This window comes from Rhinoderma darwinii, chromosome 4 (assembly GCF_050947455.1).
Source record: "Rhinoderma darwinii isolate aRhiDar2 chromosome 4, aRhiDar2.hap1, whole genome shotgun sequence".
NCBI classification, from domain to species: Eukaryota; Metazoa; Chordata; class Amphibia; order Anura; family Rhinodermatidae; genus Rhinoderma; species Rhinoderma darwinii.
Genome location: NC_134690.1, coordinates 18,909,400 through 19,021,386, shown reverse-complemented (window position 1 = coordinate 19,021,386; position 111,987 = coordinate 18,909,400). Strand labels below are relative to the sequence as shown.

The following is a 111,987-nucleotide window of genomic DNA, read 5'->3' as shown; positions in this document are numbered from 1 at the left end:
TCCCCTTTGGTTAAGTCCCGCCTCTCAACTGGTCACCAAACCAAATATGGGAGGAGCCGATCCCCTGATCACTTGCAGATCTCTACAAGACGCTCCGCTTCAGGAGCCAGCGGAAAGTACTGCGGTGTGACAAATAGCTTATTTTTATAGTTTTACTGTCACTTTAAACGTTTTTTTACTCGAGACCTAGAAACGGGAAATCAGTAAAGAGGTAGCAACGAGCATGTGATGGATCAGGTATGAGGGGGATAACTGAGACCGATAAGGGGTTAATGGTGCGCCGAAACAATATGGATACGAGAGGACACAGTCCGTAGACGAATGAAAGTATATCACCCAAAACTGGGGCGATCCCGGCTTCATATAAAGAAAAGGACAGCACGGTAAATCCATTTCATTTAATAATTTTATTTAATAAAAATTAAAACACATTGTATAACAATGTCACAATATGGACCATTCCCGACACGGCCTCCATGAGCGAGTATAGAGCCGATGTTTATAGCATCACAGAGGGATCGGCGCCGACATGCGGCAAAGGTGTATGGGCCAATGACGGACAGGCATGCAGCCGGACTGTGGGAGGGCCAACGTGGTAGCACCGACCCCGGCAACCATCTATTTAAGCCAATAGATGATGATGTAACAAACGTAGCATCAAGAATGGAGATCTTCAGAATCATTGACAACCATCTTTCGCCCGACTTTTAGATTTGAAACAAAAAAAACGAGAAATTTTCAATCATCATGTTAGAATTAGAGGTTGGAGGGAGAGAAGTGGCCGCCAGACACCCCTGACGTTGCTTATCTCGATGAAAACAAGATCATCCAGGAATAAAACCGAGCCGGTCCAATTTTTTCATTGCGAGGGTCTGGTAGCCCCATAAACATGACATTTAGGGTGGGCAATTGTCAGGATCTACAGACAGATCTATATGGTCCCCGGGTCAATGCATTATGATCATCTACATCAGTGGTCTCCAACCTGTGGCTGTTGGTAAACTACTGCTGCCTGCAGAATGCTGAGAGTTGTAGTTACCAAACAGCTGGGAGAATCACAGGTTGGTGATCACGGATCTTTGTCTTCAGCCACTCTGATAATGGAGGACGGTCCCATCACAGTCTTTTTAAAGGGCCCTTCAACTATTTTCCTCATACAGCCTAGATCCGTGACCGGCGACCTGTGGCAAGAAAACGGCGTAGCCTCGAGGGATCCGGGGAACAACTGGCGGCACGTGCCCGATCCAACATAATCCCTTATATTCCAGTACACAAGACCATTCCATATCCACTCCAGCAGATACTTCGGACTGGCCACCATATCGCTCAGGAACCTCCGCTATAGTTATTGCCAATCACGTGCTGAATACGTCCTAACGGGTCATCCCACCACCGATCAAGTTCCCGCTAATGTCCAGTTACAAACACGTTGTAAGAAACCGGTCGACAAAAAAGTACTAGAAATGATTTTGTTTTGAGAAGTTCCCCGAGATCACGTCTCCCAGCGATCATTTCAAGTCAAACAAATATCCCGTCCCATGATCCTCGGAGACGAGATGGGTCACATTACTGGATTACTACCATATGATGTGCGATGACTTGTCCCGGGTCACTGGCCGGTGTGCACCTCCTCTGAGGCCTGGGACGTGCTGAGGTACTGCCAACTGAGGGCGGCCAACAGCATCGCACATGACAGATAAATAGGGGAGAAGCCGTGCCGGGACACCAGGGGGCCATTGGATAGACTCAGTTTCTGTACGATGGAGACAATGTTCTGAGTGCGTCCTGAGGAGGGGTCCGTCATGGGGATCTTCTGGTAGATCTGAATGAAAGGGGGGGAAAAAACAAACATAAATATGGAATATTTAATCCCTTAAAGGGGTTGTCCACCTTTCTGACAACTGATGACCTATCAACGGAGGCACCAGACCACCTGATCTGTGTGGGGCCTGGGTGTCGGACCCCCACAGATAATGTTCTGATGACCTATCCGGTGGATAGGGCATTAGTTGTCAGAAGGTGAAAAAACCCTTTAAGTGCTGGGACAATTTTGGTCTTGAGGACCAGAACAGTTTTTTGATTTTTCCTTCTTTGCATCCCGGTAATAACTTTTTGTTTTTTTGTGGGATGAGTTGTACTTTATGTAGGTGCCGTTTTTTTGGTACATTTACCTTATTGTTTAATTATATACACTTTTAGTTTGGTAAAAATGCAAAAAAATAAAACAGTTCAGCTACAATTTTTTTTTTATACCCCATAAATGAGGCTATAAATGTATTGTGCAGGTTGTGACCAAATAGGTGTATATTATTTTATGTCTTGGGATTAATATTGTATAAAGTTTATTGAATGTAAAATATTTTAATTTGTGTTTTATTTTTTTATGTAACATTTCGTTAGTATCTTTTTTTTTTACCCCATTGTCGGATTTTACATTTTGATTTTTTAACTATCTATGTGCAGGAAATACTTTGTGTGGTTGGGGGGGTCCGACTGACCACTGATCAGTAGAATGAGGTGGCAGCAGTACTAGGATATGGCCACGCTACTTCGGCTTCATGGCCGATCAATTATAGACCATGGCCGACCACGCAACCCTTAAAAGCCGAAGTGAAAAAAAACAGAAGTTGTTCTAAAAATCTCATTTCGTGGCAGTTCCGGTGAGGACGACTCTTTTCCTACTGCCGCGGAGTCTTATGAAATCATTTGAAAGGAACGTTGCGGTCTAAAATAAAAAATAAAAAAAAGAATTCCAGGTCTGTCAAGTTACGACGCCCATACTGGTTGTCACAGTTATTATAAGAAGAATTTTGATGTGTTTTTTAATTTATAGCGTTTTCCGAGAACACAGAATAGGCCAATAATATCGGATCGGTGGGAGTCCGACTCCCAACACCTCCACCGATCATCTTAAAGGAGAACTCCCATGAAAATTTTGATTGTTTAGCCCGTTTGTAATAGGCATCTTGTAGACGTGTGATATGTATTTTCTCACCGAGCGTTTAGAGACTCCGTTCGGCTCCCCCGTGCGGTCACGTGATCTCTAAACGGACTCGCTGAGTCACAAAGCGTCTTATGTGTGGACCGGAAGCCAGTTTCTCTATGGAAGTCTATGAGACTCAGAATGTGAGGGCCGCGTCCTCTTTATTGTTCTCAGCGCCGTAATTTTGGTAGTGGCTGTGCCTGGTACTGCAGCTCAGTTCCACTCACTGGGAGCTGCAGTACCAGGCGCAGCCACCACCAAATGTAAGGCGCTGTGAACAAGAGGACATGGCCCTTTCTTTGAGTCGATTGACAGGGGTGCCAGGAGTTGGACCCCCACCGATCAGATATTGATGGCCGTCAATATTATAATCTCAGAAGACCATTGAAATATGAGAGAAACATCTGAGAAGAGGGGAATCCATACAATAAAGACTCGAAATACCTCGTTGACATATTGGTACATGATGGCTCTAACCGCCTGTATGTTTGTGGCGTCCATCATCAGCGTCACCGCCTGTCCTTTGCGGATCTTCACTACTCCTTTAAAAACTTGCTGGTTGTTGTAACAGGCGGCCAGTGTGGCGATAGCCATGACCTGAGGGTGCAATGAAGATTTATTAGTATAGAGGCAGCAAGAACTTATATGCCTCCAAATCCCATTCAGCAAGTCTTCGAGGGATTCTCCATAAACGAAAGGAGTTCACTTTGCATAATACATTCTGAAGCACGGCTTCCTGTTAGGTCTGGAGTGTATAACTTAAAGGGATTGTCCAGGATTAGAAAAACATGGCTGATTTCTTCCAGAAACAGCGCCTCATCTGTCCACAGGTTTGCGTGTGATATCGCAGCTCAGCTCTATTTACTTTAATGGAGCGGTGCTGCGATACCCATTGACAGGTGATGCGCCGTTTCTGGAAGAAAACAGCCATGTTTGTCTAATACTGGACAATCCCTTTAACATCTCACTGCTGCCCCCTGCTGTCCTATCGTGGGGCATTGTGGCATTTTACAGCACAGTTGTATTCCTTACCAGTGCATTAAGGGGACTAGGGAGGCTCAACGAAACGCGTCAGCTTAATGGTAGCGAGCAGAGTTATAGAACGCAGCTCCGAATGTGACTGGAGTACAAGACATGCCCTATTTCTAATCGGAAGGACAGTCAGACACTCACCTGTGGGATGGCGCAGAAGTTGAACACGCTCTGGTTGCGCAGCCGGGACAGGTAGAGCAGGACGTCGGGCACGTGCTGCAGCGCATTGGTCACCAGTTCATTCAGACACTGCACGGCCGGCACAATGTTCTCCGGTTTGGCCAAGTCGGACAGTTTTTTGCCATATTTGCTCCACACCTGACGAGGACAGAACGAAGAAGAGGCGTTCATGCAGCAAGTGGTCACCGTTCACACCGCATAAATAGTAATTCCCGAATATATAAATCATCAGAAGAACGCAGGGGAGCGACGCTGCTAATAATCTGGAGTAGGAAGATGCAGAACTTTTCATTACACATTAATAACTTTTATTTACATGAAAAAAAAAAATCTAATAATTTCCGCTAGTTTATAGCGCAAATTGGAGTAAATGCATCAGGCCCTTCCGCTAAGCTCCGCCCATTTAGGTAAGGCGGCGAGATCGGCAGAAATGGCCCAAAAGTCGCAATTTTTTCCCACTTTAGAGCCATTTGTGACCTTTCTGACGTAAAAAAGTTGTTAAATTTCCCCCAAAGTTTTTACGCTGTCACACACTAAAATCCCAATATATAAAAGGATAAGAAAAATAAAGCCCGGTCACAAAAAACTAAAAGCAAAGAAAATAAAAAAGTTCTACCCGTTTAACCATCACGAGCAGAAAATCGTCGTTCCGTCCACACTCACCTCTCGGGGCCAGAACTCCCTCCCGTCCATCTCGTCCTCCAGGTAATCTCGTATAATGTTTGTTTTCTGCAGGAAAAGCCCCATGGAGTTTGAGAGTCTTGAATCCTCGCCAACGATGGCATCTTCCAGTTCGGAGGCGGAGAACAGACGGGATAAACCGATCCCCACTAATCCAGCCACGTAGTGACAGTACTGAGCGAAGACGGAAGAAACCAAAGTATCAGTGTCAATCCTTAGGAGGTCATTAAACTCCGGACATTTCCAAAGTTTTGATCGGTGGAGGTCTGAGCGCGGAGATCCCCACCGATCGCTAAAACGAAGCGGCAGAAGGGCTCGGTTGAGTGTGGAGCCGCTTAGTTTCTGATCGGCATTCCAGGCGGTGGACTACGTTGCCACAAACTGGGACTGATTGGCTTGCTGGCACTCTTCTGGGTATCCAGGGTGCAAGCCCACCAGCCCCTCAAGCTACGCCCCCCTATAGATCAATGTAAGCGACTCATCCACACAGTAATCTGTAAGGACAAATAGGAGTACAGCGATATTCCCCCTCCCCTGGCCAGGCCGATCCAATGTCTAACTTAAAGGACTGAAAACAACATCTCCTACCTTATCCCACTCCAGGAGAGATTCCACCTGCTTCTCCAAGAACTCCGCCATGCCAACCCCCATCTTGCGGCAGATGTCCGCAATCACGTCCTGGTAAACCGCCGCCAGGCTTCTGAACTCCAGGGAAATCTAGAACAGACAAATGGCGCGGAATAGCGAGATTACCATCTGTAGGTCATACAGGGAGAACAGGCTTCTGGGTAAGGACATTCAGATAGGAACTATCCCACAAAACCTAATGCAGGGGCCCCACCACGTGGTGAAGGCTCCGGTCACACATCAGGATTATTATCTGGTCTGACATCTGAATTTACAACCAGAGAACAGGAAAATAAATACATCCCATTGTAGGATTGGAAATCTCTGCCCGTCCTTGTAATGGGGCTGCCCGTACAATCACATCAATGGCACGTGGTGCTCCGCAGTTTCCTCGTCGGTTATTCCCAATGGTGCCATTTGCCCACTCATGATACACGGTCACCACAGCAGCGCGCGAACAGTTCACAAACTGCGCTGTGTGAGAAATACCGCCGCCCCGGCCCGAAAGCCGATAATCATCCCATATTACAACTCTGATAAATCGCGCCTTTTACCCACAGCAACAACGAGTGATATGTGATCAGACAGCCGACCGCACCCCGTATATACCCACCAAGCCCCGACACATCACTTCCTCCATGGGCTACTCGCTGCCGACAACGAAACTAGGAGGTGGTCGTAATAATGTGACTCCACTGTGTATATGGCATAGTAGTATAGCAATATGTAGGCACTGTATGGCGGTGTTAGGTAGGCGCTGTATGGCGGCGTTACGTAGGCACCGTATGGCGGCGTTACGTAGGCACCGTATGGCGGCATTATCTAGGCACCGTATGGCGGCATTATCTAGGCACCGTATGGCGGTATTATGTAGGCACCGTATGGCGGCATTATCTAGGCACCGTATGGCGGCATTATCTAGGCACCGTATGGCGGCATTATGTAGGCGCCGTATGGCGGTATTACGTAGGCACCGTATGGCGGTATTACGTAGGCACCGTATGGCGGTATTACGTAGGCACTGTATGGCGGTATTACGTAGGCACCGTATGGCGGTATTATGTAGGCACCGTATGGCGGTATTATGTAGGCACTGTATGGCGGTATTATGTAGGCACCGTATGGTGGTATTATGTAAGCACTGTATGGCGGTATTGCGTCATTATCTTCTGGCACTGTTATTTGGGCACTATCGACTTAGCGGTTTCTAGAAATATGGAGAAGGTGAGCTGTTCCGCTCCCGCCACTTTGCCCAGGTATCTCTACAAATCTGAATCTAACCCTTCATGTACAAGGATTGCCTGACCGGCCGATGACTTCCCCTTCCCCCATCTACAGCCGCGCTCCTTGGTCAGACTTACCGTGGGGAAATCCTCCAGAACTTGGCGATCCTTTTCCTTGCTCTCTGTGAACCTCCAATCAGCCTGGTACAGGTACGTGTGGAAGTCATGTAGCATGGGGATTTTGGTTTCCAGACTGATGGTCATGTCGTCCTCCACAGTATCCAGAGCTCGTAGCACCAGATAGAAGATACACACGGCGTGCCTGCAACAGTCACATACAAGGAGTTAACACCGGACCGAGGGTACTCAACACAGCCCCCGACGCTGCACACTGCCCCCTATTCACATCATCTGGATTATAGGAAAAAATACTAAATCTTTTACCTCGAGAATCGGCACCAGTGCCTTAAAATGGTAAAGTTATGGGCCTATACGATGTCACTGTGACTACTCCCTTACCTCTATACTACCGCGACGGAGGCTCCTGGACAGCCGTTAGTTGGTCATGCCCGGTCTTTATTATTTTATGTTCATCATTGAGTGCCGTCTGTATATGGTGGATTTTATTTATTTTTTTTCGAAAGATTGCACAGAATTCTCCCCCATCCCCCACCAATGCCCTGCAGGTGATCATTGAGCAGCTTGCACGAGGCAATATCTGCCATACAAGTACAGACATAGCCGCGCAGGCTGCTGCCGCCGAAAGGTGAACGACCCCTTTAAAAAGAGGACCGGCCACCTCTCCTGACACGTCTGTTTTAGTAAATAATTGTATTCCCCAAATAACAATTCTGGAACAGAAATCTGCATTGTGCCGTTCCTCTGTTATTCCTCCTAGAAATGTATGAATAAATTCTCAACTAGTTGTAACAATTCCCCTTGTCACAGGGGCGTGTCCCTACACAGTCTCACCCTGACAGCAGTGATTGGACAGTGTCAGTCTGGTAGGGACACACCCCCAACTGGTAACACCCAGCTGTCAATTTATACATTTCTAAGAGGAACAACAGAGGAACAGCAAAACAGAAAGATCCATGAAAATATTCTCCAGAATTGTTAGTAAATAATCGTATTCCCCATGAAATAACAATTCTGGAGAATATTTTCATGGCTCTTTCTGTTTTGCTGTTCCTCTGTTATTCCTCTTAGAAATGTATAAATTGACAGCTGGGTGTTACCAGTTGGGGGTGTGTCCCTACCAGACTGACACTGTCCAATCACTGCTGTCAGGGTGAGACTGTGTAGGGACACGCCCCTGTGACAAGGGGAATTGTTACAACTAGTTGAGAATTTATTCATACATTTCTAGGAGGAATAACAGAGGAACGGCACAATGCAGATTTCTGTTCCAGAATGGTTATTTGGGGAATACAATTATTTACTAAAACAGACGTGTCAGGAGCGGTGACCGGTCCGCTTTACATGGACGGTGCTCATTCAATGACACCTAATGTCTAACTGGCTGGCATGGGCGCTGCCAATCTGCTCTCGGTCATCGATTAATCTGCAATGATGTGTTTGTGCCTTACAATTTAACGAACAGTAAATAATCCCCATCCCCCGCCCCCAGGTCGCGTAAAATTAAGGTTCGTGGGAACAGAACATCGTAATTCCCATTGAAAGCAATGGGCAGATGTTTGTAGGCGTATTAGGGGCGTTTTTTCAGGCGTAATTCGAGGCGTAAAACGCCCGAATTACGCCTGAAAACAGTGCGTGTGAACATACCCTCAGATCGAATTTAGAAAAAAAATAAAAAAATATTGCATTTTGACGTAATTTTGCTGTAATGACGGCCGTTTGCAATGCCTCGGCTTTTGATAAATCGGAGCAAAAATGATCGCGCGGTTCCTGGCCATTTAAAATAGGTTAAACGCCACGGTCAATAGCGACCGCGGCATTTAAATAGTTAGGAGGAGGCGTCTCCCTCCGACAGCCTAACGGCCCCCCCGCAATGCAATGGAGAGACGCCGATGGTTGTCATGGTAGCCTGGGGGCCTAATGAAGACCCCCAGGTCTGCCCTCTGTCTGCCTCTGCGAAGCTATGCCTCCTTAGTAGAGCCTGCAAAAATAACAATATACTGGTTCAAGTCCCCTAGGGGGGGGGGCTAATAAAATGAGTAAAAAAAATTAAAACACATTTTTCAGGAGTGTAAAAAATAAAAAAAATATATATATATTAAAACATTCAATATATTTTTCTCCAAGCATGATGTAAAAAATAAACAAAATTAGTATAGTCTCGTCTGTAAAAGTCCAAACTATTACAATATACCATTATTTAACTCGCACGGTCAATGGCGTAAAAAAAAAAAAGTCATAAAAAAATGACAGCTCTCAGAATGTGGTTTGTTTAACAAATATTTTTTTCTCAAACATAAAAAAAAACAAAAAAAAAACACCACTATATAAATTTGGTATCACCGTAATCGTATTGAGCCGCAGAATAAAAGTTAAGCGGTCGTTTTTACAGCCCGATGAAATCTGTAAAAACGAAGCCCAAAAAAAAAGATATTTTTTTTCCGTTTCCCAGTACATTAATCAGGTACTTTAAATGGTGCCAATAAGAACTACAACTCCCGCCGCAAAAAAAAAAACAACAAAACACAACCCTCACATCACTCTACTGATGTAAAAATAAATTTTATGGCTCTTGGAAGGCGGGGAGTGGAAAACGAAAACTAAAGGGTTAAAGCTCCTAACGTCACTGTTCGTATATGGACAGTGAAGTCGAGGGCTTTCCCAAGACAGGAGTCCCCGGCCAGAGCGCTTGCAATGCTCTGACCGGGGAATCCGGCACTGTGGCTCCTGACATCACCGTCCATATATGGAAAGTGACGTCAAAGGCTTCCCCCGGGCACAGCGCTTCAAGTGGCATTCCGCTCGGGAGTTTGGGCGACATTTCCCATTGTATATGCCTATACAGTGGGATCCGCCGCTACCTTCCGTCGGAGGTTTAAATTGGGACTCCCGACAGAAGGAAAATGATGCGATGTGAACCAGGCCCTAACTAGACTTCAGGAAGAACATTTATCAGATCAGCCTTTTGTTACGAATGTACCGAGGCCGAACAAGAAATTATATTGACAAAGATGGGAACAATATCCCCAATGAAACGGAGTCCAGTAGCCCCTTTAAGAATGAACCGCCCCCCTCATATTGAATAACATTAGTCCGATCCATGGAAGCGGGAGCACGGAGCATACAGTTCTATGGAGGCAGACAAGGCAGTATAATTACTATATGCGGGGGAAGGGCTGGACGGAATTTCGATCCATTGTAAATAACTCCTCGCTTTGCACTTTTCGATGTAGGATTTGGCGGTGGGGATAGAAATGAGGGGTTAGGTGCGTAAGATCACACAGCGCGGGCGTGGAGAAGCCGATCTCCTTCCAACGTGTCACGCTAACGGCTCCTGCCACCCTACGATATAAAGTCTTCGTGGCTGCTGTAAAGATTTTTCTACATTTCTGGCAGGGAGCCTGAGAAAACAGCGAATGCCGGAGGGGACGACCGGGAGTACAGCAGAATTTCCCAATCACAGTCACAGGACAATATGCTGTATGTTCTCCATACGTTACAGGTTGTCGACCTCGTGGTCAGGCACGCCCGCGCTGCACAATGATTTAAGTCACCCATGACCTCCACTGCCCCCCAATGTTACAAAGTATTCGCTACAATGTGGTATTAAGGGTGCCCACTCAGCGAGCAATTCATAGGATTTCTATGGCCAGGTCACCGCACAGCCCTGGTAATATGAAATAAGGCCCTGTTCATACAGAAAAGATCTGCCTCTGAGGCAGATTTTGAACTCTGCACTTATTTTTCCGCTGCGTTTTCCACCCACGACCATTGAAGCTCATGCAATGACCGCAGGCAAAAAAAACGCAGCGAAAAACGCTCAGAAACGAGCGCCACAGGTTTTTTCGGCCTCCCATTCATGTCAATAAAGATACCACTTTTTTTTCCTGCGAACGGCCAAAAAAGGAAAAAAAAAAAAAAATCATCAATCAATGGGGGGGCAATTTCACCTGTTTTTCGACATAGATCCCGAAGTGATTTCTGCATCAGGATCGGCACCAAAAAAAACTTTGTGAACTGACGCTAAAGGGGTTTTCTGGGTAGAAGAATTGCTCTGTAGGGCAGCGATCTGAACCAGTAGCTTTCCAGGCGTTGAAAAACTACAACTTCCAGCATCCTCTGAAGGCAGACTAGAAGTTGTAGTTTCCCAACCCCCAGAGAGATCCTGGTTGCAGGTCACTGCTCGAAGACGTTAAAATAAAAAATCATAATATTTCGTCCTCATCAATCATGCGCCATTCCTGGTCCTCTCAAAGAATACGTCGTCATGATGTCACCATGGATGAAACGTCACTGTGACGACCAGCGATTGTCCGCCCGTCATGTACATTTTTGTCCAGTAATGACAGGCTGTGACGGAGCGGGAATCAATCATAGGGTTTTTTTTTACAATTTAAAAAAGGGATTGTTTGGCTTGGACAGCTACATATTAGCTGCTTAAGGCTCTTTTTACACCGCCAATTTTGGCCATAACAACTCATGCCGATCAATTAGAGAGCTCGTTGATCGGCGCTCGTTTCACCAGGAGACATGATCGGTAACGTAGAGGGACGAGCGCTCGTTACGGCAATCGCTCGTCCCATGCATTTCCTTAGTGTCGGTAGCGCGTCTCCCGGTTTACATGAGGTGCTGCCGACAATGATAATATTTTGTGTTGCATAAACGATACGATCAGCCGATGAAGGAGCGCACTGAGCCGCGCACTCCCCCCCCCCCCCCCTATGACATCCATATTGCTCTAATAACACATATGGACAGGCATGGTCGTTGGAGTTTATCCCTTAAAAAAAAAAAAAAAAAAAACTTTGGAAGATTATTATTAACACCTTGGCAGACGACATCAAGGACTTAGGTTTCATGTTTCAGAAGATAGGAAAACTTTTTTTTTTTTTTTTTTATAAAAATTCTTCACCTGGTGCGTCGGGACCTGAAGACCTCACAGAACTTTTATAAGGACGGACGGTTTAAGTTCGAGCGCCTGGAGGTCTTGAGAAGTTCAATATTCCAGATAATGATTGATCAGCAATGTAGCGGGGCAGCTGGCGGGGCACTCGTGACGCAATGCCAATTGGTAACGCTCCCAGCACAAAATACACAGGGAGGGGTCAACATCAAGAAATCAGCCTGACAGATAGTGACGAGCGGAGACACGGGGGAAAATGTCAAATAACACCCCCTCCCCCAGCTATACAGGGTGGAGCGCACCGAGATGTAAACAGCAGCCAATAAACCTGGGGCCAATCACATTGTAAAGCCACCCCTCCCCCCCAAGTTTGTATAGTAATACACCTGGGGCCAATCATATTAGGGGACATTGTAAAGCCACCCCTCCCCCAGCATGTATAGCAATACACCTGGGGCACACGGCCTTTCTCACAAGGACACTCCGATTTCATGGGGCATAGGCTGGTCCTGCACCATGCACTTAGTGCCCAAGGATGGATACAAATGACACAGGTTCTGGGTGACTTGGCATAGCGCCCACTGTGGTCAATATCACAACACACTCCTGTTTATTTCAGTTCTACGAAAAATAGAATCTGAACATAAAAGTGCCCAGAATACAGGAATGTGCCAGCGTGTAAACAGCACGGGCATTGTACACCGGGGAAATCCTGCCAGTCACGAGGGGCCCTTTACCTCTCTATCTCCAGAACCCTGCCCAGTTACCACACACCTAGGCAGGGGAGCGTGCCCGCGGTGCCCGGGGATGCTCAGAATTGAGGCAAAAACATAAAACCCTCCCCCTACCCACTGGACGAGAGGATACATTACTGATAGAGAGGATACATTACTGATACAAACTTTAGGTGTTAAGTGACTAATAAAGTTTATTGACAGCTGTAGATCAACACATTGAAATCACAAGCTACAGAGGCATGCTGGGAGTTGTAGTTTTATAACAGCCGGAGAGCTGCAGGGCGCACTACACATTTCTATATAGGGATCCAGAGCTCCCCTTTACACTAGCAGCATGTATGTGCGGAGGTGTAACATGAGCCCCAATGCAAAATGCGTACCAGGGCCCCACCGACCACGTGCCATTTATCATACTGGCGTTCCTTGGGCTCCCTCAGCCACCAGGTGGCACTGCCACCTCTGCCCCTGTTTGGCCTATGTATTCAGTGCATGGAACACATTACCAGATGTGAGGGAGGGCACAGTGTTCACTTCAATAAACTTTATTGTCACCCCCTGAGAACAAATTTGGGAATTACACCAACTGCTCTACTTATGACCTTGGATCGACGGACAAAACAGAAGAGTCACGTGCTGGGGAGCGGAGATTATAGGTCAACTCAAAGTAAAAACTTTATCAACAAGCCTCGGGGCCGGGGTCCCACGTAGCTGCGGAATTTCCGCAACGGAATTGTGTGCGAAAATTCCGCAGCATTTACAGTAGCTGCAAAGTGGGTGAGATTTAAAAAAAATCTCTTGGCCGCGCTGCGGGGAGAAAAAAACGCAACGTAAACGTTAATAAATTGACCTGCGGTGCGGATTTTCGTTTCGCAGCATGAGAGTTTATGCTGCGTTTCAGTTGCGGGTTATCCCCGATTGAATTCAATAGGGCTAAAAATGCCACAACAGAAAGCCAAGCGTTGCGACTTTTGCGGTGTATTCGCAGCGATTAGGCCGCAAAAAAAAAATAAAAAAAATCGCAACTACGGGAGAACAAAAAAAACTAAAAACATACTTACCCAGAAATCTGTGTTTCTTCGGCCAGTCCAGCCTCCTGGGATGACGTTACATCCCATGTGACCGCCGCTGCAGCCAATCACAATCCGCAGCTTCATCCAGGGACGCCGGAGCGGATTGCACAGGAGGAACGTGTCGACATAACATCGGCCTAGGTGAATATGAGCGTTTGTTACCGCTGCGGAAAATCCGTCTGAATAAACGTGATGCGATTTTTCGGACGGAACGTACTGCGGATTCCAGGTCGGACACACTGCACGATTTTTGCGCAGCGTATCCGACCCGTGGGAACCCGGCCTTAGCGGTCACATACAGTTGCCCTATAAGACGACCATACACGGAAATCTGACAAGGAAACGACCGCCATATCCCCTATAGATACCACAGAAGCATGTGACCTGTTAAGGGGGTCTTCTAACTGCAGCTCTTCAGCCGTCACGCAACTGCAACTCTCAATAACTCATGCTGGGAGTTGTAGTGTCGCAACAGGTTATAAAACTTTCATGAGCATCAGAAAAAAATCCAACATGGCGATCATCGGAAACACGACCAAAACTAATAACGTCCCGCTGTCCCCAGTCACAATCCGTCAGTTCTACGGAGAATCAGACAATATCTGACCAGCATCAACTATTTCATACACAATAACATATTACAGTGAAATTCCTTTCATCCGGTATCCGATATTCCGGAACGATTTATAATCTGGCAAAAAACAAAACACGACAGCGTTGTACGGTTTCTCCACCCTAACAATTCTATTTTAGACGCGGTTCTAGGACTGTCCGATAATCGGGAATTTTTGATAATCTGACAACACCTGTAAAATTCCTTTAATCCGGAGTTATTGGGGGCGGATGTCCAGGTTACAGGTTTTATTGACCGCTCCCTCTTTGATAAATCAGTCACGTACATCGCCGCCATCCGAGGAGATTTATCACCAGTTTTCTGGCGCACGTCAGATTTGCGCTAAAAAATTGCTACTTTTTAATTTTCCTGGCACATTTTAAAAGTCGAGAGAAAAGTGGGCCGGGTTTAGCGGTCTTCCCGCGGAGCGACAGATTTACCATAATTTACGCCAGAAATTGGTGTAAACTATGGCGCAAATCTAAACCTGCTCACAGCAAGGCGAAGATTTGTATTTGTCGCACGAACAGTCAGAGATGCGCCAAATCCATTAAGGGGCGGGTTCCCTTTTAATAAATTTGGCGCATTTCACACCAACGTAGTTACTTTTAAGAGTGCGTCCACGCAGGACGGAACATTCTGCCGTATATCCACGGCGAATCCGCATCTTCAGATTTTTCGGCAGACTTGGTTTTCAATTTTCCCCCTTAACTAAAAACCGCAAAATCCGTGGTGAAAATCCGCAAGATAAATTGACATGCTGACGATTTTTAAATCCGCACAGAAAACGTCCAAAATTTCATTTTGCCGTGCGGATTTTCCGGCTGCAAATCCAGGCAGAAAAAAACAAAACGTATCGACCACGTGTGAACTGGACCGTAAGACCGGCGTTTATTGCTCCACTTTTTCTACGCCGGGGTCTGTATATAGAACAGATGCAACTTTTTGTTTTCGGGCAAAAAGTAGCATTACGTTAATGTGTCTACATTCTGGCCGGGCAGTAAGCCACGCCTACTTTACCCGCCGCTTTAACGAACCGCCGTGTATGGCGCAAATGTCGCTAAACGCTGCCACAAATAGTGAATAAGTAGATTATAGCATATTAGAAAACAATTTTGGGAGTAAATGCGGCAAAACCAATAATCAGAAATACATTGATAAATCTGCGCGCGCTCCCCCCTCATAATTCACCACATCAACCCGTAACACACAGAGTAGAGAGAACACCCACCGGAGCTCCCCGTCCAGGGCTTGGATGACGGCTGCGAAGCTCCTGCTGGTCTGGTTCAGGTACTGGTAGCAGGTCTGCAGACTGTCGCTCATGGAGTCCTGTCGGGGCAGAATAACAGGGTGAAGTTTGCACACAGCCATGTTTTGGGACGAGAAGCACTTGTGTACGGTGCGGCCCTCCTTCAGCCCCCGCTCCTGCAGCCTGCTGATGGCCAGTAGTGACCGCTGCCCGCTGGGCTTCGGAGCTGGGCCCAGGCTGAGCGTCCTCTTGAACAGGGAGACGGCCACTTTGCAGTTTACACTGGCCATGAGCCAAATTTAAAGAGGAAACTTTCTCCGGAGCTGAGATCAATCATCGACCGTGCCCAGGGGCTGGCACCGGAGGGACTGCTGAGTGCCCTGGCACCGGAGGGACTGCTGAGTGCCCATGGACCCTGGCGTCCCAGCACGCTGCAGGAGTGGTCCTGACAACAAACGAGCGGCACACCCACCGTCCCTGCAGACGCCCACTTCTGCAATGTTTTCATGGTCTAGTTCTGGGTGGAGCCTAGAGCTCCACATTAACCCTTTACACGTCTGCTGTGCAAAGCCTAAACTTTTAAAGTGACAGCGCGCAGTAATTCCTCCAGATACAGTGTTGCGGGCAGGATAGAGACGTGTGCCAGTGTACGGATACCCGGGCGTGTAATCCGGGCCGCGTGTGAGGTGGTGATTATAATAATAATCCGCAACAGCTGCTGGAATCTGCAGATTATAATCTGGTGCTGTGGTGGGGATTATAAACTTTCCAGACAGGGAGTAGTCAGAGTGTAGACGGCGCGGTTTAAAACGCATCCATATAACCGCATGAGTTTATAGGGTGCATTTAGTGGAGACGTTTTTGGCCGCGCGGCAAAAAAAGCGCATTAAAAAAAACACACTTTTTTTTTACTGAAAATTGACGTGGTTTTCGCCAGCGCAATTTTTACAGGTGATAGACATTTATTTGACAAGTTTTACAGTCGGACGGTATCACTGCGCGGCCATAAACGTCTCATCTACGTGCCCCCGTCCAGCAATTTGTTATTTTCATTTTTTTTATGCGGTTGCAGTAAAAAAAGGAAACCACACAAAATAAAAGACCACACCAAGTCGCGGTGAAAAACACGCCGTCTTCGGATGCGGTTTTAATGAGATATTTTGGCCGATAAAACGCACCGAAAATTGCCACAAAACCACACACGGTTTTACCAGGATTTGCCGCAGTTTTTTTTTTTACAAGTGAAACTTGTAAAATGAATGTGCTTCATCTGTAAAGACCGCACAGGCGAAAACCGGATCACAAATCGCAACAATTCGCGGTTTTGTCACGATTTTTGATGCGTTTTTACTGTGCGGACAAAAACATCTCCTTTAAATGCCCCCTTAGGCTCTGTTCACATCTAATTTTTCAGGCACGTCGGCGCTAAACACGGAGTAGTCCCTGACATATACTCGGACATACCCATAGACTCCCGTGCCCTGTTGGGATCGGTATACGTTGGCGTAGCTTTTTATCACAGTCTAGCTCGCTCCCGGCGTCTACCTCCGACGTGTCGGAAAAAACAGATGTAAACATTACCGAAAGCTGCTGTAAAACTACAACTCCCAGCATGCCACGTGGCTATCAGGGTATGCTGGGAGTTGTATTTAAGACAACAGGGGCAGATGATCAGCTCTACAGTGTGAGGATAGCAGCCAATCAGGAGTGCTGTGCGTGTGGTGCGGGGGAGGGGGTTTATTGGAGTTCCCTGCAGTCACAGCTGAGGTTTTTGGCTATGAGGGGAGTTCTGGAGAGTCTCCGGTCTGGAAGGAGAACGGCCAAGTTGCGAGTTGTATCAGTAGCGATATCCCGCCTAGGACTCTGCTCCCTATCAGGACGGGATTACGAGAAGAGGTTTTGCTACATTTCGCCATTGTGGAAGATGTTACATTGTAGCGAGCGTTTGATCAGTGAGTATGGGACTGCTGGGACCACCACGGATGACGGGACCACCACCGATGACGGGACTGTAGCTACCGCATCCCCCAATGTTCACACTGGTGCGAAGAGGAGAGGACAGGAGATAGGACATGCCTGATATGTGGTGTAGGCCCCGGTAGTCAGGCAGGATGTACCCCCTGTGTCCTGTATGGTCCCCCTGCTCTTCAGTCTACATACTAAACACTGGGCAAACGCGGGCACTGCATGACAGGGGGCATCACCGACAAGTGTCCGGACGGAAAAGGCACTTTAATGAAGGAGAGATCAGATCTACCAAAGGCCGGAGCGATGCGGAGACCAAATCCTGTTTGATTATATGTGATCCAGTCACTACAATATCATGTATGATGGATGAGGACTCCCCCATAATATCGTGACAATGTCCTCAACTCTGAAAACCAGTTGACAGAAAAAGAAAAAAAAGTCACTTTATAACTTTTCATTTATCCTGTACTGATCCTGAGTTACATCCTGTATTATACTCCAGAGCTGCACTCACTATTCTGCTGGTGGGGTCACTGTGTACATACATTACATTACTTATCCTGTACTGATCCTGAGTTACATCCTATATTATACTCCAGAGCTGCACTCACTATTCTGCTGGTGTAGTCACTGTGTACATACATTACATTACTTATCCTGTACTGATCCCGAGTTATATCCTGTATTATACTCCAGAGCTGCACTCACTATTCTGCTGGTGGAGTCACTGTGTACATACATTACATTACTTATCCTGTACTGATCCTGAGTTACATCCTGTATTATACTCCAGAGCTGCACTCACTATTCTGCTGGTGGAGTCACTGTGTACATACATTACATTACTTATCCTGTACTGATCTTGAGTTACATCCTGTATTATACTCCAGAGCTGCACTCACTATTCTGCTGGTGGAGTCACTGTGTACATACATTCCATTACTTATCCTGTACTGATCCGGAGTTACATCCTGTATTATACTCCAGAGCTGCACTCACTATTCTGCTGGTGGAGTCACTGTGTACATACATTACATTACTTATCCTGTACTGATCCTGAGTTACATCCTGTATTATACTCCAGAGCTGCACTCATTATTCTGCTGGTGGGGTCACTGTGTACATACATTACATTACTTATCCTATACTGATCCTGAGTTACATCCTTTAATATACTCCAGAGCTGCACTCATTATTCTGCTGGTGGAGTCACTGTGTACATACATTACATTACTTATCCTGAGTTACATCCTGTATTATACTCCAGAGCTGCACTCACTATTCTGCTGGTGGAGTCACTGTGTACATACATTACATTACTTATCCTGTACTGATCCTGAGTTACATCTTGTATTATACTCCAGAGCTGCACTCACTATTCTGCTGGCGGAGTCACCGTGTACATACATTACATTACTTATCCTGTACTGATCCTGAGTTACATCCTGTATGTAATGTAATGTATGTACACAGTGACTCCACCAGCAGAATAGTGAGTGCAGCTCTGGAGTATAATACTGGATGTAACTCAGGATCAGTACAGGATATGTAATGTATGTACACAGTGACTCCACCAGCAGAATAGTGAGTGAAGCTCTGGAGTATAATACAGGATGTAACTCAGGATCAGTAATGTAATGTATGTACACAGTGACTCCACCAGCAGAAGAGTGAGTGCAGCTCTGGAGTATAATACAGGATGTAACTCAGGATCAGTACAGGATAAGTAATGTATGTACACAGTGACTCCACGAGCAGAATAGTGAGTGCAGCTCTGGAGTATAATACAGGATGTAACCCAGGATCAGTACAGGATAAGTAATGTAATGTATGTACACAGTGACTCCACCAGCAGAATAGTGAGTGCAGCTCTGGAGTGTAATACAGGATGTAACTCAGGATCAGTACAGGATAAGTAATGTAATGTATGTACACAGTGACTCCACCAGCAGAATAGTGAGTGCAGCTCTGGAGTATAATACAGGATGTAACTCAGGATCAGTACAGGATAAGTAATGTATGTACACAGTGACTCCACCAGCAGAATAGTGAGTGCAGCTCTGGAGTATAATACAGGATGTGACTCAGGATCAGTACAAGATAAGTAATGTAATGTATGTACACAGTGACTCCACCAGCAGAATAGTGAGTGCAACTCTGGAGTATAATACAGGATGTAACTCAGGATCAGCACAGGATAAGTAATGTAATGTATGTACACAGTGACTCCACCAGCAGAATAGTGAGTGCAGCTCTGGAGTATAATACAGGATGTAACTCAGGATCAGTACAGGATAAGTAATGTATGTACACAGTGACTCCACCAGCAGAATAGTGAGTGCAGCTCTGGAGTATAATACAGGATGTGACTCAGGATCAGTACAGGATAAGTAATGTAATGTATGTACACAGTGACTCCACCAGCAGAATAGTGAGTACAGCTCTGGAGTATAATACAGGATGTGACTCAGGATCAGTACAGGATAAGTAATGTAATGTATGTACACAGTGACTCCACCAGCAGAATAGTGAGTGCAGCTCTGGAGTATAATACAGGATGTAACTCAGGATCAGTACAGGATAAGTAATGTAATGTATGTACACAGTGACTCCACCAGCAGAATAGTGATTGCAGCTCTGGAGTATAATACAGGATGTAACTCAGGATCAGTACAGGATAAGTAATGTAATGTATGTACACAGTGACTCCACCAGCAGAATAGTGAGTGCAGCTCTGGAGTATAATGTAATGTATGTACAGTGATTATATTTCTAGGTTTTTGTGTTAGATCACATCCAAAGATAAGACTGACATTCACCCCGCAGTTATGGTTTGTGAACCCTCTTCCTGTCACACTTTTTGATCCTCCCATTACATGTAAATAACGTTACCGCGCACGATGAATCGCTTTCCCCATTACACACTAGTATTTGCACCGCGGCTCTGACGTCTCTATATGATGTGAGAAACCAATGAAAATCAGCGACGCAAAGATCCCCTCCCCCTGATCAAAAACCCTATTCATGTACGGATATTTTGCTACAATCACGACCCTGGGAACGGACGGTTGTCGCTATAGAGACACAAATTCCCGACATAACGACGTAATTTTATTAATGTTGCTAAAAATCCACATTCTGAACTTTGTTGCGGAATGTCGGTGCGGATTCTACAAACAAATATCTGCCGCATGTGAACAGATCCGTAGACGGCGGTCGTTGTTAGACCGTCACTGTGATACGAACTCACTGGCCGCACAAGGTCTTGGCAACTTTGGCGCAACACGACTCTGGTGGCCTGTGGATTTTATATAAATTGTTGCGAATAAAAAACGTAACCGCCGTCTATGGGAGGTAAAGATTGCGCCACCCTGGAGACAAATATTGACGGTAACCTTCATCGTTAATAACGTACGGGTTATAATTATAAATGGGTGACATTAAGTGTCGTATCCGACCGTCCCGCCGCCAAACGCCTTAATTCTCATTACGAGGGGCGCGTTTTCAGTCGCACTTTACGATTGACTTTGCTGTGATGTGACCACCTGTAGGACACACATAACATGCCCTCCCCTAGCTTTATGGTCTTACCCTCTTCAGCTTGGGCATGACAGCCTGACAGCCGCCCATCTTGAACCTGAACAGGTTAACGATCTCCTCCGGGTGGCCTAGCGACCTCAGGAAGTCCATGGCCGCGGTGTATGATGCGCGATTCTCGGCTACAGCATCCCCACACGTCCCGCTATACTCTCCAGTCGTCTACCCTTAGCTCCGCCTTACTTGTCAATACGGACCAATAGCTGTGCAGCTCCATAGTGGACTGACGACTCTGATTGGGCGAAGGGTCCTCGTACCAGCGGACGCCAACCAATTAGAGAAGACCTGTTGCTGGGGTGACGCATAGCGCTAGACGGTGATTGGCGCAGTGGGAGATGTGACGTTGAATTTCGCCGGAAAAATAGGCGGGGCTAGCTGTTAGTCAGATAGCGTGTCATTAGTAGGGCATGCTGGGAATTGTAGTTTATCAGACGCCAGAGAGCCCTGCGTAGCTGTTGTTGAACTACAAACCCCAGCATACCCTGCAGTTGTTTCCTTGACAACCGGCTACCTGTTGTGGAACTATAAGTCTCAGCATCGTCAGCCGTCACTAGGACATATTTAACAAATAAAACGTACCAATAAATGCGTCTATTTTTATTTATTTTTTAAATGGCGCACACTAGATAATACATGTGGGGCAATTCGTGACAGTATATAAACGCGCTGATATCAGCTCATGGTTGTCGTACATGGCACTAGTTGGTAATTTGGCGCAAGCATTGACACTGGTTTTGTCACGCTAGTTGTAAATGATATTTTTCTCCTCCACTCCATCATTCATGTGGAGAACAAGATGGCGCACGTCTAATAAATATGAACCACGTCACACGCCATTTTTCTAAACACTAGGCCACTGTTTTGGCGCATTTTATAAATGTGTCCAACGACGATCGCATTTCCACTTGAAAACCGCTGATCAGCGCAGTATAGAAATGCGGCAGAGCATCGGGGCAATGTCCGCTAGATATACACGTGATCTGCGCCATATTTATAAAGGACGTGTGCCACTGCCTCTGCACACCAGGGTTTTTGCCGTACGTTTGACTCTTGGCGTCCATCACGCCTTCTGTCCTGGTCATGTTGGACACAGCTGTACGGCTCGTTCACACGTCTTAACAAATTACGTCTGAAATTACGGAGCTGTTTTCAGGCGAAAACAGCTCCTGAATTTCAGACGTTTTTGCAAGTACTCGCGATTTTCGCGGCATCCATTACGGACGTTATCGGAGCTGTTTTTCAACGGCGTCAAAGAAAAACGGCTCCAAAAACGTCCCAAGTAGTGTCCTGCACTTCTTTGATGCAGGCGTATTTTTACGCGCCGTCTTTTGACAGCGACGTGTAAAATGACACCTCGTCTGAACAGAACACCGTAAAACCCATTGAAAGCAACGGGCAGATGTTTGCAGGCGTAATGGAGCCGTCCTCTCAGGCGTAATTCGAGGTGTAAAACGCCTGAATTACGTCTGAAAATAGGCCGTGTGCACTGACCCTAACGAGACAGAACTCAAACAGGGTTTGCATTAGGGCGTATAGACTCCTATCACCCCGAGACGACCCCCTCCCCCCCCCCTCCCCCTCCTATAATAGAGAATTAATGATGTCCGGATCACACTGAGTTTTTTTGCAGGCAGAAAAATCTGCATTAAAATTCCTTCCGATCTTGACCTGCTTGCATTCTCTTTGCCACGTTTTCCCGCTGAATTTTCGACTGCGGACATTGAACCCTGCGGGCAAAAACCGCTGTGAAAAACGCGTGCTCTGCCTCCCCTTGCTGTGAATGAGAGGCTAAGGCTGGATTCACACGAGCGTATTTGGTCCGAAAAGGACGGAACGTATTTTGGCCGCAAGTCCCGGACCGACCACACTGCAGGGAGTCGGACTCCTAGCATCATAGTTATGTACGACGCTAGGAGTCCCTGCCTCTCCGTGGAACTACTGTCCCGTACTGAAAACATGATTACAGTACGGGACAGTTGTCCCGCAGCGAGGCAGGGACTCCTAGTGTCGTACATAACTATCATGCTAGGAGATCGGCTCCCTGTAGTTAGTCCGGTCCGGGACTTGCAGCCAAAATACGTTCCGACCATTATGGACGTAATATGCTCGTGTGAATCCAGCCTAAAAACGGAAATGGCAGAAGAAAGGCCATGCCACTTCTTTTTCCCGCTGGTTTTCGGCCATCTTTTGGCGCAGTTTCCGAATCCAAAAAAAAAACCAGTGTGAACAGGGCATAACGACGAGTGACTTTCTTTGGAGGACGCAGCCATTCCATTTATTATTTGGTCACATTCATTTGAATGGCCACCATGAAGTACCGCGTTGCCCCTGTTGTGGCCGCTGCGGGGGAAATATACGGCTGTCGGTAGCATGAGCCGTTTACACAGAGTCGGCTAATATTGAAAATCATAATGAAGAGGAAATAAAAATAAAAAGTGTTTATCATTTATCAGCTTTAGAAGATTATAAATTAGTTTTACTATTATTCTCATAGTAATTGTCATATCTAATACCTAGATATACAAGCGCTCTATCAAACATATACATTTAGGACAATAACGTCTCCCGTTACATTAATCCGCCCTAATTTTTCCATAATTTCATACGAAGAGACTAGAATCCATTTACTCAAATGGTAAATACTGCCCCCTATGTACAAAAATATAACAACTATAATACTGCCCTCTATGGACATTTACAGGAAGAACGCGGTGTATATCTGACTGGAGTAGGTCTATAGGACGACTCTTCCCGTGCCTATGACCGTTCCTGTGTGGGGGATTGTACACGTTCCTGACACGTAGGACAATACCAGGTAAGCCGCTGCAGTCCACACGGGGGTCCGATGCTTTCTTTGACAACCTTGTGCCCCTTCTCGCAGTGCTCCTTCATGTAGATGTGGTAGTGTAACGGCTCTCCCTGCATCTTGTTCCTCAGCCACTGGGCAGTGAAGCTTATGGCATGGTCAACGAGGGTACGCAGGGTTTCTACGGGCAGCAGGGAGCCCAGGGAGAGCGGGTGGACTTCAGCCAGAAACAGGATCTCATTCTTTATGATGTTCCCTGGAGAGAATGTTATCAGTCAACAATACATTGGGGTCAACGTCTCTTAATAAACGTCACATATCTCGCTGGCCATGCGCCACAATTGCGGCGGAACAACCGCATCTCATCCGTCCTGTCCCCCCCCCCCCCTTACATTACAAAATAAAAATACATACTCACCGCTCCTCTTCATGTAGCGGCTTATTCAGGTTTTCGAAGCCGGGCAGTGTCAGTCCCTTGAATAAGCCGCCGCATGAAGGGGGAGCTAGAGAAGGAGCGGTGAGGGGAGTATAATGAGACATTAAAAAAAAAAATGTGTCCAATGGGGAGGACAGTAAAGGACTACCATGGGCCTGTAACATGCTACACCCCTCAGACTGAAATATATGCCAGCGCCAGTCAGGAGTTGGCATAGATTTCACGCCAGTTTTAGGCGTAAATTAATCCCTTTAGCTCAGCCCTGCCCATTTTTCTCGCCACTTTCGGAGAGTAGTGGGAAAAGTAAACAGCCGCAAATTTTAGCACAACTTTGGCGGTCTACAAAACTCTTGATATATTCCCCACCCAGTCATTAAAAGGGGTTATCCGGGAAGTGAATTTTTTTCTTAGGGGCTGAAAATGAAATCAGACAAAAGCAAAATTTACCTATACTTGCCTCCGGCGATCCAACACTGTCGCTCCGGAAACACTCCCGCCGGTCGTTTACATACACGTAGCATATGACCGCTCCAGCCAATCAGAGGGCTCAGCGGCCATATGTTGTATTTCAGGCATTATGGCAGAATTAAGATTCATCACCAGGGAGCCCCACTGAGTCCTCTGATTAGCTGCAGTGGTCACATGCTATGTGCATATAAACAAGCACCGGGACTGCCGCCGGAGCCTCAGCGCTGGATTGCCGGGGGCAAGGACAGGTAAGTATTGCTTTTCGTTCCATCTTATTTAATTCTCAGCCCCTAAGTGGGGAAAAAATTTTATTACCCCTTTAAATCTGCAGTACAGAAACATATTAGGCCTAGTTTATATTTGTGCTCCTGGGAGGACGCTTACGCGTTTCAAACCACTAGGGTTCTTAATCAGCTAGGATTAAGAAACCTAGTGGTTTGAAACGCGTAAGCGTCCTCCCAAGATCATTTTAATTTGCAGTTTTTTAAAGATGACCTAATAAACTAGAAGTTTTACTACAAGTGCTGGATACATTCTTCCTCACAGAATATTTCCTTTTGTATCTGCTGCCGACTCAGAAGATTTCTCCTGTATCTACGAGCGCCACTAAAATTTATAACGTGGCATGGAAAGAATTTTTGAAAAACGCAAACCCTTGTACTACATTGGCATCTGTCACCTACACTATAAGGGTATAAGGGTATGCGTTTAACGGATATGTCAAACCCTTAAGACCCCAGTTCATGACAGCCATTTAACTAATACCACTATAGTCTATGGTGCCACAGTCTACGTTTTAGGAACACGTCGGGAGTTCTTCCCGGCATAGATGTCAAACGTAGGTGCGTAAACAAGATGTGAACTAGGCCTTAGAACAGTGGTCTCCAATTCGTGGTCCTCTAGGATTTGTGAAACTCCAGCTCCAGGCATACCATGACAGACACAGGTGGGAGGAGTTTCCCGAACTGCTGGAGGGCCACAGTTTGGACACAGCTGGAGGGCCACTGCTTGGAGTCTGCTGCATTAGTATGTGTTATTTTCTGTTATTCCAGGACCCATATCCCTAATGAAACTTAGTCGTCTGGTGCTTGAACAGGGGCGAAGAGATTCTGGTGCCTCGTCAAACTTCTTTTTGGTGGAGGCCACTGTCTTCTCAGAAGTACAATTCCACCCTCGGTTGGAATTTAAAGTAACCGAGGATCTTCCTCGTCTACTGGAAGAGTGACAACCACCTCGGTGATTGTGAAACGTGCGCCATGCGGTAGTCACCCCATGGGTAATACATAGACATGAGGACATCATGAAATTTAGGTTCTTCTTACCTACTCCTGAGAAGTGCCTCTGATCCATCAGAGAGATGCAGACCGGTCTAGGAAGTGACAGCGCACGTAAAGCCTTTCCCTTGTCAAACTCCGAGGACAGGATATCACAGGTGGGCTCCACGGACGGCGAAGAACACCTCAGTATCCGGCAATTGTAGAACACAAGGAAACCCCCAGACGTGAAGTGCAGAATTAACCTAGCAAGCAACGAAGCACCAGCCATCATTAAAAGCCTTGGACCTATGGCGTGAATAACTACGCCGCAATAAGACACTCCTTAATTATTCCGCGAGCAGCTCCGGTTGGTCATGGGCAGGACTCTTGCCATGTGGGTCACTATTTAATTCGGATCTTCAGCTGTGCTGGGATATATGTAGGGTAAGTGGTAATAGGTTTGGAATAGAAGCCTTACCGTGAGGGAGAGGGTAGGGCTCTCACCACTGGGTCTGGGGGCACAAAATTGTTAGCATAAATTAAAATCCCCTCAAACTTCTTATCATCGGAGAGCTCCTGGAATTTTCCCGATCCCGGGGGAACCCTACCTTAAAGAAATTTGGTGTGGGGACACTGTTTTAGTCAGGACTTTCCCAATGCTTTTCCCACCTCTATGCCAAGTGTCTGATCAACTCACCACACCTAGTGTAAGGGTATGTTCATACGCCCGAAAATACGGTTCCAATGCGTCGGCAAACATCTGCCCATTCATTTGAATGGGTTTTACGATGTACTGTGCAGACAGTATTTTCTTTACGCGCCGCTTAAAAAAAGACGCCGCCGTCAAAGTGCCTGTCACTTCTTGGGACGTAATTGGAGCAGTTTTCCATTGACTCCATAGAAAAACAGCTCCAATTACATCTGTTATGGACGCCGCGAAAAACGCCTGCACATGCAAAAACATCTGAAATTCAGGAGCGGTTTTCGCCTGAAAACAGCTACGTAATTTCAGATGTACCAGACGCTGCCGTGTGAACATACCCTTAGAGAGATCACTCTTAGGGTATGTTCACACGATGTGTTTTCAGACGTAATTCAGGCCGTTTACGCCTGAAAAAACTGCACCATTACGCCTCCAAACGTCTGCCCATTGCTTGCAATAGAATGTACGATGTTCTGTTCCCACGAGGCGTAAAATTTTACACGTAGTTTTCAAAATATGGCGTGTAAAAAGACGCAGTGTAAAAAGTGAGGGTCATTTCTTGGGCCGTTTTTGGAGCCGTTTTTCATGGACTCCATTGAAAAACTGCTCCAATAACGGCCGTAAAATACACAGCGAAAAACGCGAGTTGCTACAAAAACGTCTGAAATCAGGAGCTATTTTCGCTTGAAAACAGCTCCGTATTTTCAGACGTATTTTGGTAAGCCGTGTGAACATACCCTTACCATTGCAGTCCTGTTCTTAAACCCCCCGGGCGCCCTGCATGTAGTGGTCTTAACCCCCAGATGCTCTGCAGACAACATACCTGGGTGTTGGGTCTTTCCAATCCCCTCTCTTGTTCCCTTGCTTCGCACGAGCTAGCTCGTTGACTCTAACGCTCCCGTACAACCCAAAATGGAAGCGTAGCCATTTGCGTCTAGGATTTTCTTCGTTCTTCAATGAGTCGAGGAGATTTGTACTTGTGGTGGCTTCACTGGGTGGGAAAGAATTCGAGGCATTCTCCTCATGAGTGTTGTGAGATTTCCCATCATCCAGTTCTCGGGCATTATCAGAAGTAGCTTCAGGTGTCAGGCCGCATCCAAACGCTACGTAGAGATTCTTCCCGTGGACCTGTAGACACAGGATGTGAGACATGAAGATGGACTGACACTAGTCAAGGAGCCGGATGGCCGGACCATTGTACAGAACAAACACTATTACACTTTGTGTCTCCCTTATGTCCTCATAGATTGTAAGCTCTTGCGAGCAGGGTCCTCACTCCCCAGGTTTGAATTGTAAATGAACTTTGTCACTATGTAATGTCTGATATTGTTTGTTTCATGTCCCCTCTAAATTGTAAAGTGCTGCGTAATATGTTGGCGCTATATAAATAAAGATTATTATTATTATTATGTCTACTCCTCCCCACATATAATTCTGACGGAATGTAGCGACGTATCCAGGGGCGTAACTAGGAAAGACTGGGCCCCATAGCAAACTTTTGACTGGGGCCCCCCCCCCTGTAGATAGTGCTTTTTTACAAACCCCCCTTTTGAGAACGCCATACAGCCCCCTTTGTAGATATCGACAGAGGGGGCTGTATGGCGCCATCGACAGAGGGGGCTGTATGGCGCCATCGACAGAGGGGGCTGTATGGCGCCATCGACAGAGGGGGCTGTATGGCGCCATCGACAGAGGGGCGCCATCGACAGAGGGGCGCCATCGACAGAGGGGCGCCATCGACAGAGGGGCGCCATCGACAGAGGGGCGCCATCGACAGAGGGGCGCCATCGACAGAGGGGGCTGTATGGCGCCATCGACAGAGGGGGCTGTATGGCGCTATCTACAGGCGGGGGGGGTCTGTAGGGAACGCCATACAGCGTCGTCGTCCCCCCCGTAGGGAACGCCCTTCAGCTTCGTCGTCCCCCCGTAGGGAACGCCCTACAGCGTCGTCGTCGTCGTCCCCCCGTAGGGAACGCCATACAGCGTCGTCGCCCCCCCCGCCGTAGGGAACGCCATACAGCGTCGCCGTCCCCCGTAGGGAACGCCATACAGCGTCGCCGTCCCCCGTAGGGAACGCCATACAGCGTCCCCCCTCCCAAAAAAATGCGACCTACAGTGTGTCCTAATAAAAGACATGTATCCCCTCTCCACAGGATATACACAGGATAGGGGATACATGTGTGATCGCTGGCAGCGATAGGGAGAACGGGGGACTGAAAGTCCCCTGAAGTTCTCCATGACTAACCTCTGACTTCCGGCGTCTGTGCAGCTCACTAAAAATGAAAGGAGCGCTGGTCACGCATGCGCACAAGCGGGACCGGCGCTCCATTCATTTCTCCGAAGCTGCCGACACAGACCCCGGAAGTCCGAGGTTTGTGATGGAGAACGTCAGGGGACTTTCAGTCCCCCGTTCTCCCTATCGCTGCCAGCGATCACACATGTATCCCCTATCCTGTGTATGTCCTGTGGAGAGGGGATACATGTCCTGTGGAGAGGGGATATGTGTCTTTTGTTTAATGGCAGAGTGGGGAGATACCTCCCTGCTCTGCCGTAGTGTTCAGTGGCGTCGCGCTGTAGCAGCCATAGCGGCTGCTAGCGGAGCCTGCGGCCATGGTGGGGGCCCGTGCCGGCGGGTGACACGGGCCCCCTCATGCCGCGGGCCCCGTAGCAGCCACTACTGCTGCCACGGCGGTAGTTACGCCACTGGACGTATCCCAATATACATGTCGTCTGAACTTCCAGGGCAGAAGGCTACTTGAAGTGCTGTGCCCGGGGAAGCTCCTGACGCCACTGTACACATGGACAGTGATTTTAGGAGATACAATACCGGAGTCCCCCGCCAGATCATTGCAAGCGATCTGGCCAGTGACATTGGTCGTGGAGAAGCCCCTGACATATATGGACAGTGATGTCAGAGGCGTCTCCAGTCCTGGAGTCCCTGGCCAGATCACATTGTTTAACGCTGCTCCGGGATGTAACGTCAGTGTTGTTATGTTGTCAGGCCACACTGACATGTTACTTCAACGAGGACACAAGTCTGAGCTCTAGTGTAGACAAGGGACGATATGTCACTTTGGAGAAATGTTTCATTCTCAGGCAATCCCTTAAAGATTTCTACAAAAAAAACAAACAAAAAAACCCTGATAATCCCTTACCTGACAGTCCTGAAGCCACTGCCCCATCAAATCCTGGAGGGCAATCTGCCTGGTTCTGCCACCAACCTTCACTACCTGCTGTCCTACAAATGGGGAGACCCGGGAGCAGAACCGCCGCACTGTGGGCCCTTCCGGCATCTCTGAAACCTGGAGGCAAAAACATTTCCTTGTCAAGAAGTCCCAGACTGACCCAGAGCTTACACGACTGATGAAATAAGAGAAACAGGTTGAAGGGGTCAGCCATGAATCAATTTGGATATAAGGGGGGGGGGGGGGGGGGTCCGTGTGCTCAGACCCCCACCATCCCTCAAACAAAGGTGTAGAAATACTCAAAGAGCTCTGAACCCCGGCTAGGATCGGCGATCACACAGAATGTCTTCAGGCGAACGGGGAGCACAGCTGAAGGTGCCAAGCACCTCGGCACCTTTGTTTCAGCACTAATATGGCAAACACTTCCCGATCCTGAATGACAAGGTAGGAGAACTCTGTTATTCCTCCTAGAAATGTATGAATAAATTGATAACTGGGTGTTACTAGTTGGGGGCGTGTCCCTACACAGTCTTACTTAATCAGCACTGATTGGACAGTGTGTCTTTTTAGGGACCCCCCCCCAACTTGTAACACCCAGTTATCCATTTATTCATACATTTCTAGGAGGAATAACAGAGGAACGGCAAAACTTCGTTCTAGGAAAATATCCTCCAGAATTATTATTTACAAGTATTTACTAGAAGAGACACATTAGGAGAGAGTTGGCAGATCCTCTAAAACATTAATAGATCTAATCACAGAAAATGGGATCACATGAAAAAGAAAAAAAAAAACACAGAAAAAGGCCGCACTTCCTGATACACAGACACGCAAAACACCAGCGCCCAGCAGGAGGCAGACAAGCCACAATGTTATATGGAGGAGACTGCACAGGTGCAAAATACAGATAAACGGCCACTACCACACCTATCATTTAGGGTATGTTCACACGCACGTAATTCAGGCATTTTACACCTGAAAAAACGGCTCCATTACGCCTACAAACATCTGCCCATTGCTTGCAATGGGTTTTACCATGTTCTGTTCCCACGAGGTGTAATTTTACGCGTCGCTGTCAAAATACGGCGAGTAAGAAGACGCTCGCGAAAAAGAAGTACGGCCAAGAACGTTTAGCGTAAATGCACCCACAGGCCACATGCACACGATGTGTATTACGTGCGGATTTGGCGCACAGATTTTTCTGCAACAAATTCACAACGTAACGCAGGACCGGCAGAATTTGTCCGCACGTACATAGACGTTTTGCAGAATTTAAAATCTTCAGCACGTCAATTAATCGGTTTACACCTTAAAATTGTATCTTAAAATTCACACAAAAAAAATAAAATAAATCTGCAGAATATAATTTATGTCCGTTTTCCGCATCAAAACGTAAAATCTGCGCCAAAAGGAGCAATATTAAATGCAGAGTTTCAAATCTCTGCGTTAAAATCGGCAACAGAAAAATGCTGTGTGAACTGAGCTTATACCCCATGTACCCGACCGGAAGTTCGATCCGCAATTACAGACTCATCCATTCATGTCTACGGCCCACGGACACCTTCCCGTATTTTTAAAGGGAAGGTGTTTACAAACATGCATTTTTTTTTTATTTTTTTTTTCAATCGCAGTTGTTTTTTTTAAGGCGTTTTCTTATAGGCTTCTCTATAGGAAAAAAAAATTAAGGAAAAAATAAAATATCAAAAACACGTCATGTAAGCGCCTTTGTGCGGAATACACACAGAAACTGCATAAAAAAATGACGTCAATTTTTTTCGCAACACAGGTTTAGGGGTCATTTAGAGGTCGAAGGGGTCACATTCACTAGAAGGGCCGGCAGATTATATCATCATGAGATACAGATGGAGGTTCTGTCTGATACATTTGTAACAACTGATAAGTCACGTTACCTGTACACACTGGTGCCAATCACTAGAGGACGCCAAAAACCATTACACCCCTATTTCAGCGCATTCCCAGGTTCCTTCGCGGGGGTTATGTACTACTCAGACGATTCCATTTTCAATTCACAGGGAGGTTTTGTACAGCGGAAGAATCCTTAGCTAGACCAAACCGTTTACACAGAAGGCGGCGGCATTCTGGTATATGTGGTCAGAGCTGTAGTATGGCAGCTCCTTACATTTTGATCACGTATATGGAAAATATCACACCCCTATTACAGTATATTTCCTTGGTTCCCGTGCGCGGGTTTATACTACTTGGACGGTCCCATTTCCAATACATGGGGGGAGTTGAAAATGGATTTGGTTGTACAGCCACACAGGGGGCTATACCATCGATTCTAAAGAGGGGAGGATCAAGGTGTCCGTAACCCTAGGGTAGTCTGGGAAAGACGCATATTATGAATACTTCCGACATTTTGGTAAGCCGACCTGAAAGGACAGACACCATTACACCCCTATTACATCACATTCGCAGCTTCCTCCGCGGGGCTTATGCACAAATTTGACCATTCCATTTCCATTTACATAGGGGAGTACAACATTCCTCTTTAGTGCCTAAATGGACCAAACCATTTTAACACTGAAGGGGGACATTTTGGTGTACGTTTAGTCGAGGGAGGCTGTATATTGTATATGGCTGCCTCGGTCATATAGGTAAGCTGGCCTGAACCATGTCTGCTCTGTGACTTTCCACTTTTATTTAATCATTTCCTCATACTTGACATTTTGCAGCCGCCGGGTCATGTACAGCCATGTGTGGGTTATATACGTGTATATATCATACAAAGAGAACGTTTTATATCATGCATTGTATAACTTTTATTCATATATTTTGAGGGAGGTCGAAAAAATAATTAGCAATTCCGCACATGATAGGCTTGGATACAGGGCCCAGGATAGTATCACACATGATAGGATTAGATATAGGGCCCAGGATAGTATCACACATGATTGGATTAGATATAGGGCCCAGGATAGTATCACACATGATTGGATTAGATATAGGGCCCAGGATAGTATCACACATGATAGGCTTGGATACAGGGCCCAGCGGATAGTATCACACATGATAGGATTAGATATAGGGCTCAGCAGACAGTATCACACATGATAGGCTTAGATACAGCGGCTCAGCAGACAGTATCACACATGATAGGCTTAGATACAGTGGCTCAGCAGACAGTATCACACATGATAGGATTAGATATAGCAGCTCAGCAGACAGTATCACACATGATAGGCTTAGATACAGGGCCCAACGGACAGTATCACACATGATAGGCTTAGATACAGGGCCCAGCGGACAGTATCACACATGATAGCATTAGATACAGGGCCCAGCAGACAGTATCACACATGATAGGATTAGATACAGGGCCCAACGGACAGTATCACACATGATAGGATTAGATACAACGGCTCAGCAGACAGTATCACACATGATAGGATTAGATAAAGTGGCTCAGCAGACAGTATCACACATGATAGGATTAGATACAGGGCCCAACGGACAGTATCACACATGATAGGATTAGATACAGCGGCTCAGCAGACAGTATCGCACATGATAGGATTAGATACAGTGGCTCAGCAGACAGTATCACATATGATAGGATTAGATACAGCGGCTCAGCAGACAGTATCGCACATGTTAGGCTTAGATACAGGGCCCCAGCAGACAGTATCACACATGATAGGCTTAGATACAGGGCCCCAGCCGACAGTATCACACATGATAAGCTTAGATACAGGGCCCCAGCAGACAGTATCACACATGATAGGCTTAGATACAGGGCCCAGCGGACAGTATCACACATGATAAGCTTAGATACAGGGCCCCAGCAGACAGTATCACACATGATAGGATTAGATACAGGGCCCCAGCAGACAGTATCACACATGATAGGATTAGATACAGCGGCTCAGCAGACAGTATCGCACATGATAGGCTTAGATACAGGGCCCAGTGGACAGTATCACACATGATAGGCTTAGATACAGGGCCCCAGCCGACAGTATCACACATGATAAGCTTAGATACAGGGCCCCAGCAGACAGTATCACACATGATAAGCTTAGATACAGGGCCCCAGCAGACAGTATGACACATGATAGGCTTAGATACAGGGCCCCAGCAGTCAGTATCACACATGTTAGGCTTAGATACAGGGCCCAGCAGACAGTATCACACATAATAGGCTTAGATACAGTGGCTCAGCAGACAGTATCACACATGATTGGATTAGATACAGCAGCTCAGCAGACAGTATCACACATGTTAGGCTTAGATACAGTGGCTCAGCAGACAGTATCGCACATGATAGGATTAGATACAGGGCCCAGCAGACAGTATCACACATGTTAGGCTTAGATACAGGGCCCAGCAGACAGTATCACACATGTTAGGCTTAGATACAGGGCCCAGCAGACAGTATCACACATGTTAGATTTAGATACAGGGCCCAGCAGACAGTATCACACATTATAGACTTAGATACAGGGCCCCAGCAGATAGTATTCTTATACTCACCCTCCTCGCTCCTGAGCCGGTCCTCTCTTTTTCGGCTCCAAACGCACCACGGGTCCTGACGCCATTCACTGTCACAACATTGTGCGTGGACTCAGCGCTGCGGCCGGACCTGGATCGGACACAAGGAGGGTAAGTATATGGTCACAGTAGCACCGCGGGTTATTACATAAGCCCCAGTTACAAGGGTATGTTCACTCAGCTTATTTTCGGCCGTTTTTCAGGCCATAAACGGGCAAAAAATCGGAAGCAGAACGCCTCCAAACATGGGAAAACGGCGTTCTGTTCCGACGGGGCGTTTTTTTACGCGGCCGTTTTGAATAACGGCCACGTAAAAAAACGCCCACGTAAAAGAAGAGCATGTCACTTCTTGAGCCGTTTTGGAGCCATTTTTCATCAACTCAATATAAAAAACAGCTCCAAATACGGCCGTAAAAAAACCGCTGTGAAAAACGTGAGTGGCTTAAAAAATGGCTGAAAATCAGGAGCAGTCTTCCTTTGAATACCGCGCAGTATTTTCAGATGTTTTTTTCTAAGTGTGTGAACATAGCCTAACAGTGGATAGGCGTGATTCGGGGGGGGGGCATGGGGACCCCCCAGTCTTTGGGGGCCCGATCAATTACAACCGCTGCGATGCGTATACCTACGCCACTGGTGTCCAGTAAGGCCTTATATGTACCGTTTTTTATGCTTTCACTTTCCTTTTTTCTTTTGCATTTCTTAGCAACTGATCAGTGAAAAACGGGCGGCGCAGGGATGGGAAATACGTTCACAGCCGAACGCAAACTTCTCCGACCTCCTGGGAAAAATTTACAATGACGTTATCATTGTCTAAATCACATGGTAGCATTCTAGACCCTGATAGATAATGGTGATGTAAAAATGTATTATGCAAAACATGGAGATGCCGGGGATTGAACCCGGGGCCTCATACATGCAAAGCATGCGCTCTACCACTGAGCTACATCCCCTTCTGTTTAGTTATTGGCCACTTCTTACATTTTGATGGCTGTTAAAATAAATATCACACCCCTATTGCATCAAATTTCCTTAGCTCTGTGCAGGGATTAGCACTAATTGGATGGTCGCATTTCCAATACATGGGGGGAGTAAAAAATGGATTTGGTTGTACAGACACTCAGTGGACTAAACCATTGATTGTGTCCCCATTTTAGTTAGGTCCCCGTTTATGCCCCCATAGAGTAGTTAGGCCTCCTTTGCGCCCCCATATATAGTAGTTAGGTCCAATTTATGCCCCCCATAGAGTAGTTATGTCCCCTTTGTGCCTCTATATAGTAGTTACAGACAGTTTTCACTTTCCTGACAGAGCCACATAAGGCTTTGTTCACAACTGCGTCACGGTCCCGTTCTGATGTTCCGTCAGAGCTTCCCGTCAGAACAGGACCCTGACTGAAATAAAACGAAACCATCGGTTTCCATTTGCATTGATTTAAATTGTGACGGATGGTTTCCGTTTGTCTCAGTTGTGCAAGGGTTCATGGCCCGAAAAAACGAAAAGTAGGACATGCTCCATAATTCACGGCACAGTTCCACGGCACGGACACCCTTCCATAGTGATACGGAAAGGTGTCCGGGGGCCAATAGAACCGGGCGGGTCCGTAATTGCGGACCGTACTGCGGTCCCCAATTACAGAGATTTTTTACGGTCATGTGCATGCGCTCTACCACTGAGCTACATCCCCAATTGGGGAGAAAAATCATCCTATACCATCCAGCTATAGTAGGGAATTCACAGCTGAAGATGAATTCCTTCCAGTCATACACAGTGGAGTCCCGTTATTATGAGCAGCAGCGAATATCCAGAGTGACCGCCGTGTGCAGCACGGACAGCGCTAGACGGGCGGGGAGTGATCTATAAGGTGGTCGGTGGTCTCCGGTATCTGGCGCCGTGCTGACTGCAGAACATCCCACATTTACTGGGAAGATGCATTAAACACGCCGATGAGATCCTATAACGGAGCCATTTGAATCGGCTTTGATACCCCATGTATAGGGTCGTTTTGGAGTAAAATATAAATAGCTGACATGAACGTAACAAGGGATTTCAGAGCTGCCATCTAATCTTCTTCTGACAAATCTGGACAGATTGCTTTCCATTTTCTCAAACCCCCCTCCACCTGAAGATCCTCCCTTGGCCTTTTTAGCAAACTGTAAATTTTGGCCATTGTAGCCCATTTTTTAATAGATGATTTAATTAGAAAGTCTAAGATAAAAGAACCTGTCTCAATTCTCTTAAAGAGTCTCTGTCACCACATTATAAGTGGCCTATCTTGTACATGATGTGATCGGCGCTGTAATGTAGATTACAGAAGTGTTTTTTATTTAGAAAGAGTTATGACCTATTTTAGCTTTATGCTAATGAGTTTCTGAATGGACAACTGGGCGTGTTTTACTTTTTGACCAAGTGGGCATTGTGGAGAGGAGTGTATGACGCTCACCAATCAGTGACCAATCAGCGTCATGCACTTCTCCCCATTCATTTACACAACACATAGTGATCTAGCTATATCGCTATGTGCAACCACATACTCACACATTAACGTTACTCAAGTGTCCTGACAGTGAATAGACATCACTACCAGCCAGGATGTGATGTCTATTCACAATCCCGACACTTTGGTAACGTTTGGGTGAGATTTACAGCAAGGCAAGCGTAATCTCGTTTTAAATGACAGTTTACAGCGTAATCTCTCGAGATTACGCTTGCCTTGCTGTAAATATCACACAAACATTACCGAAGTGTCAGGATTCTGAATAGACACCACGTCCTGGCTGGTAGTGATGTCTATTAACTGTCAGGACACTTGAGTAACATTAGTGTGTGTGTATGAGGCTGCACATCGTGTTCTAGTAATATCACTATGTGCTGTGTAAATGAATGGAGAGAAGTGTATGACGCTGATTGGTCAGCGTCATACACTTCTCTCCACAATGTCTACTTGGGCATATAGTAAAACACGCCCAGTTGTCCATTCAGAAACTCATTAGCATAAATCTAATATTCTGAGATGATAAATTATTTCAAATGGTTTTGATCATATGAGGACGTAACACAAAACTTGGGTCGGACAACTACTTCCATTTACAAGAGCTATTGAATTTTTTCCAGTTTGTAGCGTAGGACCAGTCTGGGGGAAAGGTTTAGGCTACCGGCAAAACCTCGCCACAGAGACCCATTTTTCAAATCTCACATTCCAAAGTAAAAACCACTAAAAGTGAGATTTGAAAAATGTGCCGCTGTTTTCTATTTGTTAGTGGTAAATATTGATTGAAACAATCATAGTTTATTTGTGAAAAATTCCAAAACATGGAGATGCCGGGGATTGAACCCGGGGCCTCATACATGCAAAGCATGCGCTCTACCACTGAGCTACATCCCCTTTCTAACATGTTGTTTGGATGGTCTCCAAATCGTCTAAATTCTCGTCAAGCACTATGGGCACTGTCTTTTTCACTATTTAATTTCTTCCTCCATTATTGACCTGCTGACAAAAACGCCAACGTTACTTAGCTGGAGAAAAAGTGGACAAATCTGGGGAAAGTTGGAGGGTAGGGCCACATGGACAAACAAGCAGATACCCGTATGTTGCTTTCTATGCTTCTCAAGGAAAAACTTTTGTTCCTCCTAGTCAAAGAAAGTAAATCCTCCGTTGAGGTCATTTCTCCAAGTTTACTGGACATCCTGTTATTCGGAAAACTCCAGATCTAGTATCTCATCATTAACTGGTGGCCTTCTCTGTCCCGGGACATTCACTTTTACATTGCAGCATGCTCAACAAAAAGTTTCACACTAAAGCTCATCCTTTGCCTGTACTGGACTCTCCGTGGACTCATATCGCTATGAATTTCCAATCACAGGCTGCACTGGTCACATGGGACAGCTACAATGGGGCTTGAAAGTTTGTGAACCCTTCAAAATTTTCTAGATTTCTGCATACATTTAACCTAAAATGATATCAGATTTTCACATAAGTCCTAAAGTAGATAAAGAAAACCAAATCAAACAAATGAGTCAAATATATTAGACTTGGTCAGTAATTTATTGAGGAAAATGGATCCAATATCTGTGAGTGGCAAAAGTATGTGAACCTTTAGGATTAGCAGATAAGGTGAAATTAGAGTCAGGTGTTTTCCGATAATCAGGTATGATTGGGCGACCTATTCGGTTTAAGGAACAGGGATCTATCAAGTCAAGTGTATCGTGGCACAAACAAAGAAGATTTCTGAGGACCTCTAAAGAAAAGTTGTTGATGCTCATCAGGCTGGAAAAAGTTACAAAACATCTCTAAGGAGCTTGTACTCCACCAACCACAGTCAGACAGATTGTGTACAAATGGAGGAAATTCAAGACCATTATTACCCTCCCCAGGAGTGGTCGACCAACAAAGACCACGCCAAGAGCAGGGTGTATAATAGTCCACAAGGTCACAAAGAAGCCCAAGGTAACCTAAGCAACTAAAGGCTTTTCTCACCTTAGCTAATGTTAATGTTCTTGAGTCCACCATCAGGAGGACACTGAACAACAATGGTCTGCACTTCAGGACTGCAAGGAGACATTTTCTGCACAATAGGAGAAATTTCCTGCTCTCCTATTGTGCCCCCATATAGTAGTTAGGGCCCCTTTATGCCCCCATAGTCATGTCCCCCATTGTGTCCCAATGTTAGTTAGGTCCCCATTGTACCCACATATAGTAGTTAGGCCCTTTTTGTGCCCCCATGTAGTAGTTGGGCCACTTTTGTGCCCCTATATAATAGTTAGATCCCCTTAATCGTATTGAGACGCAAAATAAAGTCAAGTTGTTAAAGTCAAACCTCAAGGGCTTGTCCCCACACTACCATTTCCATTGGCTCTGTATGAGTTTACGCCCACCAATACGTCATTCCGAGATTATATAAGGGGTTGGTTTGGAGTACACCGCTATTACATAGTTACATAGTTTGTACGGCTGAAAAAAGACACATGTCCATCAAGTTCAACCAAGGGACGGGAAAAGGGAAGGGAAAAATTTCTACACATAGGAGCTAATATTTTTTTGTTCTAGGAAATTATCTTTGCCTTTTTTGCAGCCATCTCCTGTCCCTGCTGTGACGGCTCCTGCGGTGACTATTCCATAGATTCACAGCTCTTACAGTAAAGAAGGCTTGTCGCCTCTGCAGGTTGAACCTTTTTTTCTCCTTTTTTTTAGCCCCATTTAAACCCCTGAAGACGCTACGTTGGTAGCGAAACATATCGGGGGGAGGCTTTTTCTTTCATTTTAATCTCAACGCTTAGCTGATAGATAGAATTCAATGTATATAGAGTCAGTTTTAGTATAGCGCTCCGCAACAGCTGGCCCTAACACTCGTACACCGGGTTCCTTTCGACCAAGTGCATTTGACAACGTGCCATACTAACTAGTTACTGTCAGCTAGCGTTGGCTACTTTTAATTGTGTGGTTCTTATTGTGAGTTTATAAGTATCTAATAAAAGTAATATTTTAGTACCAACTTTATTCAGGTAGCCGGAAAGGGTATGTTTTATTTTGCCTAATGGCAAATTAGTAATTCGTTGAATAATTTCAATGCCTGCCGGCTGCTAGGGTCTTTCTTTTGTTCTAGTATTATCAATAGGGTTAATCACCCTCAATTTTGGAAATTGAGGATATTCAAACTTTTAATTCAACACCTGAGTTTAGTAATTGCGTAACCAAACTACAAAAAAATATGGAGAGAGATGAAGGACAGGAAACACCGTAAATATATACGAGATCGTAGAGACTTTGACACAGGGCAAGCTTACACCTATCGTACACGTACCTTTCCCATCCCTAATCGAAAAATTTGATTCACTCTCCGAGTCTGACATTTCAGGCACTGACGATTCTAGACCACCTTTTGAGGACAATAGATCGGGGACTAAACGTAAAACTAAAAACAGGAGATATAATCCATCTAAGAGAACATACCATCTAAAACAATAAAGTCCACATGCCCTGGGGTTCCTGCCCAGCGAAGTTCGTCTATAGCTTCCTTCTTGGCTCCCTCTACCTGTCTCTTCTTACCTACATGGTTTATGACCAATATACCAACAATTCCCTCTACATTCGGGACAAATGTAGGCCCAAATGGGATGAATACACTAGGCTTGACTGGTACTGTGAATATTCCAACCGGACCCAGCAATTCTTTCCCTTTTTTAGGACCACCCAATATACAATGGAGTCAGGGCAAATAGTGGTACCTTATATGTAGAATCGTAGTATCAAAGAAGATGAAAGGCAGATTTGTCATCTTTCCTCTGTCCGGCTGAGCTCTTTTCAGAAGGAACTTTTACAGAAAGGCTTATCCTACACCCCTACTCCTGCCTAGATGAGTTCATCTGAACAAAGGATATTCATCTATTTACAAGGAAGCTTTCCCTGCATAAACACTTTAAGTGAAATCTACCTAATGGCGGAACTACTAATAGCGATGAATCAAGAGCCCTTCGAGATCTTGAAGACTTACTAAACGAAAATGAATTTGTAACAGTTACAGCTACTGGTCGTACTGTCACGTATGACACCTCCTTTTTCACAATATGGACATATTGAAATTTTTGGCAAGCTGGTCGGTGCAGATCTACGGAAACTCAAATACTCTAAAACGAACGTTTTTGGCAATCTAAGTAAAATCTAGCAAGTAGCCTTAGATGAACTTTTCAAAAACGAAGGCATAATCCTAAAGCCATCTGACAAGGGGGGTGTTACGTTGGGTTCGTGGACTCACTGTAGCGTACCGTCTTGGCGGTATGGCAGCTGGCCAACAGGGTGCAGGAAACAGTCTATAGTTCGTATAGGGTACCTGTGGCTGCTCGGAAAGTAGTGAGGCTGGCTCGGCTGGGACTAGGCAACAGGCAGACGCCAGGTGTGGTGTAGCAGGACAGGCGTGGTATGCAGCACAGCACGACTACAGCTCAGCACGGCACTTGACCACGACAGCACGGGATACAGGATACAGGTACAGGAAACACTGGGAACTGGAAGACACTAGGAGACCATTTGCATAGACAAACTAGGATATGACAAATAACGCTCAGGCATGGGGAGAAGGGGCTGGGACCTTCTTATAGCCCAGGGTGCTATCAGCTTAATCTCCCACCTACGTGCGCTTTGGCTTCTTAAGTCTGGACTGAGCTCGCGAGCGCACCCTGGTGGTCACTGTAGAACAGGATGGCCGTATGTTCAGACATCTCTGAAGAGAAGGGCATCGACTGGATGGAAGGAGTTCGTGGTCAGAGACCACGGACGTTACAGGTGGCAACATTGTGATCATGGACCGGGACGATTACGTCCATATGGCCCGTAGACTCTTGGTGTAGTGACGGGGGTGGGGAGACAGACAAGTGAGCTCTAATCTACCCACCACTCAGTCCCTGCCTACTTGCAACGACCCGCCCTAGGCGACGGGGTACAACTGGGCGACGGTCCCTACGCTCAATAAGTGCACCACAGACAAACAGACAAGGGTACACAGAGCTAGGGGGAGAAATGGCAGTTGCCCATACCGTGAGCAACAAGAGAAGTAAACAAGCCGAGTCAAACCAGGAGTGTACGAGGTACCAAACGCAGAGCAGGAGAGTAGTCAGCAAGCCAGGGTCAATAAGAAGCAAGGACAATGGTACAAGAAGCTGCAGCAGGGCCAGGAAACCAAACGAGAAGAATCACAAGCAAAGGAGGAACAGGAAAGGCAGGTATAAATAGACAAAGGGCGGGAGCTAGCTCCGTCTGGCCAGGCTGTGATAGGTTCTCCCACTCCTAAGCCTGCCACCCTGAGTGGTGGAAGATGGAGTCAGTCTCACAGACATAGAAGCAGGTGCAGACTGATTATCTATGGGCGTTAACCCCGAAGCTGTGCCTGGCAGATCCTTTACAGTACCCCCCCCCCTTTTATGAGGGGCCACCGGACCCTTTCTAAGTGGACCTAGTTTACTGGGGAAACGAAGGTGAAACCTCCTGACCAATATCCGAGCGTAAACATCCCGAGCGGGTACCCAAGTCCTCTCCTCAGGCCCGTATCCTCTCCAATGGACCAGGTACTGGAGGGAGCCTTGGACCATCCTGCTGTCCACAATCTTGGCCACCTCGAATTCTGCCCCCTCAGGGGTGAGAACAGGGACCGGAGGTTTCCTCGAGGGAGCCAAGGACGGGGAGCAGCGTTTAAGGAGGGAGGCATGGAACACGTCGTGTACTCGAAAAGATGGGGGCAACTCCAGTCAGAAGGAGACAGGATTGAGGACTTCAATGACCTTGTACGGCCCTATAAACCGGGGAGCAAACTTCTTTTTTTTTTTTTTTTCTTTATCAAAGATTTTTATTTTGAAAGTATAACAATACATAAACATTTCACGGTTTGTGCAAAAAAAATAGAAATTTGCACGCAGTGCAATACATTTCAATTCAATATCATAGTATAACAACAGTATGCATATATATATATATACATGTATAAGAACAACAGTAGAAGGTAGCCTCCCACCTATCAGAATTGAGTGATAAGAGAGATATAACGGCAATAACTGTACCATGTTCGCATCAAATCAGTGCAATAGTCAGGGAGACCGCCCCCCCAGTAAAGTGAGAAGTGACACATATAAGAGCACTTTTGAATATATGGACACACAACACATAACACCAGACAACAAAGGGAAAACACATACAGACAAAGCGCCTCAGGTAGGTAATATGATTTGTTCAGAACATTCCATCCAGCCAGAGAGGTAGATCAGCACCATCCCGGAATCCAGACCACACCATCCAAGTTTGGACGAAGAGCCCTGATTTGCCCCTATCAGCGGACAGCAACTCCTCCATCCTCATAATCCCGTTCACCTCCGTTACCCATTCCGCCAGGGACGGTACAGTATGCGACTTCCAGTGACGAGGTATCACCGTTCTCGCTGCGGTCAAGAAATGTCGAAAGATCCCCTCTTTGAGGTGTGGGAGTGATCCAGGAACCATAGAAAGCAAGCCTATGGAAGCCGAGGTCGGAATCTCAGTATGGAAAAGCTTGTTGCCTAGATCAAAAATCTTTCCCCAAAAGGGACGTAGCATGGGACAGTCCCACCAAATATGCAACATAGTTCCAGGAGCTCCCCCACACCACCAACAATCAGCAGACACCTCAGGGTATAGCCTATGTAACAAGGTCGGACAACGGTACCACCTGGTAAGTATTTTGTAATTCTTTTCCTGGGCAAAACAAGACATCGGTAACTTATGGGCTAAAAAGAAAGCGGTGCCCCACTCCTCTTCAGAGTGTCTAACCCCCATTTCCTCGTCCCATGCGGCAGTGAAGGATAATTGAGAAAAATAAAATTTTGGCAGAAGGATCCCATGTAGGTGGGACAACACATGAGAAGGGGCTGTGGGCAAGGACAAGTAGAGTTCCAGAGGAGTCTTATCCTGTAGTAATACCAGACAGTCACCCATGGAAGAGAGATAGGACCGCAACTGCAAATAGCACCACCAAGTTGACCGCCTCCCCGGGCAGGCAGCAGATACATCAGTCATTGGCAACATGGCACCGTCTGGAGTAAGGGTCTCAGACAAACATCCACCATTTCCTCTCTCCCAACAGAGGAATGTATCAACACCCTCCGCCGGAGGGAAAGAAGGATTATCAAATAGAGGAGTCAAGGGACCCGGGCGATGAACAAGGCCCGCAGTACCCAGGATCCGTTTCCATACCATGAGAAACTGACGTGACGTGTGAGGAAAGGTAGAGAGAGAGTTTGTCTCTGAAGGACTGACAGCCACGGCAGAGAGGATAATGCAAGAGGAGACATAGCCTTTTCAATGCGCACCCATTGCTTACCTGTTTCCGAACGGAACCAATCCACTACTCTCATAATTATCGCTGCTTGATGGTATCGTTTAAAGTCTGGGAGACCCGCGCCCCCATCTACTTTTGACCGGCTAAGGACAGCAAACCGGATACGAGGCTTAGAGGAGCCCCACACAAACTTGTTTATGGCCCTATGTAAAACCTGGAAAATACTGGATGGTACGGCAATAGGGACGGTCTGAAAGATATATAGAAATTTGGGCAAGATATCCATTTTAACCGCATTGATACGCCAAAACCACGACATGCGGTTCCCGCCGTATTCCGCCAAGTCCTTCATGGTACGCTGTAGAATGGGCGTATAATTCAGAGCATACAAATCCGACTGTTGCGTGGGGACATGTACCCCTAGGTATTTTAAAGATGTAGGTTGCCACCTGAACGGAAAAACCTGAGCGAGATGGGCAGCTAGAGGGTGATCCAAAGAGATATTCAAGGCCTCCGATTTAGAGTAATTGACTTTAAAGTTACATAAATGACCAAAGCACTCAAACTCCTCCGTCAAAGATGGTAAAGAAATCATGGGAGTTGTGATGTATACCAGGAGGTCATCTGCGTATAACGCCAATTTATGATGCTGTGAGCCAACGCGTATACCATTAATATTAGAGTTGTTCCGCAGTGCCACGGCCAGGTGTTCCATGACCAGAACATACAAAAGAGGCGAAAGTGGGCTCCCCTGTCTCGTGCCATTAGCAATAGACAAAGGATCAGATAATAGTCAGTTGACACGAACTCGAGCAGTAGGCCTTTGGTACAAGGCCATTATCCTATCCACCGTGGTGGTGCCAAGGCCAACCTGCATCAGGACACTGCGGAGGAACACCTTGTGCACTCTATCAAAAGCCTTTTTGGCATCTATCGAGAGTAAGCACATCGGTATCTTACGGGTTTGGCAGTATGACGTCAAAAGGAGGGTTTTATTAGTGTTATCCCGCGCTTCCCGACCACATACAAACCCCACCTGATCATCCACGATCAAGCCAGGCAGTAATGGCGATAAACGAGAGGCAAGCAACTTTGCGAAAAGCTTCACATCTACATTAATTAGCGATATGGGCCTGAAGTTTGCGCACACCGTTGGATCCTTGCCTGGTTTTGGTAGCAGAGTTATATGAGCCTCGAGGGATTGAGGCGCAAAGGGACATGAGGAGGACACCGAATTAAAAACTTTCGTCAGAAAAGGAGCCAATTGATCTTTAAATGCCTTTTAAAATTTGTTATTAAACCCATCGGGCCCCGGGCTCTTGCCCAAGGGTGACTCTCCAATAGCACGCCTCTGCCTGCATATCATGAAATTGGCCTTTAATATTGTATAGCGCCGAGTAATAGTGTTTAAAGCAGTCAGTAATACCAACCGGGTCATGAACCTCACCGCCCGAGGGAGATGAAATTTTAGGGATATATGACGCTTGTGTGCGGGGATGCAGCATCCGTGCCAGAGACCTACCGCATTTATCCGCATGTTTGTAGGAGTGCTTGCGCATCCGATCCCTGAACCGAGCGTGTGACTGGTCTATCAAAGAACGCAAGGATTCTCTCGCTGTAGTGAGCTCCGCAAAAATCTGTGCCTGGCAGATCCTTTACACTTGGATAATACTTCTACCTATACTATCCTAGACAGTAATCCTACAGACCAATTTCTCTTTGAGTTGCACCCCCTATTTATTGAGGCTACATTACAAGAACTTATCCCTCAAGATGAGTTTTAACGGAGGTTCAACCCTAATCTTACTTTAGCAACTTTCTACGCATTGCCTAAAATCCATAAAGCTTCTCGCCCAGTACCTGGCAGACCCATTGTCTCGGGCAGTGATAACCTCACACAGGGGATAAGTATGTACTTGGATGAAGTACTCTCACCCTTTGTCACAGCCTTACCCTCTGATTTGAGGGACACCAAGGACACTGTCACCAGGATCGAGGAGATCTCTGTTACACCCACAGATGTTAGAGTATCCCCCTCTTACACCCCCTCCTCTTGGGACCAGAATGAGACAGAAAACTCTTAATGAGGGTAGGAGCATTGAGATTCTCTTCTGGCTCCCAGGAAGTCTCTTCTGGACCAAACCCCCTCCAATCTACTAAATAAAAGGTTCTTCCTCTTACTTTTTTAATGTCCAGGATCTCCTTAACCTCAAAGGTGTCTGAAGGACCGCTGGAGGCAACCGCACGGCTAGGAGTCTTGGTAAAGCAGTTCAGAACCATCGGCTTCCGGAGGGAGACATGGAAGGAGTTGTGGATCTTGAGGGTAGGAGGCAGCCAAAGCTTGTAGGCAACAGAGTTGATCTGCTGTAGGATCTCCATGGGTCAGAGGAACCTGGGAGTAAATTTGTATGATGGCACCCTCAGTCGAATATTCCTGGAGGACAGCCAGACCTTCGTGCCAGGGAGAAACTGAGGAGGTTCTCTTCTCCTTGTGTCCGCCTTCCGTTTCATACGGTCGACCGCCAGGAGGATAGAGGATTGAGACTGCTGACAGATCTGCAGAAAGTCCAGTTGCTGGTACCTCGGACGTATCAAGCACTGGGAGAGGAATTCGTGGGTGTTGACCATAGACAATAAAGAACAGTGTATTCCTTGTGGACTCGCTGGTGTGATTATTGTATGAGAATTCAGCCCACGGGAGCAACTGCACTCAGTCATCATGCTGCTTGGAGATGAAGTGGCATAGGTAGTTCTCCAAGATCTGATTGATCCTCTCGACCTGACCATTGGACTGAGGATGGTAGGCAGTGAAAAGTCCAACTTTACACCTTGGAGTCCACAGAGGGCACTCCAGAACCTCGAGGTGAACTGAACCCCCCATCAGACACAATATGTTGCGGCAAGCCGTGCAGGTGGAAGATGTGTTGGATGAAAAGCTTGGCCAGTTGAGCAGAAGGAAGACCGGTCAGAGGAATGAAGTGGGCCATCTTCGAAAATCGATCCACCACCACCCAGACAGTACTGTATCCAACAGAGAGAGACATGTCAGTGATAAAGTCCATAGCTATATGTAGCTATATGCTGCCAGGGAGAATTGAGCACAGGCAATGGCTGGAGCAGGCCAGCAGGTCTGGAGTGAGCGACCTTGTTAGCTGCACACACTGAGCTTGAAGAAACAAAGTCCATAATGTCATTGGGCAGCGTGGGCCACCAGAAATGACGGACAATCAGATCTCGGGTCTTACGGGTCCCTGCATGACCTGCCAGTCTAGAGGAGTGTCCCCAGTGGAGGATTCTCCCTCTGTCAGCCAGGCGCACAAAAGTCCTCCCTGGAGGAATGTCCCCAACTTGCAGGGGGTTGACAGACACAGTGCGATATGGATCAATAATGTTCTGTGGAATTTCCATGGTATCTTCTGTCTCGAAAGACCTGGACAATGCATCGGCCCTCACATTTTTCTCTGCCGGGCGATAATGGAGCTCAAACTGGAACCTGGTAAAGAACAGCAACCACCTGGCCTGACGAGGATTCAGCCATTGGGCCATCTGTAGATAGGTGAGATTCTTGTGGTCCGTAAAAATTAGGATGGGATGATCTGCGCCCTCTAGTAGATGTCTCCACTCCTCCAGAGCCAATTTGATGGCCAGTAATTCCCAATCCCCAATCGAGTAGTTGCGTTCTGCGGAAGAGAAGAGCTTAGAGAAATATCCATATACCATTGACTTGCCCTTGGAACCTCTCTGAAACAGGAGTGCACCAGCACCGACAGAGGAGGCGTCTACCTCCAATGAGAACTGTAGAGAAACATCTGGATGATGGAGGATAGAGACTGACGTGAAGGCACTCTTCAGGCTATTGAATGCGGACTCTGCCTTAGGAGTCCACACCTTGGCGTTCATGCCCTTCTTGGTGAGGTTAGAGATAGGAGATGTCTGTGAGAAGTTTTGGGATGAACTGTCTGTAAAAATTGGCGTATCCAAGAAAGTTCTGTATGGCCCTCAAGCCCTGAGGGCGTGGCCATTCCAGGACGGACTTTACCTTTTCAGGATCCATCTCAAGACCTCGATTCGAGACGATGTAGCTGAGTTAGGGTAGAGCATCTCTCTCAAACACGCACTTCCCCAACTTAGCGTACAGACGATTCTCCCTTAATCGCAGCAAAACCTGACGGACATGTCTCTGATGAGTCAAAGGATCTGGAGAAAAAATCAAGATGTCATCAAGATAGACTACTACACAAACATAGAGGAGGTCACGGAAGATGTAATTAACAAACTCCTGTAAGACCGCGGAAGCATTACACAGGCTGAAGGGCATTACTAGATATTCATAGTGTCCATCATGGGTGTTAAATGCAGTCTTCCATTCATCACCCCAGCGAATCCGGATTAGGTTGTAAGCCCCACGCAGGTCTAGTTTGGAAAAATCTTGGCACCACGTATACGATCAAATAGTTCTGAGATCAATGGCAACGGATACTTATTTTTCACCGTGATCTGGTTGAGACCCCGGTAGTCGATACAGGGACACAGAAAACCATCCTTTTTCTTGACGTAAAAGAACTCGGCTCCTGCCGGGGAGGACGATTTCTGTATGAAGCCCCGCTCCAAGTTCTCTTTAACATAGGCGGACATGGACAGAGTCTCTGGTAAGGAGAGAGGATGTACCCTACCACGGGGAAGGGATACACCAGGTATCAGCTCGATAAGGCAGTCATACGCCCAGTGTGGGGGGCAGCATCTCCTACTCCCTCTTGCTGAAGACGTCCGAAAATGCAGCATAATGACCAGGCAATTCTGCCGATGACTGATGCAGAGAAGGCTGAGCCAAACGAATCTGTCCCAGGCAACGGTTTGCGACACTTGGGGCCCCACTGCCACTGGAGAACCTCTCCAGAGTTCCAGTCCAGGACTGGTGCATGTAATCGGAGCCAAGGCAGGCCCAGCAGCACGGGGTTAACGGCCTTGGACAAGACAAAGAACGATAACAGCTCGGAGTGGAGAGCTCCCTCTTGGAGCCTCAGCGGCTTGGTCACAGCTATAACTGGGTCTGGCAGAGGTAGTCCATTTACTGATGCAACCGTCAACGGCCTCTCCAGAGGGGTAGTGGCTAATTGAAGAAGATCCACCAGGTCTCTAAAAATGAAATTAGCAGCGGATCCAGAGTCCAGATACGCAGAGACCCGATGCGTTGTCTCGCCGGACACTATGGTCACGGGTATGGACAATTTAGACGGAAGTCATTTTTTAGCCAAGGTTGTCTCTCCTAGCAACCCTAGGCTTTGGGACTTTTCGGGACACAGATGCACAAGATGGCCTCCGAGGCCGCAATATAGACAGAGTCCCGAAGTGCGTCTGCGTTGTTTCTCCTGGGTAGATAGCTTACACTGGTCCATCCTCACAGACTCCTTAGGAGGATCGGCCCCTGAGGACAGCAGAGGTTGCTGCAAGGGTGGGACCGGACTAGGAAGGCCTCCCTCCCGACGAGCTTCTTGGAGGCGTTCTCGGATCCTCATATCAATCCGGGCGGACAGAAGAATGATGTCATCCAGGGTAGACGGTAGATCTCGGGCGGCAAGCTCATCCTTAATCTTAGGCGACAGTCCCTGCCAGAATGTAGCCACCAGGGCCCCATTGTTCCACAACAGTTCTCCCGCCGGGGTGCAGAAGTGGATGGCGTACTCGCCCACGGAGGTCTCTCCTTGTCGTATGTTTAGCAAGGAAGCCGTTGCAGATGAGACCCGTCCAGGCTCCTCAAACACCATGCGAAAAGTCCGGAGGAAGCCCTGGAAGTCACGGGTCTCTGGTCCCTGCCTCTCCCAGATAGGATTCGCCCATGCAAGAGCCTTGCCAGTGAGGAGAGAGTTGATGAAAGCGACCCCCTCCGCCATCAGACGAAAATGCCCTTGCATACACGCTGAAGTGGATCTGGCACTGGTTCAAAAATCCACGACAGGTACCTGTGTCTCCATCATAGCGGTCAGGAAGTGGCAAAGAAAAACGGGGATCAACACTGCCAGGAGGTGTAGTCTGAGGATCAACACTGCCAGGAGGTGTAGTAGGAGGAACGGCAGCTTGTGCCTCCTGCTGACGTGCGAGATTGTTCAAGGCCTGGGGGAGTTGGTCCTGTTAAGACCGGAGGTCCAGCATATCCGCCCACATGTCTTGTGACGTCATCTTGATCTTGGATCGACCAGCGGGGTCCATGGCCTGAGAGTACTGTCCCATTGGGTTCGTGGACCCACTGGACCGTACCGCCTTGGCGGTATGGCAGCTGGCCAGCAGGGCGCAGGAAACAGTCTACAGTTCGTATAGGTACCTGTGGCAGCTCGGACAGTATCAAGGCAGGCTCGGCTGGGACTAGGCAACAGGCAGAAGCCAGACGTGGTGTAGCAGGACAGGTGTGGTATGCAGCACAGCACGGCACTTGACCAGGATAGCACGGGATACAGGTACAGGAAACATTGAGAACTGGAAGACGCTAGGAGACCATTTGCATAGACAAACTAGGATATGACAAACAGTGCTCAGGCATGGGAGGAAGGGACTGGGACCTTCTTATAGCCCAGGGTACTCTGGGAGCAATCAGCTTAATCTCCCACCTGCGTGCGCTTAGGTTTCTTAAAGAGGCTCTGTCACCAGATTTTGCAACCCCTATCTGCTATTGCAGCAGATAGGCGCTGCAATGTAGATTACAGTAACGTTTTTATTTTTAAAAAACGAGCATTTTTGGCCAAGTTATGACCATTTTTGTATTTATGCAAATGAGGCTTGCAAAAGTACAACTGGGCGTGTTTACAGTAAAAGTACAACTGGGCGTGTATTATGTGCGTACATCGGGGCGTTTTTACTTCTTTTACTAGCTGGGCGTTCTGACGAGAAGTATCATCCACTTCTCCTCGGAACGCCCAGCTTCTGGCAGATCACGCTGTGACGTCACTTCCCCAGGTCCTGCATCGTGTCAGACGAGCGAGGACACATCGGCACCAGAGGCTACAGTTGATTCTGCAGCAGCATCAGTGTTTGCAGGTAAGTAGCTACATCGACTTACCTGCAAACGCCGATGCTGCTGCAGAATCATCTGTAGCCTCTGGTGCCGATGTGTCCTCGCTCGTCCGACACGATGCAGGACCTGTGAGTGACGTCACAGCGTGATCTCTCGAGAACACGGCTGTGTCTGCACTGCCAGAAGCTGGGCGTTCTGAAGAGAAGTGGATGATACTTCTCGTCAGAACGCCCAGCTAGTAAAAGAAGTAAAAACGCCCCGATGTACGCACATAATACACGCCCAGTTGTACTTTTACTTTTCAACACGCCCAGTTGTACTTTTGCAAGCCTCATTTGCATAAATACAAAAATGGTCATAACTTGGCCAAAAATGCTCGTTTTTTAAAAATAAAAACGTTACTGTAATCTACATTGCAGCGCCTATCTGCTGCAATAACAGATAGGGGTTGCAAAATCTGGTGACAGCCTCTTTAAGTCTGGACTGAGCTCGCAAGCGCACCCTGGTGGTCACTGTGGAACAGGACGGCCGTATGTGCAGACATTTCTAAAGAGAAGGGCGTCGACTGGATGGAAGGAGTTAGTGGTCAGCGACCACGGACGTTACAGGGGGCAACATTGTGATCATGGGCTGGGACGATTACATCCATATGGCCCTTAGACTCTTGGATGATACTTCTACCTATACTATCCTAGACAGTAATCCTACAGACCAATTTCTCTTTGAGTTGCAGCCCCTATTTACTGAGGCTACATTACAAGAACTTATCTCTCAAGATGAGTTTTAACGGATGTTCAACCCTAATCCTACTTTAGCAACTTTCTACGCATTGCCTAAAGTCCATAAAGCTTCTCGCCCTGTACCTGGCAGACCCATTGTCTCGGGCAGTGATAACCTTACACAGGGGCTTAGTATGTACTTGGATGAAGTACTCTCACCCTTTGTCACAGCCTTACCCTCTTATTTGAGGGTCACCAAGGACACTGTCACCAGGATCCAGGAGATCTCTATTACACCTACTACAATGATAATGAGTATCGATGTAGAGTCCTTAGGGTATGTTCACACGCACTAATTACGGACGTAATTCGGGCGTTTTTGCCCTGAATTACGTCCGAAAATAGCGCCTCAATAGCGCTGACAAACATCTGCCCATTGAAAGCAATGGGCAGACGTTTGTCTGTTCACACGAGGCGTAATTTATGCGCCGCTGTCAAATGACGGCGCGTAAATAAACGCCCGCGTCAAAGAAGTGACCTGTCACTTCTTTGGTCGTAATTGGAGCCGTTATTCATTGACTCCAATGAATAGCAGCGCCAATTGCGTCCGTAATAGACGCGGCGTTCAAGCGCCTGCACATGCCGTTATGGCTGAAATTACGGGGATGTTTTCAGGCTGAAACATCCCCGTAATTTCAGCCGTTACGGACGCCCTCGTGTGAACATACCCTAATATACTAACATGAAACACAATCTAGGTTTGGTGGCTATACAATATTTCTAAGTACTTCGACATGCACATTACCAATGTCGATTGCAACTCTGTTGCACTTTCTATTCCTAAGTCCACTGACATGCGCACCATTCTCCGTATTGACTAGCTAGATGTAGAGTCCTTTTTGATACTTTGAGATTTCTAAGTATCTTGACATGCGCAGTAACAGCATTTCGGTACTTATACTCTAGACGCAATGTTCTGCATCAACACGCAGGCGCACGGTTCTCTTCATTGATTGGCTAAACTCAGATACTCTCTGATTGGACAGATGACCTGTATGTCTTTTTTCTTATGCCCTTGTCCCCACACTGCCATGTCCATTGGCTCCTTATGAGTTTACGCCCACCAATACGTCACTACGTAGTTATGTAAGGGGTTGGCATGGAGCACGCCGCTATTAGCCCCATTTAAACTCCTGAAGAGGCTTTTTTTGTAGCGAAAAATGTCGTGGAGGCTTTCTCTTTTGTTTGTATCTCAACGCTTAGCTGATAGATAGAATTCGATATATATAGAGTCAGTGTTAGTATAGTGTTTCACAACCGCTGATCCTAACACTCGTACACCAGGTTCCTTTCGACTAAATCCATTTAGCAACGTGCCATACCAACTAGTTACTGTGGCTACTTTTAATTGTGTGGTTATTATTGTGAGTTTATAAGTATCTAATAAAAGTAATATTTTAGTACCAACTTTATTCAGGTAGCCGGAAATCAGGGTATATTTTTTTTTACCTAATGGCAAATTAGTAATTCTTTGAATAGAGGCTGTGAGGAGGCTCCACCTCGGGAGAATCACTGCTGTTACCTCCCACTTGGCTAGTATAACCTAATTTACATATTTAGAAAAAAGCTCATAACTTTTAAAATAATAAACTTTTTGGGATACAATTTTCACTAGTATTATCAGTGGGACAGCGACTATCAGATTAGCTACAAGATAGGGCATTACTAAACTAGTGACAGAGCCTCTTTAATTTACAACAGCTATCAAATTTCTTCCAAATTCTAGTATAGAACAAGTCTGGGGAAAGGTTTGGACTGCCTGCGCACATAACAGAAAAATCTGTCAAAAAAACCACAGCGTGTCCACAATAAAGTCCACATGTTACACATGCAAATTTTGCAGCAGAATTTGTTGTGGATTTTACTGCTGATTTCACCAATCTCATTAAAAGTTGTGAAATCCTCTATGAAAATCTGCAGCAGAAATTGAAATATTTCAGATTTTCAATCAGAACTATTCCACAGTATGTACATGAGCTGAGATGATAAATTATTTCAAATTGCAAAACATCTGCATTTACCCCTTTTAAAACATGGAGATGCCGGGGATTGAACCCGGGGCCTCATACATGCGAAGCATGCGCTCTACCACTGAGCTACATCCCCTTTCTTGTGGTAAACCAAATCATCCTATACCATCCAGCTATAGTAGGGAATTCACAGCTGAAACTGAATTTCTTCAGTCATACACAGTGGAGTCCCATTATTATAGGCAGCAGCTAATATCCAGAGTAACCGCCATGTGCAGCATGGACAGCAGCTAGATGGGCGGGGAGTGATCAATATGGTGGTGGTCTCCGGTATCTGGAGCCGTGCTGACTGCAGAACATCCCACATTAACTGGAGGGAGCGTGGGGGAGAATCCATAGACACGAACAAGAAGATCAAGGTCCCAGAGATGCTCAATTAGGTTCAGGTCTGGTGAATTAGGGGCCAGGGAAGTACTTGGAAGTCTCGGTCGTGCTCTTCCAACCGCTGTCGGACATTTCTAGCCGTGTGACATGTCGCATTGTCTTTATTGAAGATTCCATTTGCCCCAGGGAAGACCATCAGCATGTATGGGGGGATGTGATCTGCAACGATGGATTCATACCCAAATCGGTTCAGAGCCCTCCACATGGATGAGTGACCCCAGAGAATGCCATTAAAAACTTCCCCCAGACCATAACGCTGCCGCCACCGGCTTGTGTTCTTCCAGCAATGGTTGCCGGATGTTTGTTCTCTGATGTTTTGCACCTGACACGCCAATGTCCATCCGTTCCTTGAAGCAGAAAACGTGACTCATTGGAGAAGACAACCCTCTACCAATCATCGGTGGTCCAATTCCGATACTGACGTGCAAACTGAAGTCTTTTTTTCCGATGCACCTTTATTACATAGGAGCAGTGACCATCCGTCTGCTCCGGAGCACCATACGCAGTCGGGTTCGCAGAACTGTTTTTTTAGACACACGTTTGGTAGCCCTCTGGTTCATTTTCACATTGAGCTGCTTCACTGTAGCGTTTCATTCGGTTCTCGCGCACCTTCGTAGCCGACGTTTCTACAACGGTTATTCCCAATGGTGCCATTTGTCCACTCATGATACACTTTCACCACGCAAACAGTTCACAAAGTGCGCTGTTTTAGAAATACTGCCAACCTTGGCCCGAAAGCCAGTAATTATTCATTTTTGCAACTCTGATAAATCGCCCCTTTTAACCATGGCAACAACGAGTGATATGTATTCAGACAGCCTATCGCACACCTTATACACCCACCAAGCCAGCACATGCTACATCACTTCCTTTATGGTCTACGTGCTGCCGACGTCAAAAGTAGGAGGTGGTCATTCAGTAAATAGGTCCCCTTGGTGCCCGCCATATAGTAGTTGGGGCTAATTTGTGCCCCCATATAGGAATAAGGTCCCCTTAGTACCCCCATATAGTAGTTAGGTCCACTTTGTGCCCCCCATATAGTAGTTAGGTCCCCCTTTGTGTTCCAATGTTAGTTAGGTTCCCATTGTGCCCCCGTATAGTAGTTAGGCCCCACTTTATGCCTCTATATAATAGTTAGAACCCACTTTGTGCCTCCATACATTAGTTAGGCCCTCTTTGTGCCCTTCGTATAGTAGTTAGACCCCTTTGTGTTGCACCTAGAGTAGTTAGGCCCTCTTTGTATCCTGATATAGTTGTTGGCCTCCTTTGTGTCCCTATATAGTTGTTAGGCTCCCTTTGTGCCGCCAATGTAGATGTTAGGTCCTCTTTGCCCCCCCCCCATTTGCGCCAATTAAAAAAACAAAAACTGACCCTACCCCGTTCCAACTATGAGCCGATAGGTCCTTAAATTAGTCAAAGAAAATAAATTGCGGCATTGCGGTACAGCAACTGGTGTGTTGCTGTACCGCAGATTTAACCTTCCTGACAGAGCCATATTATTCAAATCTCACTTATTGTGGTTATAACTCTGGAATGCTTTTACTTATCCAAGCGATTCTAAAATTGTTTTCTCGTGACCCATTTTACTTTATGTTAGTGGTAAATTTTAATCAAAACGTTCATGCCTGAAGAAGGGGCCTCTGTGCTCTGAAAGCTTGCATATAGAACTTTTATGGTTGGCCAATAAAGGTATCATACCTATTATACTTTTGTCTTTTTTGACACAAAAGTATTTAACATTTCATATTATCAGTATAAAAATGCCAAAACATGGAATGGAGATCCCGGGGATTGAACCCGGGGCCTCATACATGCAAAGCATGCGCTCTACCACTGAGCTACATCCCCCTTCTGACGCTAAGAAAATTTTATGAAAATCCAGCTAGAACATGCAATGTACAGCTGAACTCCCAGTTATATATGATATACTAGTCCTTCTCAATGAATTAGAATATCATAAAAAAGTTCATTTATTTCAGTAATTCAATTCAAAAAGTGTCTCTCATATATTCTATAGATTCATCACACACAGAGTGATCTATTTCCAGCAATTTTTTCTTTTAATGTTGATGATTATGGGAACAGTTACTGAAAACCCAAAATTTAGTCTCTCAGAAAATGTGAATATTATATAAGCCCAATTTCAAAAATTATTTTTAAAACCGAAATGTTGTCCTACTGAAAAGTATGTAAAGTATATGCCCTCAATACTTGCCTGGGGCTTCGACTCTGCATGAATTACGGCATCAATGCGGCGTGGCATGAAGGTGATCAGCCTGTGGCACTGCTGAGGCGTTATGGAAGCCCAGGTTGCTTTGATAGCAGCCTTCAGTTCATCTGCATTGTTGGTTCTGGTGTCTCATCTTCCTCTTGACAATACCTTATAGATTCTCTATGGGGTTTAGGTCGGGCAAGTTTGCTGGCCAATCAAGCGCAGTGATACTGTGGTTTTTGTATCTTTCGTCGCGCCACATCCACATTCTCCCTGATCGACTTTAAATTGTCAGACAACAACAATGTGGATGAGTATTCAAAAGGTCTAGGAAAACCATAACTAAAACCCTTAGTGATTAACCCTGCCTCCTGTGGTACTGCTCTAGCCACGGCTCCATCTTGTGGACCCTCACCGGCGTTCTCCGCTGAGCCGGAAGGAGGTGCCTTGAAGGGCTGCTTGCCTCTCCGGAAGCATCTAACCACCGAGTGAGTGCCCTTCGCATACGGAGCATTCATGTCTAAACTTGCAGGTAGCAAGGAACCTGCAATGACCCTCGTTATACAGCCAACAGGCTCCAGTTGCCCGTGCGGCCGCAGCTCCAGGAGCGACTCCCGAGGTAGCGGCCGCTTGCGGAAAGGGCCTTGTAGGCTTCCCTGTCTGAGCTAAAATCAGTTGTAGCCATACGTCCGTTGCCTTTGACGCCCAATTGATATCGGGCGTCACAGCCAACCTACGACGAAATTCTTCGTCATAGCGCCACCAGGCTGCACCACCGTGCAGCCTGTGCGCGCTAAATATTGTGTTAAAATACAGACTTCTCTGGGAAGCGCCAGGGTAGCATAACCCTGAAGTCAATTATTAAACGTTTTCGCCACCTTCACTTTCTTATCTGAACCTTTTTCAAATGTGCGCTCCTTATCGACCGTCACGTGTTCGACAGACACCAAGGACCAAATATCCACAAAATCATTTTTCCATATTTTCTCCTTGGTATCCGATGACAAGTGAGTCCCGAAGGGAGCCACACCACAAAACAGAGAGTCCCTAAATTTTAAATTAGACAACTCTGCTTCGTTCACCTACGGGGGATTATCCACCCCTGGCGGAACAGAGGCAGCAGCCGCTCCCTTATTCGCATTCAAACCACCCACCACGGCTATCAATACAGAAATTAAATCATTACTGGATAAAACACTTTTGTTGAGCCATGTGGTAGCGCATGTCGACTCACCCGGAGCAGAGGTCGTCGCGTCCACAGGGGCCATCCCCTCAGCTAACATCGGTGCTGGAACCGGAGCTTGGCTTGAACCTGGAATACAGGCCGTGGAATCCGTCCGAGACGGCTCAACCTGATCAGCAAATGGATGTTGTGTCACTGGCCGCCGACTGTGTCTCTGCCTCCTATCAACATTCTTGGAGGACTCCCGCGGGGATCGTGAAGAAGATGATGACGATGAAGAAGAGGAGGGTAAAACACTGGATGATGAGGATGAGGGCGTCTGCCATGGCGGCAATGTTTCTTACCACAACGTTTCCTCCCTCTACGCCGGAGCCTGCGCTGGACCTGTGGAAGAAAAAAGGGACAGAGCAGAGGACATGCAACCATTACCAGCATTCTCCCTGGAGCCAACATTCCGTGACAGATGTACGCACAGACCGACACCCTGGGGAAGGGAGCAGGGGGGAATAGCAGGTGACCGCTCAGCTCCGAGGGACCGTGGGAGAGCACCTCCATGCATATCTCCTTGCTCCTGGCCTACAACCAGCCTCCGCGCCTGCTCACCTCTCACCTGGGCTTTAGGACCCAGCGGTGTGGTGCGGGACCTAGCAAGTCTATTTTTCTGCTCCCCAGCTACTCCGGAGCTGGGCCTTGAAGAGGAAGGAGCTGCTGCCCATGTCCCTGCCAGCTCCAACAACCTGACGCAGGCCGCATGGTAAGCGACCATCGCCTCCAGATCAGGAGCCGCTACAGCCCCTGTCTGCTCCCGCTCTGGGCACGGAGGGGGAACTGCACCTACCTCCGCACGCTCCATAGCTGTGGGATCACGGGTGGTCGTCCCCTCTGAAGCGGCCTGCACCGCCCACCTCTGTGCACCATGCGGCGGTATAGAAGGAGGACAGACAGGGCGGGGGGAGGGTGGGATCACATCCCCCGCCGAGACATCGGAAGAAGGACGCCTCTGGGCCTGGCTGAGCGGAAGCCCAGGCCGGGAGAGTGTCCCCCGCGGCAGCGTTTGGACAAGGAGCCGGAGCAGGAGGACGGACATTGCGATGGGCAGGGTGACTGGGGCTGAGGCGGGAGGGGGGGGCGTGAAACACGCTGTGGCCTAACTCATGTAACTGGCTGCAGCTGCTCCGGGGCCGGATCTCTCACACCCATTTCTTGTCCTGCCAGCAGTGTCTCCAGCCAGGCCGTCCCTTGAGAAGCTACCCGCTGAGCTATGAGCCGCAGAAGTTCGTCAGCCATTACAGGTGAAGAAGGTGAAGAAAAATGGAGTCTCAAGTCTATCTCACCGCCCTCTTACCTTCCTCTCGCTGCAGCACAAGGTAAGAGGACGACCTGCCCATGAACCCTTCTTTTTATTAATATAATGATGGTTTCTCTTGGCTCAAATACCCACAAAATCTCTCTCAGACCGGAGCAGGCAAAACTAAATTGGGTATGATCCAACAAATACCCTAAATGACATATAAAAAGTACAGTTAAGTTTACCGCTCAGACAGTGCTGGTAACAGTCCAATATCATTCAGTATGGACTCTCTCCCAGAAAAATGCAGTGGACAATCCACAATCCAATGAGGGTGTGGATGGAAATTCTTATCCTTGTAGTTCCACCAAGCTCCTTATTGTCTCTCTCCACATTCAAAGAACTCCTGGTAGGAAAAGGATCTTATGTCTCTAATAGATGGAAAAAGGAAGACACATAGTGCAACATCCTCTGAAAAAAGATTGCTCCACGCCAAGTTTAATCCATACTCACAGAAGTAACAAGAAATAAAAGCATCAAGGTAAGTAAAAATCTTAAAAATTTCTAGGCGGCACGCCAAACACTCTCGCCCGACCCTGGATTTCGCTCTTCCGCCTTCCCCTGGGGCACCTTCTTTTTATTAACCAAACCACTCCCCTCTTAACTGTCTGTAACCAATCCGGGCACATGGCATTTTTTTAATATTATTTTTAACCCTTTCTCCTCCATTCCCTTGCAGTCCCAGCCACTTTCCTTATTCAGTTTAGTGCCTACACTTCTGGCAGTGTGGGCAGGTGCCAAGTCCTGCTGGAAAATGAAATCAGCATCTCCATCAAGCTTGTCAGTAGAGGGAAGCATGAAGTGCTGGGAAATGTCCTGCTAGACGCTGCGCTGACTCTGGGCTTGATATAACACAATGGACCAACACCAGCAGATGACACGGCCCCCAAACCATCACTGACTGTGGAAACTTCACACTGGACCGGAAGCAACTTGGATTGATGCCTCTCCACTCTTCCTCCAGACTCTGGGATCTTGATCTGCCAATGAAATGCAAAATTTACTTTCATCTGAAAACAGGACTGTGGACACGGAGCAGCAGACCCGTCCTTGTAAAGGCTCAGGAAACCTTTTCAGGTGTTTTGTGCTGATTCGTTGATTAGAGTGTGAGACCAGGAGGCCACAATCTGCAACTTTTACCCAATATTCAAATTTTCTGAGAGACTCAATTTTGGGTTTTCATTAACTGTTACCATAATCATCAACATTAAAAGAAAAAAAAAATGCTGGAAATAGATCACTCTGTGTGTAATGAATCTATATAATATATGAGTTTCACTTTTTGAATTGAATTACCGAAATAAATTAACTTTTTGATGATATTATAATTCATTGAGAAGGACTAGTACTTCACAAAAATGTATCTGCAAATGGCACATCATTTACATTCTCGTCAAGCACGATGGGCTCTGTTTTTTTCACGATTTAATTTCTTCCTCCATTATTGACAAAAACATAAATGTACCTAGCTGGAGGAAAAGTGGACAAATCTGGGGAAAAGTGGAGGGTAGGACCACACGGACACATATACTTTCTATACTTCTCGAGGAAAAACTTTTATCGCTCTTAGTCAAAGAAAATAAATCCTCCATTGGGTCATTTCTCCAAGTTCACTGGACATCCTGTTATTCGGAGAACACTAGATCTAGTATGTCATCATTAACTAGTGGCCTTCTCTCGCTGGGGACATTAAATTTATGTCGTAGCATGCTCCACTTGTGCTCAAAATAAAGTTTCACACCAAGGCTCTGCTGGCTTGCTTCATCCTTTGTTTAAAAAAAACGAAAACTCACCCTAACCCGTTCCCACGAGGAGTGGATAGATCTTCTGCTGTTGTCTGTGGCCCCGCGCAGTGACGTCATCTTCACCAAGATGCCGGCGTCCTCTGCATCCCCAAGTACCCAGCAGGCCTTAAACAGCTTGTGGCCTACAAGAGAAAGCGACAGGGAAGGGAGCCAATGGCTCTCTGTTTTGCCGCCAAGAGCAGCAGCTCAGTGCCTGAGCCCACCAGAGTGTCCTTTGGTCCTCTGGTGGGCCAGTCCAACGCTGGCTAACACAGTTTGATATATTGCGTCACAGGGGGAAGAGGGGCAATGGGGAGACTGAGGCAGCCCTCTATCTCTGTCTAACCGCTTAGATGCTGTGGTCGCTATGGTCACTGGGATCTGAGTTATCAGCTGTACGTACCAGATGCTTATATAACGTCAACATATTCCGCAACACGGATTAAATTAGGAGAGCAATATAGAAGCTTTTTCAATGGTGGTATCTCTATTTATTTAAAAATGGAGATGCCAGGGATTGCGTGCAGGGGTGTGTGGGGGGTGCGTGTAGGGTGCTGGTGGGGGGTACATGCGACGGTGTCTGTGGGGGGGGGGGGATTTTGTGGTGGTTCGCGTGTTGTGTGGGGGGTGTTGTGTCTGTCTATGTGTGTGTTTAGGGGGGAGCGTGCAGGGTGCTCGTGGGGTTGAGGGGGTGCGTATGTGTGGGGGGTTTTGCGGGGGTTTTTATTTCGATAAAAATATTTTCTTATGTCTCCGTTTTTTTAATACTTTATTAGCGCATTGATAATGGCAGTTGTCTGTTTGACGGCGTCCATTACTAAGGTGGGGCTTAGTGTTAGCCAGTAAAAAGGTTGCAACTAACCCCCCCATTATTACCCCGGTACCCACCGCCACCAGGGGTGCAGGGAAGAGCAGGGTATGATCCAGTACCCGACCATCCCTTGTGATGGTCTGCAACTGGGGCGGCCGCAGGCTGGTATTATGAGGCTGACATTGGGAATATTTGACGCATGTTATGCACCAAAGAATTAATCCAAAGCTTCTTTTTACGCAATGCTTTTTTAAAAACGCTTGTGCAAAAAAAAGCGTATTATGTACTAACGCCTCGTTTTCCCATTGATGTAAATGGGAAGCTTAATCAAGCTTTTTTTCTTAGACTTTTTTCGCGTGTTTTTTTACACATTTTTTGCACGTTTTTTGACGTATAATTAGGACTCCTATTGACTATGGGAACATTTGGCGTGTTTTACGTGCCAAATAATTGACTCGACACTATTTATGCAACGCTTTTTTAAAAAAACGCTTGCGTAAAAAAGCACTATGTATGTACTAACGGTGCACTTTCCCATTTATGTAAATGAAAAGCTTAATCAAGCGTTTTTTGACGCTTTTTTCATCACGTAAAAAAACTCATCAAATACACGCCGTGTGAACCTGTCAACCGGAAAGTCATTCACCATCGAGTCTTCCCTGTTGACTTTCACCATTCTTAGCCTTTTGATGTGGACCTGGACACTGCTGAGCAATTTGAAGACACCTTTTCCTGGCTTGTAGCCAAAAATAGGGAGGGGAGTGAGTTTGCCTCTCATATTTGAAGAAGCTGTAAGTCAGGTTGCTTTGCCTGATTCACCTTGCTGTAATTCTTGGAAGTTCTCCCTCTGGTGGCCAACATAGGAAAATATGTTTTAATACTTCCTACCTTGTGGAAGAAAAAAAAAATACACAAAAAATATAATAAAAATAAGTAACTCACTTAAAAAAAATGTTTTTATTTGCGACACCTCTGGTCTGGTCATCGCCTATCCACAGGACATGCATCAGAAAGTTGATAAGACACAATGCATCCCCTGGCCCCCCCGCAGTTCATTCAAACCACACAAGCGAATACATCAGACACATCAAAAACACTGAAGAACTGAATCTCCTTAATTAACCAGCAGCCACTAATTACTTAAACATGACACCTGATCCCTAACCTTTAACAATGCAATTGATGTCAGCACTATGGCCTATTTAAGAGGGACACCTAAGGCCCCATGCACACGAACGTAAAAATGCCCGTAATTACGGCACGTTTTTACGGGCCCATGGACTTCTATTGGCCACGGGTACCCGTGCCCTTGAAAAAGATAGAACATGTCCTATTTCAGGCCGTAATTACGACACGGGCAGGCCCATAGAAGTCTACACCCGTAATTATGGGAGCGTTGCTAGGCGATGTCAGGGGATAGTCACTGTCCAGGGTTCTGAAAGTGTAACGATTGGCAGTAACTGTTTCAGCACCCTGGACAGAAACTACCGATCACAATAAAGAGCAAGCTGTAAAAAAAAAAAAAGACGTTCATACTTACCCAGAACTCCCTGCTTCTTCCTCCAGTCCGGCCTCCTAGGATGACGTTTCAGCCCATGTGACCGCTGCAGCCAATCACAGGCCAATCACAGGCTGCAGCGGTCACATGGACTGCCGCGTCATCCAGGGAGGTCGGACTGGATGTCAAGAGAGGGACGCGTCACCAAGACAACGGCCGGGTAAGTATGAATTTCTTTTACTTTTTCTGCGGAAAGGGCTGCCCCTTCTCTCTATCCTGCACTGATAGAGAGAAGGGCTGCCGATTACTGCAGTGTAATTTTGCAGCGAAAACGTGCCCGTAAATACGGGTGGAATACGGGTGACACCGGACCCGTATTTACGGGCACGGGTCCGTAAACACTGGTGCAATACGGGTCTAATACGTGTGACCAAGGAGCCGTATTTACGCCAGTATTTACGGGAGGACAAAAATACGTTCGTGTGCATGAGGCCTAAGCGTAAGGCCACACGGAGTGGCCCTGACACGGTCGCGACGTGGCCAACAATTGCACTGGCACTATGTTAGGTGCGGATGTCAAATACCTTGTCAAGGGGTATTCCGGTTACAAGTTACCCCCTATCCGTAGGGTAAGGGGTAACATGCTGATCGGTAGGGGTCTGACAGCTCGGACCGAACATGATGCCGGCACGGTTGTTGGCCACGTTGTGACCGTGTCAGGGCCGCTCCGTGTGGCCTTACCCTAACCCCACATCTCATACCACTCCTGGTGAAGCAAGGAGCATCTGAAAAACGTTGAGCTACTGGTTCTATTTATTGTTTTATTTATTTATTTTACCAGTTTTTTGACTAAAACTTTTTTTAATGTTTATTCTGCTCATTTTAAATAAAAAATAAAAAGTAACTTTTGACCCAATACTGAGGCCAGTTCTGTTACTTTTTCACGGACATACAAAGCCCGACTCATCTATACGATCACTTCACCAGCACGATCTGTGATAGATCGGGACTACTGGAGGACTATTTACAGACCACAAACGGGGAGGACGATCATAGGTCCACCAACTGAGGATCACATTTTACCCCATGTGAGTACAGCATTTCTATACTGCACCTTTAAAACCTATATACTGCACAATGATGCGGGCTCCCTTTGCTTAATACTTTTTAGATATACTGAGGAAATACCGAATTTTCCTTGCACCACTACAAAAACGAATCACACTACCCCACCCAGTGAGAGAGCGAGGAAATACATTGGCACATCTTAACCAACTATGACAAAACAATATAGTTCCTTTTTTTTCTTTATTATTATTAATACTACAAAATAATTGAGTTTTTAATATATTTCTCACGCTTTTGTCTTTATAGGAGTTACCCCTCATGCTGACGATCGTTGTGCCATTCGGGCCATTTTTAACGGCATCCGAGTGGCACCCGATAGTCTTCACGGACCCATTCACTTCAGCGGGTGAATCGGGTCCGTGAAAACTTTCTCCGATCCGCGGAAAGATAGGACATGTTCTATATTTCCTCGGATCACTGACGGGACTCGTGCGGCGCACACGGTCGTGTGCATCAAGGGTAAAGGCCCCATTACATCGGCCAATTTTGGAAGATGTGCTGTCGACAACGATATTTTACTTTTTTAAAACGATACGACCAGCAGATGATCGAGCGTTTGATCGTACATCTGCTGATCGCTCCCCTGTTTACACCGGACAATTATCGGGAATGAGTGTTCTATGAACGCTAGTCGGCCCGAAAATTGCCCAGTGTAAAAGGGCCTTATACTAGATGGCATTGTCGCTATTGGGTCCTTCCCATTGTTGCATTGTGGGAACAGGCGGTCAGTTTGCACAACTAAAAGCAAAATCAAGATGGTAAGTATTTTTTTTTTATGTTCATAAAGTGTATATCTGCATTTATTTAAAACATACATGGAGATGCCGGGGAGTGAACCCAGGGCCTCATACATGCAAAGCCTGCACTCTACCACTGAGCTACATCCCCTTCCTTGAGTGTAAGCAACATGCTCTCCAAGTCCTTCTAGCACTTCCACCATTTTTATTTTTTTTTCCCTTTATTAAATATAAGTTTTAGTACTTTTGCACAATCAAAACATGTTTTATGCAAAAAAAATTATTATTTGTGTTGCTTCAATCCGAGATTCAATATTTTTTTTAAACCCTCATACCAGGGGTGTTGCTAGGGTCTTAAAAGGTCAGGGGCACAAGCCCCGAGACATATATTTATAATGCCACTGCTGATATCTGCCTTTATTATATACGTCTTCCGATTTTCTAGAATGGAGAACGCCAGAATTTTTTTGTTTCGGAGGTTTGAGCAAAGTAGTTAGTATGAATTTCCCTGGAGGAGGGTGCAGACCCAGACTCAGTGCAAGGCCATTTCTTATAATGTCCAACACCCAATGCTCTCTAATGTGGGAAAGCCATGCAGGGAGAAAGAATGACAGTAATCCTCCTCCCGATGGACTTGTGGTGTCAGAAATCCAGTTTTTTCTTTGTTCCTTTGAAATTTCTGAAAGAGCCTCCCTTGAAGGAACTAGATCCTCTGCCTTTGCCCTAAAACCGACTTTGTCTCGGCCTTTGTGGAGACTTATCTCTTCAACTTGGCTTCCGAAAGGACTTAGGAGTATAAGGAAGAATTGCAGGCAGTCCATCCTTAAGCACAGCCAATCATGAGGGGTAGTTACTAATGACTCAATGCCCAACCAGGAAATACTGCTGCTGTGTGGGGATACAGAAAGGAGAGAGGATGTCAGACAGAGAGTGAGAGGCAGTAAACCACAGAATACAGATAGGTAGTGGATTAGTGTCAATGAGTGAGTTTCATAGTGGGGAGAAGAGAATGGATAGATTTACAATTATTCGATATAGAGAAATAGATTGAAGGTAAAGATAGGAGTCAGTCAGTGTCAGTGTGTTAGTTAGGCAGGCAGTCATTGCTGTGAGTGAGTGCTGCTGCAGCTATACAATTCTTAGATTAATTTGTGAATCACTAATCTTCATCACATCATTCACAAATACGCAATTATATTAATCCTAGTGCTGATAATGAGCCGCTGCCGCCGTGACATCATTGTTTTGCATATATCTAATAGTGTCACCAAATATTGTTGCATTTTTCTACATCAAGCATTTGTACAGGGCCAAGTGACAATTGTTTCCACAAAAAAAAAAAAAATCGCTGCCTGCTGATACAGATGTCACGGACTTGACGTCACACGTTGTTTTGCATACATATGCAAAACAAAGAGTGACGTCACGTTACACAAGATAATGATAGTTCCTCCCAAAGGTTATATATCCTTCTGAGGTCAAAATGTTACTTTAGAGGAGCTGTCTCTAGGTCATATAAGTTGAACTGGTTAACTGACCTGTCTCCCTGATTCCAGCGCTGTTTTTCTTTTTTTCCTGATCCAGAGATATGGCCCACTGTGGTGTTAGCTCCTTCTATGCTAATTTGTTGTAGTTAGCCAACAGGACGTGAATTACCCTCAAGCTGCCTCGCGCTGATTGGTCAGCATCAGAGGTAGGGAGGCTAGCTTCACCCCGTTGGCTAACTACAGCAAATTTGCATATAGGGAGAGAACACAACGGTGGGCCATATCTCTGGAACGGGGAGTCCACGAAAAAAGAAAAACAGCGATGGAATCAGGGAGACAGCGCTATTGAGGACAGTTAACCAGTTCAACTTATATGACCCAGTGACAGCTCCACTTTAATGACTCAATCCTAACGGAAGAAAAAATAAATAAACAAACATTGGGCAAAAAAGTTTTTTCGTTTCTTTTATTTTCTAAAATTTGGAACGATGTTAGAATCGTCATTTGCAACACCTTCATATTCTTATTGCTTCCATATATCTTTTACCTGTGTGTTTGTGTTTTATGCCTTTTGTTAGTTTAGAAGTTCAACTTTATAAAGGGCGAAAAAAAACTTTTTGTTTAACAATTTCAATAATAACAACAATATTTATTATCATCGGAAACCCTTAACCCCTTAACGACCAAGGACGAAAATGAACGTCATGGTCGGCTGCTAGTTCCCGCACCATGACGTACATTTTCGTCCGCATTTCAAACTGTCACTCTGTGTAAACACAGAGTGACAGACCCGCGCTGACAGTTGTCCCCGACAGCTGAGACATCAGTCTTGCCGGACAGCGGACCATCGCCGCTGATTTCGGCAGTTAACCCCTTAAGTGCGGCGACGGATTGCCGTCGCCGCATTTAAGTGGTTTGAAGCACATCAGCAGCCCCCACGAAGTGATCGTGGGGGCTACCGATGCTTGTCACGGCAATCGGAGGTCAGATAATGACCTCCGGGTTGCCATGCACGGAAGCCTCGGAGGAACAGCCTCCGGCCGTTCCTCCTCTGCTTCCTGTCAGTGTGACAGTCACGTCACAATGACAGTTAGAGTACATTACACTACGTGTGTAGTGTAATGTACTCTAGCAGCGATCAAAGCTGCAAGACTAAGTGTCCCCTAGTGGGACAAGTTAAAAAAGTAATAAAAATGTTTTAAAAAAAGTGTAAAAATAAAAGTTATAAGTTCTATAAACACAAAATGCTTTTTTTCCTATAATAAGACTTTTATTATAGAAAAAAAATGAACACGTTAAAAAAGTACACATATCTGGTATCACCGCGTTCGTAACGAACCCAACTATAAAACTATAATGTTATTTTTCCCGCACGATGAACACCCCAAAAAAATCAATAAAAAACTACGACAGAATCGCAATTTTTTGGGTCACCACCGCTCCCTAAATAAAGAATAAAAAGTGATCAAAAAGTCGCATGTACCCGAAAATAGTACCAATAAAAACTTCTATCCATCCCGCAAAAAACAAGCCCTTACACAGCTTTTTTGACTAAAAAATTAAAAAATTATGGCCCTCAGAATATGGTGACACAGAATTTTTTTTTTTTATAAATAAGTCATTTTATTGCGCAAACGCTAAAAAAAAGGACCAAACCTATATACATATGGTATCGCCGTAATCGTACCAACCCGCAGAATAAATTAAAAATGTCATTTATTGCGTACGGTGAGCGCCGCAAAAAAAACAACTAAAAAAACGGTGTCAGAATTCCTGTTTTTTGCTCAGGATTGCAAAAAAATTGAATAAAAAGTGATCAAAAAAAATCGCATGTACCCCAAAATGGTACCAATGAAAACTACAGATTGTCCCGCAACAAATAAGCCTTCACACCACTCTATTGATGGAAAAATAAAAAAGTTATGGCTCCTGGAAAGCGGGGAGGGAAAATCTAAAATAAGGGCATGACCACACATGGCGGAATTCCTCCGCAACTGTCCGCATCAATGCCGCACCTAATCCGGGTTGCGGATTACGGCTGCGGATCTGCACAAAATGTGCAGAAAATTGATGCGGACTAGCTGCTGCGGACTGCGGGAAAAGTGCTTCCCTTCTCCCTATCAGTGCAGGATAGAGAGAAGGGACAGCACTTTCCCTAGTGAAAGTAAAAGAAATTCATACTTACCGCCCGTTGTCTTTATGACGCGTCCCTCCTTCGGCATCCAGCCCGACCTCCCTGGATGACGCGCCAGTCCATGTGACCGCTGCAGCCTGTGCTTGGCCTGTGATTGGCTGCAGCCGTCACTTACACTGAAACGTCATCCTGGGAGGCCGGACTGGAGACAGAAACAGGGAGTTCTCGGTAAGTACGAACTTCATTTTTTTTTACAGATACATGTATATTGGGATCGGTAGTCACTGTCCCGGGTGCAGAAACAGTTACTGCCGATCGCTTAACTCTTTCAGCACCCTGGACAGTGACTATTTACTGACGTCTCCTAGCAACGCTCCCGTCATTACGGGAGCCCCATTGACTTCCTCAGTCTGGCTGTAGACCTAGAAATACATAGGTCCAGCCAGAATGAAGAAATGTCAAGTAAAAAAAGCAAGACGCATCCGCAGCACACATGACATGTGCATGACAGCTGCGGACTTCATTGCGGAACTTTGAATCTCCATTGAAGTCAATGGAGAAATTCCGCCATGAGTCCGCCACTGCTCCGCAACAGACAGAGCATGCTGCGGACACCAAATTCCGCTCCGCAGCCTATGCTCCGCAGCGGAATTGTACGCATCGTGTAAACGAACACTGCTAAATTAAAGTGAAAGTCAATGTAGAAACGGCTCCGCTGCGGATTAACGCTGCGGAGTGTCCGCAGCGGAATTTAAGTGCAATTCCGCCATGTGTGAACCCGCCCTAAGAAAGCAAAAACTGGATCAGTCCTGAAAGGGTTAATTCATTTCTAATGAAAAAACGTATGACCCCATGTGGGGTATTTCAGTACTCGGGAGAAATTGCTTTATAAAAAAATGGTTGTTTTTTTCCTCCTTTATCCCTTGTGAAAATGAGAAAATGCAACATTTTAGTGGAAAAAATTTTGATATTAATTTTCGCGCCCTAATTCTAATAAACTCTGCAAAAGACCCGTGGGGTCTAAATGCTCACTATACCCCTAGAAAAATTCCTTGAAGGTTTTTCCAAAATGGGGTCACTTTTGGGGGGTTTCCACTGTTTTGGTCCCTCCAGTGCATTGCAAATGCGACATGGCACCGAAAACCATTCCAGCAAAATCATAAATCCAAATGGCGCTCCTTCCCTTCTGAGCCCTGCTGTGGGTCCAAACAGCAGTTTATTACCACATATGGGGTATTGTCGTAATCGGGAGACATTGCTTTACAAATGTTGGGGTGCATTTTCTTCGTTATTCCTTGTAAATAATAAAAATTTCTATGTTGTTTCAGAAAAAAAGTACATTTTAATTCTTACAGACTAATTTCAATATATTTAGTGAAAAACCTGTGTGGTCAAAATACTCACTACACCCCTAGATAAATACCTTAAGGGGTCTAGTTTTCGAAATGGGGTCGTTTATGGGGAGTTTCTATCATTCTGGCAGCTCAAAGCCTCTCCAAATGTACATTGGGGCCTAAAACATTTTCAAGCAAAATATGAGTCCTGAAAGCCTCCGGGTGTTCCCTTCCTTTGGGGCCCTGCCGTGTGTCCAAACAACGCATTAGGGCCACAATGTGGGTATTTTTGAAAACAGGAGAAAGAGGGTGATAGATTTTGGGGTGTGTTTCTTCATTTTCATGGTCGCTTTACAAAGAAATCGGTCTTCAAACAAATACTTTTATGAAAAAAGTGAAATTATTATTTTTTTCACCTGATATGCATTAAATTTAGCAAAGAACTGTGGGGTCAAAATAATTACTATACCCCTAAATAAATACCTTATGGGGTCTAGTTTTCTAAATGGGGTCGTTTATGGCGAGTTTCTATCGTTCTGGCAGCTCAAAGCCTCTCCAAATGTACAGTGGGGCCTAAAACATTTTCAAGCAAAATATGAGTCCTGAAAGCCTCCGGGTGCTCCCTTCCTTTTGGGTCCTGCCGTGTGTCCAGGCAGCGCATTAGGGTCACAATGGGGGCATTTTTGAAAACAGGAGAGAGAGGGTGATAGATTTTGTGGTGTGTTTCTTCATTCTCATGGTCGCTTTACAAAGAAATTGGTCTTCAAACTGATACTTTTATGAAAAAAAGTGAAATTATTTTTTTTTTCACCTGCTATGTATTAAATTTAGCAAAAAACTGTGGGGTCAAAATACTTACTATACCCTTAGGTAAATACCTTAAGGGGTCTAGTTTTCTAAATGGGGTCATTTGTGGGGATTTCCATCACTCTGAGACCTATGAGCCTCTGAAAACCTGGCTTGGTGCCGGAAAACAAAATGTACTTCAAAATTTATAAAATTATTATTCAATTTGTAAGTCCTCTAAATTGCTGAAAATTTATTTTATTTTTTCAAAAGTGCTGCCAAAATGGAGTAAAGAGATAGAAATATATATTTAATTAAAAAAATTGTACAGTATGTGTGTACATATGTGACATATTGCAGTTAAAAATAGGGGAAAATGGTAATTTTTACAAAATTTCTTCAATTTTTCTATTTTTTTATTAATTTCCGCAAATCGTATCAGTCTACTTTTACCACTAAAATAAAGTACAACATGTGACGAAAAAACAATGTCAGAATTACTTGGATATTCAAAACTTTCACAGAGTTATTCTCTGATAAAGTCAGACATACCAGATTTGACAAATCTGGCTTGGTCATTAAGGCACAAACATGCCCGGTCATTAAGGGGTTAAGTCATTGAATCGACAATTTTCACTCGGTAATCTTTATTAAAGACATTTTCATCGATCATGTACATTGATTTGCAATTGCACGTTTGGTGAAGTTATGATTGAAGTCACTGTTACTCATTACCCTTGAATTAGCTGCTGGTCCAACCCCACTGAGGTGACAATCTCCTCGTGACTTCCTATCCAATCATAATAAAGTTGGAACATGGGCAGTCAACTAAAAGCACAGAGCCGGTCATAATTCACTCTCTCCGTTTTAATGCTGATTACATTCCACGTGATCAGAGCAGTACATGTGGTACTGCTGTCCGTGGCCCGTCCAAATAAAGGGCCTAAACTGATCTGCAGGCTATCACCCACCTGTTACCCACCAGGCACCTCATAGGAGACACACAGTTTCAATTATGGAACGAATAGGCCCTACTTCATAAGAGACCATGGGTAAACCTGGTTCCCAACATGGTGCTCTTCGTTGTACATGTTTTATTACATAGGCCTTAATTCATCTTCTTGTTTCCCCTCCCTTGTGGACCCAGTGGAGGCTGCAAATAAATATTATACCCCTTCATTTCAAAATCAGTGGGTCACTTTTCTTAAAAAGAATGTAAGCAATACGGTTCGAGATTGACTGTCATAATAGGTAGTTCAGGGGCCCTGACCCTTTGCCCGCGTGGGCATTTCTGATGACGGTTGGCTGGATATCCATAACTATGAAGCCAGCCAATTTGAAAGGTGCTGATGGCTTCGAGAGCATGGGTTTTCTTTCTTGTAAAATGTTAGTGTACAGAGAATAACACACAAAATGACCACCTTCACTAGTGACTAGCCATTAGCTTACGTTCCTCAGGCAGCCATATTGGTTTAAGTTATTTTTAGGAGAGTATGTTAGCAGAAACGATTGATGGCAGGTTGGTAGGAAAGCTTCCTTGGCTGATGCATAACATAAAGGGCTCTTCCACACGTAGCGGAATTGCTGCTGGAAAATACGCAGCAGGATACAGTAGCAGCAAATTATGTGAAATTTAACAAATCTCATCCACGCGCTGCATAAAAATTCCGTCCAGAAATTGACATGCGGTGCGTATATGTCACCATCTCCCAATATTGAGAAAAACGCAGCAAAATATGCACCATTTTCTGCAGTAAAAAATGCAGAAAATGGAGCGGTTTTTCTCCAGCGGAAATCCTTCTAGTTTCTGTGGAATTGCTGCAAAAATTTTCGGCAGCAATTCCGTTACCTATGGACAAGCCCAAAGACTTAAAAAAAATTCCAATGGCAGAATTTGTTTCGGGAGAGCTACAAAGTTTTGAAGGAAACCGGTCATGGCCATTGGACGTTTTCGGATATAAAAAAAAGTATACGCAGATGTCTCAGAAGCTTGAGCGTGGAACCTTCCGTATCTATAACTTGCAACCAATTATGTTATTTCAGTAAGAAGTTTCCTGACTATTAAAGTAATCAAATGAACGGACTATTGAGGAGGTTTATCAGGCTCACAAAATATACAGAAATATCTCTAATAAATTACAAAGCTGGTCATTTAAATAGAAGGCACCCAAAGATCCAGAGGCCATTGTCTCCAGATCGTCATCACTACCAGAGTCGGAAGTGTTCAAGTCACTAACAGGAGAACTTTCCCAAGGCTTGCTCCAGGTATATGAGTGCTTTGGGGTGTCCAAGAAGCAGAAGGCATCCTGTCTACCTCATCTTTGGTTTAACAAGTAAAGGGCATGTTTACCTATATCACCATGGGCCCCTCAAACCCAGTAGGCCCTGGCATTTGCCCAGGATTATCTGTTGAAGACTGCCCTGAATTTTCCCGTACGCTAGAATCTCCGACGACCAATTCTCTTCGTACGAGGTCAAGCAGCTAAATTATAGCCAATGAGTTTGTAGGAGAAGCAAATGTTTTCAATATCTACCGCCCAAGGAAATAGAGGCAGCCATTTTAGTGTGGCGCAAACCAATTTCTATGAGAAATGAACAATTTAATCCAAAAATTTATTTTCTATGTCGATTTTTCCAACCTGAATGGATTGTGGTAATTTGCTTTGACTATGAGTGGAATGACTACTATAACAATAGAATGTACAGTCACTACCCACAGAACAGGGCATCATAACAGGCGATGTAATCAAATATATGCAAATGTCATATTTAAATAAATTGCAAAATTTAATTCTATCTTAATTTGACTCAAATTTTTACAAAACGACAGATTCACGATGCTTAAATAACAGTTTCATATATTTCAGACTTCACTGTACGGATCTATTTTTTTTTTTTTACAGAGTGATTAGTGGTGTCCTGGCTGCTTCCCGCAAGGACATGGATGCACAACACTTGGATTTGTTACAGAATTCTCAAAATTGTCCGATTTAAGTGTCTGTAAGACGTGCATCATGACTTCCTTAAGAACGCTTTGGAAAGAGAGAGATTAAAAAGGAGACAATTCTACATTTTGCATGGATAAACATAAGGACAAATAAACAATTTAACTGGGAGCAAGTTAAAAAAAAAAATAGAATCGCAGCCGTGGAAGCGCCCCCTTCTAAATGAAAAACAAAATCTTCATTGTTTTAAATTACACTTGCGCCAATTTCTATGATATTGGCTATGAATATTAGCAAACAGCTGAAAGTTTCCAGACACTTCCAGTGTTGCTCATTTATATCCCCGCCCCCCCAAAATTTACAAAAATTTGCGTAGTTTTTTAAAGTGTTTTTGGCAAGCATTATTTCGGAGATATGGAGAAACGTTCACGCCAGCCGCTTATCCGTCCATTCACATTAAATGATGTCCAATGTATAAAAGTTCTTTGCTATACGAAATAAACATTAAATTACTTTGCTAGAAGTCCTTTTTATTTCTAAAGTAGCTGAAGTTTTTTTCTTTAAGTCTCTTGAGAGCGTATCATTTTTTGACATTTTTTATTTTCGAGTGACATCTCTCTGGTACAGTTTGTTACATTGTACAATTACCAAATCCTTGGTCGATAAACCGAATGTTGATGTCATGACCGAAGGTGTTGAAGGTCTGTGGCAAGAGTAGCATTAAGCCAACACCAAACTGTTCCAGGAGTCATTTTTGGAGTTGGCCTGAGGAGATATGTTGATTGAAGAGTGATGGATCTGAGGAGATAGCTTGAGACCTACCATCGAATGAATAGATGATGCATGACTTGTGATTGTAGATAAAGCCGATCCCTAAAAATGAGAATATTGATAGTGAGAACATGGGAAAAAACTTTAAAAAGAAGACCACTTTATACAACCGAGAAGCACTGGTGTTGTAGTACCTGAGATATTGAGGAATGTCCATATTGAGGAGATAGTCCAGGTTCAATCTTTATGGGGCGCATGTCTTCTGCGGTGGTGGTAGACGGTGTGGAGTTGTCAATGCCGTTTGGTCCTAGAGGAAAGAAGCGTGAGAACAACATCAAACACATTGCAAAGACAAAATAAAATAAAGAAGACAGGAATGGAGGAAGAGACAAACATGGGAGAGCCACTAAGTATATCCACCATATGCATGTGTGTATTTATTATTTAAAAGGAAAAAGGACAATAAAATTCCAATGGTAATTATTCGATTGAGAGTCTGTTTGCTCAGCAGTAACCTGGACATGTGACAAAGCCAGATGTCCACCCTCCGTAGAGTGATGGATTATGTCACTAGATGCACTGGTGGCTTTCTATGTGTCGCCAACACTTCCTACAGATCCCGGCTATCAGGGACAAAAAGATGGGAGCTAGGAACCAGCACTTAATTGTAAATTTCTTGATGACATTTTTTTTTTCACAATGTGGTGAGGTGGAGGCACGTTAAGTGTTTTTCCTAGATTTATTCTTAAAATACAACACTGTAAAACACATTTCTCTATGTCAGCGGCCTACAACTGGCAGACCATGGTCCGAATCCGGACCTGTAATATCTGCTGTCTGAACCCTGTAGACTTGCCGACAGATGCATTGGAGGAGGGCAGAGTCAGTAGTAGTTGGGGCCCACCCACAAGGTCCTGATGCTGGTCAGCACCAGGGCATTTTGTGCAGCGGAGCCTGGAAATGATAAGGACCACGGAGCGGTAAGTATACATTTTTCTTATATTTTTCTCTGTTATAGAGTCTAAATTAATTTTAGGGTACTGGTATTGGGTCTGAATTAATTTTAGGGGTCTGATTTGTGGTCTAAATTAATTATGGACATGCAACCTGGACATGTTACAAAGCCACATGTCCACCCTCCGTAGAGAGATGTATTTTCTTAATAGATGGACTGGGGGCTTCCTATGTGCCATCAACATTTCCAGAAGACCACAGCTGTCAGGAGCAAGAAGATGGGAGCAAGGATTGGGACCTAGGATATGTCCACTGGATTCTGGACATATTCCTCCCTTAAATGGCAGATTTTCGGACCTGGGACACCAACAGTCCAGACCCCGTAGACCCGCCAACATAGATGGAGGAGAAGGTCAGAGCCAGTAGTGGGGCAACTGTTGGGGACCATCACACAAGGTTCTGATGCTGGTCAATGTCAGCATTTTTTCTCTGGTGGCGCTTGAACATGAAGGGGACCATGAAGCGGTAGGTATATTTATTACATTTTTTTGTCTGCTCTGGGATGTGAATTGATTTTAGGGGTCTGGTCTTGGGTCTCAAATCTTTTTAGAGGTCTGAATAAATAAAGGAGTCTGATCTAAGTTTAGAATGAGTTTAGGTGTCTGGTATCTGAATACATTTTTGGGTCTGGTCTGCTTTTTCCCACTAAAAATAATAATAAAACTTGATGTAAATAGTTCTACAAAGTTTGTACGGATGATAACAAGACACGTCTACACCATTCAGCTCAGACTTTTCCCTGACCGCACACCCAGAAACTTGGACATTGTCTAAAAGTAGTTGAGAACCCCTGCCCTATGTGATATTTGCCACAGGTTTATATGTGAGAACTTTTTCAGTTTTGATCAGGTGCTTATACTTTTTTTTTAATCTATGTAATGTGTCAACCATCATTTTTGTCACGAGAGACTACAATTTTTTTGACGTACAGTTTTGGGTGGGTCTATCTAGGGTTGTACTATTTTTTGGGCTCTTTGTATACATGTCATTGCAGGAAAGGTTCAGATAATTGTTTTTCAGCTCCACGGAAGTTTGTACAAAAGTAGAGAAATTTGCTGACACTGGTGTCCTTCAATGGGTCAAGTAACAGGAAATCATCTGATATCTCACTAACAATAAAAAAAAGTGACAGTGATAAGACCTTAACCATCGTGGACTGTATGTCCTCAGTATATTTCTGCCCTCATGGCACATTCCAGTACCTCTCCTGATATGTCTGTTTTAGTAAATACTTGTATTCCCCATAAAATATGCTGGGGCATTTTTTTCTTAGAACTCTACGTAGTGCCATTCCTCGGTTATTCCTCCTAGAAATTTATGAAAAAATTGACAACTGTCAAAGGGGCGTCTCCCTACACGTCTCACTCTGTCAGCACTGATTGGACCATGTCAGTCTATGTAGGGACACACCCCCAACTGGTGACACCCATTAGTCAATTTATTCATACATTTCTAGGAGGAATAACAGAGGAACGACACAATGCAGACTTCTAAGTAATGATGCTCCAGAATTGTTATTTCATGGGGAATACAATTATTTAATAATACAGACATGTCAGGAGAGATGGCAGGTCCTCTATAAGGGTGTGTCATTTTGGAATCGTTTGTACCTCCAGGAGTTTTAGACTTGCTGAGATTTTTGGGTTTACGTTTCCTTGTCTGGATGCCTTCCTTCTTCATTGCCAGGGGTCTTGGAACGCCGTGCAACTTCATATATAGCCCACAGGCGTTACATACAGGCTCGCCCTCTGCATTTCGACGCCACAGGGTTGTAGTGGTGGTATGGCAGTTTGCACAGGAGAGGCCAACACGGCGGGAAGCAGACTACAAATGATAAAAGCGAACATTAACAGTGTCCTTTACACACACCTCATAGAGTACAATCTGCAGAAGTGACTGGCTTGCCACTAGGTGGCAGTACATGTCAGTGATGGAGCTGTGGATGCAACCAAGAAGGTTCAATGGCTGTGTAGGTAAAAAATATTCCTTTAATTTCAGATCTTTATTAGAAATGGATTTAATATGATATATATTAAAATTAATAGTATATAATAAAATACTGTAAATAAATAAAAAAAGTTAAGTGCCTGTTAAAGGGAAGGTGTCACTATTTTTTTTTATATATAATATTGCTTTTAGTATGATTTATTTTAATAAATTTTATTTATTTGTGTTCTTGTGTTGTACTTTTTACTTTTTTCTTACTTTTACTTCGATTAACGACACATACAGAGATGGAATACGGCACATACATCCCCATAGAGAATGCGAACGGGAGCCGTTCCATTCACTATAGCGTACGCCGTCTGTGTGGGAACGGCGCATGCGGCGCTCCCACACAGACCAAAAGGAAGGTCTTTGGTAGAGCGAAATCCGGCGCCATTTTCATGTGGACCGGAAGCCGCGGCCGGACAGTAAGATGACGACTTCCGGCCGCGGCTTCCGGCCATATGTTCAAGGCAGCGAAGACGCAAGGTATAGGAGCGGAGGCGGCAGCGGCGGCAGGAACAGGTTATTTATGTTCGTGTATGTGATGTGTGTATTATGTTAGTGTGATACTGTCTGCTGAGCCCTGTATCTAATCCTCCTACACTGTGCATTCGCTCAGAAAATGGCGGCACACAGTGTAGGAGGTTTGAAGATTTAACCCCCTCCTTCTCCTGGCACTAGCCAGAAGAAGGGAGGGGGGATTGTGTGAGGACACTAGAGCGATTGTGTCTACCCCAAATTTGCAGCATAAAGCAATGAGGTTGCTTTACCACATTGCCCATGCTGCAATTTCGGGAATTGCTCCCTCTAGTGGCCAGCACATGGAAATGTTATAAATTAGAATCTAATTTATAATATTTCCTGACTTGTGAAAAAAATAGAAAAAATTAAAACAACGTGTAATCACATAAATACTAACTGTTTAACTGAAAAAAAAATTAAATTCTAGCGACACATTCCCTTTAACATGCAACTTTTAAATGATTGATCAATCCATGTTTTTTAAAATTTTATTTAAAGGGCATTTCTACTTATGCCGGGACCACCACTGATCCCAGAAGTCTGTCTTTGGAGGAGAAGTGGCTGAGTTTGCAGAGTCACACACCATTGAGGTGAATGTAAGATACTGAGTCTGGGTTGGACTGGTCTACCAGAAGACACGAGAAGGACTTAGCTATAGAGGGTGCAGAGTCACACCTGGGCCGTGGGGGCCTAAAGGACCCCTTTTCACAAAAGAAGACATTTGTTTTATAAATGTCACATGGTAGGTGGGGGCCATGTTACATATTTGGGGCCCAGGAGATTCAAGTTTTGCCTCTGAAACCAGAGGATCGCCTCTGTGGGCACAGATTCTGACAGTAATGGACCACAAAGGTCTAGCCAAAGACAGGCAGGGCTTAATCGGAGTCTGTAAAAACCACAATATCCTTCAGTGCATTAGTATGGTGTGTGTGATCCAAGCAATCCAATGATCGCTGGTTCAAGTAACCTAGATAGTGGTAAGTTAAATAAAGTTTTTTTATATTTAAAAAAACTGCATTTTTCCTGAAAAGCTATGCAAAAGCAATTATTTTTTTTTGCATATCCGGTATCACCGCTTTCGTAAATGTCTGAACTATCACAATATGACATTCTTTAACCTATAGGGTGAATGAAGTTAAAAAAAATATATATATAGACGCCAAAATCGCTGTTTTTTGTCACCTTATCTCCCACAAAAATGAAACAAAAAGTGATCAAAAAGTCACATGTACCCCAATAAAAACTACAACTCACCCCCACACAAAAAAAGCCCTCAAACCGCTCAATCGAAGGAAAAATAAAAAAGGGCTCTGAGAATATGGCGACACAAAACAAGTTTCCTTGTAAAAGAAGTAAAACATAAAGTATATAAATTTGGTATTTCACCGTAATCGTATTAACCAGCAAAATAAAATCAACAAGTCGCTTTTATCGCAGGGTGAATGGAGGATCCGCTGTTTTTTTTTAAAAATTCCATCCCCAAAATTTTTTTTTCCAGTTTCCCAGTACACTATGTAGTACAATAAATGGTACTGTGAAAAACTACAACTCCTCCCGCAAAAAAACAAGCCCTTCATACCGCTATATAGACGGAAATATAAAAAAGCTACGGCTATTGAAAAGTGGGCAGGAATAAAAGCGAAAATGAAAAACCGAAAAATGGCTGCGGAGAGAAGGGGTTAAATAAAACTAAAAACACTGTAAAGGAGACCTCGCTTATACATACAGTCTCCATTGCTGTGGAATAATAACTTTATAACACATCTATAGATGTGGGTATATAGACAGGACACGTAGAGTGGAGGTTGGGCAAACTGGGCATTACCCAAAGGCCTCACGTCTTGGGAGGCAGCACCAAACAACAAAAACAAGCAAGTAAATATGTTTTTGACAAATACCGTTAATACTAAAATATAAAAAATACTAACAGAAAAATCCTTACCAGCCTTCGTTGGGGCTTGATCAGCGGACGATTGATACCATTCATCTTGTGATACAACCCACATGCGTTGCACAGGTAGTGGCCTGTACCATCCCTCCTCCAAAGAGGGGTGGACATTGCTCCGCAGTTGACACATTCTCGGCCTTCTGAGAAATCGTCAAAAAATTCTGTAAGAGGAAAATTGGAAATTGAAATCCCCTGTTCCAAAAAAGTGAAGACTTACAACCACATACAGTGAATTCTATCCCGCACGACGACTTTCCTGTTTTTTTCATCATCCATGACGAACGAACACCACAGATACATAGGTTACCGCTGGGCGTGCTGGTATATGAACGAGTTATATGAATGTTTAAAGTGACGGCTCCTCGGAAACATTGTAAATCACTTGATCATGATCTTTTATTAACCCTCCAGAGCTCGCGAAGTATAAATATTTAGAATACGTCTCTATTAAAACCTGCCGCAAACTAAACACTTTCTGCAATAACCTTAATAACAACGCCAAATAAGGTTTAACGATCCAGTCAATACGACCAGTGACCAATACGTAACACAGTCATTTTTTTTTTTATCGAATGCATTTGTTTCATTTTAATACTTTTTACTTTCCTGATACCACAGCAAAAATGATTTTTTTAAGACCTGGTAATCGTTAATTAAGGGGTGCAGTTAGGGGACGGGGGATGTATTTACTATTATCTATAAAACCCCCTCCTCTAATCCATTTGCAGCATTAAATAATAATTCATTTTCTGCCGCCACTAGAGGGAGCTCATTGGGAGAATTCTTATTGCAGTCAGCTCCCCCTAGTGGAGGCTGCAGTCAAACTGAATTTTGTCGGGCAACTCTATGACTGCGTGACGGGAAACTGTCCCCTATAAAGAATTTTGGACCTATTTAAGTTAAATAGAATTAAATGAAACATTTTCTGCCATAAATTACCTCGATTAACCCCCGGCACCATCCCAAATTACTGGGGATATTGTTATCGAGGGTAACCAATCATCCATAAATTGATGGTCTGTACATATAATGGTGAGACATGTCTCCACCGTGGCTTCCAACAGGCTTGAAAACCCCCTTTAAATAAAACTGGAAAATTTTCAAAAAATTCTTTCTTTCGAAAACATTAAATAGGCAAAAATACCACCTCAGTGTACCCTAAAAAATACTAGGTGATATTTCAAATACATGTCACGAGTTGTCCGACACAGAGTTAACAGTGTATTTGACGTTGTCGTAGTATATGGTGGCGCAATGTAAATATAACCGGACAATACAACCCTACCTACAAAAAAGTCACCACCAAGAAAACAAACATCAAGCTCCACTTCTATAGTCCGCGGCCTGACTCTGACTGGTAGCGGTTTCTTTGCTTGTACTAATATTTTCTTTGTTAATAAGGCTGAGGATTGTGTGAGGATCTTTATGGCTTTCAGCTACTTAACTGGGCTTTAAATCCTGCCCTTATGGGATTTTTTGACACGTTCCTCGTCTTCTTTCCCTCACCTCCTCCTCCTCCTCCTGCTATTATTATACAAGCAGTAGACAGGGAAGGAAACTCTTCAATATACTACAAATTGCCTGGACATCTCCCATGGGTTTTAGAACAATAGGGCCCGGGGGTCAGTCTACGGCTGCACCAGACCATAAGTGCAACAATTTCCCTTTTTAATAGGATCTGAATGTTCTGACGGACAGATCAGCTTTATAAGAGGAAAGAAGGGACATCATTAATCACAGATTTCATTGTATTCACAAACAGGTCACTTTCATTCCACCAATATTATATGGTTGACCAAATTGAAGGCTTCGTAATATGGGATTACAGATTGATAAAATTTATATTGATTTGACTACAATAATTTACGGATAATGAATTGTTTTCAAAATAAGATATGTCCTGTAGTAAAACTCAAGGATCCTCAAAAATCAAAGAGTCTGTTCAAAAGAGTCCGCAAAAATATTGTGTCCCTGAATCATCTGGAACGTTGAAGGCTCAGAGGAAGAAGATAGTTTCGGGACAGGAAACAGATATTGGGTCAAGCGTGGGGTTGTGGGAACGAGTACACTCCAGTAGATGGGTGAAGTGTGACCTGTGATGGTCTTTGAGGAAGGTTATCAAACCTTATGTATTCTGTCTTGTTGGGTTGAGTACCTGGGTGGTCATAGATGTTTTCCATTGTTGGACTGACTAGTAGGTTAGTGGAGGTGACGTACTTTATGTTAATTGCAGCAAGATATTTATTTGAGTAATACTGAACATTTCCAATCATTGAACTAGTTAAAGGGGTTGTCCAGTTTAGAAAACGCATTCTCATACACGCTGTTAGGGAATTTTGGGTTAATAAAGGGGTGTCCTCATCAGAACCTCATCTCTTGTCCAGAGTGGAGAGCGGTTAAATAGAGCGTCTCTCTCTCTGGAGGACCTGTCCTGTCCTGTATCACAGACAACACATTGATATGAATGGACACTGTGTAATACTTCGTTTCCCCTGCAGTAGCGCTGCAGGGAAACTGAACAATTACTGCCAGGTTTCCCTACAGATTACAGCTGAACGCCCAGCAGAGAGAAACTTTGAGATCAACTTATTGTCAAGGGACCCTTCTAATAAGTAGGGATTGTCCAAAGTGGAGAACATCTTTAAAGAGGATCTGTCAGCTCTTCGGACAAGTTTATTTTAACCCCTTAAGTACACGGCCAATTTGAGTTTTTTCATTTTCGTTTTTTCCTTCCTTCCTTCCTTTCAAAAGCCATAACTTTTTTATTTCTTCATCAAAATAGCCATACGGGGGCTTGTTTTTTTGCGGGACAAGTTGTAGTTTGTCATGGCACCATTTATTGTACTGCATAATGTACTGGGAAGCTGTAAATAAATTATATGTGGAGTGATATGGGCAAAAACAGCAATTACGCAATATTTTGGGGGTTTTGTTCTTACGGCGCCCATCAGGTGTTAGAAACGACATATTCACCTTATTCTACAGGTTGATACGATTACCACTTTTAAAAAAATGTAATTTGCTAAAAAAAAATGTTTTGAGTCACCATGTTCTGAGAGCTGTAACTTTTTTATTTTTCAATTAATTTAGAGGTGTGAGGGTTTTAATTTCTGCGGGGCGAGCTGTAGTTTTCACCGATACAATTTTGGGGTACATTTGACTTTTTGATCAGTTTTTATTCCATTTTTTTGGAGAGCTAAGGTGATAAAAAAAACAGCAATTTGCATGTTTTATATTTATATTTTTTTACGGCGTTCACCGAGCGGATTAAACAACGCTACATTGTCATAGTTTGGACTTTCACGGACGCGTTACGTAACTTTTAATACTTTTTTTTTTTTGTAACAAAAATACTTTATTTAACTGTTTCACTTTTTTTAGTCCCCCTAGGGGACTTGAAGCAGCGATCGTTTGATTGCTTGCATGATATACTGTACTACTAATGTATTGCAGTATATCGTGATTCTGACAGTCTCTTTTAAAACCCTGTCAGGGCTTCAACGAAGTACAAAGATGGCAGACCTGGGGGCCTTCATCAGGCCCCCAGGCTGCCATGACAACCATTTTCATCAGACAATCGCGTGGCAGGGGGGGGGGGGTGGGCTCCACGGCGTGTTTAAAGCGGCTCTGTCACCAGATTATAAGTGCCCTATTGCTTACATAATCTGATCGGCGCTGTAATGTAGATAACAGCAGTGGTTTTTATTTTGAAAAACGATCAATTTTGAGCAAGTTATGAGCAATTTTAGATTTATGCTAATTAGTTAAATGCCACAAACAATACATTTAAACCGTTAGGATAGTTGTCATGGCAGCTTGGGGGCCTAATATCGGCAGCCTGGGGGCCTAATATCGGTTCCCAGGTCTGCCTCTGCTAAGCCATGCCTCCGGCAGGTTCAAGTTTCCTAGGGGAACTAATAAAATGTGTAAGAAAAAAGTTAGATACATTCTTAGGAGTGTAAGAAATGTTTACAAATAGGGCCTCAAATCTGCGGACTGCGGTCCCATTCATTTCTATGTGCCCATGCACACGACCGTGGTTTCCATGGTTCGTGCATTGCCCGGGAGCCTGGACCGCAAATAGATAGGACATGTCCTTCATGGGCCGCATTTTGCGGTCCAGGCTTATTGAAATGAGTGTACACAGCCATGTGCACGGCTAGTGATTTGCAGGCGGCCCGCGGGTGACACTCCACGATGGTCCGAGCCACAAATCACGGGATGTGCACATCAGTACGGTCGTGTGCATGAGGCCTAAAAGTTTTTTAAAAAGAAAAAATTTTCCATTTTTCCCCAAGCACAATGTAAAAAACAAACAAAAAATCGCTGCGTCCGTAAAGGTCCGAACTATTACAACGGTGAACAGTAAAAGTAGTAAAATATGAAATAATTTTTCCTATTTTCTGTTGTCTAAAACCTGAGTGCGTCTTATAGTCCGAAAAATACGCTAAGTATTTACTAAAACAGACTTATGAGGCGCGGTGAGGAGTCCTCTTTAAAGTAGAGCTGTGTATGGTTAACTATTTGCCTCCTTTGGATGATATTACGTTTCCAACCGGGACGCCTATTAGCAGGAGAAGAGAGGGTGCTACAAAGAGGGTTCCTTCTCTTAAAGACTGTTCCTATCCATACATTATACAAATAGCCGGTTCCCTCTACCATAGCAGGCGATCACAAACGGTTCCGGCAGCAAGATGAAGAACGGTTGTCAAAATAGACTATCCTTTTAAGAGTTGGTGGTTGCTGGCCATACAAATATTTCTTGCTTATGCCGGCAGTAGTGTAAGGCCTCATGCACACGACCGTAGCCATGTGCACGGCCGTGATTTTCGGGTCAGCCGCGGAGTGTCACGCAAATCGTGGGCCGTGCACATGGCCGCGTCCATTATTTTCTATGAGCCTGGACCGCAGAACATGGCCGTAATAAGACATGTCCATTCTTTCTGCGGTCCAGGCTCGTGGGCCATGAAGGGACCGTGGAAGCCACGGTCGTGTGCATGGGCCCATAGAAATGAATAGGGCCGCAATTCTCCCATGGATTTTCGGGGGAATTGCGGCCGCAAAAGCGCGTTCATGTGCATGGGGCCTAACTTGAAGCTCCGGTGCCCCACTGCAAAATCTGTAACAGTTCTTATGCAGTAGAGTAGCGTCTGGGCACTTTCAGGCACCAAGGCCGGGTGCGACAGCTACCCCGGCACCCCCTATATCTACTCCCCTGTAGGCAGCCCTTGTATGTCGCAGACAATCCTACCAGGAATTAAATAAATCTGGCCTTTTACCAGTACGCCCATTTATAATGTGGAATAATAGCAGTGAACGCTCTACCTTCGCTCTTCAGCGTTCCCCCCCCCCGTGCCCTTAGTGAAAGTATATTCCATTAAGCCTCTGACAAGCGCTATGTTTATAATAGCCAAGAAAAGTTATATCAACATATCACAACTACTAAGTGATCACATGGACGCAGTCTTGGACGTCCTTACAAACACAGAAGGGATGGACCATTACTTACACACCGAACATCTACTGCGTTTCCGAAAGCCATTTGTAAGATGTTTAAAATTCTACTGTGTCAGGAGCATTCATCTGGGAGATCTATTCCACTTTTATCTTAACGGGAATATATTCTGTTTATACTTGGTGAGTGCCCCATCTGCGTCCTGCGCCAATACACCAACCAAAATTCTTTCTGCCTCTTTAAAGAAACTGTTTTCTAAGCCATAATATTCTGTGAAACGCGTGTCAACGGAAAAAGTTGGATTTTGGATTTGTACGTGGTTGTAGATCAATAATAAGAGTAATGGACTGAAGGCACCTTTGGATGACAGGCAATGTTTCCCAAACATGGCTGCACAAGCGAAGGACTCGTGCATAGCTGGAGGTCGTAGGATATAGCCGTGCCCGGATAGCAGAAAGCACAGACTTGCACTCTCTGGGAGTTTGTCAATCTGGGGGCAAGGTTAGTGTCACAGCCGTCAGGTAAAGTGGGGCTCAAGTTTTTGTATTGGATTGTGGCTTACCGAGCATGTATAAATACATCCATACAACCTCCCACCTCGGTCTTCGCGGAAGCAACAAATGAATAGCGCATCAGAATTTGGAGTGTTTGGCATATTGGCATCGGTAAACGTATCCGGCTCAGGTTAGTGAACGACATGTTAAGATACTGGGGCAGATTTAGTATGATCTCTTGGCTACCTTACTTAAAAATCAATATTTTGTGGCAAAATTAAGGTGGAATTTGGTAAATGTAAGCCACACCCCCTATTCATAGGCCACACCCTTTTTATAGACTCTTTTCACAACTGTCTAGTTTGGTGGAAAGGGGTAGATTTATTATTATCGTCTTAAACTTAAGGCCCTTTCACACGGGCCAATGATCGGGCAAACGCTCGTTCATCGGGTGATCGTATCCTTTATGCAGCACAAAATATTTTCATTGTTGGCAGCACACCTTGTGTAAACAGGGAGACATGCTGCCGACCTGATGGAAATGCATGGGGACGAGTGATCTTAGTAACCATTGCTCGTCCCCATACATTACTGATCATAGCTCCCCGTCTCGTTGATCGGCGTTTGTTTTTACGGCCAAAATTCGCTGGTGCAGAAGAACCCTTAGACAGCTTAAAATAAGACCAGGCAGGCAGAAGATGCGCCAAGTTTATCCAAGTGGCGCACGCTGTATGATAAATTTGGTGCCAGTTCTTAAAAGTTTTAGACACTTTTCTCCTTCTTACACCACCTTTTGGTTGGCTTACTTTAGACCAATATTTTGCACCAAAATTTGGGCAAAATTTGGTGCATTTTAGGCTACGTCCCTTTTATTAAAGTGTAGCTAAATGTTTGACAAGCTCATAGTGACATGTCAGAAGTTTTTATTGGTGGGGGTCTGGGCACTGAGACCCCCACCAATCGCTAGAACAAAGCAGCTGAAGTGCTCGTGTGAGCGCTCAGCCGCTTAGTGTCTGTTCGGCTTTTTCCGGAAATCCGATGTATCGGAGTACGGGTTCATAGACTTTCTATTGAGTCCGTTTTCCGATACATTTATTTCCGGAAAAAGCCGAACAGACACGAAGCGTCCGAGCGCTCACACGAGCACTTCAGCTGCTTTGTTATAGCGATTGGTGGGGGTCTCAGTGCTCGGACCCCCACCAATCCAAACTTCTGACATGTCACTATGACATGTCAGAAGTTTGTCAAACGTTTAGCTAGACTTTAAGCCAAGTCTCTCTGTCTAGAAAATTTTCAAAAATGTCTAAATTTCTAAAATATAATAAATCTGGCGCAGGTCATGTATGACAGTTTTTTGGCACAGTCTGAATAGCTGAGTGTATTTTGGTATACGTGGCTCACTGCAGCCAATAACAAGGCTAAGGGTCATTTTTGTACTTGTGTTTATTATTTCTTTTTTTGTAGATTTGATTAATATTGATGTCCTGTAGTGGCCTTCACGTCTCACTTGTGTTTTTATTGTGTCTTGTGCTTGATGTATTATTTATACCATACAATAAAGTAATTATTCACATACTTAGTAATTTTTACAAGGGCTTTATAGGTTATATATGAACTTTTTGTAATGTTTGAGCCAGTTTTTGTTAATATCATCCATTGTTTGCAGTGATGACGACGAATTATCAGAGGTGTCAATCTAAAGGCTCTTTTACACTGGGCAATTATCGGGCAGACAAGCATTCATAGAACGCTCGTTGCCGATAATTGTCCAGCAGATTAACGAGCAATCGCTTGATCATCTCCTGATCGTATCGTTTTAAAAAACTGAAATATTATAGTTGTCTGCAACACATCTCCCGCTGCTGACACGACAATAATTTTTGGGGACGAGCGATCGGAGTAACGAACGCTCATCCCCATACATAGCTCCTTGTGACAGGATCAAACGAGTCCCGATCAAGCAGCAAATGAGTGCTGATCAACGAGCTGTCTCGTTGACCGGCCAAAATTAAGTTGTATACAGTGCACTACAGCCTTTATATCATGTACTGAAAGTTTATGAGCGCATTGTGCTGCTATGCAGAACAGATAAGAATTGATAGCAAAAAATGTACTAAACCGAAAGCAGCTCGGGATGTCACATTAAGACCAATTATAAGAAACATAAATCATCACACCCATATGGGATATGAGCAATCCTTAAAGTGGTGGTCCCAAGATCGACATTTATCACCTATGCACAGGATCACCAATCACAAGAACGGAGGTTCCGAGACCACCGTTCCTCCTAACTGCACCCCCGTATTGAGGAGGAACTTAAATGGAGCACCAGTCGAGCATGCGCTCTGCCATTCCTTTCAATGTCTATGGAGCTGTGGAGTAACCGCGCGCTGTACTTGGCCGTCTTTTTCAGTCCTATAGACTTTGCTCGACTGCCGCTCCATTCAAAGTTCTCACTGCAGCAGATGCAGTAAGGAGGAACGGGGGCTCGGTTTTGGTGATCCTGGGGGCCCAGTGATCATACAATTATCACCTGTCCTGAAACAGATATCTGAAGGACAACGCCATTACAAGGAATGATTCTTAAGATCAAAGGCATTTCTTTACTTTGGAAAAACATATATATTATTTTCATTTCCGAGTTCTTTATCACAAATCTCTTACTTAAAGCTAATTAGTTTTCTTGGTAGGTATCCTATAAATAGAGTCCTGTGTGTCCTTGGTGTCTCCTTGTCATAATCTCATACTAATTGAGAGCTGTATAGTTTATCTGATAAACTCTTGGAGCTGATTTGTCACCAGAGACGTTAAAAGAACAGTGTCACGAAAAAAATAATTTTGATATCAATTTGCATTTAGTGTTTTATTATAAAATCTTTTATTTATGTGTGTGTTTGTGTTTTACTTTTTTCTTTTTTCTAACTTTTACTTCACTATGGGGGCTGCCATGTTGTTTTTCATCTCTGTATGTGTTGATTAACGACACATACAGACATGGAATATGGCAGCTACAGTCCATAGGAGTCAATGAACGGGACCCGTCCCATTGACTTTGCACTATGGCTCTGTCCTGCGCAGACGCAGGTCAGAGTCACACAGAGCAGAGCAGCTGTTTGCAGAGAGAGAGCAGGTGCCATCTTGAAGACCAGCTGCACTGCAGGTAAGATGTGCGTCTCTGCATGTCCCACTCTCTCTCTCACAGACCCCCGCTCTCGTGATCCCCGACGGCCCACCCCTAACGGCCCCCCCGAACGGCCCCCCTAACGGCCCCCCCCTAACGCCGCCCCCCCCGAATGCCCCCCCCCGAACGGCCCCCCTTGTGTGAAGGATACATGAAGAAACTGTTCTGGGAAAGCACTGAACGATAAATCTCTAGTTGTGCTGAGACTGTTTGGGGATGTGACTAATGAACCTCTCAGTCTCAGCACAACTAGAGAGATTTATCATTCAGGGGTCTGGGAAAGCTGGGTGACCACCATTACCCCTCCTACTGGAGTGTGAGAGGTTCATTAGTCACATCCCCAAACACACTCCACTAGGAGGGGTAATGGTGGTCACCCAGCTTTCCCAGACCCCTGAACAATAAATCTCTCTAATTGTGCTGAGACTGAGAGGTTCATTAGTCACATCCCCAAACAGTCTCAGCACAACTAGAGAGATTTACCGTTCAGGGGTCTGGGAAAGCTGGGTGACCATCATTACCCCTCCTACTGGAGTATGAGAGGTTCATTAGTCACATCCCCAAACACACTCCAGTAGGAGTAATGGTGGTCACCCAGCTTTCCCAGACCCCTGAACAATAAATCTCTCTAGTGCTGAGACTGAGAGGTTCATTAGTCACATTCCCAAACAGTCTCAGCACAACTAGAGAGATTTACCGTTCAGGGGTCTGGGAAAGCTGGGTGACCACCATTACCCCTCCCACTGGAGTGTGAGAGGTTCATTAGTCACATCCCTAAACACTCCAGTATGAGGGGTAATGGTGGTCACCCAGCTTTCCCAGACGCAGATATAACCAGGAAAGGGCTGGATGGACGGGCTGAGGGTGCACAGGGTTTTTGGTGATCCCCCTCTGTCATGTGATCGGACCTAGGTTACCGGTTCATCAGACGGGGTTCATGTGACTATAACTCTGTCCATAACAAGAGACAGTGCACTCAGGACAAGCCCTGCCCTCATGCCGTAGTTGTGGTTCTGTCTGCGGTGATGGCGGTGGGTGGCTCTGACACCCGCCTCCCCCGTTGGGTCATCTCAGGACAGAAGGGGTGTCTGGACTGGAGACACAGCATCGCACCTGTCCTCAGGTCGTGTCTGGTATTGCAGTTCACCTCCATTGAAGTGAATAGGACAGAGTTGTAATACCACACACGACCTGAGGACAGGTGCGGCGCCATGTTACACCTCGATTTACGCCTTAAAAGACGGCTCCAATACGTCGGCAAACATCTGCCCATTCATTTGAATGGGTTTGCCGACGTACTGTGCCGACGACCTGTAATTTTACGCGTCGCTGTCAAAAGACGGCGCGTAAAATAACAGCCTCGGCAAAGAAGTGCAGGACACTTCTTGGGACGTAATTTGAGCCGTTTTTCATTGAATTCAATGAAGAACAGCTCCAAATTACGGGCGTAATTGACGCCTCGCAAAACGCGAGTACGAGCAATTACGTCTGAAATGACGGAGCTGTTTTCTCACACACAATGTTTTCAGCTGAAAAATCGGAAGCAGAACGCCTACAAGCATCTGCCCATTGGTTTCAATGGGAAATACGGCGTTCTGTTCTGACAGGGCGTTTTTTACGTGGTAGTTTTCCAAAAACAGCACGTAAAAAGACGCCCGACCAAAATGAAGTGCACATCACTTATTGGGACGTTTTTGGAGCCGTTTTTCATTGACTTTATAGAAAAAAGCTCCAAAAACGGCCGTTAAAAAACGCGAGTTTGATTAAAAAATGGCTGAAAATCAGGAGCGGTTTTCCCTTTGTTTAGTAAGCGTGTGAACATACACTTAGCCTTTTGGTGTGTCCTAGAACACACCCAAAATGGCTGACGGACACTGCTTAGCAATTTGAAGACACCTTTACCTGGCTTGTGAGAGGGCGGGGGGTGAGGTTCCCTCCCACATTTACAGCAGCTGTGAGTCAGGTTGCTTTGCCTTATTCACCTTGCTGTAATTCTGGGAAGTGCTCCCCCTGGTGGCCAACATTGGAAAACATGTCAAATTATTATTTAATTTTGAATACTTTCCACCATACGGAAAAAAAAAAAATACAGCAAAAAACTTAAAAAATATAATAGAAATAAGTAACGACACTTAAAAAAAAAGGTTTAATTTGCGACACATTCCCTTTAAAGGAACAGTGTCACCAAAATTTTTTTTTTTATATAAATTTTATGTTAGGGTTTTATTAAAAACGTTTATATTTATTTGTGTGTTTGTGTTTTACTTTTTTCTATTTTTACACTTTTTCTTCCCTATGGGGCTGCCATTTTTTTTTTCATGTCTGTATGTGTCGATTAATTGGAATAGGTCAGCTCCAGTCCCATAGGGAATGCGAACGGGGCCCGTTCCATCCACTATGGTGTACGCCGTCTGTGTGGGAACGGCGCATGCGCCGCTCCCACACAGTCCAATTTGAAATTCGCGCCGTCCGGCGCCATTTTCCTGTGGACCGGAAGTCGCGGCCGGGCAGTAAGATTACTACTTCCGGTCGCGGCTTCCGGACTTGTGCACATGGAGCAGCGGCAGCAGACGGAGTGGACGGACCGGAGGGAGCGGCGGCGACTGGAGCAGGTAAGTGATTTCTATGTATGTTCGTGTTTTACTGTGTGTTTACTAGTGTATGTAAACCTTCTACACTGTGTGTTAGCTCAAAAAATGGCGACACACAGTGTAGGAGGTTAGACCGTTCAATCCCCTTGTTTCTCCCGGCACTAGCCAGGATAAAGGAGGGGGGGATTCTCAGAGCTCACTAGAGCGAGGGATTTTTTCCCAATTTTGCAGCATACAGCAATGTGGTTGCTTTACCACATGCAATGCTGCAATTTTGGGAATTGCTCCATCTAGTGACCAGTGCTGGGAAATATTATAAATTGAATCCAATTTATAATATTTCCTGACTCGTGAAAAAAATTAAAAAAATTAGAACAATGTTTAATCACCTATACACTAATTGTTTAACTAAAAAAAAAAAACATGTTTTGCTGGCAACACATTCCCTTTAACTCTCTTTTACACGGGTCGATAATTGGGCGGTGCAGCGATTGCCGATCAATGAGACATTGTTGATCGGCGCTCGTTTGCTCCTGTCACACGGAGCTATGGATGGAGACGAGCAGTTGTTACACCGATCGCTCGCCCCCCATACATTACTATCATGTCGGCAGCGCGTCCCCCTGTTTACACACCAAGATGTGCTGCCGACATTATAATATTATACCTTTTTTAAAACGATATGACCAGCAGATGATCGAGCGTTTCCTCGTTCATCTGCTGATCCTTCCCGTTTACACAGGGCAATTATCGGCAACGAGCTTTATATTAACGATCGTGTGCACGATAATCGGCCAGTGTAAAATCCCCTTCAGACTTCCCAGTGTCCTTGTTATCTGGTACCATTCAACAGCCTCATAATACGGGTGTGCATATTCCGAAGGGCAACAGTGGCCATATTGGCTCAAGTTAAACGGGACATATAGAGCAGGTGTGAGCGTTAAGAGAATATTTAAATGTAAAGCTTGGACTGCATGGACTACTTTCAGTGGATGGTATCTCACGGCATGTTGGCCATGAGCTGGCATTACCATAGAGATTTTGGATGGAGAGAAAAGACCATTTTAAGGTGGCCATATATCTTAGATAGTTGTCGGCTGAATGCTCATTCGGCCGGCAGCTATTCCTCCCGACTCCCAAATACGAATGCTTAGCCAATAGTGTGTGGGTTCTCAATGGGGAGAACTAAATAAGCCGCTGCCAGACTGTAAAGGATCTGCCTGACATAGCTTCTGTGTCGACGCCCGTGGTTAATCAGTCTGCATCTGTTCCTAGGTCTGTTAGAGTGACTCGATCTGCTACCACTCAGGCTGGTAGGCTGAGGAGTGGGAGAACCTATCACAGCCTGGCCAGACGGTTCTAGCTCCCGCCCTCGGTCTATGTATACCTTCATTTGCTTCTTGTCTTTGCCTGTGATTCTCTCTTGTTTCCTGGCTCTGCTGTTCCAGCTATTACTATTGTCCTCAGCTTCATTTTGACCCTGGCTTTACTGACTACGCTCCTGCTCTGCGTTTGGTACCTCGTACACTCCTGGTTTGACTCGGCTCGTTCACTACTCTTGTTGCTCATGGTGTTGCCGTGGGCAACTGCCCCCTTTCCCTTAGCTTCTGTGTACCCTTGTCTGTTTGTCTGTCGTGCACATAGTGAGCATAGGGACCGTCGCCCAATTGTACGCCGTCGCCTAGGACGGGTCGTGCAAGTAGGCAGGGACTGAGTGGCGGGTAGATTAGGGCTCACCTGTCTGTCTCCCTACCACACAGACATCTCTGTTTGCGGCTTATCTCCCTTGAGAACAAAGGATCGGGCATGTTGAAATTCCCGATCATGCACGATCCTTCTTTCCCTCAACATCTGCCAAGAGGTGGGACACCCCCTTACACTGATAGTCGGCCAGTCTCGGCAAAATCGGTGGCTTCGAATGTAGAACATCTAATGTGTCTGGCCACCTTAAGACCATTTTCTGCTGAATGTTGGTGACTTTTTGTGTAGTTGTGAGGTGCAGTACATGCCAAATGACAGACCTGCATCCCATCAATAGAAGTCCAGATCATGGCAGAGATCGATCGATCGTCTTAACTTCATCCATTCATATCGACAATCTTCACAGACCAATCGTGATTGCCAAGTCATTTATAGAAAGGACATCTGAAATCCTGAATGTATGGCCAGCTTTAGTCAATAGGTATCCTATTTGGTGTCTTATATAAGTGCCCCCCCGGCCCCGTCATGAATCCTCAGTCGGCAATCATGTCTACTACAAGCTGCTCATGTTCTGCCTTCTACTTTACTATAGAAACCTAGGACCTTCCTGCAATATGTGGCTAAATTCCAATGGGTAGAAGAAATTCGACCTTCGAATGCCTCCGCTGGTATCTTAAAATTCCGACACGTTCCTAAAATGTTTACTTGCACATATGTCATGATGTTACAGACCCTTTTATGTAAAGCAACATGAATTTATGTTTTCTGGTCTTTTTAAGTGATCGTGACATCATCGTCAATCATGGTCGCTTAGTGCCCCGGCTGTAAGATAATGGTTTGTCTTATCAGAGTGTATACAGACATAAGGTGCCCACACACATTGAAGTGCATTCCACCACCCACTGACCATCCACTGACCAACTCCACCCGTGTCCAACCTGTTATAAACCTGTAATAAAGACACGGTAGTTTGTGGAATGTTTTTTTTCTCCAGATTTTTGAGTTTTAGAGCAAGTAGGTCGATCAGACATGTAACAATAGTCAGATCAGTGACAGACATGAGGAGGTGCCCGGGTTCAGGAGAGGTGGTTGGACATAGACAGTCATTGTATTGAATGGGAGTTATGGAAATCCTATCATTGATACCTCAGCTGTGAATTATTACGTGTCTGATTGACATGACGCAACCGTGTCCCACTGGAAAAACCTTGAAATTATTTAAAAAACTCCTTTTATATGTTTACCAGATATAAAACCCTACAAATAAAGGACAATATTATTATTATTATTATTATTATTATTAATATTAATATTAATAATAATAATAATATTAATAATAATTGTTATAATAATAAGCCGGTAACTTCTTAAAACATAATAAATATTCCGTCATAACACTGGCCAAACCTAATTATTGGTGCCCCCTTTCTTCAAAGAGCCATAGACAAGAGCCACATGCAGTGAGGGGTGTCCTGTGATGTTTCAGTGCGTCTACAGTGGTGATACCCAAAATACTCAAGATACCGAAAAAAAAGCTGCCCATACACATTAGGTCAATAACATTTATTGAACATTAACCGGTTGAGAATTTCCCATATGGGACAATACACACGATGGTCAATGATCAAATCTTTTAAATTGTAGAAAATGAAACACCATAATAATGAATAGATATCACATGGAATTGTGATCAAATGCATCTATCTATCTCATATCTATCTATCTCATATCTATCTATCTATCTATCTATCTATCTATCTATCTATCTATCTATCTATCTATCTATCTATCTATCTATCTATCTATCTATCTCATATCTATCTATCTATCTATCTATCTCATATCTATCTATCTATCTACCTCATATCTATCTATCTATCTATCTATCTATCTATCTATCTATCTATCTATCTATCTATCTATCTATCTATCTATCTATCTATCTATCTATCTATCTATCTATCTATCTATCTATCTATCTATCTATCTATCATCTATTTCATATCTATCTATCTATCTATCTATCATCTATTTCATATCTATCTATCATCTATCTATCATCTATCTCATATCTATCTATCTATCTATCTATCTATCTATCTATCTATCTATCTATCTATCTATCTATCTATCTATCTATCTATCTATCTATCTATCTATCTATCTATCTATCTCTCTCATATGTATCTATCTATCTATCTCATATCTATCTATCTATCTCATATCTATCTATCTATCTATCTATCTATCTATCTATCTATCTATCTATCTATCTATCTATCTATCTATCTATCTATCTATCTATCTATCCATCCATCATCTCATATCTCTCTATCTCATATCCATATATCTATACATTACATGTATTTATTTTAAGCACTTTTTTTTCCAATTATCGAGCCAACTAAAGTTACTTCGAACAGCATAAATTCTCCTTACATGAAGTTGACGTGGGATTTCTGAAGGTATTAGATAATATTAGCTCCAGTCCTTTCAGTATCAATTGGTTGAACTTTTTATCTTAAATGGCATACATTATTAGATAGGCAGAGCTTCAGATAAGGACATCATTTAAAAGGGTACAATGACTCTGTAGACAGGTTCAAACTCCCACCTGTCCTGGACAGATCAATGAAACTTCCCTGGCTTTGCCCTCTGAAGTTTTCTGAAACGTTGCAGAGCGCGGCTGAACTTTGAGACTTGTGCGTTTATTTAGCGATTATAATTAACCCACAACGAGTTTCTATCGATCTGCTCCGGTTGAATGTGACAGGGCTGCAGGCTAATAAATACACAGGAATAAATACTGCTGTGCTCTATTGATCGGACAAAGTGTGCAGATAACCTCTTCCCTGCCTAGAAACATTCAATTCGACATTATTGCGGCTATAGATGTACGGCGCAGGAAATCGCGGCCAATTGATAAAAGAAATGAGTGAATGGGAGACGGGGGAGCACATGCGGACCGACAGTGGTCAGTGCTGGAGCCAGATAATGGTCTGACGGTGCAATGTTGAGATCTGGTTTGACGTAACTCTTAGGGCACGTTCACACGTGGCGGAATTTTTCCGCTGCAAATGTTGGTGCAGATTTGGGGCAATTACGCAACGAATCTGCACCAACATTTGCATATTTGACAGGTAATTCAGACGTTGCAGAAAAGACAGCGGACGCCACAGATTTCAGTTTTTGCATTGCAAAGGCTGAAATCCGCAGTGAAATTCCGCTTATTCTCCGCAACAGACAGTGCATGGAAATCTGGTCGTGTGTGTTGCATTTATCTTTCCACGGATCGGAAAGATTCACCCGCTAAAGTGAATGGGTCCGTAAAATGATGCCGTGACAAATGACCTGAGTGGCACTCACTGCTAATAAAAGCTGGAAGTTCACATTTCTTTGCATCCTATTAAATCTCCATGAGGTTACCATGTAATACACAAATGGGCAAGGTTCATCAGTGCTCCCCGCTCTTAGAAGGGGGTTCCAAGCGGAGTACCCAACTCTAAGGGCATGACCACACATGGCGGAATTCCTCCGCAACTGTCCGCATCAATGCCGCACAGAATCTGCGTTGCAGATTCTGCAGCGGATCTGCACAAAATGTGCAGAAAATTGATGCGGACTGGCCGCTGCGGACTGCAGGAAAAGTGCTTCTCTTCTCCCTATTCAGTGCAGGATAGAGAGAAGGGACAGCACTTTCCCTAGTGAAAGTCAAAGAAATTCATACTTACCGCCCGTTGTCTTGGTGACGCGTCCCTCTTTCGGCATCCGGCCCGACCTCCCTGGATGACGCTCCAGTCCATGTGACCGCTGCAGCCTGTGCTTGGCCTGTGATTGGCTGCAGCCGTCACTTACACTGAAACGTCATCCTGGGAGGCCGGACTGGAGATAGACGCAGGGAGTTCTCGGTAAGTATGAACTTATATTTTTTTTTACAGATACATGTATATTGGGATCGGTAGTCACTGTCCCGGGTGCAGAAACAGTTACTGCCGATCGCGTAACTCTTTCAGCACCCTGGACAGTGACTATTTACAGACGTCTCCTAGCAACGCTCCCGTCATTACGGGAGCCCCATTGACTTCCTCAGTCTGGCTGTAGACCTAGAAATACATAGGTCCAGCCAGAATGAAGAAATGTCATGGTAGTAAAAACAATACGCTCCGCAGCACACATAAGATCTGCGGACTTCATTGCGGAATTTTGACTCTCCATTGAAGTCAATGGAGAAATTCCGCCATGAGTCCGCAACCAGTCCGCCACTGCTCCGCAACAGACAGAGCATGCTGCGGACACCAAATTCCGCTCCGCAGCCTATGCTCCGCAGCGGAATTGTACGCATCGTGTAAACGAACACTGCTAAATTAAAGTGAAAGTCAATGGAGAAACGGCTCCGCTGCGGATTAACGCTGCGGAGTGTCCGCAGCGGAATTTAAGTGAAATTCCGCTATGTGTGAACCCGCCCTAAGACGTCCATATTCCCTAATTGGACAACCCCTTTTAGTAAATGAAGCTTATTTGTTGTATAACAAAAAGTTCTGCAAATTTGTAATATACTTTATGTTTCAATTCCCTACTCTTTTCAAGATCCCTGCTTGCTGTCGATGAATGGGATATTCATGTTCACATTTAATGTATATATACACCTTTCCTGGAGTCTAGTCCAGACAATCCTCTGCTCTCCAAGCCGATACATTTTACCTGCACTAAAACATTGTAACAACAGAGCACTCATGTGTTCAGCTCATTGGATACAATTGTAGCTAATCCTCAGTATTTGGTTTTTCAGACCCTAAATGTAAACAAGAATGTTCATTCATTGAAAGCATGCGGAGATCTTGAAAATGAAACATAAAATATATTAAAAAGCTGCAAAACTTTTCAATATACAATGATTAAGAAATCCATGTCGTAATTTTTTTAATTATTATTTTATTACTAGATCCACTCATTGAAATTATATATAACCAAAAGTTTACGTTTTAATCTCGCTCCTTTACGTCTTTCTGTTTCCATGGGAACAAAAGACGCGTGAGTGATACGTTTTTTCGCAGTTGATAGATTTGTGCACTTTGCTACTGAATTGTGAAAGTGTTAATTTCGTTAGAGTCAACACGGAAACTGAGCGCGGTAATTTCCTGTTATTATCATTGGTTTATGGCTTGGGCATTGATAAACTATATACAATACGGTTGCACAGTCCTCGATTGTATTGGTGGGTGTATACATTCATGAGCAGGTATTACCATGAGCGGCGGCTGTGGGAATCAGGAGGTTTGTAGCATTCAACATCCCTTCACATGAGTGTTTTATAACTAATAACCAATATCACTATCCCTTTAGTACTAGGTGTAAATGATAAGATCGACTCATCACAATTAGATCTATTACATTAGGAAAGGTCCTAGTCTTGTATTGGGAAACAATGACATAAAAAAAGGAGAGGTGGCCCCCAAAAATGCAAAAAAGACTTTCCTCTTGGCATTGGTTTCCACCAGGCAGGAAGGGTCCCAATGCTTGTACTCCTTTTTTTCCTACTCCCACTCTGGCCAATTTTTCACTCCTTTGCTAAACTTTTCACTGTAAACCTAGGTGGTCCTCAGCCGGAGATATGACTATTTGAAGTGATCCCCCCTTCCCTCCAGCCTCAGTCTCTCACACTGTGTGAAGCAGCTTCATTCTGATTGGACAGCGTCAGAGGCTGTGAGGAGGCTCCACCTCCGGAGAATCACTGCTGTTACTTCCCACTGGTCCATTATAACCTCATTTGCATATTTAGAAAAAAAACTCATGACTTTTAAAGGCAATGTGTCACAAATGTTTTTTTTTTTTTTATATAATATTGGTTTTAGTTTGATATTTAAATACATTTTATTTATTTGTGTTTTTGTGTTTTACTTTTTACGTTTTTCATTCTTTTACTTCTCTATGGGGGCTGCCATTTTTTTTTCATCTCTGTATGTGTCGATTAACAACACATACAGAGATGGAATACGGCACACACATCCCCATAGAGAATGCGAACGGGAGCCGTTTCATTCATTATAGCGTACGCGGTCTGCATGCGCCGCTCCCACGCAGTCCAAATGGAAGGTCTTCAGCCGAGCGACATCCGGCGCCATTTTCCTGTGGACCGGAAGCCGCGGCCGGACAGTAAGATGACTACTTCCGGTCGCGGCTTCCGGGCATGTGTTCAGAAGCAAGCGGAGGGAGCAGACGGACCGGAGGGAGAGGCGGCGACAGGAGCAGGTAAGTCATGTTTGTGTATGTTTTGTGTTATAACCACTGTATGTAAACCTACTACACTGTGTGTTAGCTCAAAAAATGGCGGCACACAGTGTAGGAGGTTTGAACATTCAACCCTCTCCTTTCTCCTGGCACTAGCCAGGATAAAGGAGGGGGGATTCTGAGAGCTCACTAGAGCGAGTGAGTTTTCTCAAATTTTGCAGCATAAAGCAATGTGGTTGCTTTACCACATGCCAATGCTGCAATTTTGGGAAATGCTCCCTCTAGTGACCAGCACTGGGAAATATTATAAATTAGAATCTAATTTATAATATTGCCTGACTTGTGAAAACATTAAAAAAATGAGAACAATGTCTAATCATGTATACACTAACTATTAAACTAAAAAAAAAAATTACAATTTCTAGCGACGCATTCCCTTTAAAACAATAAACTTTTTGGGACACAATTTTCACTATTATTATCATCAGTGTGACGGCGCCTATTAAATTAGCGAGGATAATTTTGTCTTAATGAGTTGATTGGATAATTAGGAAGACCGATAACAAAAAAAAGATGGATGGGGACAATCACGGAAATCATGGGAACAACCTTTGAGAAGACCCTCTTGAGAAACCCTATTAATATTGTTGCCAGGAGTTAAAATTGTAAATATTACTGAACAAAAAGTGGCAGGATGCTACATAGAAACCAAAAAGTTAAATCCATTAGATGGCTTAGGCTATGTTCACACGGAGTATTTTGGGGGAGGAATATCTGCCTCAAAATTCCGTTTGGAACTTTGAGGCAGATATTCCTCTCCCTGCACGCCGATTTTCGCGGCAATTATCGCGCCATTTTTCGCCCGCGGCCATTGAGCGCCGCGGGCATAAAACAGCGGGAAATACGCTTTCTCCTGCCTCCCATTGAAGTCAAAGGGAGGTCGGAGGCGGAAGCGCCCGAAGATAGGGCATGTCGCTTCTTTTTCCCGCGAGGCAGTTTTACTGCTCGCGGGAAAAAGACGCCGACGCCTCCCATTGAAATCAATGGGAGGCGTTCTCGGGCCGTTTCTGCCGAGTTTTGCGACGCGGTTTCCGCGTCAAAAAACTCGGCAAAATACCCCGTGTGAACATAGCCTAAAGATGGTTTTGGAGCCTTTTGACCGTTTCTGTAGTATATTTATGAAAACTAGACCCTATTATTTATACAAAAAGTAGCGGAGCAATCTGAGTTGAATGTTTTTGATGTTGAACAACTAATGAAAAAATACAAACAAGTTGTGCATTTTGTGCACCTGTCCGGCGTCCACATGCAACATGTCTCTGTCCCACAGAAAGAAATTGCGTACGAAAAAGAAAAGTGTCTAACAATTTCTAGCAAGACTTTGTGATAAATTTGGCGCAGTTCTTGCCCGTCTGGTCTAGGTTTTTCTTGTCTAACTTTAGGACAGTATTTATAAATTTCCCCAATGTGCCTTAAAAACGGCCAAAATATGATCGTAATTTTTATTTTTTTTTGTTACCAAAAAATCAATCATAGCTTATTTGTTGACCTTACTGGCCAATGTCCGAAGTGGAGTTTCCAAAACAGGTTCCCAAAAAAGTAGTCATCAAAACCCAGATGAACCCTAGCATGTCTTCTGTAGAACATTTCCACAGATCTTATGCTACCTTTTTGGAAATCCCAAAAATTTTCGGGACAGACCAAAGTTGCTTTTCCTGCATGTAGCAAAACTTTGCTGAATTTCCGGTTTTTCGTCTGTTCGGTTATTGCATTGTATGCCCCTTATTGACGCCCCTTTGAAGATCACTTCAACCAGAGCGCAAAGTTCTTTAAGACGCCCTCATTAAAAGTCAGATGTTGATTTACCAGACACTAACACGATCCACCGCAAAGTGGCTATTCTCTTGCAAATGGCCCCATTTTACCATAATTAGATTTAACTGGCATTGTTTGTGGATTGCAACAATACACAACAATTATCCAAATGAGCCGAGACGGCCTCTTTTTACATTAGAAGAAAGACGTTGATAGCGACTACAGTAGATTTGTTGTTACAACAAGTTTATATTGTCTCTTCTCCTTTAAAAGTGGGACAACCCAGCCACTTTCACACCCCATTAATCCCCAAGTTGCCAGCATAAAACAATGATTCAAAAGCTGTAATTAGCTTAACTACTCTTGTTCACATGGGTAACATGGACCTGAATGCATATGGCCTAGGAAAGTAAAAAGTTTTAAGATGCCAATACAAATAAAGGCCCTTTAACACCGGCCGGTGAAGCAAACGCAAATCAACGAGACATCATTGATCGGCGCTCGTTTGCTCCTGTCTCACGGAGCTATAGATGGGGACGATCGGCAAAGTTCGTTATATGAAGACTCGTCTGCACGATAATCACCCAGTGTAAAACCCCCTTTAGGTCCTGTTCACATCACGTCAGTGATGGGTGCTTAGTGTGTACGTTGGGCATTGGGAAAAGCTCCCGACGTACATGCTAAGCGTATCCATAGGGCTCCACTAACCCGATTGAGGCCAAAAGAGTGCCCCTTTGGCCTCCATTGGGCCGGTATACATAGGTAAAATGCAAAAAAAAAAAAAAAGGTATGGAGCAGCATAGAAGACAATGCTATTCCATACAACTGTATACAATAACATAAACGTATACCGCGTTAAAGACTATGGGCGACATATCGCACTGCATGCCTATACAGTGGGATATGACGCATGTAATGTGAACATAGCCTTAGATAAAGTCGGGCGAACCCGTCAATTTCGGCGGAAAGGTTGACCATCTAATATGTATGGTGGTGTCCCGCCGCTCCTCCAACTGTAGACGTCAGGATCGGATTTGTTGGATCGCCCGATACTTTGGTCCCACAATAGATAATCCAGGCTCCTGGAAACAGTTTCTTCCCCTCTCCCCATTGCACACACATAAATTGAATGACGCGTGTTTACATGTGTCGCTTCCTCGATATTGCAATGAAATTGTAATCGTATAGTATGGAGAAATAATTCTAAGTAAAAATTGTAAGGTCACAATCTCCTTTATGTGGTAAAATGATCTAGATACAGCGCCTAAATGTGAAAAAATCCTAATATGGATTGTTAAATAAAATAAAAAAGTAATAATTGTAAAGAAAAAATATACAATTTCAAAAACATACAAACATTGGTATAAAAAAAAACAACACAAAAAACACAAGAACAATAATCTGCAATGTTAGCTATATGATTATTAAGGGGTGGCACCTCCTGATATCTGTAGCCTAGAGAAAGTGTTGTCTGGGCTACACGCCCTTCGTTATCCTTGTTTGTTTGTTTTTTCTTTACTTTGCTCTTTGTTTACACTTATTTTTGCACACGGGAATAAAAAAACAACTTGATTTGCACAATACTGGATCTCATTCAGTGAAGATGTCTGTAAAGTCTGGCCCCTTAGATAGAGATGTGAGATACATCATGTAAGTGCAAAACATGCTGACAATTGATAAGGCCATAAAATCCTAGAAAAAAATTATACAATTCTGACAATTGATAAGGCCATAAAATCCTAGGAAAATATTTTCAAAAAGTCTAGCAATGGATAAGGCCATAAAATCCTAGAAAAAAAGATAAAATTCTGACAATTGATAAGGCAAAAAACCCTAGAAAAATATTTTCAAAAATTCTGACAATTGATAAGGACAGAAAAATATTTTCAAGAATTTTGACAATTGATAAGGCCATAAAACCCCAGGAAAAAAAGATAAAATTCTGACAATTGATAAAATCCTAGAAAAATATTTTCAATTTTTTGGACAATTGATAAGGCCATGAAACCCCTGAAAAAAATATTAAATTCTGACAATTGATAAGGCCATAAAGTCCTAGAAAAATATTTTCAAAAATTCTGACAATTGATACGGCCATAAAACCCCAGAAAAAAAAGATAAAATTCTGACAATTGATAAGGCCATAAAATCTTAGAAAAATATTTTACATTTTTTGGACAATTGATAAGGCCATAAAACCCCAGAAAAAATATTAAATTCTGACAATTGATAAGGCCATAAAGTCCTAGATTTTTTTTAAAAATTCTTACAATTGATAAGGCCAGAAAAATATTTTCAAAAATTTTGACAATTGAAAAGGCCATAAAATCCTAGAAAAAAAATTCTGACAACTGATAAGGCCATAAAACCCTAGAAAATGTTTTTGATAATTAATACGGCTATAAATCCACCCTTATCCTCCCTTTCAGAGCTTAACGGAAGATAACACATTAATGGGGACATCTTCCAACTTATCCTGTTCATTTTGCGGCAATTTGGGTGTAAATGATGGGAAAATAAATGCTGCGAGTTAATAATTTTCTATGAAAAAAGGAAACGGTGCATAGAAAACAGGAACAGAGGGAGCCTCGTACACCTGATGTATTCAGTAACTTAAATTCAAATTTTAAAGGGGTTATCTTAGGACAACAACCCCTGTCCATATGCTCTATTGGCTCGCAACCCTTCTCTATGTACCAGAATAAAGCAGCTCCCGTTCTGGAGGACCCGGAGCAGTCACGCGTTACATTCATTCGAATGGTCGCCACGTAATGCTACTTGTATTCTCGTCATGGCTGCCACGGCAATCAAATCTGATCACTGGGCTAACCAAAAAAAACGGAACTACGACCTGCCGACTTCATTAAAAACAGGGTTGTCTTTGTGAAATAAAATAGCCCCTTCATGTATTATTTGATTTTTTTTGTTATTATTATTATTTATTTTTATTATTATTATTATTATTTTTTTATTATTATTTTTATTATTATTATTATTATTATTTTTATTATTATTATTCTCATTCTAATGCAAAATACACATTTATATATTTTCCTGTTATGTGAATAATATCCCCATGGAAAATCGATCCTGCGTGCAATCTTTCTAGGGGAGACTAGCTGCGTACATACGGCATCCAATGGAGAATTGTTCCGTGGCACATGGCGGCCCCACTGTACATACTGGTGACGTGTCTATGATACCTGAATATTTACATTGACTCGCATTCTGAAATTGTTGTCCGTTTTACTTTAAATGCTGGAATCGTAACTATAAATTAGTCATTAATAGTTTAGTAAAGTGACAAGTTCTTGATACAAGAGGCAACTATGGGTTATACTTTTTGAAACCTCTCTAAACTCATAGCCAGCTTTAACCAAAACGTGTACCCTGATTTTAAAGCATTGTGGAATATGTCGTAGCTGTGAATGTAGTAAAATACTTACTATTATTATTGTTTTTTATACTAGAACATGTTGCAGTTACAAATAATGGCAAATAGGTGGCGCTCTTGCAACTCTCAGATTCTCACATTGTTCTAGAGATTATCTTCTATTTCTAAAAAACTGACCCTAATGACTACTGAATATAATCATACAATACAACGGCAGGGGCTACAACGATACTGTACTTTTTTTTTTATAATGAACATTTTGCATTAATTACAGATCTATTAAAAAAAATAAATGATGACAGACAAGAGAATGAATTATATTAGTGACATTAGGGTTTGTGTTCTTCTCTGCCTGGAAAATCCCTTCTCACATTGTGGGGGGCCCCTTTGAACCAAGCTAATGACAAAGGGAAGATGGTGGGACTCTCATTCTCAAAGGGTGGGGGGTCCTAATCAATATAATTACTGTATCAGCTCAACATGACCCAATACGGCATTTAAACCCTAGGTTATAAGCGAAAATAACTACAGGCATGAAGCATATTTTACCCTTGACAATCCCTTTTTTGCCAGAAGGGTCCACTAATAATAAGAGTGTAATTTCCAGGGGGAGGGGGGACTTGGCTACAAGTGCTCACTTCCCCTCCAGCGCCTCCAATCGAAGAATTATTCAGTTTTCATTGAAATCAATGGTCTGTCCGCGTAATGCACAGACTATAGGCTCATGAACACGACTGTATTACGGGTTTGATTCTTACGGAGATGTAATAGGGCTTCCATAGACGTGCCTAAGGGCGAATCCCACATACGGAGGTCTTTTCTCTAAAATTTAATAGGAATCCAACAGAAAAAAAATGGTGGCATGCTCTATTGAATACCGTATGTATGGCGGTATAAGGAAGCATTGCTTCTAGGGGGAATATCTCCGTACACATTGAGTCTGATGGGGCCTGTAGTGCACTGCATGGGGTCTGTAGAGCTCCGGACTAGAGGAGTCATACAGGCTCAGCGCCGAGGGCTCTGCTAGGTGCTTGAGCCCTAAGGCCATGTTCAGACGTGGCAAAATTTTTCCGCTGAAAATGTTGCTGCAGATTTTTTGCGAATTTGCAGCAACATTTACATATTTGACAGGTAATTCAGACGTTGCAAATATCACAGCGGACTTGCCACAGATTTCAGTTTTTGCATTGCAAAGGCTGAAATCCGCAGTGATATTCCGCTTCTTCTCCGCAACGTCATGAGCTGCTGCGGAGGGAAAATTCTGCACCGCAGCCTGATTTCCGCAAAGTAATTTTCTGCAACGTCTGAACTAAGTTTCCTAAAAATGTATAGAAAGAAATGAAAAAAACATACGCTGCAGAATTCCACTGCGGACTGTCCACAGCGGAATTCCACAAAAATTCTGTCACGTGTGAATGTGCCCTAAGATTGGATTCACACGCGGCAGATTTTGCTGCAGACATTTCTGTGCCTGATAATCAGGTCTGTTCTTCTGAATGTGATGCTTTCTGCAGCAGGTGCCGGCATTTCTGTAAATTACATTCAGATGAATGGAACAAATTTTTAGTCGCAGAACTTTCTGCAACAAAACCTGCCGCGTGTGAATCCACCCTATAGAGTTGTTCTTTGTAGCCGCTCTCGCTAATAGATGAGGGTCCTGAATAAGAGACCCCTCTATTAACTCAGAATGCCATAATGGAGTATTTGAAATTCGGTTTTCTAAACTGGACCATGCCTGTAAAATCGCCACAGATTACCATGAATAATATTTATCTGCAGAATACTAATACAATTGGTACCAACTAATGGAAATTTAGCCCACTGAACAGAAAGATAATTATCAGACCTGCTTGTTGCTCATTATATTTTTATTCTTCCATTTATGTACTATTGTATAGTAATATATCAGTCTGTCTATATAATAATTGCGGTTAGCAATATGACAAACACCAAGTTTATATTATACCATACTGTACGATAGAAGATGATAGATAGATAGATAGATAGATAGATAGATATGAGATAGATAGATATGAGATAGATAGATATGAGATAGATAGATAGATAGATAGATAGATAGATAGATAGATAGATAGATAGATAGATAGATATGAGATAGATAGATATGAGATAGATAGATAGATAGATAGATAGATAGATAGATAGATAGATAGATAGATAGATAGATAGATAGATAGATAGATATGAGAGATAGAGAGATAGAGAGATAGATAGATAGATAGACAGACAGATAAATATTAGATAGATAATCAATAGTTAGAAAACTACAACTCCCAGCATGCCCTATATATATTAAATGACAATCTCCTGATCAGTACCCCTAGATAGATAGATAGATAGATAGATAGATAGATAGATAGATAGATAGATAGATAGATAGATAGATAGATAGATAGATAGATAGATAGATAGATAGATAGATAGATAGATAGATAGATAGATAGATAGATAGATATGAGATAGATAGATAGATAGATAGATAGATAGATAGATAGATAGATAGATAGATAGATAGATATGAGATAGATAACGAGATAGATAGATAAAAAAACTGCAACTCCCATCATGTCCTGTATATATATAATATAAGAAAAAGAGTAAAGCAGCACAGCAACAGCAGTGGGTGCAGGCCTCCTAGGTTGGGGCTAGGAACCCTTGTTAATGAAATCCAAAAAAATGAAGAGGCAGCACTCCAAGGAAATTGGTGAAAAAAAGTGGTGTGTTTATTCACCCCAGGCAGGCAACGTTTCGATCTGTCTCTATGGGATCTTTGTCAAGGCTATATAATAACAATCCCCTGATCATATGATAGAAAGATATGGAAGAATATTTGCTGCATCACACTATTATCTAGGGCAGTGGTTTTCAACCCGCTGTCCTCTAGCAAATGGAAAACTATAACTCCCAGCGTGCTCTGATGTAAGGTCTCTATCTTTCTTGAGATATATCTATCTCCTGGGCAGTACTCCTAATAATACAGCCACGTTCTTCATGTGTACATATATATATGGGGTTCTTGTATTAGATAATTTACATGGGGGTTTAAACTTTCACTTGTATCCTTGTATAAACTCACACATCCACAGAACTGCAGATGACAAGTGCACAGTCCCGGTCCTGAGATTTCTAGAACTATTTCCATACACATTCCTATATATTCAATGCAAAACGACCGGAAGAAAATCGCGTCTCATCTAATAACTATTGTATGCCCCTAATTCATTTTAATATCCCAGGAATTCAACTGTAATAATATTAATGAATGTCAATAATAATACAACAAATATTACAATTATTCCGTATATTAATAGCTAAATACTAACGAGACAAGGACTGGAATCACCAAGAAAATATATACAAACATGAATAACAGCCAATAAATATATTATATAACAGAAACACCATAAAAGTATAGATACATTTATAAATAATAATAAATACACACACACACACACACACACACACACACACACACACACACACACACACACACACACACACACACACACACACACACACACACACACAATTATTTGTGGATTATCCCGACATTACATGATGTGTTATATATATCTTTCCTCTACAGTTTCATTGGGTAATAATCCGTAGTCAATGCAATTGCGATAGATAGATAGATATGAGATAGATATATAGATACATAGATATGAGATCGATCGATATGAGAGATAGATAGATAAAAATATAGATAGACACAGATGCGACAAATAGATACTCTTAGTTACATCTATATACATGTTGCTTTATAATATAAATATTTTACGTTGAGTCTCTGGTGTATTGAACATGTGTAATATATATATAAATCTCTAGAGTAGGATCTTACCTATGTTGGGGTGTCTTGGGGTTCCAGGTCCCCCCCTGTTCTGCAGGTTGTGCAACATGGAGCTGTCGAATGGAGAAGTAGTCCAGGCAGCGCCCATGTCTTGGGTGACATAGGCTGGGTAAGGGCTGGAGTAGGTGGCACCGAGACCCCGGCCGTATTGGTCTCTTCCATTGGTGGTGATGGCCAGGGGGCTACTGTAGGAGACCTCTCTAGAGGAGGCTGCACTGATAGGGGGGCTGGAAGAGAAGGCAAAGCGGGGTGACACAGGCTGGTGAGGGGTGTTATGGTTGTAGACTGAGTTTTCTGCACCCGCCTGTGCCCACATGTTATGCCCCGATACCGGGCTGCCTTGCTGAGTGTGGCCACTGGACTGGAGGTAAGGAAGGCTGGGGATCATGGAGGACACCCTGGTGGTGGGGACATAGACAGGAGAGGTAGTAGCCGCACTGTGCATGAAGCCCCCAGCCCCTTCATATGATGGGGGTCCATGGTTAGCAGCCATTGCCAGACTTTGATACATCCTTCAAGATAGTTCCAAATTCCTAAAGATGTTCTCAAAGATATGTGAGCCTGGATCCCCCCGATCCAAGATGTGTGAGCCTCGATCCCCCCCGATCCAAGATGTGTGAGCCTCGATCCCCCTGATCTCTTCTGGCCCAGATCTACAGCTCCACGGAGGGCCTCAAAGATAAGTCCAATCACCAATGCAGAAGGTCACATCCTTGCAGCGCCATCCCCTTCATCCTCTATCTTCTGTGTCCAAGTTTACAGTGAGGATACCCCTCCCCTTGTAGGGTATTTATACCTCACACCTACAAGTCAGACAAGAGAAAAGAATGAGCCGGGGGGACACCATCACATGAAGTTATAATGAGGTTAGACAGGGGTCTCTGCAGGTGACAGACACTATTGTTGGGAGTCTACCTGTCCCACCACCTCCCCCCCAGACCTTTGTTTTGTTAATGCACCCCCCCTCACGTGAAAACACAAGACTCACAACAAATCACATCAGAAGCCAAATACATTCAAATTAATTAGGGAGAAAATACAGTCAGGGCACAATAAAACAAGAGTCTACAAAGTCCCAGCTTGTCTATTGTGGTGTCCTAAATGATATCAGCAGCAGAAATGCCACACAAAAATGGGTTAAATTATAATTATATGACAGTGATCCTGCTGATATATGTGTAGTTATGTATGAAAGTTTTACTATGTATAATACAGCATATAATTCATAGGTGTAGTGGTATAATAATATTCATGCAAATCAACAACTATAATAATACTTAATAAAAATATTAAATAATAAAAACAACGCTAAGTAACCAATAATAACAGTTAATAATAATAGTAATAATAATACCCATATTAAATAATAATAATAAATAAAATAATAGTAATAATAATAAATAAAATAATAGTAATAATAATAATAATAAATAAAATAATAGTAATAATAATAGATAAAATAATAGTAATAATACTCACATTAAAAAAAAGAATCATAATAATAACAAAGCTAAATAATATGAATAATACCCACATAAAAAAAAAAGTAATATTAATAATATTAATAATGGTAAATTATATTAAATAAGATAAGAAAAATTATAAAGAAGAATAAATAATATTTGGAATAGAATCATAATGGTATTAATATAAGAATAATGTAATGGTAATATTAAATAATAATAACAAATAATAACAGTATTTCAATGCAATAATATTTGCGTGATAATAATACTCAATAATAATAGCAATAATATAACAGTAATATAATTATAATAAAAACAGCAATAATATTTGTTTTAATAATGTTAAAAAAAGTAAAAATGTACAAAATTAAAATAAATAAAAAGAGAAATAATAAACAATACAATGAATAGAATAACGATTTTTAACAATAATAGTAATAATAATAATAATAATAATAATAATAATCATAGTCCAATTTGTCAAGATAATCTATGTATATATATATATATATATATATACATACTCCCTAGGGGGGGACTGTAGATTTATTAGAGCCAATTAGACAATTGAGGAATGACATAAATGAATGGGACGATTGGAGACAGCGGTGATAGAGCAGATTGATGATGTCTTTATAATGAGAAGAAACAGAAGCCCAAAAAAAAGTTACTTCTTTCCCTAAACCCCAGTCGGAGTTCAGTACAATATCCCTGCCCTCATTCCAGGCGTTGTCTTCATCGTTATTACTATATAGAATGTATAACATATATATATATATATATATATATATATATATATATATATATATATATATATATATATATATATGAAAATTTGGAAATTAAAAATGAAAATTAACATAATACAAGGACAGTTCTTTACGACATATATTGTAATTTTATTATTTACATCTTTGTCAGGATAATTCATTGTATTTGTTGAACAATTTTAACAGGCGAAAAAAATAAATAGGGAGTCTGAGAGGAGTCTATTGTAAGATATTTTTATTAATATTATTATTTTTGTTTTTTTAACTATTAATATTATTAGTTTGACTATTTTGGTGGTTTATTTATTAATTGTATATTTATTTATTATTATTATTATTCATAAAAGAAGTAGTAATAATTATGACTATGAATTTACTATTTATTAATTGTACTATTTTAGCTGTCAGCAATATAATCTATATACGCACACATTTATATATATATATATAAAACAACAATAACAATAATATCTACTAATGATAATATAATACGTATGTATAGTAGTATCAACAACAATATCCACTAATGATAATATAATAATAGATCCTCACATAATATTACATGATAATATATTATCCACTAATGGTGCTGATAAGAATAGTAATATTAATAACAATAAATAATTATATGAAATAATAATAGTACAATTATAAAGAAGAATAAAACATATTTGGAGTAGTATTATAATGGTATTAAAGTAAGAATAATGTAAAGGTAATATATAATAATAATAATAATAATAATAATAATAAGGTGTTCTGCATTATATTAGTTTATAATGATGACTAGTCATGAGTTATTATAATATTGAGTAGATTTCTCTCCACCTTCTGCACACACTGCGTTATTATTGACACCAGGGCGGTGAATTGTCTATTTTGGAGAGGATAGTGGTGGTTATTAAACTCCACTTGGCCGCGGTTACAGTGAGGGGATATGATAGGAGTTATCTCAGATTATTCAGTACTACTGTCACATAGTGCTCTTACCTGGCCCCCTCCTGTCTGTATGACAGATAAGAGCACATA

At 44.0% G+C, this 111,987-nt stretch overlaps 3 protein-coding genes and 5 non-coding genes across 10 annotated transcripts in view; all 8 read right to left on the bottom strand.

Annotated features, from left to right (window-relative positions):
- Positions 1–392: 392 nt before the first annotated feature.
- FDFT1 (farnesyl-diphosphate farnesyltransferase 1) lies at positions 393–21,185 on the bottom strand. Of its 2 annotated transcripts, XM_075860884.1 has the most exons (8): positions 20,996–21,185; positions 15,419–15,516; positions 6,865–7,048; positions 5,465–5,593; positions 4,859–5,050; positions 4,157–4,333; positions 3,428–3,580; positions 393–1,822 (listed from the first exon to the last, which is right to left on the bottom strand). In XM_075860884.1, exons 1-8 carry the CDS (start codon positions 21,092–21,094, stop codon positions 1,610–1,612), a joined length of 1,245 nt encoding a protein of 414 aa, XP_075716999.1. In that variant the 5' UTR covers positions 21,095–21,185; the 3' UTR covers positions 393–1,609. The 2 variants fall into 2 exon arrangements, with proteins under 2 accessions (XP_075716999.1, XP_075716998.1); XM_075860883.1 differs by lacking the exon at positions 20,996–21,185 and having other exon boundaries at positions 15,419–15,867.
- A 2,099-nt stretch (positions 21,186–23,284) lies between these two features.
- On the bottom strand, positions 23,285–32,034 carry NEIL2 (nei like DNA glycosylase 2). Its single transcript, XM_075863807.1, has 5 exons — positions 31,766–32,034; positions 29,826–29,972; positions 27,494–27,798; positions 26,034–26,230; positions 23,285–24,063 (listed from the first exon to the last, which is right to left on the bottom strand). The coding sequence occupies exons 2-5, from the start codon at positions 29,961–29,963 to the stop codon at positions 23,759–23,761; spliced, it is 945 nt and encodes a 314-aa protein (XP_075719922.1). The 5' UTR covers positions 29,964–29,972; positions 31,766–32,034; the 3' UTR covers positions 23,285–23,758.
- Positions 32,035–35,245: 3,211 nt separating this feature from the next.
- Positions 35,246–35,317, bottom strand: TRNAA-UGC (transfer RNA alanine (anticodon UGC)). The gene has a single exon. It is a non-coding gene; the product is annotated as a tRNA-Ala (tRNA).
- Positions 35,318–37,675: 2,358 nt separating this feature from the next.
- Positions 37,676–37,747, bottom strand: TRNAA-UGC (transfer RNA alanine (anticodon UGC)). Its single transcript has one exon. It is a non-coding gene; the product is annotated as a tRNA-Ala (tRNA).
- A 16,231-nt stretch (positions 37,748–53,978) lies between these two features.
- On the bottom strand, positions 53,979–54,050 carry TRNAA-CGC (transfer RNA alanine (anticodon CGC)). The gene has a single exon. It is a non-coding gene; the product is annotated as a tRNA-Ala (tRNA).
- A 2,084-nt stretch (positions 54,051–56,134) lies between these two features.
- TRNAA-UGC (transfer RNA alanine (anticodon UGC)) lies at positions 56,135–56,206 on the bottom strand. The gene has a single exon. It is a non-coding gene; the product is annotated as a tRNA-Ala (tRNA).
- Positions 56,207–65,138: 8,932 nt separating this feature from the next.
- TRNAA-UGC (transfer RNA alanine (anticodon UGC)) lies at positions 65,139–65,210 on the bottom strand. The gene has a single exon. It is a non-coding gene; the product is annotated as a tRNA-Ala (tRNA).
- An 8,169-nt stretch (positions 65,211–73,379) lies between these two features.
- GATA4 (GATA binding protein 4) overlaps positions 73,380–111,987 on the bottom strand; it is a 151,192-nt gene continuing 112,584 nt past the window's right edge. For both annotated transcript variants that reach the window (XM_075860882.1, XM_075860881.1), the window contains exons 2-6: positions 108,714–109,525; positions 79,984–80,150; positions 77,141–77,354; positions 74,711–74,823; positions 73,380–74,618 (exon numbers count right to left, since the gene is read on the bottom strand). In XM_075860882.1, coding sequence (XP_075716997.1) covers positions 74,466–74,618; positions 74,711–74,823; positions 77,141–77,354; positions 79,984–80,150; positions 108,714–109,233 — 1,167 coding nt within the window. In that variant the 5' untranslated portion in view covers positions 109,234–109,525 and the 3' untranslated portion in view covers positions 73,380–74,465. The remainder of the gene's footprint in view (positions 74,619–74,710; positions 74,824–77,140; positions 77,355–79,983; positions 80,151–108,713; positions 109,526–111,987) is intronic.

Excerpts from the sequence above, each read along its gene's own strand:
- FDFT1 (XM_075860883.1), bottom strand. The coding sequence starts at position 15,726 with ATGGCCAGTGTAAACTGCAAAGTGGCCGTCTCCCTGTTCAAGAGGACG. Across the intron at positions 5,594-6,864 it reads TTCTGGAGGATTTCCCCACG|ATTTCCCTGGAGTTCAGAAG; the intron begins GTAAGTCTGACC and ends TGTCTGTTCTAG. Across the intron at positions 4,334-4,858 it reads GGGAGTTCTGGCCCCGAGAG|GTGTGGAGCAAATATGGCAA; the intron begins GTGAGTGTGGAC and ends TGTCCTCGTCAG.
- NEIL2 (XM_075863807.1), bottom strand. The coding sequence starts at position 29,963 with ATGCCGGAAGGGCCCACAGTGCGGCGGTTCTGCTCCCGGGTCTCCCCA. Across the intron at positions 26,231-27,493 it reads TGGAAAGACCCAACACCCAG|GTTAATTCTGCACTTCACGT; the intron begins GTATGTTGTCTG and ends GTTGCTTGCTAG. Across the intron at positions 24,064-26,033 it reads GAGGCACTTCTCAGGAGTAG|GGAACATCATAAAGAATGAG; the intron begins GTAAGAAGAACC and ends CATTCTCTCCAG.